The sequence below is a fragment of the Leuresthes tenuis genome, unplaced genomic scaffold, assembly GCF_036924035.1.
Source record: "Leuresthes tenuis unplaced genomic scaffold, fLeuTen1.0.hap1 SCAF_6, whole genome shotgun sequence".
In the NCBI taxonomy this organism is placed as follows: domain Eukaryota; kingdom Metazoa; phylum Chordata; class Actinopteri; order Atheriniformes; family Atherinopsidae; genus Leuresthes; species Leuresthes tenuis.
In genome coordinates this window covers 27,131,414-27,275,592 of record NW_027325360.1, presented here as the reverse complement: position 1 = coordinate 27,275,592, position 144,179 = coordinate 27,131,414, and the positions used below count along the sequence as shown (strand labels likewise).

At 40.8% G+C, this 144,179-nt stretch overlaps 6 protein-coding genes across 7 annotated transcripts; 3 read left to right on the top strand and 3 right to left on the bottom strand.

The window, feature by feature from the left end:
- The first annotated feature begins 58,955 nt into the window (after nt 1–58,955).
- znf703 (zinc finger protein 703) lies at nt 58,956–62,460 on the top strand. Its single transcript, XM_072388515.1, has 2 exons — nt 58,956–59,602; nt 60,182–62,460. The coding sequence occupies exons 1-2, from the start codon at nt 59,336–59,338 to the stop codon at nt 61,685–61,687; spliced, it is 1,773 nt and encodes a 590-aa protein (XP_072244616.1). The 5' UTR covers nt 58,956–59,335; the 3' UTR covers nt 61,688–62,460.
- A 19,534-nt stretch (nt 62,461–81,994) lies between these two features.
- Nucleotides 81,995–91,469, top strand: erlin2 (ER lipid raft associated 2). The gene is made up of 12 exons (XM_072388514.1): nt 81,995–82,080; nt 83,293–83,422; nt 83,966–84,047; nt 85,795–85,841; nt 86,016–86,077; nt 86,177–86,302; nt 86,813–86,886; nt 88,303–88,361; nt 89,123–89,214; nt 89,299–89,388; nt 90,627–90,706; nt 90,813–91,469. The coding sequence occupies exons 2-12, from the start codon at nt 83,316–83,318 to the stop codon at nt 90,990–90,992; spliced, it is 999 nt and encodes a 332-aa protein (XP_072244615.1). The 5' UTR covers nt 81,995–82,080; nt 83,293–83,315; the 3' UTR covers nt 90,993–91,469.
- Nucleotides 91,470–98,493: 7,024 nt separating this feature from the next.
- Nucleotides 98,494–100,702, top strand: ch25hl3 (cholesterol 25-hydroxylase like 3). The gene is made up of 2 exons (XM_072387044.1): nt 98,494–99,086; nt 99,389–100,702. Exons 1-2 carry the CDS (start codon nt 98,647–98,649, stop codon nt 99,780–99,782), a joined length of 834 nt encoding a protein of 277 aa, XP_072243145.1. The 5' UTR covers nt 98,494–98,646; the 3' UTR covers nt 99,783–100,702.
- Nucleotides 100,703–104,321: 3,619 nt separating this feature from the next.
- On the bottom strand, nt 104,322–107,896 carry bmp10 (bone morphogenetic protein 10). The gene is made up of 2 exons (XM_072388513.1): nt 107,042–107,896; nt 104,322–106,618 (listed from the first exon to the last, which is right to left on the bottom strand). The coding sequence occupies exons 1-2, from the start codon at nt 107,448–107,450 to the stop codon at nt 105,567–105,569; spliced, it is 1,461 nt and encodes a 486-aa protein (XP_072244614.1). The 5' UTR covers nt 107,451–107,896; the 3' UTR covers nt 104,322–105,566.
- A 4,323-nt stretch (nt 107,897–112,219) lies between these two features.
- Nucleotides 112,220–124,182, bottom strand: arhgap25 (Rho GTPase activating protein 25). Of its 2 annotated transcripts, none has more exons than XM_072388511.1 (11): nt 123,796–124,182; nt 120,096–120,292; nt 118,283–118,370; nt 117,937–118,050; nt 116,679–116,883; nt 115,598–115,730; nt 115,401–115,474; nt 115,110–115,231; nt 114,664–114,824; nt 113,066–113,631; nt 112,220–112,847 (listed from the first exon to the last, which is right to left on the bottom strand). In XM_072388511.1, exons 1-11 carry the CDS (start codon nt 123,857–123,859, stop codon nt 112,661–112,663), a joined length of 1,911 nt encoding a protein of 636 aa, XP_072244612.1. In that variant the 5' UTR covers nt 123,860–124,182; the 3' UTR covers nt 112,220–112,660. The 2 variants fall into 2 exon arrangements, with proteins under 2 accessions (XP_072244612.1, XP_072244613.1); XM_072388512.1 differs by lacking the exon at nt 123,796–124,182 and adding an exon at nt 123,069–123,412.
- Nucleotides 124,183–124,520: 338 nt separating this feature from the next.
- cds2 (CDP-diacylglycerol synthase (phosphatidate cytidylyltransferase) 2) lies at nt 124,521–141,628 on the bottom strand. The gene is made up of 13 exons (XM_072388510.1): nt 141,409–141,628; nt 136,142–136,284; nt 135,181–135,277; nt 134,735–134,832; nt 134,090–134,229; nt 132,435–132,493; nt 131,931–132,013; nt 131,661–131,748; nt 131,444–131,512; nt 131,181–131,333; nt 130,660–130,779; nt 128,641–128,744; nt 124,521–127,769 (listed from the first exon to the last, which is right to left on the bottom strand). Exons 1-13 carry the CDS (start codon nt 141,478–141,480, stop codon nt 127,634–127,636), a joined length of 1,362 nt encoding a protein of 453 aa, XP_072244611.1. The 5' UTR covers nt 141,481–141,628; the 3' UTR covers nt 124,521–127,633.
- Between the last annotated feature and the right edge of the window lie 2,551 nt (nt 141,629–144,179).

Here is a 144,179-nt window from a genome sequence, read left to right as displayed (position 1 = left end):
CCCCCTTAGATGTTTCTCTTCCTTCCAAGCAGTCCTAAACACATGTAACATATGAGAAATGCTTCACACCTGTGCGTTCACAAAAGTTTACAGTTACAAGATGCTAGAAACATGCAGCAGTAAAACAGGCAGGAGGAGGTTTACCACAATAAATGAAAAAAAAAACACTACAGTCTCATGGGTTTATATGGGCACTTATACTTTGCACATGTATAGATAAGCATTCCTTCCTGCTGTGTGTGCCCTTTTCTCCACAGGTTCCACCCAGAGCACCCCTATAAGCGCTAGTGCCAGTTAGAAACCCATATCTTTGTCCCCCTACATTAACTGCAGTAACAAATGTTCCACCCTGAACTCAATAGGGGTGCATCTATGTGTGTGTGTGTGTGTGAAAGAGATGGTAGAACACCTGCTTTGTCCTTTACAATAATAGACCAGGGTCCTGTTATTTAAAAGGTAGAATCTCCTTTATTAATTTAAAAATTTGCTGATGAGTTAATTCATCAACAGTGGGGTATGCAAAGGAAGTGTGCTTGAACTCCTCTTTCGTTACTACTCAGTTGAGAAAAGAAACATGCAGGTGGTTTGTATATAAAATGCATATTATTGAGAATGTTTGAGTGCCTTGTTTGGCTGTTCTTCAGTTACTCTACATTTCAGCTGTAGGGGGATTGAGAGGGATGCGAAACTCTATTTCCAAGTATCATTATTTATTATTGGTTGCTTGTCTAAATTGCTCTTATGAACGACACATCAACCTGAAAATAGGGAAAGAACATTTCCCAATTGATGATGTTTCCAACAAAAATAAAATACATTGTCACTAAGTTAAAAATGCACGTTTTAGCTCTGTTGCAGATGCAGGTTTCCCTACTTTTAGTGTTTTTTTTTTTTTAAATAATTGCTTATACATGCATGAAACTATAGCTTTGACATTGTCCAAGTGTTTCACTGTCCACTGCATAAATCTGTGCCTGTGATGGAGCTGGACAGCAGACAATATAGTTTGATCAGTATATGTGTGTCTATCTAGCAAACTGAGCTTAGTTTTGCTTAGAGAACAGTATTTTGTGTAATCTGGTAATTTTATTGGAGAGACAGATTCAACAGACGTGTGTTTGAAAAGCAACGTGTCTCTGTCCCTGTCTGCGTCTGAGCAGGCGAAGAATGAGAATGAGAGCAAACAGCAGTGTGCAGCCAAGAGTAGCACAGCCACTCCATCACCGTGATAGGCCTTGTCATCTTTCTCTCCTTCCTTTTTCCTACTCCTGCGTTCTCCTTCTTCCTCCCCTCCACTCTCCTCCTGATGGTAAGGGTGGGTTGTAAAGTTCACTCCTGCCTAATTTATCAACCACCCTCCCCTCTTAAGCCCTGTACAGTCATTAGCTGTGCACACTGGTGCTGCACGCCAGTCCATACCCTCCACTCATTTATTGTCTTTTTCAGCAAGGAAGCAGTGTTAATTAATTAAAGACTAAATTGCCCTGTGCCCCCAAGATATGTGGTGGGGCGACTTGGAGCTCGGTGGATTAAGGTGGGGTAAGGTGGTTGGATGTCTGAGTGCCAAAAAGAAGAGTTGGGTTTGGAGTTAAAAAGCCTTTCATCTGAATCCTCCCATAGTAGCATTGTCATTTGCAGTGATTTTATTTAGCATAAAATTGTTTTTTACAAAGTCTTTGAGTTATTTTGGTTCTATTGCTGACCAGTATGCCCTCAGTTAGTCCTAACAGGTGCTTCAGGATCAGTGCCCTTGTAAGGACACACTGTGGAGTACATTGGTTGTTTACTCTCTGAGTCAAGCAGCTGCATAGCACATTTATAATACACATAAGTACGCTACAGATGGATGTGGGTCCCCTCTCCACCACCACTCCCTGCCTTATGATTAATGAGCAGCACTTTGAGCCGCATGTGTTGCTGCCTCGCAGCTCTGACGTGTCTTTCCGGACTTGACATTTTGTATTCTCTGTGAAAAATGAGCTCCTTGGTGTCGTCTATTACAGTGTTCCACTGCTGGAGCTCTCCTGTGCATATTCCTGTTCGCTAAGCCTTATGCCATGGTTGTACTCCGTGTGGGTGTCCATGTCACTTTGTATCTAACTCACTTATCAAGACAGCTTTCCTATGAAAGGCCGAGGGAATGACTTGACGGTAATTGGGGACCATTACAAAGGGAGAGCAGTCAATAGAGGAAAACGTGACAGCCAAAGAAGGAAACATTTCTGAGCTCTTGTGGAGGACGAGCTACATGAGAAGCCCTGGCACAGCAGGAAAGTAGCCGTTTTTCTGCTGTGCAGGCAACATTGTTATGACAATGGTCTTGTAATCATTGTTCCCCTTCTGAAGTTATAGCTGTAATTTAGTCTGTCGAAGAATAGAGTCCATTGATCTGACAACGCAGGCCACAGCCAGTCGACTAAATCGACATACTTGTATTGGGTATACAAAAAAAGCTCTACTCAACAAAATGTGTGTTCATCTTCTCACAGACACACGCAGATTTGCTGTGCACAAAGACAAAGACACTCCTACTACTCAGCACTCTCTCAAGGGCACGTTTTCATAAAGCAGCATTGGAAAACAGCCATCTGATGGATTGGATCTGGAGACGGCAGCACAGGCAAATCCCCTAATGTGGCATAAATAAGCCTGCTGTGCTCCGATCGCTCTCCACAGACAATGTAAATTATATTGTCAGGCACAGTCACTTCCCAGGTTGCTGTGCAGCTAACAAGAGTCACCCGGCAAAGCTCCACAAGGACAGCAGGAGCCTCCAGTGGGAAAGGATGGTGGAATTTATTTATGCCCTTAATTTAAGTGGAAACCAACTGATATCTCTTAGACACAGATACTTGCATGTACCACATAAAAAGAGAAGCATTCACACATAGAACCACATGAATAGGTAGTGTGTATGTCTTTGATTTATTTCCCTTGCTCGTGGGAGCTCCCCGCCCTCCTCCTGTGGCTTTCAGCGAAGGTCGATGCAGCAGCTCGAAAGATGAACAGAGGTGATGCTGCTCTGCCATTTTAGAGCAAAGCTCCCTGCGTGTGTGCCGGAGGCCTGCAGATTCTCAGAGGGCTGAAAAACTCAACACTGAAGTCTGTGATTAATGCCAAGTGTGATACATTGACTTCCATCACTTCAGAACTTCCCCCAGCCTACCTTGGAATGATTCAAAGCCGAGCGAGAGATTTAATGTCAGTGTTACCCATGGTGGACTGCTCCTTGTCTCTGTCTTCTCTTCACACGGTCTTAACCAAAATTGTCCTTCCTGTTTCTTGCTCCCCGGGCAGCTGTTTTTTGTCTGGTTGGTTCCAAGAGTATGTCAAACCACAGCTGTTTGAGCCTCACCACATTTGAGTCCTCACAACAAGCCTTTGTTGCTAGGGAAGAATTCAATAAAGGCTGTCAAGTTTTCATTATTCAGCTTGAGTATTTCTGCCAGTTCTCGTAAAATGTACCAACACCTTGTAAAATGTAGCGAAGATGCTGTGATATGCAGATGACAAGCTGCTGTAGTTTCCTTAGAAATAGCATGCCCTATAGACAAAGCTATAAACAAATTGTAAAGGTTCTACAAACACACAGTTAAACAGATTAAACAGATTCATACACATGTGCTTCTCAGAAGCTGTGAGTCTAAACCTGCAATAGACTGTACAGCCTTTGCAACTATAAAGCCATAAGTGGACACATTTATAAGATGAAAAACAGATAAAATAAACAAATCTTTCACACACCCCTGTTCCCAGAAACACTGAAGCTCACACATCCTCCTTGCTCACAAGCTACCATGCATAGAAACAGCTTTGCCCTCTCTCTGTCAAACATTTCCTCCCATAGCCGGCTAAAAAAGTGTTTCCCAATGCTGACAGGGAGAATGGATGGCCTCCATTACGCCTGGCTACAAACACATTCCGCTAGGATGAAGGGGCCGTAAATTATCCTGCGAACTCACAGCCCAGGCCACAACCGAGCCAACAACCCCCCCACCCCACGCACTTCTAATGGGGTTGGCCCATCCACAGCTTGCACGACACTGAATTACACCACTCGTATTCAAACATACACTGTCACCTTTGTGTATATACAGTATGTGTGTCTATGTTACTGAAATGGAGCAGACTTGTTGAATGAACCACCTGGGGATAAGTCCTTGAACCCATCATCTGAATAAGTTAGATTTAACAAAGACATGCACTGTAATAAATAGCAGCATGGTTACTGTCTTGTGACTGGGCACAACCAACTTCTGTTACATTACAGAATAAAAAATGTGTGGCAGCCTGTGCACTGACAGGTCTAATGATGTGAAGCTGGAGGGTGTAACTGTAGAAACATCAGCAGCATGTCGGGTCAAATTCAGTTCATATGACACAAGTGTTGTTGGCAGCTGGTAAACCATCAAATAGGCCGAGACATTGCCCTGTGGCGTGGTGAAATGCTAAGTGTTTGTGTGTAAATCATTACATGCAAATGGTAAAATGTCAGACAACATTGTGTTCCCACAAGGTAGAGCTTGTTCTTTTTGTGTGACAGTCCCTTCTCAGTCTCACCCTGCAGCAATGATAGGAATCTAGGTCCTCCCTTTTGGCAGTTGACAACAAAACACCAAAAGGAGAAAACATCCAACTGTAACCACTTCTCTGTCTTTTTACTGGTTAAATTTCATCCGCACGTTGGTCTCTGCTGGGAAATTCCTGAGAGGCCTGTTTTAACTAAAGTTGGGGAGTTTTTTTTTCTAAGTTTAAAAAAGTGTGTTTGGACTCAAAGGTGTAATGTACAAGGTGTATAAATGTCTAAATAATTTCTTTTCTACTACAGCAGATGAAATATTCTGTCATATATGTCTATAATTTATTGTCTTTCACTCAGAAAATATGACTTGGACAAATTTAGATAAAGATTAGTTTACCCAAATATCTTTCAGTGGAACTAATAGCCTTTTCCTAGAAATGGATTTGTCAGTGTAACAGGAAAACTATGTAATGGCTTGTTGGGGGTCTAGCAGCGAAGCTACAGACACCCATTGTTATTGTAGCTTTTCTTATTATTATCATTCTACTTTCCACTGCAATTGAAGTCTATGGCAGCCCCATGAACGTTTTGAAATTTGACACATGTATTCAGAACAGTCCCGTTAGCAAAGTCAAGAATTTTCAAAACTTTTTACCATAGTGTTCATGGGGCTGCCATGGACTTCAATTGCTGTGGAAAGTAGAATAATGATAATAGATATAGCTGCAAGCAGCGATGGGGGGCCCGAGCAGCATAGCAGCAGAGCAGGCAAGCCTATGGCTGCTCAGGAAGGCGTCATAAGTCCATACCAAGTTTGGCATCGATATATCAATGCATCGCAGAGATATGGCTTCACATCCTGCCATAGGCTTGCCTGCTATGCTGCCCCCCCCCCCCCCCCCCCGCTACTAGACAGAGTCAAGTTGAAAGATTGAAAGTGGGTCTACACTGCACAATTCAAAGTAAATATGTATATATGAATTAGAGTAGTTTTATTATATTTTATTGAGTTATAGCACCTTACATTTATAAGGATATACACAAAAATCTCACAACAACAACAAATGAAAACTCTCTGAATGGCTTACATTTCTGACAAGCCATTGCAAAGATTCATATTACTACAGCATAGTGGATCCTTACTTGAACCATGCAACTTAACAGAATTACCCCTCCTCTCCTTGGCTGGCCTCATACCATGGGGCTACCAGCTGCAGGGTCCCGCCTGAAGTGGATTGGGCTCTGGTGACAGGTCACATTATACCTGGGTGCTGACAGGGGGAAAGGGGTCAGCCATGGTCTCAGGGCTAAGATGGGACAGCAGAGGTGACAGGAGTGTGAGGAGGAGGTATGAGGAGGAATGGAAATCCTTTCATCAGAGCTTTTCTTGAGTGACAGGCAGCACAGCTGTGACACTGATGGTTGCATACCAGTACAAGTGGGCTTGAGTCCACACAGACAGGGCTGGAAAGAGTACCACAGGAATGTGGTGGAGGGGAGACCTGACAGCCAAAATTCTGTTTACCCATCATTTAAATTGCTGAAAAGGTTTGACCACCTTATAAAGCTGACAAACACCATCACACATAATCATAACGTTAAAGTGTTATAGTAAGAAAACAGGGCCTTTCACAGGAAAACTCATGAATATTGTTTTTCTTTTTTGTCCACGTTTCATGCATAAATTGTAGCTTCAGTAAAAACTTTGTAACTGATTGAAGAGGAAATTATTAGATTATATATTACACACATGCTCAAAGTAAGTTAAAAAAGAACATTTAGTCATTCTACTATATGCTAAGTAAATACAGATGAACATCTTTCATGAAAAATATAGTATGTATTAGCTTATTCAAAAGCTTGTGCTAACTAACAGCACGGTTTTTGCTAGATTCTTAGCTTTTCAACTAGCCAGAAATGTATCTCGATTGTACCATTCTTTTTTCAATTCTAATTTGGCATATCACATCTAATAGCAACCCTTGCTTGGTGGTGTGTTGTACTTTTCCCCTTTTGTGTGTTAATTTTGACTGACTTCACACTTCAGTGCTCAAAAATTGCAGCTGGCTTTGGTAGCAAACACAGCTGTGTTCATCTTCAACTGTCTTTCCAGCGTAAACTGATACAAATATTTCCTCTCCATGTGCACTCTTATCAGCGCTTGACCCAGTTTCACGAACACCCCTTCTCTTTTATCTACATGCAAACAACCTGCAACTGTCAGTGTAAATTTAATGATATACATGTATATAATTAAAAGTACTAACGTGACTCCCACAGTGGAATGTCACTCACTTGAGGCCATGGTCAATTGGCCTTTCAGTAAATTCTACTAAGCAAACTTTTCACTGTCCAACATGACAAGAGAGGATTTTGTAAAAGTCATATTACAAACCCAACAAAACCTTTTGATCACAACTTCTACTATGTTCGTTGGAGAATGTCCAACAACAAGCTTCTGGTAAGCATCCTAACATCAGTGTCTCAGACTGTACCCATGAGGTTTCAGGTACTTCTTTCTTAAGTTTTTCAAGTCTAATTGTTGTCCTCATATGCTCACATTTGTGGCTCATGTTACCAAACCTATTGTACTCTGTGTACTGTGTCTTCTCTTTACCTCCCTAGCCTGTGGCATTGAGACTTCCCAAGCAAAGCCATCCCTTTCCTGTCAACACCTTTGCCCTATTTACCCATGCACCCATTTACCCCCTGTAAAATAAGTAGCAGGTTTATTGGGCTGTGGTTAAACAATTTACCCCTCCTGAATCTGAAGCCAGAACACAGACACAACCAGTTCCCCACTTGCTAGACTCTGCTGACACAGCTAATGTGTATTTGAAAGTGTGAGTTTGCTCTAGGTGTGCAAACCAAGATGGCCAGTTGGCCATCAACGTAAAGACAACAAGAATAAAATATTTAATTAATTATTGTTAATTCTGTCTTTTGATGAGAACAATTAACAAAAGCCATCCATCTATCCACCCATCCATTATCCTCCACTTATTGGAGGTCGGGTCGCTGAGACAACAGGACCAGGAGAGAAAACCAGACATCCCTCTCCTCAGCGATCAAGCCAGATGGGATATGTAATCTCCTCAGTGTGTTCTGGGTCTGCCCTGGGGCCACTTGCATGTGCCCTGGTTGGAGGCATTTTGGGGATCTGATTAGGATGACTTTTGCTAGCCTCCCCTTGGATATCTTTTGGGCATGTCCAACTTTTGAGAGGCCCTAGGGCAACTAACAACATACTCTATTACTCTATTATTGAATGATTGATGAATAGACAAAAAATTAATTAATAAATATATAAAAAAACAAGCAGCCATTATAAATGAAAAAGGAGGAGTGAGCAGGAATGACCTTCTGTGCCAGCACTTACAGCAGGGGAGCTAAAGAAGCTTCTGATTTTAAAAATTATGATTAAAATGATGCATTTCACAAATTTTACAAACACACTTATTACCATTATCTTAAGTACTACTATTATTTTCAAAATTGCTACTACATAGTGACAGTGTTAGCACAAAGGTAGCATTCATAGAAGCATATGTGTGTTTCTTTTATTATTGTGATAATTATTAATGATAATAATATAATTTAGATCATTATTATTTCTACTGTTATTTTCTTTTTCCACACACAAACATACACTTACACACATTCAAGAGTCACTTTTATCTCTTTGGTTCAAGTACTATTAGTTTTTTTTAATTAACGTTAACATTTCTCTGTTCTTTGTATTTGTTTTGTTTGCATTTGTCTTTTCTGTTGTTGGAGTTTTGTAAAATTCTTCCCTCTCTGTCTTGCCTCCCTATTGTCACGTGTGTTATTGTCGCTTCTCACAAAAGAAAAGATGCAATACAACAATACACAGCTTTAACTCACATTATCAGTCCATAGTCTTATCATGAAATATGTCAAATTGAAATGGAGTACAAAAATTCTCACTATGTTTATCTCATGACCAAAAGGTATCCGTTGGGTGGTCTTGTTCTGATGTATATCATGGATGCTATATTTGGATCTAAGCAGATGTGAGATGTGAGTCAACATCTTGGGCAAAACTTCCCCTCCCCAAAATGGGCCCATTGGTCATATGTTCACACAGGCAGATATGACCTATTATTAGGTTAAAATAAAATGCAACCTCCGGTAGTCGTCAGAGCAACTCAACGTGAAGTGTAAAAATAGCTTCAATGCGGGTGATGGTCATATTATAAAAAAATGTGTATTTTAGCCCTTACTAGAATTGTTTTCTAAGCATACCCAAGAAATTTTGATTTCTAACCCTAATCAAGTGATGTTATTGCCTAAAGACAACCGGGATGTGATAAACCTTCTTTGTGTGCACCACTGTAATTACAGTTAAGAAATAAAGTATTTCATATCTAACCATGGCTGTCTTCTAACTGTAACCAAGTGATATTTTTGTCTAAATCCAGCCAGTAAGTGACAAAAGTGTTTTTATACTCAACAGACCATAACTCTGAAGTGAAAAATCCTTTGATACATGTTGGTCTCAATCTCGCATCACATGGAGGTGTATGATTGATACATAAACAAAAAAACAGAAAATAACATCTGCTCTAATGTTGAAACACTTATATTAGTTGTATTTCCCTTCTTCTGCTTTTTGCTGCCTACATGGGTCATATTTAAAGGTATGAACAAACGCCCTATATGGTCGTTTTGATTGGAGGAAATGTTGGTTTGGGCTCATAATCTTGTCTCTTTAGCCATTCATAAGACATTTTTCATGGTGTGACAAGGAGCTTTGTTCTGTTGATGGAGGATGCTTTTGTTCCCATTGTGGATGTGAGTGCTTTACAGTAATATTTAAGTGGGTGGTACTTAAAAGGTAATATCCACATGTATGACAGGACCCAAGAATTCAAAGCAAAACACTGAATTGTTATGATGAATGTTATGATGTTGATCACTTGGCAGGTGATTTTGATGTTTTGTTGGACTGATGTACATAAATACGATTTTAGAGTAAAGATTTTTAGGAGAATAAATAAAAGAACAAAAGTTAATACTACTATACTTTAGCATGTTGTCTGAGCTGTTTCATGTGTCTTTGTGTTTGAGGTGTCCTGCAGCAAGGAGTCAAGCAGAGAGGTGTTGATGCGGATTCTCTGTGACTGCCTGGTCACAACTGGAGCCACTCTGCTGTCCTTTCACTATCAAGACCTGAACCTCACCCACTGGATAGACATAGTTCAAAATACATAACTGATTTTGACAGCAAAAATCATAACACAGATGTAAGTCTCTGCAGTCTTTTCATTTCTTGAATCAAAGCTCAGAGAGGTTGACCTCCAGCTGTACTCTGTTTCTTTCTCACTGGTCCTCTACAAATGTTACTCTTGAACACAGTGCCATCATTTGACAAGTTCACCATGAAGACAGGGTAGTCAACACCCCCTGCTCACATGATATTTGTGCAGTCTCATCTTGCTGGACTTGCTGTGGCTTCACTAATGACCACACACACATTCATAAATCAATGTGGGGCTGAAATCATCGAGCTATTTGGGTATGTCAGTGCGATGTGCAGCGCAGTTTGTTGTCTCGCCAGGCGAGATTACATCAAACAGACAGGCCTCTTCATGGAGGTCTGGGCTCTCTCTCTCTCTCTCTCTCTCTCTCTCACACACACACACACACACACATACACACTCAGCACTGCAGGTAATTAGAAGCTGGAGACCTTCCATCAAACACAAACTCACCCTCTTGACTCCACAAATATTGATAAAGAGCCCACAGTGATTGTGATTCAAGAGCAACCACGCAGAAAAAGTGTCTCCATCAAGGTGTTGTTTGCCTTATTTAGTTTCAAACAAACACATCTATGAATACACCACCCCTACTGCATGTTCACAGGCAGATAAAAGCCTAAAGGTACAGTATTTTTGTGCAGGAGGATATATTCATATTCACAATGCAAACAGACTGGGTTCAAAACAAAGGCAACTAAGTATTTGGGTGAAGCCAAGCAAGATGCGTGAGTGTCAGTCAGGGCAGATCTTCCTGTTCATCTGATCACCTAAGTATGTTTGTGTATGTGGTAAGCTGGAGTCTTTCCAGGCCATCACTCACGCTTTACCCAAGGAGAGGGCGTCGGACAGGTTTTATTAAAACTCTGTCAGAGAGTGTGTTTATACTTGTGTGTGTGTGATTTTGTGTGTATGTGCGTGCATTTGCCGTAGGCTTCGAAGAGATATCATCTCTCTCTTGACATGTTCTTTCATCTTTCCTTTTTCTTCTTGACAGACACAATTTTGGTTGCCAGTCATCTCTTTTTTCTTTTCTCAGGCCTTTCCACAAGGCTAACTTAATACATTGTAATGTGTGCAGCAGCGCTTGAGTTGTTCTCTGTGTAATGCCCTTTCAATCACATCATCAGCAAAACCAATATGAAAAGGTAATGCAAGTGAATCAGAAAATTGGATTGAATTTTAAGCCTCTTCTTATACATTATTTACATTGCTGTATAGACTGTGGACAGAGTAATAAGATAATTATTGAGTGCTATAAATCGCCCTCTTGTTCACAATGTCCCGGATCAAAAAATTCAGCGAAGACTTAGGACGCTGTTCCGTGTTAATAAACAGTTGAGTCTTTTGTTAGATGGAGTGAACATCTCCTATTAGCTCAATCTGTGAAAATAAAACACCATTTTGAAAACACCCTTACAGTCACATTTAAATACAACAAAACAAAAAAATGTTTTACAGTCATTTTTTATGACACTGTTTGCAACATGCTAGGCTAAACAGCTACATTTATCAAATTTGTCCAGGAAATTATTTTCCAGGATCCAGTTATTTATACTTCTAAAGCAATTGTAAACCCAGAAGCTAAAACTGCTGGTTTATGTCCAGCCTTCTACATCAATGAGTCAAAAACACCCATAGCTAGTTAATTAGCTAAGCATTTCTGTGCTTGCTAACAGTGAATCACAGGAATGTGTCTGTATTATCCCCAGCTAAATATTCAGTCTCCATGATGAATTACACCTCAATTAAGTTCCAGTGACATATTTCAATAAATTAATTTTTTGGAGCAAGGTTAAAAACTGGGATGATTTTATTTGAATCTGAACTAGGGCTAACTCAACCTTAACCTCATAGCTGCTATGATGCTATGCTTACCCCTTTCATGAGTTCCCACAATAGCCCATGTCATATTACGCAAACAAGAAGGTTTCCGTTTGGGCAACAGACTTTGTAAAAATCTGCCAATTTCCACTCTTCCACCTGGGCTTCTATGCACTCAACTGCCATTAGCCATATGTCATCAGTGCAGCTTCCCTTCTCATGCATTAATTTTCTTTTCTGAACAGTCAGATAGAGTAATCTCTCTCTGATTAATGCAGATACGACATGTTGAAAAATCTCCACCTAAGGAGCTATTTAGCTTCTAGCGAATTAATGATATACTGGCTGTGTTTGGTCCCGAGTAAGCTGTAATTGTAGAATATTCCCTGATGACAAACTGAGACTGCTTGCATTAGCTTTGGTTTGGAGTATTTCTAAGAGGCATCTGTTTTCAGAACCAAGAGCATGTTTTAATGTGTAATACGAGTATGATTTTAAGTCGAAAAACTAAATAAAAATATTAGGTTAAAAAATACATCATATTTGCTCTGCAAAATGGTTTGAGAAGATATCCAGCAATGTTTTTTGTTTTTCCTCTGCATGACTTTCACAAAGATGCGCAGTATAAGAATTACATGTGACTGCTGTAAGAGGTGTCAGATGTTCTTTTTCCATAAATGAATAACTGTTCATTGCTACATAAAAAAGATCTGCGCACACACACAGCAGGCGCAGTAATTAAAAAGCTGAGACAAGGCTTTCCCTGTGTGATAGACTTTCTGCCTTCAGTCCCACCCTCCTTCTCGAGCTGCTTGCACCCATCAGCAGGCCGTAAGTTTTTAATCATGCTAAAATGATTTATTTAAATGTCAAGCAATGTGTCACCTCACTTCCTTTCATTTTTCAACATGTTTGTGTTCTTTACTGGATGATAAATTTATCTTCAGACAACCCCAATATGACTAATTAACTTTGAAATATCAGAACCAGATGTCGAGTTGAAGGAAGTTCTTAACAGGCAGCCAAGAGAGCCAAGTCACCTCCTACCTCCCTCCTCCAGTCTTCTTTCTCTTTCTTCCCGTTTTCCTCTTACCTCAGACAACACTATCTGTCCTCCAGCCTAACTCTGCCCTCCACCATTTTCCCCCTTTTATTCACACATCCCTCTCACAAGTTGGAGCCATCCTGTTGAGAACCAACATGTTGCACAGGTCATAAATCTGGCAGTGCAAAGTTAACCTGCACATGCCCTGTGTTTACCTCCTCCTAATTTATTTCCACCCACCCCCCACCCCCTCCTTGCTTCACTCTGGACCAACTGGCTCACTTTTCTCACTCAAGCTCCAAAGATTCAGGTTTTAGTGAGGTATTGAGCCTATGCCCAGAAAGTGTAACCAGACTCTCAGTTGGTAAATTAATGCTCTCAGAGCCTCAAAAATGTCCCGGACTGCTTTTTAACTTTTTTTGCCACTTTTTTTTTTTTTTTACAACTAATCTCAAACAAATGTACTTATTCATGATTTATGACACTCTGTATTTCCGCCTAATATCAGAAATGTTTGGATCAGGAGACTTAAGTGACATATAAATTCTGCTCCTCTGGATTCTGGCTCACACATACATAATGCTTTGAGTTGAAGCAGTGGTGAAAAATCTTCTGTCCCTGCAGAAATGCCTAGAAACAGCAAAGGGCCCCTACAGGAACATTGCAGCGCTGACACTTTGACAGTTTGCCATGAGTGACGCGTGATCTGTACAAATTTCAGGACTAATAAATCTACCTGTCAGAGCTTGGGACTTGAAAGGGCCGCAGCCCTGCGGCACAGCTTTAACACAACTTGTGTTGATGAAATTCTGTAGGCTGGAGAATTATAGCTGTCAGAAAAACGCCCACATCAAACCTGAAGCCTTGGCACTCCTTCTTTTTTTCCCCTCCGCTCTCTCAACACTCATATATTGCTCATTCACATCCCTCCCTCCCTCGGTCCTCCCTTGCTCACTCTCCCCTCCAGACGTCTCTCTTTTCCTCCCTCCTGTTCTTTCTCACTGCTTGGAAAATGAAACAGGCGTCCTTTCATGCTTTGGTGACCATCATTACATCATTTTGACACCGAGCAGCACAAAACACACACTTCATTAGAGCTATCATTTCTTTTTATCCATTTGTGTGCCAATATAAAAGTTTGCTTTTGGACAAAAAGTTGCTTTTGGTGATTGATGTCAGTCTTTCGCTATCATGCTTGCTGGCTTTTGGTTATTGTGAAAGGTGTGAAGGCGTAGCTATCCCATTGGCCAGCCTCTGTTAAAATTATGGCCTTGTCACCAGAGTGTCAGAAACACCATCCACAGGTTAAATGTCCTGAAAGGTGGGAAAGAGACACATGATCACACAAGAAAGGGTGTTTGCTGGTGATTTAAATACCAAAAGGAACATAAATCAACTACTCACCTCCTCCCATTTCCTCATCCTTCAAGCCCCACAGCCTCCCCTTTGCTTCAGATTTATTCCTGTTTATCTTTGATCCTGAACTGGTTTGCTCCTCATCTCTTTTCAACCCGAGCCGGTGCATCCTGTGGGTGATAAATCATCTGCGAGTGTTTAGATATTTTGCTGCTGCCGCAGATTTTCCTGTAAACGTTTCAAGAGGGGTGGCTATTATTTGCATTCTTCAAAGCACCGTCGTCTGTGTTAAAAGTTCACTGGAGTCCTCAGGACGAATGGCAGCCTCAGCTTATTGATTTAAATGTCAAAAGGTGTGGCCTTTGAATAAGGTTGGGACCCTTCTGGTGCAGTTTGATCAGTCATTGACAGCTGATTCAAAGAGTCTGTGAAGGTGCTCTGCTTTATCATTGAAATGTTTCAGTCAACTCAGTGAGCTAAAGTGCAAAAGTCTTAAGCCACCCCTCATTCCTTTATATGTATCTTTCCAAAGAAATAACTGGAAATAGGTGCAGTGATTAATTGAAACATGTGTAAACATAAATGGAATACAGTACATAAGGCAAAAACAGAGTTTGTACAGTTCTTAAGAGTTCAAAAGTCAATATTTGGTGAGACTATATCTAATCTTCAACAGCCTGATCCCATTGTTTCAATAATGTTGAGGTCCGGGTTCTGGGGAGGATTCATTCACCTGTTGCCACTGATTTTCAGTCCACTTATTGTGTCATTTGGCATAGCTCAGCCTTTTCTCCCTGTTTCCCTTCCTTAAGAATGGCTTCTTAACAGCCACCCTTCCATGGAGACCATTTCTGATGAGGCTTGGGCCAACAGTAGATGGATCAGCTGAAGGTCCAGATGCATCTTTCAGGTCCTTTGTCAGGTCTTTGCTGGTTTTTTTCTTTTTTCTTAAGGACATCACTTTCAGAAAAAAATAATAACGAATTGAATCCTGGAGAACTATTGCTCAAGACATTTTTAAAAGGTTACAAAAAAATCTGGCTCCTTGGAACCCAAATATATAGAAATGAGGGATGAATCAAGACTTTTGCACTGAAGTACTGGAAAAAAGGTGTCTCATTGATTAGCCAAAAAATTCATGCATTTAGCTTGTGCAACTGCTATTCTGTGTCTTGTCATGCATAAGTCACTCCTTTCAGAGCAAATTTAAATAATTCAATTGCAAATCAGATTACATTCCACAATCTTATTTTACTTTGATCCTACCTAAGCTGTTTTTCATCAGTCATATTACATAAAGGAGTGACAACAGAAATATCTTTGTTCATTAGCCCCATGCTGAAACAGCGGCAATCATTTACACTACACACACAGCCACTGCAACATTCTGTCAGTCCATGTGCTTGTCAATCACTCCTTGTCACAGTGTGAAGCCGGCTCTGACTGACGGCCCGTGTGATCTCTCCCAAGGGCTGGCAGGAAGGCAACAAAAGGCCTTGTTACAGTAATTGGCAAGACAAAGACATCCCTCCACAGCAGCACTGTCATTCATTTGGTTCCAGAGCGATGAATCAACATGAAACACGCCACACCAGTTAACCAAAGAAAAAGTATGCTTGTCGGCTAACCGGTAACCAATCACATGGCCACCTCGAGGTCACTTCCCCTGGCGAGTAGCTGAGAGATGACCTGTTTAAACTAACACATCACAGCCCCCTCCCCTCACTTGGATTCACCTTCTCACCTTCACTCTCCCCCTGGCCTGACCCCTCACTGACCTGTTGGCCCTTTGCTCAGGGCAGCGTAGAACATAAACTCCCCTCTGCTCAATCTTCCCCCATCCTTCACACACCTGCTTCTCATTTCTCACATTTCACTTTCCATCCAGGCATGCCATCTGTCTGTCTGTGGGGAGGCAGAAGGTGGAGAATGTTTAACTGCTGACATTAAATCATCCTGCAGTAACATTTACTCTGACTCGTGAGTCAGCTTTAAAAAAACGAGATAAGATTCTCTTTGTCGAGGAAAGCTCTTTGTATCACTGAGGGTAGGGCCTGCACAAGAACTGCCGGAACTGCGATTACACCCTATGACCCTATTGAGTTCATTTAGGGCAACTTTGTTTTTGAAGCAAAGCAGAACTGTGTGATGAAGGTAGTCCACTCAAAAAGGTCAGAAAGGATATCTGTGTGTCTTGAAGAGGTCTTGTCACACTGTATGGGTTACTGAGCATGTCTCCTGATGCCCTGAGCCTGACCTCGCTCTGTGCCCTCTTTCAATCACCCCTGTCTCCTCAGACACCTTTCCTCCTCCTTCCTCCTCTTCTTCTGTTGCAACAAGAGAGTAAACTGAGTAGAAGGAGGGGTCTCTCTTACCGAAAGGGACCCCTGCACAGTATGTCCATACACACCCAACCACCAACCCACTCACACACGCACACACACACACACACACACACACACACACACACACACACACACACACACACACACACACACACACGAGGATCCCGTGTCTGTCTGCCTGGCTCTTCACAGGGCAGTCATTAGTCATCAGGCAGATCAAAGGACAACGGCAGGAAGTGAAAGGACCCTGACAAGCAGGAGTCCATCTGGTTGGCAGGCTATCGCTCATCTATAGTTGACAGGGAGGCAGACTCTCCATCTGACTGCTGCTTCCACTGCAGGTCAGAATATCTGAAGAAAGCTAAAGAAAAGACAACATTAACTACACTCAACCTGTCTGAGAAACCTCATCTACAAAGCATCATCAAATTGCAAAATCCTGCATCATGAGTAAAGATAGACATAGAATTTTGTGAGCAGTGCAAATTTTCATTAGTTTATTTGTGAGCTTGAGGCAGAAAGTAGCATGTATACTAGTTTAAAGCCCATTTTCAGAATAGATGTGAAGTTTTCGAAAATGCAACAAAAATCTGCAATTTACTTGGTCTGAAACTTTAACAGACAAATCAAACGAACAATTTTCATTGCCTCTCACAGACCAAGTTATTACAGTATTTAGAAAATATTAACACGTTCAAAAGTTGATAGCGTCAACACATACAAAGTTGGGCATGTTTACAATTGTGTTACATCAGACCTCCTTTTATCGACGGCTTAATCAGAAGAAGGCTGAGGATACTAAAAATGTTAGTTTATCAAAGGAATCTGTGTCCACTCTTATTATGTGATATGTGGGCATTATGTGGGTATTGTTGTTCTCTGATTCTCCTCTTCATGATGCTTCGTACATTTTCAATAGGAGACAGATGTGGACTGCAGGCAGGCCAGTCAAACACACACACTCTGTATGTTGTAGGTTGTGCAGAATGAGGTCTGGCATTGTCCTGCTGAAGTAATCACTTACCTCCCTGGAAAATGCATCACCTTGATGGTAGCATATTTCTGTCCTAATATACCTCTGCATCAATGGTACCGTCACACATGTGAAGTCATCCATACCATGGACACTGATGCACTCTTATCCCATCACAGATGCTGGCTTTGGTGCCTTTGTCTGCTAACAGCCTGGATGCTCTTTCTCATCTTTGGTACATAAAAACGAGACGTCAATTTTATTCCTATAAGCAGCTGGATCTTGGATTAATTTGAGCACAGAACACATGTTCACTAACTTTCTATCTATCTGAGATGAACTTGTGTCCACAGAACTCAACTAGTTACATTTCTGAAAGCAGTGGCAGATTGTGTTGAGTGAAAATAGTTTTCCAAGGTACTCTTGAGTACTCAAACATTATGACCATCCAACAGTCGTTCTTGGACTTCATGCTCTAAGATTTCACCAAACTACCTGAATCTTTTAACAATATCATGCACAATAGATGTTAAAAGCTAAGAATTTTCATAATTTTGCATTAAGGCATTATTTTTTCTATCTGATCAATGAGTCTTTGATGTTTTTTGTGTTTGTTGTTGACATCTGTGTTTAATCTTATTTCTATTTAGCAAATACAAGGAAGAGGTGAGTGAACACTCTGAAAATCATTCCTATTGTACCTGTGTCTGATTCAAATGAGATAACAGATTACAGTGGGCTGCATGGTTAGGGTTAGCACTGGGCGTCACAGCAGGAAGCTTTCCACTTTGAATCCTAGCTGGGGACCTCTCTGTGTGGAGTTTGCATGTTCTTCCTGAGCATGTGTAGGTTCTCTCAAGGTACTCCAAGTTCCTCCCCACGGCATAAAACATTAATGTTAGGTTTATCAGTGATTACAAATTGACTGTATGATGATTGAATGATTGTGAGCATGAATGGTTTGATTGTTTCGATGTTGGGCCTGCGGTGTACTGGAAACCTGTCCTTGGTGTAACTTGCCTCTCGCCCGATGGCAGCTGAGATAGGCTCTGAAATCACTCAAGTTATTTTCATATAGAACATAAAGCTTTGTCTGTCAGCCTTTATCTCAAAACAAATCTGGTGATGGTTAATTCAGGCATGTTTGTTTAGCTTGCCTCTTTACAAACATGAGAAATCTTTTCTCTTTCATGAATTTGAATAGACTCAAGAATTCCCTTGCTTTCCTTGAACGCGTCTTAACTGAAATTAATGCTCTTGTGCATTTCAGCTCTTTCCTCAAACATATTGGAACTTGTTTTGGTTGCATAATTAAAGCTAGAGGTGAGTGAAACATTAATGCATCGTGCTACAGTAACTGCAGCAAAACATGAGCAATGAGCTAGGGTCAGTCTTTAAACCTGATGGACCCTTTACCTCCAATATCATTTCTTACCTTTCCCACCCGCCACCACCCACCCAAGCCTGTCTGCACGGGTGACCCTTTCCTTTCACTGCATGACTGAATGCCTCTCCTGCCGCACAGGAGGCATCAATTACAGGCCCCAGCCGTCCCAGTGTCACTGCTCTGTAATTAATGGGCTCTCCCGGCGCTCCACCATGAGGCCTGGCCTCACCATGAACTCCACAGGAATTCAGAGACAAACACACACTCAAATTTGCACACACATGCACATTCTGGAGGTGGCATGTTGCTTGCAAGATGCTGGCAAACACCTGTTATGGTTATTTTCATGTGAACTCATTAAGCTTGTACAAAAATGTTGGTCAACCTCATATTTAAGCATTAACACACGCAAAAAAGTACTCATACAAATTACCGTGGTAGATTCAAAATGACCTGTGCACACTAATACTGAAGCGGAGAGCACACGCACACACTAACACTCACATGCTCCATCACACACATACAGAGGGCCAGCCCCCTGCTGTCTGCCCTTTCATTTGTCAATCAGCCAGACAAACAGAAGCACAAGGTTCCTTGGGTCACAGGGTCATGGGATCCTGTGCAACCCGGAATATCAACACGCACTCAAAATCCCGCCACTCAAATGAACCACAGGATCCTGTCAACTCCTTTGCTTCAACACCCCAAATCCTGTTGACTTAGAACCAGTTGGTCCATTTTTGTTGCTGATTTGGTGATTCTTTCTGTGGCAGACATGCTTGCAATACTTCCTTGAGCTTTTGCTCTCCCTTTCAGTTCCATTTTTACTCCCCCCCAACCCTCCATCTTTCTTTCTTCTTTCTTACTTTGTTCACCCTCACTCACTCCAAACGTCATGCCTGGAGCTGACACCAAGCGTGACCCTGCTTTTATTGTTGCAGTGGGGCAGAGGCACAAACACAGGGCAGGGACTGTCACCCCAGTGATTAAAGAGCGCTTGTTTTCAGTCAAACGCCTCACAGGGGAGCGATCCCAGAGGAAGCGATAGAGGACGGAGGAGGGGGAGAAATAAAGAGCTCCTTGCATTTTTGCATCTGGAGAATAAAAGCATTTTGGAGCGTAAAAGGCATAAAAAGGGACATTTAGCTGAAAACAGCTTTGTATTAATCTTAAAACACATTCTACCCAATTTTTCCTCAGATTACGTGATAGAAAGTTGTACTTAACAGCTACTGAACTTTTCAGTTGTAAAACAACAATAAAAAACTAAATTAGTACAGAGTTATAACATCATATGACAGAATGGAGTTGTTTCAGAAGCTTTCCCTTAAACCTGTCATTTTTAAGGATGTTAATAGGCATTAAAAATATTAGTATTGTCATCTAAGCTCCATAAAAATTTATTCGGACCACCACGTGAGTGCACGTGGGGCCAGCAAAATGCACCTAAAGGGAGATTTGTCCTTGATGGCTCAGAAAGAAGCAAATAAAAGAGCTGTTTGTTGAGTTATGGCTGCGGGTTGGGAAAAGAGAGTCATATATGTGATGTTTTGACCATTAGACGTTACTCCACAAAATATTATTTTTATTAATGCGAACAGGAGTCGGTTTCTCCTACAACACTCGCGAGGATTAAAATAAATAGGGCCATGAAAGCACCAGGCAAGCACAGAAATAAATAGCGCGGCTGCCTCCATGTTTCATATACCAGTCACCTCAGAGAGCCCAGCTCCTCTGTGTTAGGCGTCCAAACTAAACACATGGAAGTTTGTTCAGTCATAAATTAATGGCTTGACAGTTAAAAGTGTTCAAACTAATTTGTCAAATCTCGCTTGTTTTTTCCCCCATCTTTTAAATTCATTGCAGCAGTTTTTCCTCTTTTCGGACAAGGCTTCCAGAAATGTGGTTTCCCGTACCTCACGGTACTCTGAAAAGATAATGCTGGAAACTAAAATGCTTTAACTGTACATCACATGTGCTGAAGCCAAAATCCATCAGTTTCCCTGCACAGAAACAAGCTTGAATTAATTTCCACCCGAGTACAATTCATCTCCATGGGTTGCTGTCAAGGGATTGGACATTGTAAAACCTCCAGGCATCAGATCAACATTCATAGCTCATCGGCTGAACAGCTTGTATTTCTGTTAATTCAGCAGTCGTGTTCTGCTAAAGTGGGATAATTACTATTGACAAGTTTTTGCCAAACATGCCAGCACAGAGTAAACACAGATGATGCTTTTGGCTCAGAGCATCAAACAAACAAATGCTGTGCAAGTAAGAGAGAACCCTGCTGCAAGAAGGCTGTGCAGACTACCCATAATGCACTGTTTTCTCGCAATTGATTCCCTTTGACAATATCCTTAATGTAAACAAAAAAACCCTACTGTTTTTACTTTCTTTTCTCTTTTTTAACACAGATATTCTAATGGAGATTCCCCAATAAAGCACACCACAGAGTACATTTGCATTTACAAAGGGATAGCAGCAAAGAGAGACTTAGATAATTATACAGACTAGCCACAAAAACGTCTTAGACCTTAAAAAAAACTTTAAAGGATACATATTTCTATTGTCACAGCAAATAATAACCTTCCTGTTATAAGCAGGTTGCATAAAACAAACCTCCAACTACTATACATGAAGCCATGTTGATTTTGAAATGCCTTTATATGACATCAGTTCACATCAACTGGTATTTTCTTTATAGCTGTGGTTCTTTTGAAGCTTTTAAAATGATCAAGTTCAAGTTCACATGCGAACTGCCAGGCAGCACAGTTATGTCTGTAAGACAAATCAAGTCATCTCACTCATACTTCATAGCTTGTTTGGGATGTTTCTAGTAGTGCCTGTAAAAAAACAATTAACTAGATAAATAAATAACAGGAATGTCTTTGAAAGCAACGGTGGATATATACAGATACAGGTAAAAGCAGTATCAATAAAGACAAACTTTCAGTTTCACTATGAAACTTTCCCAGTTTACTTCTTAAACTGAGAATTTGTTTTGCATTACAAGTTTTTTTTTTCTCAATGTTATGGCTAAATATGAAAATGAGGTATTAGATAGCCAAAAATGTGCTGATTTGCATTAATATCCAAGGCAGAAATCTGAACACTGGTTAAAACCAGGTTCAAAGCTCTTGTTATTTGTTGTTAACATATTAGAACCAAAACTGAGAGGATACTGGATTTATCTGCATCTCCTCAAAAAATTAGAAAACATTATCAAAAGCCAGAAAAAAATTGGATAAAATGTTCAATAAATCAGTCTTTGAATTAGATATTACCAAATACCTCTGTGAAATGTAGATAAGGACACAACTACAGAGTTTGGTGGTATTTTCGACTCAGAGTTAGTGAAAAAATCATTTTGAGAAAACACCCTCAAAAGATTTGGATTGTAAAATTATACAAACTTGACAATTTGTCCTGTATTATCATCTTTTTTTGCTATTTTCGCGGGAATTGTAAAGTTTGGATGGGATCAAATTTTGCTGGAGAGCTTCACAGTAATCCAACCACAGTCCTGCAGTGTGTTAAAAAATCTTTAGTTGAGAGATAGAGATGCAGGTAGTCAAAGTATTGTGAAATGAGCCCCACAGACATTTTTGTTTGATTAGGTGTCGTTGAAGCAAAATCTCAAAACTGATCAGTGCCTTTGCCTGTCATGTCAATAAGTATCACATTGCTTTTTCAATTTTTTTAGAGTTACATCACTGCCACAAAGCCAAAAGTCTTTTTGTTTTTGATATAAACAGAGCTTAATAATTTATGAACCTACACTCTCTATAGCCACCGTGGTCCTCGTTAAAAGTTCATTCTCTCTGCTCCCAAACCTCTCATCCAGTGCCTGACACCTGGCAGCTCCTATCTTTCATTGTCACTTCTAGAGCCACATCCACATCCATTTTCCCTTCCCACACCCTTGTGAGTGAGGTCTGTGTGACTCTGAATGTGTTAGTGTGTGACTCTGAATGTGTTAGTGTGTGACTCTGAATGTGTTAGTGTGTGTGTGTCATACCCAGAAATGTAGACAGGCACACGAGCATGAAATCCACCAAACCTCCTCTAATTCCCCCTGTAATTTATGGCTCTCAGATACATGTCATGCTTAGGCTAAACAAACGGTCCTTTGTCACTGACAGCAGCCTTTGATCACAATGAGTCGGATTCACTGTCTTGCTGCCACACTGGATCTGCCCTACATTGCTGCTACTGCAAAGATTTCTACTCACACACATGTACGAATACCCTGCTGGAGCTGAAAGTTTTCCTCTCGCACTTCAACCTGCACATTTTTTTCCTTAAGTCAAAGCTCGACTCCCTTCAACAGTTTACTCTGAACTTGTGACCCTTGCTGACGATCAAACCCTCCCCTTTCCTTTCCTTCTTCAAGCCAAGTCTCTCTGCTGGATATCTTTACAGCAGACCCCACTGGGAGACTGACAGCCGTGTGGGAATTATCGAGCTGCAGGAGGAGAAGAGGGAGGCGAAGCTTTGGGGTCAAGCACCAGCAAACGGAGGCAAGAGGTCAACATCTGAACAGTTACACAAGTTGGCGTGACCCTCTGTACAAACTGCCAGGCCATCCGTTGATTTTCTCATCTGTCAATTGCCATGTTGAAAGTACATCTCTGCAGATTCCATCCAAATAAATTGCTACGGTTTGGGCTGGTATGCTCTGAAAATGTGTGGTGGGATCCTTTTTAAGCTGTCAGCCAGAGGGACATCCAAATGTGAGTGCGTGTGGAGTAGCGGTGTAGGGTGATTAAGCATGTCGCTGCTGGCCTGTGGGATTGACAGTAACGCCGACTGACTTGGGCACACAAGGGGGAGTAAGACTAGGGGCACTTGTGTAACAGAGACACACAGGCAGGTACTGTTCTCCTGCTGAGCTCGAAACAAACCACTGTTGACATCCCTGTCACCAGCACTCATTTCCAGCGCTCAACGAGATTAGACTCAACTGGCGGCAATAGAGACAGAGGCATCAAATTAAGCAAAAGCGGCTGACAGCGAGCATGTTCAGTGCGCTGGCTTTCTGCAGGCTGTTTTCTTCCGCTTTGCCTCGCATGAAATGTTCTCTTTCAGCCTGCATTCCAAGAGGAGGGATCAAAGATTAAACTTGGGTAGATTTGGGGGGCCGTTTGATGAGTGAGCACACCAAAAGAAAAAGTGTGAGTTCAAAAACGCTGAACTCTAACGTAGAGACGCATTCAAGGCATGCCTGGTAGACAGATTTCATCATTTGGCTTCAACCTTTGCAGACTTTGCTGGGATGACACGGGCATAATTCATTGTTTCTGCTTCCCTCACTCACATGGAGATATCATGTTTCCTCCCATTCGCTCACCCATATCTACATTGAGACATCTTATCCCTCATATGCACACAAACAAACACCCACAATCACCACCCCACCCCCCAGTAGCCTACCTATCCAAGTGCTCACACGTAAGAATTTTGACAGAGTGAAGTTGTCAGGGAAGTGGAGAGGAAATGACACAGGGCATATTTTCACAAATCTCCCCTGTTGGCATAGTCTGCTCTGGCACAGGGCCTGTCAGCAGCCTGTCTCCTCCGTTTAGCCATCAGACACAGTCAGAGTGCCAAACACACTGGGACGCGCTTGTCCTCAGACAGAAGGGAAGACAGAGGGAAATGTCAACAGAGAGACAGAGGCATGTGTGTGTGTGTGTTTAAGTTTGAGAAAAAGGAGACAGATGCTGAATTTGAGAAGGGAAACATAAAATGTGAGGGAGACAGAGAGAAAGAAAGGCACGGTCAAAGGAAAAATTGGACATCAAAGAAATTCACATCCACGGAAAGAGGTTAACTCCAACTGCTCTCCCCCCACCGTCTTCCCCCAAACAAAAATGTCAAATGCCAGGTCATTATCCCTTTTACCAGATCTGTAACATAAACCGTGGAGCTCGGGGCGCCGTGCGTCACTGCAACTTTGGGAAAGTGACTTTGACGAGGTGGCGGTCGGCCAAGGCAGGCAGCCCGTACCTCTACCTGCTTCACTGGAGGCACTGCATTGGTCCTGATGGCTGTCTCCCACAGCCCCCTGCTTTGCTGCTGCTGCTTCCCTAAACACACACGCAATCCCCAGCTGTGTAAGCCGTCCTGCAGCTGCAACAGACATGCCGCTGTTCTGCCGCGCTCCTCAGGGCCAACGCTGCCTCCTGTCACACAGCCAAACTAATTATCTTGGCCCGAGGAGGAAAAACACCAACAGGACATATTTTAAACAGTTGCTGACACCATGTATCCTGGATGACAGATCAGGCCATGGATGTTCAGACTATCGCTCCACTTACAGAGAAGCAGGGTTTTAAAACTGCTCCTTAAATTTGTTAATAAATGTGTCCCAAATATGAATTATTTTGTCTAATAGTTGTTCAGTGTTGCAGAATTAAAGCCTCTCGGGCTATCACACAAGCAGCAAACTTTAAATTATTAACCAAAAGGCAGCACTTTAAATGTCACTCTCTGATGTTTGTGTTTTGAACTCCCAGTGGATGAAAGGTTTACCTGGAGTCCAGTCAGTTTCATGAGAGGGGGATGGATATAATTTTCCACTTATTCTCTGCATGGAGAATTGAAGGGAACGTAGACTGGGAGTTCTTCCAAAACGTGGATTGGCATGAATCTGATCCTCTCATCAAGCTGACAGCTCTGATATATGCACAGTTGAACAGAAGGTTGATATTACATTTTTAAAAAGAAGATTTCAATTGATGGAATTAACTGATTAATAGATTGTTGTTGTAGATTTTCAGTCATCCGGGTCACGGTAATCCTAAGTCTTTGAAAAAAAGGAAACTGGAATTATTTTCTTGGTTCTTGACTATATTTCATCAGGAAAAGAATTTGCCTTTTATTCATGCAGGATGCAGGATATTAGTGGCTGTGGAGCATTTTCATTCAGTATTTCAGTAAAATAAAACTGCAAATTTACTGCATAATGGTAAAAGGCTCCTTTCACTTTCAGATAATATCGTAAAAGACTGATATCTACATTTGCCGTGTTTCATGTTGACATTTTTCAACAGAATCCACGTTTTCCAAAGATAGGAGCAAGCAGTAGTCGGTGACATTCATGCTGAAGGGTACACGGATAAAGGAGGATGGAGGTCAGCCCACTGCTGTCGGGGTGCATGGAAGCCTCGTGGGAAAGACCAGAGGCCAGAGCCACCTTTCACCACCACCCTGTCTGCAGCAGGGACAGTGCCAGGAGTACAAACAAGGACACGTATGTGTGCTGCTGTTTCTCCTGTGTGTAACTGTGTTTGTTTACATCATTCTGCTGGTTTCTGCCAAGGGACTTTTGATTATCCTGTCCTGAGGGAGTCATCTCCCAGGGGAGTGTGGATGATTAGCCTGTGGATATAGCCTGTCACCAGTTCTCCCGTGTCACTGTGCGCACACACACACACATAAATATATCTTGCATATATTGGAAAGGAGAGATACGGTTAACATGCTCTCCCTAGGCAGTGTGAGGTCACCCAGCTCTCTATTTCAAAGGAGACAGGGTCGCCGCTGAGCCAGCCCAGGCCCTGTGGAAGCAACCAGTCATGTGTGATTTTCCAGTCCGGTGCTCTGTGATGAGCAGGTCTGGCCGTGGCTCAACCCCCAGGGCCTAGCCCGCAGAGAGAGTGGCAGGCTTGGAGCTTGTCCACCTTCTGCTCCAGCCCTTGTTGTATCACTGGGAATGAGAGCTTATCATGGCCTGCCAACCAGCACTGCAGTCATCCCTCTCCTCGGCTCCCTCGGTCTCACTGGGGCCCAGCCCTGGTAAATTATGCTTACCCACACCATTATTAGACTCATTATAGACCCATTTGAGTGGCTTTCAGCCTGTCACAGGCGCTCAACTATGTCTTCAGCTTGACTTGATTTCGTTTGACAGGCTTTTCTTAAACTAAAAGCCTGGGAGGAAAAGTGAGTCTGCAGGAAAAGAGGGAAATGCATCTTGAAGGAGTCAAGCAAGGCTGATGTAAAACACTTATATGCTTTTATGAAAAGGTGGGGTTTTGGAAGGCTGAGCTTATTGAAAAAACTTTTTTTTCATTTCAGCTGGGGGCATAGAGATGTAGAGAAGTTTGATGGGCAAGAAAACTGGCAGGTTAAGTCCATCTTCCGGATTGTTGACACATTTTTAAACAAAGTTGAGAAATGACCCTCATCTCTGGAAATCTATAGCCTTTCACTTTTACTGTTTTTGGCAAACCAACGCAGCTCACTTTGCTATCCAGTTGCCTGTCAACTGCTAGATCTCTCATCCATTCATTTCACAAATTGTGTCCCCGCTAAACCCTTCACTACATCTTTCATTCTGTCATCGCTAACATGAGAGGGAATTCCTTTGGAGAAGGAGAGATTCATTTGGTAAGGCTAAGAGAAGTGTGTACCAGCTCCCTTCCATGCTAAATGTGAACAGAGCCAAGATCTTTCAATCTGTGATGGCTCATTTGGAAATGTGGCCCTAGGCTCTTGTTCCCTCTGCTTTTTTGCCAAATACAATAATTCTTTTCATTTCTCCTGCTCACTTTTGTAATTTTGTGATTTTTCACTGTCAGCTCTGTTCTCGTGAAATATTTTATTGAATTTCCTGCTGGACTCAGCTCTAAAGTCCATTTACGTTTAGCTTCAGTTTAGCTCTGCTGTTTCACTTTCCTGTCTCAGACAGTTTTTGCAACATGGTCAACCTCTGAATGCCTTTGCAACCTTTCCAAAGCTCCTTCAGAATGCATCAGTTCCAATCATTATCGCTCCATCTGGATTCGACATCATTTTCACCAATACATCATTTAATTTCACCTCTCCTCTTAGTCAAGAGTAGCTGTGGGTGACATCATTGTTGTGTCACTGCTCATTTCCATCACATGGATTGGATTGACAGGAGGACCCTGGCCAGCCTCGCTTCTGATAATGGCTGATCTAATCCATACCACTGTGTACTTTCTCCCACTCAGCTCCTCTGTTCTTGGCATCAGTGTCTTTAAAACTCAAAAAGCTTCTCTCTACCCCCCCGTACATGTGTTTGCAATTCCCCTCCAGGGGGTTATGATTCAACAGCGGCATCATCTCAATTCGTCTCAAAGCATGAAGCATTGCAAGAGAAACTAAAGCGGAAGACAAGACGGCCCTCTCCACATCCCTTTTGGAGGCAAACGCCTGAGTGTGTTTGGCGGAGTTGGACGTGAGGCTCGCTCTTTGGGATGTGGGAGTTTAAGAGGAGAGTGCCACGCTGGCCTAATCACATTACGGGTGCCATATTATGTGTCAAGCTGTCACTTTCAATTTAAGCCACCACACTGCAGCGGCGGCCTCTGGCTTTCTTCATATTTCTGTTTTGATTGGGACATGATAGTGACTAGGCTGGAACTGGGTAAACAGCAAGCAGGGGAAACGTTCCACCGCAGAGAAGAGCGGCAATCATATGTTTACAATTAGTATTGGTTGGGGTGTGGATGAAGAGTATGTGTGTGTCTATGGGGGCTGGGGCATTCGTTCCCACTGACCTCCTCACTCTGAATCACATGTCTAATCTTATTCTTGTCTCCCGTTTGAACTGATGTCATGTGTCTCATCGTCCAATCTGTCACACTGCATGACGTGGACACCATATCTAATTGCAGTGGAAGGGAGGGTGAGGGCAGGAGATTTTGTATGAAGTTTAGGTAGTTGCACAACTCTACGAGCAGGGTATATTAAGGAGATACAGGCTGACAAAATGGAAAAAGAGGGTTGCAGGGCTATGGGGTGAGCAGTTGTCTACCAATTGAGTGGAATGACTTAGAGCAAATGGTCGAAGTCGAGTCTTTTGTGTGCAGGCGGCTAGAAACATTGGAGCAATCGAGTTGAAATCTGCCCTGTTTTTCTACTTCACAGTCTGTTTTTACAGCTATTCAGATTCAACTTCCCCTGAGCAATCACTGTCCTCCCTTTCTCTTTTTCTGCCTCCCTCCATTTATCTGCTCCATCTCTTGCTGCATCTCTCCATCTGTCTCTGCCCAATACATCATTGGCCTGGTGATAAGGCCCAGCAGCCTGTCAAGCTTGAGGACTTTTACTTGCACTTTCAAACAACCTTCAATATCCTTCAGCAGAAGAAACAAGAATAATTCGAAATGTTAGGCAGCGGGAAGGATGAGTGCAGGGGGGGAATTGGTCCTCTGGTGCCCACACTGACATGCTGCAACATCCAGCTGTTTATATGTCATTTCTAGTGGTTTTTCACCTCAATATGCTCTGAAAATACCAACTGTTCGCTACAGTCAGAAAGTTTCTTTATGGCCAGTAGATGACCCTTGGGCTGAAATCTAATCTTTACGATTGGCACATTTTTTTCAAGTAGTTGGCAACAGTTGAAGGGAACTATTCCTCAAACAGTGTAATAGTTTAGGATGTAGTGCACTGTAGCAAGAACGAAGCAGTGAACAATGCTGTCTTTATTAACTCAAACAAGTTGTCATGGTTTTTTACTTAACCATGTTAATAGTTAATTTAATTGGCTCCCAGTTGAGTTAGATGTCAATGAGCTTGGATATTTAGCATATCTACCTCTAAATGTCAGATATTTGAGTTGAAGAATCCTTAATTATCAGAGGAAGCATTAAGATTATTCCTGAGTCTATAAAGTATGTGATTCTACTTGTAGAGAGCAATAGGTTAACGGCCTCTCTTTAAATGTTCATGAAAGATATGTCTCCTATTATGTCTGCATGTGAGTTAATGTAGAGCCAACAGAAAAACAAAACAAAACAAAAAAGTGGGTACAGGGCACTTCATGGTGTTAAACGTATAACACGTATAACGTCGTATAACACACAAATATGACTAAACAAACCCATCTAAACACATGAGAACCTCTACAGTTTGTTAAACCTTTGCTTAACTAATCATCTCTGTACCTGGGTTCGCATTGCTGGTTTCTATGCGTATTTTTAGAAGCTGCTACATAACAGATATCCAAAAAACTATCACTAATTTGGAAAAACAATACTCTTGCTTCAGGTGTTTTTTGCCTGTTTCAAAGAAGACTTGATATATGTTACGGAAAGGGAATGGAAACAAAGACCTGGCAAAGATTGACATGATGTGACTCACCTGATGGTTTTGGTCTTAACCAACAAACAGGAAACTCACTTGACTGGAAGGCCTCTTCTCAGATTAGATCAAAGTTTCTTTTTATATATTCTTTTTGGGGCTTTTCAGAAAAGGTTATGTAAAACTTTACAAACCTAAGCCATTTTCATTCAAACACTGCAGCCCAAAAAATTTATAAAACATGGTGCTACATGTGAGATTGTCCAAAATATTCACATCAGATGCTGCAGAGTTTATTCAGCCAGCTCCTTAGTAATAATTCAAGAAAATGACTGAATCTCATTTATATGCTGGGAAGTGTATTTGTTAACAGGCACCTGAAGAGAAAGTCAAGAGCTGATTCTCCACAAATTCTCAAGACATTCCCCAGAAAATTGTTCAGGGCTTTTCAACTGTTGTAACACAAATAGACTATTTGGATGGAAGAGGTGCCTGGTTGCAAAAAATATCTGCAAAGGTCTAGCTTTCAGATGAGCTTCCACCTGGAAAACATTTAGAAAAATGATAAACACACTGTCCAATCCTGTACGTTTTATGCATCTAGGCACTTTGAGCTATCTCTTTTTGTCACTTTGTTGTTCATGTAAGACTAATCTACTGAAGGGAAATACACCAACTGATCATCAGCATCATTCATGCTTATTTCCAGTATGATGCTGGCCAAACTACAAAGGACAAATAATACAGCACGAGAACCTGATTATCCAAATGCAGTTACAAAGGCATTCATATAAATGCAAGTAACTTGTCATGCTCCAAGTGTTTCATCTGACTTGATTTATTATATCTCATTTACATTCCAGCTTCTCATACAGCTAATGGTCCATAAATTCTGTGTAGATAATGTCCATGGATTAAAGGGAAATCACAGGCATTATAAATCAATCCTAAATCTGAATGATCTGTTTTTTCAATAATGTGCACCATTAGTTTAAAAACACCTCCAACACAGATGCATACCCATGCTTCTCCCTCAGTCTCTCTTCCTTTCTATAAATCTTTTTTTACTTGAAAAATGGCGTGCTGCTTGTTAAATTTTCACATAAGTCAGCAATTTCTGGCTTTAGAACATCTGTGTCCCATATAGAACATTTCTATGTAGACTGTACTTGACTGTGTCAACAGTGGATGGCTGTTTTATTAATCTCATAACAATGTTTGCTCTGCTGGTAAGCAGTAGTAGACGTATGTGTACAAAAATTAAAAGTCCACAGTGATGAATTAAAAAACTTATTTTGCATCTGAATGAATGTTTATCCCTCTGGCTTTACTTTACTCATTCTAATGGTTATTGTCAAAGAAAGCAAATGTTACTCAAGCTAAATTCAGAAGAGCCAGAAACAGGACAGCATTTGCAGAAAAATTACTTGGGATCTGACATTGTAAAAGTTATGCAATCACACTCCATGTGAGCTCCATGTCTTTGATTTAAGGAGCTGAAAGTTATGAGCATAGAGATTACAATAATGTAACACAATTCATGGCTGCCAGTAGGAGGGGAAACATGAACTATGCAGATGAACAACAATCAAACTCATGTAATCATAAAGCTCTAATGAACAAGCACTGGTTACCGTTAATCTGGTGGCAGCTAAACACACTGTTTACTTTTATAAAAACCTGTGGCAGTTAATCTATAAACAGACACATTTGCATAATCCTGATTTCAGGTGCACACATGTAGGTGTGGTGTGTCAACCCTACAGGTAGGGTAATTGAATAAATGAAATTTCCTTCTCCCTTTTTTTTCCTGCCAATAGTGGCAGCACCTCAGTCGAACAAAAGCGAATGCTTTGATAGATATTCCCTGCCATGTTTGCAGTTTCTCCACTTTGTAACCAATTAAAGCAGACATTTACTCAGTGCTCTGAGGATTGAAACTTACCTGTCCATTATACCTCCACCTCTCAGAGGACAAGCATCTCACTGTAATGATACGAAGGGTTGGTATTACACTGTAATTTGCTGCCTGTGTTTCTGATGATCACAACTCTGAGATCATCAGCTTGGTTTACTACTTGTGACTGGACAGAGGACATCAGTCTCACATAGTGGGAAGTAGAAAAAGTAGGAAAAAATAGATCAATCTCATCTCTTTTCATCTGCAAATTGTTGCTGTCTATTTTTGAGTTTGCTGTGTGATGTTATGGTTGATAGACGTGTGCTTCTGTAAAAAAAATGTGAGCTGATGTCACTATTGTTCCCTGGACCCCTGTGAAAATTAACATGTACGCCAAGCTGATGCGTTGCCATTGATGCTGAGCCGAGCTGGAGTATATTAAAACCTGTATCTACAGAGTTTGACATGGGACTCGATGCCAATTAAACAATTTTGTGTTGACTCAGTAGAGTCATATCTTAGCAGCTATTGGCAGGTTTTTTCACCAGAGTAAAACAAACTATTCAGTGAAGAACTGAAGGTTATAAAAATAAGAGGCTGTGGTGAAGAAAGGGAACAGGAAAAATGAAAGTTACTGAATTATAAACCCAGAAGAGTCCTATCTTACACGTCCTGATCAACCAGCCCCAACATGGAAAAGCCCAAGCAGCCTCATAGTCTCAGTGGAATAGTCTAAATGTTAACAAACATGTGGTAAATGGACAGTACTTTTCTTGTCTAGTTGACCACTCAGAGTACTTTTACACTGCAAGCCACATTCACCCCTCACCCACACTCACATGACATTTCCATACGAGGTTCAGGCCAAACAGTGCTCTTTTCATACATGATGGATGCATCAGAGGCAACATGGGGCTCAATGTCTTGCCCAAGGACATTTTGACGTGTGGTCTGGGGAAGCCAGGAATGGAACTGCCAACCTGCAGGCTGGCATCAAATGCTCTTCCTCCTGAGCTACAGCTGCCCAGTTCAGGCTTTTTTACAACTCAGCTACATTTTGGACAACGTTATGTATCACATGTCTTCTTGTGAAATTATGCTGAAAAGCAATATTTTCAAATGCTCCTTCCCACCATCTGTATACATTTTTCATAATCACAGTGGTCTTGTGAGGTTATTGTGGACTGTATCTCCAAACTTCCGACTTCCTCCATTATACCTGTCAAATGTCGCACAAACGGCGAACCTCACTCGCACTGTGACCGTCACTGTCATGGAGAGACATTAATGTAAAATTGAGCTATTTCTAAATTTAAAAATGCTGTCATACTAATCGATCTATGAACCATGCCTGGAAAGAGTTGAAGACAGTTTCACACTTGGATTTGTACTTGAAAAAAAACAACTCGCTTTTGCGGTTTACGAACAAACTCAGCAGTTCCCGGCACTAGTAAGTGTTCACTGTTTGAGAGAGCAAAATTCATGGACTCTGATAAATACATGCACATGGGCTGCTTATGAAGAGTTATTGGTACTGGCAGGCCATATCAATATGTCATATTAAAGTAGACCGCCTGTTGACAAGCTCTCTTTGACACTGTCAGTATTTCCTCTCCTTACAACACACACTAACACTTACATTATTGCATCTTCAGTTTGTAGGTTTTAAAGAAATGTCATGAAGTTGTATCCTGAAGCAAGAAACTACAAACACATGAAGTGTATAAATGCTCTAACTGAAATAATGCAGTGCCGATCTTGATATGTGTCAGCCACCAATGAGAGGAAAAAGCTGCACTGAGAGACAACAAGAAAACAGGAGTAAGAAAGAAAATTAGAGAGTGAAAGAGACATCAAAGGCCAAGTGTTTTCCATACAACAGGGCAAGCGGGGCCTTAGATCAGACAAGCTCCTCTGTAAACAGCCACCTCAGATCTTGCCAGCAGGAGGTTCCCCTTCAGCACACTGCTTTGTCTATCAAAGTGCTCCCATCGTATTGAGAGGCACCGGTGCAGCACTTTTTGCCACTTCCCTTCCTCCCATCTCGTATAAGAAAGCCAGGCTGCTACACCCACCTACACTGAATCACAAAATAAAGGTGATTATCAACTCCTACCCCTTCCACCTCCTCTTCCTTTTTCCTTCCTTCAGCTTCTCATTCTTTGTGTTCTTCTTCATGTGTTTCAAAGGTTTCTTACCTCAAACTTCCTCTTTTTTGCCTCATCTCCTCCTGCTTCTCCTCCTCCTCCGCCACCCTTCACACAGTTGTTTTGTTCTTGGGAGAACACTTTTTACTTAAGGCATACGTATACTAAATTTAATGTTTTCACTCATTTTCTGACAACCGGAGGAAGAAAAACCTGAAAAGAAAAAAAAGGGTACAGCAAAGGCCAAGAGAAATCCATGCTACACTTTTTAATGAGAATGCTTCTACTCTGGTCCTGAGTGAGAAGTAATTGTTGGGCCTGATTTTCGTCTTTTCTCCACTCTTTCCTATGGGCTTCAGGATCCAGCTTTACAAGCTCTTCCCTGCTCTCATCCTCCACTGATCAAAGCCTGCTCACACAGATATATTTCCCCTCACAGACAATGCCTCTTCTCAAGGTGCTGTCAGGTTCCCTTCTTTGCTTTAATTTCATCTCTTAAACTTTTTTTTTAATCCCCGTACCCCCTGCCTCCCTTCCCTCTTCTTCTTTTGTGAGGGCTGTCAGCCGTGACAGTTTGTTGCCGGGAGGGACTTGTGAGAAGAGAAGCTAGGTGCACTCTTACAAAGAGCCGCCGCCTGGCTGCACCTCACTCGCGTTGTCAGTCAAAACAGCCTGACTGGCGCTCGCACACGGGCACGCTCACACACAAACAAGGTGACACACCCGGCTTTCATGCACCGGCAGCAACGCAACGCCATTTACACCCAAACCCACACAGTGAAACATGACAGACACCTTGACCTTGTGCTTGTTGTGTCCCATGAGGTATCAGTGAAGAAGGAAAGGAGACTGGGGCAAGTGAAGTGGTGAGTTGGTATGTGTAGCTAGTTGCACTGTCTGGGTGTCTCAGATCATAAGCCAGAAGGTAACTCAGAGCGACAGAGTTGCGATGGAGAGCTGGCAGAGTCTGTGCTGACAGGGCTTCGATGACAGACACAGGCTGACAGACGCTGACATCTTCCTGTCGCCTCAGGGAGACAAGCAGCCCTCAATGAAACCTGAGGAGTTCAGCCTGCAGACATAACTACCAGCCAGCCCTTGCAAGCTTAATCCCTTAAAGTTTGCACAAAGACATCTGGGTGACAGAAGGGCAGGAGCAAAAAGGAGGACAACAGAAGTATCATTTAATTTTCTGAAAGAAATGATGAGGTGAGAGTTTGCCCTCAGGGAAAGGATTGAGTTTGTGAAACATTAATTACACTCTCTCTACCCCCCGCCCAACCTCCACCCATCAGCTTTCCTTGCCCATCTGTCTTCATTTAGGCAATGCTGTGGAGCTTGAAGCAGGTGAACAGCTTAATCCGCTCTTGTAAAGGCAGAAACCTGAGGAATTGTTCTGATGTTGAGTTCTTTCATCTACACTTCAGAGTTTGATATGAAGAGATGATCCTCAATCACTCAATACTTTGTTGTGACTATGTACATCTCAGCTATGACCGTGGCATTAATCTCCAGTTGGAGACAGCTTTTGAACACGATTCTATTGCTAAGTGTGTTATGTTGGATCAGAACCTGCGCAAGCTAAATTAAGCCAAATCCAAGCTCTTCCTCATCAAGCTATTAACATCTTCAGGTTGTTTTGGAGGCCCTTCAGTCAAAATTAACGGCCTGATTATGCTCGACACATTGATTATTGCGTGACAGAAATGTGACAATAGCACCACCCCATAATAATGCATACCAGTGCTTCAGGCATTAATACGTTAAAAGAAAAAGAAGTTAGATGTGTGCGAATTAAAATGTGTTAAAAAGTTTCTCTAAACATCAAAGAAAGTCTACTAATGCATGTATTTGACCTTTGCTCCCTATCAAAAAAGAGATTTTACTTTGTGTGCATTTCAATATGATGCCAATTGACATATTCTTCTGTCAGACAGCTAAATGAATATCAAAGAGTCATATGATTGCAGCCTCTAAAAATGATACGTAATAAGTTAAAAAGTCCTCACCTGAACTGACACAAACTGAACCTGTCTTGTCTTGACATAGAGATATGTCAATCAGGGAAATGATTAACACGATTGTTAACAGGCTTCCTGTGCAGCGAGCAGAATGGAACATCACCATGGCCTTTGTCAAGTGTGTCCAATTGATTGGAGGCAGTTTCAGTTTTGCCTAACTTGCTTGCACAAAGCGAAACTTTTACAACAAAAAAACAAACCACAGATGCTTAAAAAGAAATTCAGCATCAAGCGTATTTTCTATTACCGCTTATTCAAAAGGCGAGACACCTAAGTCGAAGTGGAGGTGCGGTGCTTCAGATGTTGTGTGTGATGTGTCGGAAAGGTTTGTGTAACCTGCATCTATTCTGCCTCGCTCAAAGTTATTGTTTGCCATCTCAGACGTGAATGTTGAGTATCTTTGTATTCTCCACTGTCACAACTCTCTTCTTTCCCCAACTGTCTTTCTCCCAGCTTCTCCTGCAGCAAACAGCACATCACCTTGACTGACAGCTCCAATCACTCCACCATGTTTGCTTGGCAAATTCAAAATGGGACTGACACTCAGCTCATTGGATGGAGGGGGTTTGTGTGGAGAAGAGGGAATGGGGCAAGAAATTAAACGGAAAGCAAAATCTTAGCAGCTTGACAATTCCCCCCTCCTTCTCCCATCTTACTTCCCACCACCCACACACACACTCCTTCATTTCATTTCCTCCATCCTTTTCCATCATATTTCCATTCCAGTCATTCCCTTTTTTCCCCCACAAAATCCGTTTTGATAGCAAATCACCACGGGCCCGCCAAATAACATTTAATCCTTCAAAGTTTTATCACTAAGCCCTCTTCTTCTTATTATGTCTCGCAGCATGTAGAGTACAGTCAGCTGCCATGTTTGCTGATACAATCTGCCAGGCAACGCAAGCCATGGCAGATCACACAGGAGAATGGAAGAACCTCTGTAGCCATAGATAAATCATAAAAACACTCCTTATTTTTCTTTAGAGGAGAAGGAACATTTACACATGTTCAGTTGGTTAGTCCAACAGCCTTTAAATACATATCATTCCTCACATCTCACACTTAAATTAAACAGTTTGACTCAGTTTGAAAGAATATATGAGACTGGACATGGGAAAACATGAGTAAAACGTGCACATTGTTTGTTGTGGTATTATAGTTAAGAGGAATTCTCACTATATAGCTGCACACATTGTTATAATGCATCTCCCTCTTGTTCAACAGCATTTAGTCTTTGGTAAGTGATGCCAGCAAGCCACCATTTACCTCTTATGAAAAACAAACAGAGCTACCACAACCCTGACCCTTACTTTGTTTCAAAATTGACACCATTACAAAGTTTTTTGGGGTTTTTTTTCCAGCTAGGAGTGACATAGAGGCGCCTGCAAGGACACCATCCAAGTCCATTGATTCACTGTATCCATTAAACCCACCGATTTAAATAAATAATGTTTTTTTTGGATCTTGCAGTTGTCACATTTGTCAGGAAGTTTTAACGCCCAGTCTCTAACAAGTTACTGGGGACCCACATTGATTTGGCTTCATGTTTTCTATGGTTGGGTCCATGTCCGGTCCTTCTTTATTCCTTCGATAAGGACAGGACTGAACATGTGCTAAATGTTGTACAGCCTTCCATTACTGAGATCCAGCTGTAGCTCAAGAGGTCGAGTGGTTGGCGAAATTGATCTAGTCTTGCATGATAAAGTCTCCCTGAGCATATACTGAACACCTCACAGTCATCTATGTATTTCTCACTTGTTAAATGAATGAAATATAATGATTTTACTTACTGCTGAGTGTCTCTGTCAAGCCACTGCACAACTGTTCACACCTCACATTATTCCAGTGATGAACGTTAGTTAGCATTAGTTGCTTCTCTTCAGGGGTTCAACTTGCATTGTCAGTCTGACCCATCAAAATCCCATCCTTTGGAGAATACACACCATTAAATCATAGTTTATTATAACAATGAATTTAGACAATTATGATTTTCATCGTTCACTTTCTGAAAAATGAGAAGAGCCTAACTGATGCTAGATCTTGGGCCAATGTGGATATGTCTCTAAATAGGAAATAACACAAACAGTAAGACTTCTGGCACAATATCCTATGCACAGATGAGACCAAAGTAGAGATGTTTGGTCATAATGCACAACAACACGTTTCGAGAAAATCAAACACAGCATATCAGCACAAACACCTCATGGAGGGCTGATAAGTTGGACTTTATTTCATCTCCACAGGACCTGAGCACCTTGCAGTTCAATTGACTATGCACAAAAAGACTATGCACTGTAATTTACTGCTCTCATTCTCACGGTGAACGGCAAGCCAGCAAAAGTAAGATTGATATATGGCTGCATAAAAAAAATGTACGTCCTACTGAAAGATGGTGCTAAAATGACTCACAAGAAAAACAAAAGGAAAGCTTCTGTGAAAACTACAAAGGAACCACAAACACTGACAGCCATGACACATTAAGAATTGCTCCTATAATTCACCTGTTACAATGCAATTATTTCTATTAAAACTGACAAAGATGTTTTGTAGCATATCTACATAATAACAGATCAAAAGCAACTGTAATTTATTGTTGTCAGTCTCACTGCAAACAGCATGACAAGTCGGCCTGGCTGACTCATCAAAGAAGGCAACGCCTCAGAGTGATGCTGGTAAAAACACAGTGGTGAGAAAGTAATGTGAGGAATTAAACGGATGATTTACTCCGGAAAGCTCTGCCTTCAATAATGGGTTGGCCTGAGGGGCTACTCTGATCCAGCAGAAAGAAAGAAAAAATATATATATACAAAAATATAGACAGTAGAGAGGCTCAATTCCTCTTCATTGTTTACAATGTTTACCCTGTGAAGTAAAAATCATTGTGTGATGAAGAAGTAAATCCTGTTAATCTTTTATCTAGGGCTTCATATAAAAGAAAGTCATCCTCAGAGATCATTTCTACACCTGAACAGGGTGTAGTTGCTCTGTCCTTTCCCTTAGGGTCAAAATGAGCAGTAAATCCCTTCTCAAAATAACCTCCTTTCAGCAACATTATGGGAGATCTGCTTCCATATTTGTCATACAAATACAAATGATGCCCTCAGAGACTGGGGGATATCAAGAAAGGAACAGAAAGATGCAATGAATTGAGTGAAAAATGCACAGACAAGGAGTTTGAAAGCAAAGCTGGGAGCCCTGAGGAGGAATTTTAAACAGTTTGATGAGAGTTTGATGTTGGTATTACTCAGAAAAATAGTAAAAGGCAAAAAAATCCCATCTCCCCATTTTTGCTAAACCCTACTTTATGGACAGATTTTAAAAGGAGTTTATGGAAAACTACATGCCTTGTAATGTGTTTGCTCAATATGTGTGTTCACTTGGATGCGTTCCAGTACGAGAGGAAGGGAGAAGCGTGATTTATGTTCAGGAACTTTGATCTTCTAAAAAGCTTTGGGACTAACACAATAATAATTCTCTTTGGTCTGAGCTTAAATTAATGGTTAGCTGGTGGAGAGTGTCCAGAGTAGGGTTTAATAGACCGGCACTGGACACAAAAGCAGAGGTGTGGGAGAGAAAAGACCTAGTTGTTTTGATGATAACATCTTATAAGATCATGTTTTTATCTGAAAACAAGGTCTAGATATGGCAGCTGTACCGCTGTGTCTTAATTCATTGTCGAATCTCCTGCATGTTTAAACAGAGACTCCTCTGTTTCGCTATTAACAGAGTTACGATGCACATGATGTTTTTTTAAATGAATAGCTTTCATTTGCAGCGGTGTCATTGATCACTGATAGCATCTGTCTTTTATCTGTCTCCATATGCAGCAGTCGGGTACCTTTTATTTTAAGAAAAGTCTATTTCAGCTTAGCTTTTCTGTCATGTATATCTGGCATGTCACAGTTAAGGACACAATCTCATCAGAAACTGGGTTAGTAAACAGTACAAGGCAGCATAAAGGACAATGACCGCTGTTCATGTGGTTATTTTTTTATCACAAATCCAAGTCTTCTCAAACTATGCCAATAGTGAGATTGTGTGGTGCTGTTCTTAAATGGAGGGCAGGGGAGATGTTTGGCTTATACATAGCTTGAAACTGGCAAGAGGGAAAAAACCTGAATGTCCACTTGAGAGTCACAAAGTCTTCACTGCCTATCCAAGCTGGAGCTTCAAGCTTTAACGGGAAATATCTCTGCTGGACTTTGTCAACAGTTTTCTTCTAATTTCTGCTCCCACTACAGCCTCTCCTCTCTGTCTGTAGAATAGAGAGCACCAGACAGCAACAGAGACAATTAAACCAGGTGGAGTGAAAAATAATATTGTCTGCAATTGACTTCACTCGTTACAGCAAAGTCTGCAAATAAACCCAACAAGAGTCTTATCACGCCAGCTGTTAAAAAACACTTAACATCTAAAAAGGTCAGTTCTTTGGCTAACTCCACCCCCAGCACATTTGTTATGATAATATAAATAATTATGGCAAAATAACTTTGAGAAAACTCTGAATTTATGCAGTGTCTCACTTATACTAGCACACATTGATCACGCACCATTGCCCCGTCTCAGTCGTGGGTATAAGGAACACTGAAGCAAACGAGATCTATGTCTGAATGACTGAATGCGGTCGCTTTTATAAAATGATTAACAATAATGTTGCATAACTACGATCTGAAAAGGGCTTAAAAGAACAAATAAGTTGTTGAGCATCGTGATTTTAAACAAGAATGTGTGCTATCATACTAATAGGTTGAGAGAAAAGCTTTAGTGCCAACCAAAAAGTAGCTCATGATCCTTGTATAGATATCTGGAGCAGTGTTGGTTTTGTACTGAAACCTGCCGGACAGTTAACTACAGTATTCTAGACAATACCGGACGATAAAGAATATTAAATCATACAGAATTTTTTAAAGGCTGTTTTTCTGTGCTTCAGGTCATATATTTGGGCGTCTAAAATACACAATCACGTCATTTTGTATGGAGCTTCCTTGTCCTTTTTCAGTACAAAAAACATCTTATTTCAGTGAGCAGTTAAGGTTTGTTAAGATTTCTGAGTCGCACTCTCATATCCAAGTAGAGATATCCAGCCTCCCTGTCTTCATCGTCACCCAACTTTGAGTTCAAATTATGATGCATTTACTGTACCTCGGAAGTGGGACGTCAACACTCTTTCGATCTCTCGTTTTCGTGTGCAACTAATCACTTAATTATAGCTCAGTTCAGACAAAACTGAAGTTGTTCCCTTTGGACCTGAGCGCTTCAGGGAGACATTGTCTAGTTATATAGTTACTCTAGCTGGTATTTCCTTGGCTTCTAGTTCTACAGTGAGGAACCTTGGAGTTATTTTTGACCAGAATTTATTATTTGATGCACATATAAAACTGGTTTCTAGGACTGCCTTCTTTCACCTTCGTAATATTGCCAAAATCAGGAACATCCTGTCTCAGGGTGATGCAGAGAAACTAGTTCATGCATTTATTACTTCAAGATTGGACTACTGTAATCTTTATCATTGGGCTGCCCCACATATTCTCTGAAAAGTCTCCAGCTGATCCAAAATGCTGCAGCCAGAGTTCTGATGAAAACTAACAGGAGAGATCATGTTTCTCCAGTTTTAGCTTCTCTTCATTGGCTCCCTGTTAAATTCAGAATAGAATTTAAGATTCTTCTTCTCACATATAAAGTTCTTAATGACCGAGCTCCATCATATCTTAAAGATCTCATTGTAAGATATTTTCCTAACAGAGCACTTCGCTCCCAAACTGCAGGTTTACTTGTTGTTCCCAGAGTTTCTAAAAGTAGAATGGGAGGCAGAGCCTTCAGTTATCAGGCCCCTCTCTTGTGGAATAAGCTGCCAGTAAATGTCCGGGAAGCAGACACCCTTTCCACTTTTAAGGTTAGGCTTAAAACTTTTCTTTTCGATAAAGCTTATAGTTAGGGATGGCTCAGGTAATCCTGAAACATCCCATAGTTAAGCTGCTATAGTCTTAGACTGCTGGGGGACCTCATCTGTCACACCTTTCCTCACTTTGCTCTCTTTTTCCCCCTGTTTAATTTCTCAATTGATTTTATGTACATGTGACATTATTGTGGTTATTAACGTATGTTTCCCTGTTCCAACAGGTATCCTCTGAATGGTGTTATGGTGTTTTCCCCCCTCTTTTCCCTCTTTTCTGTCTTCTCAAACCCCAGCTGGTCGAGGCGGATGGCCACCCTTCCTGAGTCTGGTTCTGCCAGAGGTTTCTTCCTGTTAAAAGGGAGTCGTTCCTTTCCACAGTCGCCACAAGAATGCTCAGGACGGGAGATTGGACTGAAGACAAATTTCGGTGCAATCTGTTGGTTTCCTTAGCTAAGATATTATTTTTTCAATTGGCTCTATATGAATGAATTGGATTATGATTACAATGAATTGAATTCCAATTGGCTTGAATTGGACTATATTATTTAAGTGCCTTGAGATGACAATTGTTGCTATATAAATAAAATTTAAATTGCAATTGAACTTAAGAAAGGAATTCTTTCCTCGTGTTATTTCCCGTTGGAAGTTAGAAATTCCAAATTCACATTTATCAATGAATCTGCCATCTGCTGTGCTGATTAAAACTCTAATTAATGTTAACTTCAGTGAAAAGTTGCCCATATAAGCAACAGTTCTCAACATTAACTTCTAAAAACTTGAACAAAACAAAGAATCTTCAGAAAAAGGCTTCAGGGTGGCTGTTACTGTGTGGTTTTACACACTTGTTTGTGCTTCAAATGTTACTGAGTACCAACAGTCTCAAAATAGGCTGACAGAGGAGTCGAGTGGATTGAGCGCCTTAGACTGAAAGAGATTTTAGAGTTCACTTGTTTACAAGAAAACAATTCAGACTGACGTCTGAGTGTTTTGCTGCTGTCTAAAAATACATTTTCAGTGCACTGACAACAAAGGACACCTTGTGTGTTTCTCAGAGACTTTCTGAACTTTGACAAAAACTCAGTATTTGAGGCTCAGGGAGTGAGAGCGCCGTGGAGCCACAGTCTCTCAGGCTTTGAAAGACACATTGTCTTTGCTCATGGGCACTTCAGGGTAGCGCTTGTTTGCTGGCTCAAGAGCTTTGAGCTTGACTCCTCTTGCTGAAAGGCAGATTCTTCATCCTTAATAAACAAATAAACAGACACAGTTCACAAAGTCAAAACCACGGAACAGCAACATCATGTGAAGTTTAGAGTTAAAAAGGGGCTTGAAATTATTTTGAGGTTCAGAGATTTACTTTTTGTTTGTGAGAGGGAAAAGAAGAGCTGTGTTTCTAATTAAGTTTTGTACAATAAGCAGTGATGAAACTACAGCAGCCTGCTCTCCAGATGTGTGTATGTACACACACTCACACTTTTACAGCTGCATTATTGAATGCATGACTCTCATAATGTTCCTTATAAGCAGTGATGGAAAATGTTTACTCAAGCACTGTACCTGGAAACAGTTTTGAAGTGCTTGTACCTCTTTAATCTTTTCCTTTTACTTCTTTACTTTTCTTTACTTTACTTTATACTTCTATTCCACAACATTTCAAAGGGGAATATTCTACTTTTAACCCAACTTATCTGTCAGCTCTAACTGTTACAATATTTTAGATATTTAGATTTTTTCATACAAAACATTTTAAAAACCCATGACAAAATGTCAGGTTTTGTTGTGAGATTAACTGTCCAGCAGTACTCATAAGTACAGTGAGCAAGTATGCAGGTCAGTGTGTCAGCTGACAGAAAAGTGGAAACAGTTTTGAGAACTTGTGACAGCATGTTCATGGAGTTTCCGAATTTAAAATTTATCAATAAATAGAGAGATAAAGGGTGTGTTTAGGAAGAAGAATGCTAGTACTTCTATATATACTTAAATATAAAATCCAACAAAATCACTGTCTCATGAACTGCGTTGTATGATTTTCTTTTTAACTAAGTTGTTTTAGGTGGTGAATAATTCACTCCTTTGGTGGTCCCAATCTGGGTAGCTTTTCAGCTTAGCTCACCCCTCAGGAAACCCTCGGCTTCTCAACACTAACCACCGTCTTCTGCAGGTAAGACACTGACCATTCCAAATTTCATCAGATAATCCTACAACAAGATGATTTGAAGAATTAAAAAAGTATATCACTGTAAAGGCAAACCATCATGCCCACTTTGAGTTTCAGTGCTTAAACTGAACTGGAAAAAGGATTGAAGCAGCAACAGAAAACATAAGCAAAGCTACACAGTGCTGCAAAGATTTTTTTGCACAGTTTCACAAAATCCAGTCATTTCTTTAAAGAGTCATGTAGCAACATCATCAGCTAGCTCAACATGAGGTCACATATTTGCTTCAGAAGATGTTCCTCTGACAAAATGTGCATTCCTGGTTATTTAGCTTTTAAAATGGGGGACTTTTTAACTTTTTAAAGTTGGGTGAAAAAAGTTCAATTCAGAACAAAATGTACTGCATTTTTACACCATTTGACCTCCTGGATAATGTAAGAAAGAGCCACCAACTAGTGCAGATTAGTGTGACTGAGGGTTCTGTGAAGACAAATTATGCACCGAGAACAGCAAATAACTGAATCGATCAGGAGCAAAACTGATGATGATGACTATCACTAAACAATGGTTAACCATTATTACAAAGCAATCCAGTCACAAGCAGAATAGTTGCCATATTAGAATTATAATACCTGCAAGTGTTATGTGGCTATCTTCATTTTTGTTTCTGACCCTATCATCCCAAGGATCATTGACCATCAGCACACAAGCACTTATTAGACCAGAAATATACTTGCTTCATGTATGCTGTTTGTTTGGAGTGTTGCTTGTGGACTTCTTAAAAAATACTCTGCAATTATCCGAATTTTGTCACAATTTTGCCCGCAAAGTGACATTCTTGTGAAAATTGCTGGCAAAAGAGAGCAATATCACTTTGGAATCATCCATACAGGGAGATAAATGTTGGAGAAACGTAGTGGGGATGGTGTCAATTACGTGTTTTTTCTGGCCTGAGTCATTGGATGTGCCATCTAGCGGAAAACTGAAGTAACAGCCGTAGTACACAAACAAGTATATGAACAATTACGCCAACAACTGAGCAATTTACTTAAGTGAGCAAGACATTAGATAGTAAATATATTTCTGGCTTTTGTGTGCAGCTGGCTTCTGTATTTATTGAGAGATATGATCCACTCAAAGGTTGGTCTAAATTCTGTCACTTTTATTTTTTTAATTACTTGTTTTGTCAGCTGTTGAATATCATAACGTGACTTTAGGATTAAAAAGCACTATAAATTTGTTTTCCGTTATTGTGCTCCACTTGTTGGATATCGCTTGGGTACCTATGGGCACATCAGCTTTACGCCCACCATAAACTTGATTCTAACATTCAAACCCTCCAATAATGTTTGAGTTTACCTCCTGTTTCAATCGATTTACAGATTTTTTGTGAAACGACATTACATTATTTTCATGAAACTAAGACTGTACATCAGCTGCAAGGACAGGGTGATTTCCCCCCTCACTGAGGGGCAGGCGGTCTTTCAGGAAAATAATTCCTCCCTGCAGTCCTGGAGAAATGAACAACTTAGGCCAGGCCATGGATTTGGTTTTAAAAGCAGCTCGCACAACCACTGTAAATTTACAGCTGGGAACTCCTCACTGAAAAGAACTTTAAAATTTTGCCAAAGCCCAGTCAGGAGCTTGTTACTCTAACCACATTTAAACTCTTTTCGCTCACACAGAAGTGACTCCCTTTTCATCTCATTGTTGACTAGTGTTCACCCTTGAAAAGCATCTGTGAATTACTGAAGCCATTCACATAAGTGCCTTATGTGAAAAGGCTTTGCTAATTGGCAGCTGGTGATATCTTAACACAAGTTTCTGAACACAGACACCATTACCTGCTTAACAGCAACATGTTAGCATGTTGGGAGGCTGATATTTACCATAGTTTGGTTACGGTTAGAATTTAGCCTTGTCATTTAATTGGACCTCCGTCCTTGTCCCAGTATACTTGCACATGAGGGGAATTAATTGAGTTACTGAACAATGTGTATCCAGCACAACAAAAGAGGGACCTTTGGGATATCATCATAAATGCACAGACATAGTCTTTAGGTTACTTGAAAGGTGATTTTGTCAAATGATGCTGTGGTTAAAAAAATATCGGGAATTATTAGAGCAGATCAACATGTTGGAAAGATGACAAGTTGACATGTTGTCTTAATTGGCTGATTTTTGGTCACAATTTCTAAGCAGGTTAAGTTGGAATTCAGAATCACACACATACGCTTTGCTGTTTTGACAAAAAAATTTAACTTTTGCTCATGTCCAGAGGACCTTGTCCCATTTAAGTGAGGTTGAGTGCACATAACTCTATTATCTGTGTGTTTTACTCTTTATGGTTTTGAGATAACACAATACGTCCTCATTCATCTACCTCCACCTCAGGAGCCTGGGTAGAAAAAGAGCAGAGGAGAACATGAGAAAAACATGGTAACCTGGTAATCTCATGCTAATGTTAACAGCTTCACTAATGACAGATATGAAAACAGTGGCCTAATGTTAACGTCACGTTAGGTCTTCAATTCACAAAAACAATCATACTTAATTTAATGTTACATCACTTCACACACACACACACACAAGCGCGCACTCACAGCCAAGTCGACTGCTAGTTCACACAAAATAAATAAGTTAATACGCAACCATTTATCGCGGCAGCTGGTCTCCTTTTCTTTCCTTTTTGCCGACTCTATAGATTGTTGTTGTTGACGCTGCTGCATCTATACGTCATAGGACGTCGTCTCTGGCGATGCGTTAATTGGCTACCGTAATAACTGGCGTTACTTTGAGTCTGCGCGCTTTTCCCCCCATTCAGTGTCAAAATTGGGGACATTTTCGGGGACAGCTTTGACCGGTGTAGGTACCAGACTTGCTCGGGGCCCTGCGCCTGTTTGGGTTTACGTTTACCCCACTATTTACATTTTATGAATGCCAATATGAGGTTATTTAATAGAAACTCCAACTTTATTACAAACTACATTGCGTCCCATTTCATAAGAATCAGATGTGCTCGGGGTGAAGTCCCTTTCGAAAGATAATGCTGGATTTCTTTGTAAAAGCCGTCCATGTTTCCTACGAAGAGCCACGAAAACGACTTCAATAGGTTTTTTTTTTTACCTCTTCAGTAAATTGTCCGGACCAATCACATTCCCAATCACATTCCCTTACGTCATCGTGCCGACGTCCAGCCAATAGGCGCAGGGCCCCGAAAAGATCTGGTAACCCGAGCACATCTGGTACCTATACCGGGAACAGGTCACCCAAGACGGGGACTGTCCCCCGTCTGGTCACCTTACTCTTACATCAGTTGTGTTGATCCTCTTTCAAGATTATTCATTTTCATGTGGTTTTCAAATCAATTCAATTAAGTTTTATTTATATAGCGCCAAATTACAGCAATTGTCATCTCAAGGCACTTAAATAATATAGTCCAATTCAAGCCAGTTGGAATTCAGTTAATTGTAATCATAATCCAATCAAATTATTTAATTTCAAAATAATCATATTAATTCATATAGAGACAATTGAAAACATATCCTAGCTAAGGAAACCAAAAGGTTGCACCGAAATTTGTCTTCAGTCCAATCTCCCGTCCTGAGCGTGCCTGAGGCGACTGTGGAAAGGAACGACTCCCTTTTAACAGGAAGAAACCTCTGGCAGAACCAGACTCAGGAAGGGTGGCCATCCGCCTCGACCAGCTGCAGTTTGAGAAGACAGAAAAGAGGGAAAAGAGGGGGGAAAAACACCACAACACCATTCAAAGGATACCTGTTAGAACAGGGAAACACAAGTTGATAACCACAATAATGTCACATGTACATAATATCATTTGAGAAATTAAACACGGGGAAAAAGAGAGCAAAGTGAGGAAAGGTGTGACAGATGAGGTCCCCCAGCAGTCTAAGACTATAGCAGCTTAACTATGGGATGTTTCAGGATTACCTGAGCCATCCCTAACTATAAGCTTTATCAAAAAGGAAAGTTTTAAGCCTAATCTTAAAAGTGGAAAGGGTGTCTGCTTCCCGGACATTTACTGGCAGCTTATTCCACAAGAGAGGGGCCTGATAACTGAAGGCTCTGCTTCCCATTCTACTTTTAGAAACTCTGGGAACAACAAGTAAACCTGCAGTTTGGGAGCGAAGTGCTCTGTTAGGAAAATATCTTACAATGAGATCTTTAAGATATGATGGAGCTCGGTCATTAAGAGCTTTATATGTGAGGAGAAGAATCTTAAATTCTATTCTGAATTTAACAGGGAGCCAATGAAGAGAAGCTAAAACTGGAGAAACATGATCTCTCTTGTTAGTTTTCATCAGAACTCTGGCTGCAGCATTTTGGATCAGCTGGAGGCTTTTCAGAGAATATGCGGAACAGCCCAATAATAAAAAATTACAGAAGTCCAATCTTGAAGTAACAAATGCATGGACGAGTTTCTCTGCATCACTCTGAGACAGGATGTTCCTGATTTTGGCAATATTACGAAGGTGAAAGAAGGCAGTCCTAAAAACCAGTTTTATATGTGCATCAAATGATAAATTCTGGTCAAAAATAACTCCAAGGTTCCTCACTGTAGAACTAGAAGCCAAGGAAATACCATCTAGAGTAGCTATATGACTAGACCATTTCTCCCTGAAGCGCTCAGGTCCAAAGAGAACAACTTCCGTTTTGTCTGAATTTAGAAGCAGACAGTTCTGAGTCATCCAGGTCACTATGTCTTTAAGACAGGCTTGTAGTCTGACCAACCTATTGGTTTCATCTGGTTTCATAGATAAGTACAGCTGAGTATCATCAGCATAACAATGGAAATGTATGCCATGCTGTCTAATAATGTTACCTAATGGAAGCATGTATAAAGTAAAAAGAATTGGTCCAAGCACAGAACCCTGAGGAACTCCATGACTTACTCCAATGTGTGAGGAAGATTCTTCATTTACAAAAACAAACTGGAATCTATCAGATAAATATGACTTAAACCAGCCTAATGCAGTTCCTTTAATCCCAATAACAAGTTCAAGTCTCTGTAACAGAATGCGATGATCGATCATGTCAAATGCAGCACTGAGATCCAACAGGACAAGCACAGACACAAGTCCGCTATCAGAGGCCAAGAGGAGATCATTGGTAACTTTCACCAGAGCTGTTTCTGTGCTATGATGCACTCTGAATCCTGACTGAAACTCTTCAAACAGATTATTTCTATGTAAATGATGAAAAAGTTGAGCTGCAACAATTTTTTCAAGAGCTTTAGACAAAAAAGGGAGATTGGTTATAGTTCGATAATTAGCCAACACTTCTGAATCAAGAGTAAGTTTTTTAAATTAATTTAAGTTTAATTACAGCAACCTTAAAAGTCTGAGGTACATATCCTTTCAACAAAGACAGATTGATCAAATCCAATATGGAAGTGTCAATTAAGGGGAAAACCTCCTTGAACAGTCTGGTTGGGATTGGGTCTAAAATACAAGTTGATGGTTTAGAAGAGACAATTGCTGTTGTTGGCTCAGAGAGATCAACTGGGCAAAAGCCGTCTAAATACAAATCAGGTTCTAAAGATACTTCTAAAGTTGCTCTACTTGATGAGTGATAATAATCAGTGATGATAGTGGGAAGGATTCAATCAATCTTCTCCTTGATAGAAACAATTTTCTTGATAAAGAATCTCACGAAATCATCACTGCTGAGGCTTTCTTATACGTTATTAAACTATCTTTCCAGACTAACTGAGACTCTTCTAAATTAGAGGAACGCCACTGTCTCTCCAGCTTTCTTGCAGTCTGCTTTAACGCACGCAGCTGTGAATTATATCAAGGAGCCAACCTCTTCTGACTGATTACCTTCCTTTTCAGAGGGGCAACATTGTCCAGTGTTGTACGCATTGAAGCTATAATGCTCTCAACAAGAGAGTCAAGTTCTACTGGAGTAAAATTTAGGTAGCCGTCCTCTGTCATATCTGCACATGGCAGTGAAGAAAAGGATGATGAAATCAACTCTTTAAATCTGGTTACAGCATTCTCTGATAGACACCTTCTATATGTAAAATTCTTCTCAGAAGCCATATAGTCAAGTAATGTATATTCAAAAGTTATTAAAAATGGTCAGACAAGACAGGGTTATGAGGGAACACTGCTAACTGTTCACTCTCAATGCCATAAGTCAGCACAAGGTCAAGGGTATGATTAAGGCAGTGAGTAGGTCTGTGAACACTTTGAGAAAATCCAATAGTCTAATATAGAATTTAAGTTAATATTTAGGCTGTCATTTTCAACATCTACATGAATATTAAAGTTTCCTGCAAAACCAGTTAATGCTGGCAGTGCATAGGCAACTTTTCCAATAAGACTGCTGCAGTTTGACACTTGACAAAGCCAGCAGCAGAGTACAAAGAATTCCACATGACACTGGCAGAATAAACAAAAGTTAGATACAACATGCACATTAGAGAGGCTCTTGATCTGAATTACAGTGTGTACGTGTGATTTTGACTGGTCTTCTTCATGTTTGATGGCTGTTTTTTTTTACGCATAATTTAGCTTAAAAGAGAGATCATTACCAACTGTGTGTGGCTGAACTCCAGATAAGTTAATATTAATCATTTGGGAAAAAACTGCCAGTCAAGTATTTTTTGATGACTTTACTGTGCTGTAGTGTAAGGTTTCAGACTCCTGAACCCCTCCCCAAAACATACACTTGTGGCATTTGTTTATGCTGGCAGATGAGACCAAATAAAGAACTTGCTAGTGGTTGGGAGAGCAACCTAAATGTGAAAGACAAAAACCACCATAACGGTATCAGGGGGTTGTAAAATTAATGTATTGTCAATTTATTTCTTTACTCAATTCAAGTACTTTTGATTTCTAACAGTGTAATGTAAAGTAAACCAGGAATGGACAACTTTTCGTTGTAACATGTTGAGTTTACATGATGTTACCAAAGCAGTTTTCACACTTGTAATGTTCTAGAAATGTTCTGGAGCTGTGACTTGTGGGAACAACATATGCCCCTGATTTCTAGAGGAGATTTTCCACTCTGCACCCTAGTAAAATCTCTGAAACATCAGTGGATGAGACAGTGTGAACGTGTAAGCAGATATTTCAGGGCTTTTGCTAACTCTGTATGAGTGAACATGTGTTTGTGCGAGTGAGAGTTTGTCCTTTCAGTGTGAATACGTATATAATATACGTATAGTATATTCAGTAGTGATATGAACACAATATGAAGCCTTATCTGTTATTCTGAAGGAGTTGTAAAGAAATACACTGCGTAATTACTGCATTGTGTTCTGTCTCCTGTGTGCTCTAGACAGCCATTACCCTGCATCCCCTTCCTTGTATTTTCAAAATGGAAGAGCCATCTTCAGTAAAAAAGCCTACTCTCAGTTCAAGAGAGTATGTGATGAACAGAAACTGCAGGGAAAGTTCAGACCAAACTGTTTCTACTTCCTCCAGCAAATCTGAGTTTTTGTGTACTCCTGATGAGGACTCTGTGGCCTGATAAACAAAAGAACTGAGACTGACATCTGCTCTTATGTGGAAACACTCATATCAGTTGTATTTCTGGATAAGGTAGTGGTAAGATCGCTGCCTTTCATGTGGGTGACTGGGGTTTAAATCCTGACCTCCCCTCTGCATTAAAGAGGGGAGGTCCAGTAGAGGTCCTTAGACAAGACCCCCTTATGCTAGCTTTCTGAGATGTGAGCGTAAGTTGCTTTGGATAAAAGCTTCTGCTAAATGCATAAACATACTAAACAGCATAAATATTTCCGCTCTGATGCCTGTAAGGATGATACTTTACGGGACACCATTATGAGCAATACTGAAACATAACCATTTCAGTTGGAGGATTTTTTTTTATGTCTGGCTGCTGTAAACAGAGCTGCGTAGACATGGTTTCAAAAGGGAGCTTTTGTACTCTATCTATATATTATTTAGTATTAAGACCAAAGCATACTGTTGACATTTTGATAGAACCTCAGGAAACTGTGTCAGTTTGTGAAAAACAGACGTAATATGTATTCATGAACACATTATGAGCATCCACCACAGAAAGTAACTTTTTAAAACTTTTCTGTTGAACCTCATGTACACTTTTAGGCTGTTTGGAAAAAATAAACTTTACTGTACTGTCAGGCCCCCTCTTAGCAATGACATGGTCAGTCTTTTGAATCTCTGATAAATGACCAATATGCAATCCAACAGCAGAATGAATTATAAATCAATTATATTCGTATGAGTTCAGAGTGTTGTTGTGTCCTCAACCTTACTCGTCACTGTTTTTCCCCATTATAACCAACCACAATGAATAGAAAAACATGTAATTCTTTGAAACATTCGTGGCTAAGATTTTTTTCTAAAGAATCATGGTAAAAAATAGTTTCCACAGAGAAGACCTATATGTGAACCACAAAATCCACCTCAATTCAACACTAACAGCAATATTTTTAGCCTCTTGCATTTAGGCCGGTGGCAGCTGGAGGTACTCAACACTCACTGACTCTGACGTCGAGCTTTGAAATAGCAATCAATGCCTTTATACTGCAGGGAGGGCTCGTAAAAGTGTCGTTGGGAGGAATATATGATGTCGTATTTTACCCTCCCCTCCCTATTTTTAAACACTGAGTTACGACTGCAGAAATGTGTACCCATTAAAGGTGATATGATGTATTTTCTGCCTAGTTCAGAAACCCATTCATCACCATGGACCAAAAAGAAAACTGCACTTACTCTTTCACCCCTTCTCCTTCCTCTCCCATTTTCCCTCCCCTCCTCACATCAAACCCCCACCCTCCCAAACCCTGTTGTTGTACACTGTCCTGAGTAATTTACGATTCACCGGTAGTGCAGCACTCTGGCAGGAACTGCGAGAGCAGCTTTCTCTCTGTCCTGGCAACTGAATAACCTTTCACAAAAGACCAAATGCAGCCAAGTCATCTGCTGCTGCATAGAGAGGACGGAGCTGGACAGAGACTTGATCAACCTCCGAAAGGAAGAGTAACAGCGAAGAAACGGGTTCCAGAGGGCTGATGCAGAAAAATATACACTAAAATGCTCTTAGAATACTGAAACTGGGCCACAGAGAAAGATTATAGTAACTTTAATTTAACTTTTGCATGTTAAAGAAACTCCATGTTCAAATATTCAGGTTGAAAATTCAAACGGCCAGAGTTTCCAGATTCTCATCTGGACTCGATTTCTTTGATGACACGATTGATCTAACCTTGTTTAACATGATGGGGTTCAGATTAAGTCGAGGTTAAAAACATTTTTCTTTGCTTCTCTTGATTTTGAAAATAAACAAACTGTTTTTTAAAACTTAAAACTTTTTTGTCTGTCACTAAATGAAAAAATAATATGTGGAATCCCCTTGATTCACCTTATTCTTTTTTCAGAGTTTTCTTATTCTTGTGTTTTATATTCAAATAAGGGAATTCGAACAACATAAATTCAGAGAAAAAAAAGATATTAGAGCCTGTCTGCATTCTACCAGATCCTCTATGTGCTGTGTATATACTGAAATTGAAGCAGGAGAACACCCACAGAGAAAACTTTACATTCTTTGTTGCTGCTGTATCCATGCACAGTTTGCACGATGCTCAGATGAGTAAGTGCAGTATTTGCTGTATGATCGTTGCTTATAACATGCTTTGCATTCCACGTAACTGTCTCCTCCTCTGCAACTGGCACACTGTCAAGTAGAGGTGAAAGAAATCTACAGAAACTGTAATAATTACTACCTAGAACAAAGTTGGAGTTGCTGCTTTGTTTCCTACGGTCACCAAAAAGTAGAGCGTGTGTGTGCTGCTGTTGCAGTGTGTTCCCAGTGTCTGCCGACAGAGGATTAATCTTCACAGCTGAGGCAGTAGCTAAGGTCAGCAAGGGAAATATTTCATAAGAGTCAGCTTGGCCCATAGCCCTCGACACACAGTTCGAAATGAGAATGCACGGCTGCATAACAAACGGCTGTGTGTGATTTTGCGCTGCTCTTCAGAGGGGGGGGGTTCCTGATATATAACAGTGCTTCACTTTCATGTATTCATCTGAGCCTGTGAATTACTGCCAGGGACAAGCGTGGTGCTTTGTCACCACAAGGACCCAGTTGAGAAAAATATTTTGGCTTCACCAGGTCTGTGTCTTGAATGCTTTTTCCGTTACTGTCTTCTCTCAAACTTACACTTCATTCTTTAACAAAAATTCTAAGGAATTATACTTCTGCTGGACCAGAAGTTGAGGTAAGGTCAAACTCAAAAAAGCAGGTGTTGTTTTTCATCAAGCCCAAAAAAATGATCTTCTAAATTGACTTTGTCATATTCCCTGTGTTCAATACCCTGTTGCAGGTTTTTCGGCTCCTGCTGTGACCCGGTGTTGGCACGCACATGCAGGGGAATTATTGGCACGGGCGGGCCGCTTCATTAACAGTTTGTTTGATGTGGCAAGCCTGAGGGGAGGTGATTTACTCAAACATTGATCGACTTGAACTGAGAGATGCCACCCTTTGTCAAATCAAAGACATGGCTGATTACATGACTGAGCCTCATTGTGGTCTGTGATGATTGACATTTACTGCCGAGCACCGCCAGTCCCGCCTCTCATCATCGGTATGTTTGGCAGTAACGTAAATGGAGTCCACCAGTTCACAAAAGCCAACAAGATGTTCTCCTACACAAGCCAGCGGGGACATTTTTTCTCTTATTCTCTTCTTTTTTCTTTTCATGAAGAGAAAGTCAGTTATGGTTTTGATTTTATGTCAAAACAGGAGGTGAGTCAAAGAAAGCACGAGGGAGTGTATGTTCTCAGCAGCCACCCCCTCAACAAAGGTTGGATGATGAAGACACATAAGATGAGACTCTGACTATGAGTAGAGGAAGCGACGCTGACTTTAACAAGCGTGAGGAATGTTCTGGAGAGATTTTCTTTGCCCGGCCTGTTGTTGTTCCTTTTACCAGACCTGTCATGGGTCCAGCAAGTGAATACCTATATTATGCTGCTGTCAAAATAACCCCCTCCATCATCTGACCAGTCAGGAAAAAAAAGAAAAAAAAAAACATCTTTTGATGTCATCTGAAATTTCACACAACAACCCTGGATGATCTGATTTGATGCAGACACTGTCTAGCAGTGCAGGCCCGTTCTCCCCTCCATCTTCTCTTCCCCCTCCTCTCACCATGCTCTTGATAACTCTTCTGTACAAAGGACAATAGCAGCTTTGTTTCCAGAGCGTGTAGTGAGGACTTGAGGTTGCACGGGTGTGGGCGTTGTGCAGCCTACGTGCCTGTCTGTGAATGCATTTCAGGTGTAGCAAGTACGACAAGGCGGAACCCTGTGAGGTGTTGGATTCAGAAATAAAAGTGCCAATCTGTGAACATGGGGGGGAAGCCTATTATCCCATTGTGATTATAATGCAGACAGATAGACGACAGGTAGGCAGAGTGGATAAGAACGTTAGCTTGTGAGACGTGATGAGCTGACAAGAGAGACAATCTCCCTCCTAAACTGGAGAGATAAGGCTGTCAGCCACAGCTCTGACTCTGAAACACAGATTTACCATGCAGGCTGTCAGATACATGGTACTTTGTAAGAACTTTAAAAAAACACACACTTTTAAGATGCTATCATGTACAACATGGCCTGTCTGTTTATGTTTGTGTGCACAGGCTACATCTTCACATTTGAGTCCATGCACACTCAGCTGTAAAAGGATTAGTGTGTGTATGTCAAAGACAGAGGGAGAGGCAGACACAGAAAGACAAATGAGGAAGTGTGAATACATTAAGTGCACTGTGAAGATATTGTTTGTAGACCTTTCAGCTCAAGGAAATCCTTGTTTCGACATTCTGTCCTGCCTGGAATGTTGCCTGCGAGGCTCTTTTTAAGTGTTTGGGTCTAAATGCCATGTCTGCTACACCCCATGAAACTGTCTTAATCCACTTTTTTTCCTCCCTTGGTTTTATTACTTTGCTGGAGAAAACACAAGGGGTAAAGCAGAGCCCCAGCCCCAGGCCTCTATTCCCATTCCACACACCCCATAAGTCAGTCACAGATAATTAAATAGGAGTTATTTACACTCGTTTTCCCTCCTCTGTCTTTCTGCTGCTTTTATCATTTCGCTCTCCTTCTCTTTGTACAGTCTTACATGCAGCCAGACTTTGTCAAAGTCACCAGTGAAAGCCTGTTGAAATACAATAACTCCAAGAGAAAAAGAAAAAAAAAGAAACAAGACTCTTATGAGCTCACATCAATGTCAGCCCCTCATTATACAATCACACAGCGCATCTACACAATGCAAATCCCCCAGTGCGCCACAAAACGCCTCGGCACTTCCAAACACGGAGCGAAGACAAACGAGCACATGAGGATTTGTTCGAGCCAGGTTTGAAGAATTCAGCTGCCTAATGTCAGCATTATATATTTACTCTGGAGTCAAACAAACGGCAGCTTTTCAACACAGGGATGAATTAGACCCGGCCACATAACTATGGCGTCCATCACAGGCCTCAGCGGCTCTATAAATCATAGGATCACGGGGGCATGTGGGGTCCTGCTCCTCCTCAGCCCCTATCAGCCCCATCCTGGGGGTTTTATTTGGCTACTGTTCCAATCATACCTACTGCTTTGGAGGGGCATGGAAATGCCCCTAGGGCCGGTGGGACCTGGGCATGCTGAGAAACCTCTTAAAATGAAAAGATGTCCCTTTAAAATATCCACAACAGGAAACAGCCATCAGTCATCAACACGCCAAAACAGCTGTTACCAGCCTACATCAAGGGAACACATGAAAGGAGCTGCTCCCTGTTGTTTGAGCCCTCCCTTGTTTCATTCTCTCACTGCCTTTGTCTGGCTTTTCCCAATGCCCTCCTCTTTGGTCTCTTTTTAAACGCCCCCCATCCTCATACAACCCCACCTACACTGCAGCAACTTTCCACTTACCCTTTTAACAAGTGGGTGACTGCTTGGTAAGAAAGAAGAAGAATAATTTTATCATAAAAGAATTTGAAACTGCTGTAAGCTCCCAGCCTCATCTTTAAATCTCACAGCAAGGAAGCAGTTGTGATGCGTCACCTGTTTATATGTGTCAGCCCAAGGTGGTGACAGACAGTTTTAAACAAACAGGAGACTAGATATAGATATAGAAGACTGTACCACACTTAGACTGGTGGTCTGCACGTTTAAGTCCACACAGTCTTGGAACCCTGCAAGTCATTGAAGCGTGAGTGGCAGTGCGTGGGTGATGAGTGACGACTAAGCCTAATGATGACAGGTCAGACAGTGATGCTGCTGAGTGAGGCTGGAGTGACTTCATCCTCCTCGTGCTGCTTTTCCACTCAGCTGCAGATAAATGGCAGATGCCATTATAATCAAGGACAGGGCAGATGCTGCGCAGTCTGATAAGGCCAGCCTGTGCTGTGAAATGCCACACAATTTAACATATTAACCCCGAGAAGAAAGGCTTGCTCTGATTTTCTTTAGCAAGTAATCAGGGATCCATGAAACTGCTTCAAACACACAGTAATAGTGTTGTAATATCCAGGACTACAGATTGGGTCCTTTAAGGTCAAGTTATTTGATCAGTTGAAGAAGCATTTAACCACAGTGGAAATCCCCATAAAGCACAGCTTTTCGTCTTTTGGAAAATTAAATTAAGTCACTAGGCTTGGTAATGTGGTTGTAAAGGAGTGACTTCATTGTATTTAGTCTTTTTTACCTTTTATACTTGTATACAGTACTGTGCATAGGTTTAGAGCCATCCATTATTTCTTAATATTTTGCTTCCAAGCAGCCAGACTTTTTTGTAATCTTAAAGTGGTTATAGTTAAGTTTTTCTTTAGAAATTGGGCCCTGGACAAGTCCTCAGTTCATCACAAGGCCAAAACAGATACCAAGACAAACAACTATGCACCCTCACACTCACTCCTAGGGTTAATTTAGAATCCCCAATTAACCTAACATGTATATATGTTGACAGTGGTATGTGTGCAAGTTTCACATAGAAAGGCCCCAGCTGGGATTCAAACCAGGAGCCCTCTTTCTGTGAGGCCTTATGAATCATTAAATCAGTAAAAAGGCATGTAACTCAAGGGATAAGTGTTGTGTCAACTCATAACAGACAGTTTAGAAAATTGAATGTTTAGACATTTTGTTAGAGCCTGTCGCAAAGACATATAGCTGGTTCCCATTTCTTTCCGTGCATCTTTGCAAAAAGGCCAAAGATAACACAATTTGACAGACATAGAATTGTATATTTGCTCCAACAAAGTGATTCCCAAAGAGCTATTAGCTGACAACTTGGCATATCTCAGAATAGTGTCCTTGATTTGAGGAAACTGGACAAGTGCAGGACAAACGAAGAAGTGACTGGCTGTATTTGGAGAATTGAAGGTCGGCTCAAGACTTTTGGGCAATGCTGCACTAGCTGGAGAAACATTTAAAAAGTAGTTTGGAAGCATCTGTAATACTTGTAAAACAATCATATTGTGGAGAGTGTGACTTCAAATGCAAAAACTGAAACCATGTAACACTTGGATCATGTGAATTGGCCTCCAACTAGAAAAATTGAATTACACCCAAAAGTGATGGCAGTTTTGTTTCCATAATGCAATAAGGCTATTACCATACCAGAAATACCAGACAGTAGCTTGTTATTTGGAATTAAATGCACCTATTTACTAGACTGGAGTGGGTGCATTCCACAGCTAATTGTACAAACGCATAATGCTTTACTGCTTATGCTTACGAAATTATCAAAGTTACAAAGTAAGTTTTGTATCAAAGTAAATTTCTCATTTGCCCCTTTTCCCAAACTGCTGTCAGATCTGTTATGGGAGATTTTTTTGCTAGATTTTGTTCAGTTTGCCTATGGCTCATGGAGGACAGTGACATAGATTTCCAGCCACATTTCAGTTTAAACATGAGGGTGAGGCCAGGAAACAAACCGCGCCCCTTCATCTGCCACTCCTCCATCTGTGAATGCGGACACCTCTGATTGGATGGCGGCTGCTCGCTTTGAAATCCCTCCCCTCACATCTTTAGTGTGAGGAAGAAGTGAAGACTGTGAAGCTGCTGCATTAGGAGAGCAATACGCACTCTGGAGTACCGTTGCACGCACAATCCTCTGCGGGATTGTCTTATTTTGATGAGCACCCACTACTTATGGTTCGTTTGTCTTTCTCTTTCGTTTTTCAGCACTGGATTAACGAATATTTAGGAGTGGTATACGTTCATTTTTTGAGGATGACGTTTCGGCGATTTGTTCCTTTATAGTGACAGCTTGGGTCCAGCACAGAGGACGCGCATTGCGCACTGCCATTTTGGATTACCGCTCTGTCTCCTGTTGAATTTATAACCACGAAATGTGTAGTTAAAGGACACTGAATCCCGCGTCCAGTCGTTACATGCCTCCGGTCCAAGTCGCGCCCAGATCCAGATGAGAGATCTCCCCGGTGGACCTAAACCGCTTTTACGCAGTCAGTCCCCGGAGCGCAGCGTCGCCGACTCCAGTGGTGATCCACAGCGGAAAGGAGCAGAGAGACCGTTCGTTTTCACAGTCACGTCTTGTCCTTCTCCCTCGGACCCCTCGCGCCAGGCTAAAAGGCTTCCTATCCGGATCGTAAAGATGTTGACTGCGCACAGCGGCCACTTGCTGCACCCGGAGTATCTCCAGCCCCTCACGTCTGCGCCTGTTAGCATTGAAGTAAGTAAATAATACAAAAAAAGACAGTCAGATTTAAACAAGTTGTATTGATGGTGTTGGATGTGTTTATTATTTCTGGTCTCAATCAGATCATTTGAAGTTCGTGCGACTTTATGAAAGTTATTGTGACAAAAATGCCGTTTGTGACATTTTACGCACAGCAATTTGTTGGTAAACTTAGTGCGTGCATCCTGCGAAAAAATATGGTGCTCGAAAAATCATATCAATTGTTTTTGATACAAATAGAAAAATTGTACTACATCTTGATCAAGTTTAATTTGGCTTCTTAATCCCGCTCTAATTTTCTTCATTTTTTCCGCCTTTCTTAAACATGGCTTCAACTTTTCCTTTTCTGACGTCTTTCACTCATATAAGTACACAACTGATAGTGCGCAACTGGGTTTTCTGATTTACAGATGTATTGCCATAGAGCATACTTTGGCTAAACTATTTTTATATATTTTTTTTAATGTGGTGATTTAGTGTTTACATGTATACGTATGTCATAATGCTATTAAAAACTTAATTAACTTTGAAAACAATTGTAGTTCACCGTTTTTCTCAACTTTTTGCCCTCAGCTGGATGCCAAGAAGAGTCCTTTGGCTCTGCTCGCTCAGACCTGCTCTCAAATTGGCAAACCAGATCCCCCCTCCTCTTCCAAGTTGGCATCCCTCTCCTCTGGTAGCCTAGGAGATAAGGAGTCCTCCAGCCGGTCATCCAAGCCTGGAGAGCAGCACCAGTCACTGGATGACAAATCCAGCTTCAAGCCTTACTCCAAGTCATCAGGCGACTGTCGTAAGGATGTTCTAGTGACAAAGGGGGCGTCAGATAAAGCAGCTTTCAGAGTGCCAAATGGAAGTTCCAGTGGGGGCAGTGTCTCATGTCCAACCTTTCCTCCCCACTCCCGGTCACCCAGCTCCAACTCTCCTCCGTTGCACACCCAGAGCCAGCCCCACAGACAAAGCCATTCCCCTTCCACACAGCCCCCTCCACACTCCCAGGCCCCACACATGGACAACAAAACAGGGAGTCCAGAGCAGGCCAACTTGGACAGTAACAGCAACAGCGCAGGAAAAAAAGACTCAGATGCAGCTAAGTCAGGGATGGATGGGGCTCAGTTAGCCAATTCCAGCCAAGTACGAGCCAGCGCTAACTCCAGCAGTGCCAGCTCTGCCAGCAGCCCACGGCCAGAGAGCAAGACTGACCTACACGCCTCTTCACAATCTGGCCTGAGCTCTGGACACATTGCACCAGTCTCACCTTTCAAACCGGGACATTCTGTCTTCCCTTTGCCCCCAGCTACTATGGGCTACCATGGCTCCATTGTTGGGGCCTACGCTGGATATCCCTCACAGTTTGTTCCCAGCTTGGATCCTACCAAGTCAAGTTTGGGCTTAGGACTTCCAGGAAAGCACCCCAGCTCCAGTCCTCTCACTGGAGCCTCTCCTCCGTCTCTGATGCAGGGTTTATGTAGAGACCCTTACTGTCTGAGTTACCCCAGTACATCCCACCTTGGAGGCAGTAACTGCTCCACGTGTGTTCATGACCCCTCAAGTCTCAAGTCTGGTTTCCCCCTGGTTTACCCCTCACACCTCCACCACCTACATTCCAGCTCCTTATCTTCCAGCACACCTCCTTCTCTTTCCCACCCCCTTTACACATATGGTTTCATGATCCCCAACGAACCGCTGCCACACGCCTGTAACTGGGTGTCTGTCAGTGGTCCCTGTGACAAGCGTTTTGCCACGTCAGAGGAGCTACTAGCCCACTTGCGCACACACACAGCCCTGCCAGGGATGGTGGACAGCAAGCTGTTGTCAGTCTACCCTTCATCGGTTTCATCCACAGCCTCATGTCATCTCCACTTGCCCCCACCAAGCAGCCCAGGTGCCCTGCCCAGCTCATTCTCCCTCAGAGGTTCTCCTGGCTTGGGCCTTGCCCGCTACCATCCCTATAGCAAGTCTCACTTGACAGGAGCTCAAGGACTTCCCATGCCATCTCTCCCCTCCTCCTCAGCCTATTACTCCCCCTATGCCCTTTACAGTCAGAGACTGGGCTCAGCCTCAGCCCTGGGATACCAATGATATCCGAAATGCCCATGGCCAGCAGGCATCAGCTCAGACTCTTAAGAGCAGCCCTGAAGATGGATTCTTGTGATTGAGGTCATCACCAGTACAGGGTGTCATGCCTGCTGGCCCGCCTGCCAGGAATGCCACCTGTTGGCTTCAGGATTGTGACTGGTGCTCCAATGGCAAAAGCATGTGATGGATTGTCAGCTGCAGAGAACCAACAGACTTCAGTGATTAAAGAAGCAGAGCTTAAAAAATATCGAATTGTGGGTTTACCACAACAGTTTGTTTTTGTCTCCCAGAAATGAAAGTCTGTATTTATTTTTCCCTCAAGCGCTTGGTATTCAACTCTGGGGGGGATTTTCGCTGTCCAAGTAAATGATTAAAATATAGTAACATTTTGCCTATCATCCACTCTAAAAATAAAAAGGTTGCATCATGATGTAGATGAATTCTGAGGCTGTATTCTGGGGAACCTCTTTTTAATCCCCTTCCTCTCAGCTGTTTTTTTCTTCTCTATCCCCAGTTGTGTACTCAGACTCTAGGGAATTGCATGTCCTTGAGAATTACATTGAACATTGCTATTATTTTTATTTGTAAATATGCAAAGATGTAATATTTTTTCAAGCTTACACGGGGTCAGCAAGTTGGGGTCACTGATGCAAATGTTGCAGAGATAAATAAAAAAAGAATAAAAACAAATGTATAAAAACAATGATGGCTGTGCTATCTGACCAACAGGAAAAGGTCTTATTTTGTTAAATAAATGATACATGGTTGCATTTTGACTTGTTTTTTCCTCATCGAATACTATATATATTTTCATGAAGTAGCTTTTTATTGCACGCCTCAGAGGATGCAATAAATCTTTCTAGACTGCAGCACTGCACTTATCTAAAACTATCTATCATTACTCTTACAGCTGCGCTATGTGCGGCTATACATAATAATTCATGGCTTATATCAGTTGACAGAGCTGTCCCAAAGAGGGTAACCTGGGTCACATAAGCCCTGTCAGCTAGTCTCTGAGGACTTTCATCCCTCCTTCTCCTCTTTCCATCAACAGCACTATTTTTGTTGATGCGAGTGCAGCTTTTAATTGCTGATTCTTGTTTGTGAAGGCTGAAAAGGGCCTCCTCAGCAAAGTGGATGACTGTGTGGAGAGGCTGCTGGGTCACTGGGACTTCCATAATGACCTAAGGGAGGTTGACCCTGAATCTCCTCATGGTCTGACGGATTGGCCTGCAACACAAAGGCCACAGCTGACAATGGGAGGCGATTAATAGAGAAATATTCATCAAAGCACTGACATGTCTCCTAAGGAGAGCAGGCTCTCTTACAGGGACCACAAACATGGAAGTCTCTGTATAGTCTATGTATAGTCTCATATAAGGAGCCATTTTCTTAATGCTTCATGTTGCACCACAATTTACTAAAGCTCTCTTGACTTAAAGCTGTTAGATACTAATTCAAATTCAAGGAGCAGGTCTACCTTTAAGCCACACGAGTGTCATCATAGTATTTGGGCTCACATAATGCGTCCAAGTGGAAGTCTGTAGAAGCCTCTGAGGAGGCTATTGACCCCGACTCCCAGACTCCTCTACTCTTGCGGTTCATTAGCACTCTAGACAGGGGAGAGGCAAGCACAGGTGTCATTTGACAGGACCATTAACAAAATGGATGACCCTCCCAAACCACATCCAGCCCCTGCCACACCAGCAAGGTCACGGCGCCCTGATCACTGAGTTGGGTTGCTTTTTGGGACACTACACATATTTTTCTTCTTGAGAAACAAGAGCCAAATAACCTCTGGTATAGAATAGACTTACAATCTGACTGCTACTTCTCTGTTGGAGTTTAAAAGCTAGTCTAGATAAAGTAGGTCAAGGGTATTAAGGTGGTAGTGCTGTATTGCTCAGATGCAGCATACTGTATTTAATCTTTAAGTTAGAGTGGAGCAGCTGGAAATATACTGGATTATGTTGCCCCCTAAAGTTGTGTTGGTGAAGTACAGGTGAAAACCGGGACAGTGGCCTCTCTTTCATCTGCAAAGTTATCTTGCCTTAGATATGTATGAAAGTGGGCTTTGGGGTGCTGTTAAACTGTAGAGAGGGAACTAGTAACATTGGCTCGAAGGTGAAGATGATTCAAACTGGAGGTCAGGCAGAGGGGAGAACTTTCAATCTTGCCAGGGAGGTGGAATTAATTCCACTGTTGCCAGTTTACACTCATTCATCAAATGCCTCACTATTCTCCTCATCCTGGTGCTCATCAATCTCCTCCATCTATCTTCTTCCTCCCCACACTCTCGCAGCTGAGTCAACACCCACACACTCCATTTACGTCGCCTGTGTTTGTGTGTGTGCATGTCTATTCAGCCTCGATCCTTTGTCCAAACATGATGACACATGAGGCTGAATTCTGTGGGTCTGTGGTGACACATATGTTATTTTCACACAAAACTGTGACGTTATGTTGGAGCAATTTCTTAACATTAAAAAACAGTAACAGTATACTCCTCTTCATTCCAATATTACATACAACTGGTCACACGTACTCTGTGTTCAGCAGGTCTTTGTAATTACACTTAAACTTATCTGACCATCTACAAGAAAAACTGAAAAAGTTTAAGGTATATCTTGCAGTGCAACCATGTAGGTTTAGTCATTCTAAAAAGTTAAAATAAGATAGAAACCCTCCAATTGTAAGAAATTTGTTAACATTTAAAAGTTGCTAGCATTTCTGAGCCAATATCTGAGTCTGATTTGAAACCAGTGGTGCTGCATTGTATTACAATATCAAATTTTAAAGTAATTAAAAAATGTTATTCTTTTAAAGATAAAACAATGTTTTACAATTATTGTAATAAGAAGTTATCATAAGTTTGTACTACTTCACCTTTCCAGAAAACTTGGAATTTCTGCAATACAACAATTCATTCATTCATTCCTTCTAAACTTTATTTACGCAAGTCCAAAGAAAATATAAGCTAATTTCAAATTAGATCCCAAATCAAGTTAGGAGGGAGGCAAAGAATGTAAAAGTGTTTAAGAAGACAGGTGAGGGTGTCAGGATTGGGTATAAAAAGAGCATCCACTACAGCTAAGTCTGTCAGAGAGTCATCAAAAAGTTCCAAATAATATATTTCAAAGAAAGATTGCAAAGAACCTTTGTCTTTCAGCAGCTACAGGGTATAATGTTATATAAAATGCATTGTTATTGTGTAAAGACCAAGGACAGAAACCACAGTTCTTGATAATCATAGCCACATGGGCTGAGGAGCACCTTAGAAAACCACTTTCACTCAACACAATCTGCCACTGCTTTCACAAAATGTAACCTGAAACTGCAATTATGCAATAGGAAGCCATATATCAACTTTGTGCTCTGGACACGAACTCATTTCAGATGGACAAAAATACAGAGTGGACACGTGTTCTGTGGTCTGTCCACGTTTCAGTTGCTTTTGAAAAAAACAGACATCTCCAAGAGGAGAAAAACTATTAGGGCTGTTATCAGAGAAAGGTACACAGTCAAAGTCTTTGATCATATGGGGGTTCATCCATGACATGGATAACATGATATGTGCGAAGTAACTATTGATGCAGATGTGTTTATTGGAATTTTAGAGAGACATGCTACCATCAAGGTGACGTCTTTTCCCACAGAGGTCTGTGGAGATCTGTTCCAACATGTCATTCTGCATGACTTCCAGCGGTTTGTGCTTGACAGGCCTGCTTACAGTCCAGTTATGTCTTTTATTTAAAATGTATGAAGCATCATGAAGAGGAGAATCAGACAACAACAACCCCAGACTGTGGAGCGGCTGAAATCTCAAGAATGGACACATTCCTTAAAAAACTGCAACAATTGTAATTTAAAGGAAGCTGATGTAACACAATAGTAAACGTGCATCTATGTCAACTTTTTTTAGTCTGTTGCTGGCATCAAATCAAAAGTACAATGAAGTTGGACAGGAAATACACAGAAAATTATTTCTTTGTACTTCTGTGTGTAACATCAAGGTTTGAAGTGGTTAACAAATTACAGATTTAGGTTTTCATTCCATTTTAGAAAAGTTCCCAACTATTCTGGAAATAGTATTTTTCTTTCTTTATCTGTCAATGTTATTAAGTCATTAAGAAACACTCGATTCTGTCTCAAAGGAAAGATTATTTTAAGATTGGAAACAGAAGTAACCAAATTCCACCAACCAGCATTTATGAAAAAAAACACTAATTTCAGCACTTACTTGGTTTTTAATTTATACAAACCCAAAACGTACGAACTAAAGCAAAGGGTTTATATTTAACATGGCAGTTCTTTGTAGTGTTGGTTGCCACAGTAATGGTGCTGGAATGACAGTGAAAGTAATCAGAGTACAGTGGTAGAAGGTGATGGTGATGGAGGGGACTAATATTCCCCTCTGTGCATCAGTGCAGAGACGGTGCAGAGTGCCACTGTGAGGTCCTGAGCAGTGGCTGACAGGCTTAGTGATTAATGACGACAGGGTGTGGAGCTGCTCTTCAATTAGACGCCAGCTCTACCCAGGCTCACTATCGCTGATGACAGATTGGACAGAGAGGGAGAGGAAGGGTACTCAGTCTATCTCACTCTCACTCTCTGTGTCTTCCGAACAAAACATTAACCTCAACTCCATGACTACCACCTCTGTGTTTAACATCAGGACACAATACAGAGCCTTTGGCATCCAACAGGGACCGCAGTGTTAAAGCAACCCAGATGGCGTGAAGACATCCCTCATCTGGGCCTGTCACACAATCTCTGTTTTATTTCTCCACAAAAACCCTGTGACTGAGTATTTTACATACCTGTTTCAACTCCTCTCTCATTCATGTCTGCAGCCAGACATGCCGAAACACTCTGTGGAAAAAAAGGTAAAAAATTACAGCCACACACTAAGAATGCCAGGTTGGCTGCTGGTTTAAGCAAGTTCCTCCCACACTTACCAAGTACAGTAGTGTTTGCTCAAACAAAGAAAATAAAATCTTTGATAGAATAATTGTTTTAGACAAAACAATGCAGATGGGATGTAATTAATATTTAACAAGATGACAAAAAGAGTACATATACATCTCTAAACAGTTAAAGAGGACATTTTACCTTTTCTGTGTTTCATAGCATATATATATACCTATATGGATGTCTGAAGTTACTCAAAAACTCCAAAAATAGACAACCCTGAGACATTCTTTAGAACCACATAGGTTTAAAAATCTCATTGAATGAGCCATTCAGATTAGCAGTGGATTTTTATGACACTCTCAATCCAGAATATTCAGCCTCCTCATCTTCATCACCACCCAACAGTGAGTTCACATCTTGCTGCATTTTCTGCACCTCAAAACTGGTAAGTTGCAATTGTTATGCTCTTATGTTGTTCACCTATGAGAGGAATCAGCTGATAATGTTCTACCAGGTCTTTGTCTAATGTTTTCTATCACTTAAAGGAAATCTGATATATAATTGGTAGTTATTATTCTTTTCCTAAAAAATATGAAATTTTGATTGTCTGTATTTCAATGAACGCACCATGTAAGCAACAGTTTGTAATGCTAAAAAAACTAAAACACAGGAATAAAGCCATTTTGTGATGGAGTTACTGGCGTGAATATTAATCTAAAGGCTTGGGTGGAGTGAGTGGGTTCCTCCATGCTCTGAACCAGATGGATGTGAATGAAGGTTTAAATTTGTGGTGGAAAAAGTAGCTGTTGCATAGTCTTTGTGTGGTCATTTGACAAAAAAATGCCACAGACATTTCCCTGTTTATTAGCAATGTTTCCATCAATGTTTTTTTTATGCAAATGATGAGGTGTGAAATAAGAAAAAGGTCAAGAGAAATTGCCCAAAACAAATAGAAATAATTTTTCGCCCAAATAAAAATAGAGTTAATTACGCCTTCATATAGAAAACATTTAGCTCACATGACTGATATCAGCCGACACCATTCCTTCTGAAGAAACATGACAAATTCTCATTGACATCAAGGAATAATTATGTACCCAAATGAGAAGAAATAATTCTTATGATTTCTAGCATTTTTGACAGTGAAGTAACTAGAGAATTTGGCAAATTCTTTTGCTCTTTTACTCCCCACTACATTTGTGTGATGTAACACCACTGTCATAAAAGATTAATCACCCTGTGAGCGCCTGCAGCCGCCAAACATATGAGTTTTTATGTTATGTTGAAGAGGCAACAAAGACGCCACAACACCCAAACAAACAGGTCAAGCAACCAAAAAGCAAAAGTCAGAAACTAAAATATCTCAACCCAGGGGTGCTCCAGGCTAGTTCACAACAAAAGTCAACATACTAAAAAAATTGTCAAAAACTCATCATTTAAAGGTTCACAAACTTCTCTATTGCTGCTTTAAAGCACTTGTACAGCTGTTCAGATTTGCTTGATTGTCACATGAGAACACAACTGAATAAATAAATTATTGAAATGTAACTTGTTTTCAATTTTTCCCACCAGGATCTGACAACAGCAACACAACAGTTCAGTATGGAGATGCGAGGTAGTTTGGGGCCTCTGTTTCTAGAAATACGGAAGTCTGGTTATGAAAATTTCCTTTGCTTTCCTTCATCGTAATCCACCATGGGAGTTGTAAAAGTTTTCATGTGTTTGTGGCCTCAACTCTTCATGACAGGCAGATATTTTGTGACTGGGTTATAAGAAGGTCTTGAAAGAAATGTAAGAACGACTACATTTCACACTGATATACATGCAACTTCTTCCAAAACAATGTTCTATGTTGAACAAATCAAACCTTCCTCGTCCCATTTTTTTGTCATATTTTGGATGATTTGACAAAAAGTTTGTCAAGTTTGCGAATTTATGAAAGATAAGTAATGGTTTTGGTTGCTTTTTCACCCACTGTGACCTCGGCAAATCTTACTTGCTCTCACAGTGAAAGTTCAACAGAGCTGCTGTGGTCCCTCCATAGTTGCAATGGTGTGAGAAAGCTCTGTTGACATGCCCCCCATAACCACCAGTGGACATCTGAACATTTCAATCATGGAATGGTTTTCCTCTAATAGCGCCTGGGCTGACTGTCCAGCTGGAATCCATTAGCGGCCACTCTGGGAGAACGTGACAAAGATGTCATTTCGGAAACGTACGTGCCTTGGCGAAGAATAGACAGCAGCACTGATGAGCCTGACTCACGCGCTGAGTGACAGCTTAGTTATTTCCTACACTTTGGTGTCTCCTGTGGTTATGATGTTCATACTTTAAGCATCATAGGTTTTATGTCTGCCTTGTTTCAGCATCAGCACTAGAAGCCAAATTACATTCTTTATAAAGTCTTTATATCAGATGTTTAGTTTTCTTTGAAAGATCAGGATGGAGATTCGAAAGACAGATTTCTCCTTTCTAGAAAGAACTGTATACACATAGGAAATAATGGAAAACATATTGATAAAAGTCTGCTGGAATGATTTACTCACAGATTGTCCTTAACTGTAAATACAACTGTTATGGTATGTGCGGTGCATACATTACATATCTGTATAAGCTGCGTAATATATGATAATAAAAATGTGAATAATTATATATTGGGTAATGTTTGATATATATTGGGTAATGTTAGTGTTCAGGTTTGCAGCTTTGTTTTATACCTATCCAGCCCAGTCTTGTGACAAAACAGTAAAAAACGTCATTCATTCATGCTTATGAGAACCATATTTGTTTTTGTGCCACCCAACGTGACATTCAACGTAATGAATTTCAAACACACAAATCAAACTTTCTGTGTTTCGTCAAGGGCAGGATTTGGCATCCAGTGGTCTGAATTCTGATGAGATGCATTCTTACACGTCTGTTTTAATGAAAGCCATAATGTTTTTTTACCCTAACCAAGTAGTAGCAGAAGTAAAGGTATTTGAAAACACTAGATGTAAGTGAAGGACTTGATGTGAAGGGCTCGGCCACCTGACAGTCACATATGTAGTACCATCTTCAACTCCTCCTATCTCTAAATACAGACCCTCACCAGTTAAATGAGAACCAATGGTCAGTATGAGAAATATTTGACAAAATGCTCTGACACTATATTACTCTATGGAGTTATTTTTGAGTTTGTTTGAATAAGTTTAACCCTGTGGAGTCGACGGACGCATTAGCATGTCCAAATCATGACAGATTTAAGGTAGCAGCAAAGACACAGCCTCGCTGAGTCTCCAATTCATATTGTGTTGAAAGTGTGGAATTCAAACTATATACTAGTTTTTAAACTTTGTTGATAGGCCAAGTAAAACCAGATCTGTGACAAATAACGTATGCCGTGCTTTTTCCTGAATATTGTCATTCCATTTGGTACAGGAAGAAATGGAGAACAAAGTATTCCGTGTGGTTTTCACCATAAATAATCTAACTTTTTCCTACTCAGATTTGACATTTTTTTGCATGATTTTGGGTCCTGTATGTCAAAATGAAAAAATAACTGTCACGTGTGAGGTTGTGCTGAAAATAATTACACCAACCAAGGCAAGGTAAACAGCTTTTAAGGTGAAATATAAAGGTAAAATCAAAAGTAGTCAAAAACGGCCATTTATACCCTCGATTTAGGAGGGTTACATAATTATGTTATGTTTTGCCATGTGACTGAAATTACCTATCATATGGGAGATTCACAGTACTGAGAGACAAAAAGATGTCAATGTCAAAAGTGTTTTTCCATTACACAAAGCATTATGTCACGAGATGGTACAGTTCATTATAGTTTGCTCATTTTTGGTTTTCCATTGTCGGTACCAACAAATAACTCTTCCCAGTTGTTACTTTTTTGGTGCTACCTCAATTGAAATTCTAAGCAAGCAAAGCTGGTAATTTAGAGGAATTTAGTGGAAATACGACAGATTGCTTATAAGTCAGAGAAAAATCATCACCTGTGGGCATAAATATCTCTGCAGCACAGCACACGGCGACACACTTGTAAACCTGTGTTTGTGTGCATTTAGTCTAAGCTTGCTGTCACTCGTGTCTTTTACAGTAAGTGTTACAGCAGCTCTGTTAAATGTCACCTTGTCTTGGACATTTTGTACTTATTATGCCTCGAGAAACAAGTATGACACCATACTTACATCCATCACTGTTTGTAAGAGGAACCCATTTATTAAGTACAAGTTTGATTACAAAGCTCAACCTTTTTTTCTCCACTGACCAGAGATGAGCTAAGATATTCCAACCCTCCTGGACTAAAAGCCTGTTGGAAATTTAGTGCAACAACCACTCTCACTTGTACTGTGAGTTGCCACTGATAAACGTATCTGCTACATCGATGTAATGTAATATACACAAACACAAAGGGAGGTTATATGTCTAGTCTCTGTGTCGCTGCTTTTCACACATGCTAAGTGAGAGATAACAGAAGCTAATCTCAAGCTTGTTGATGGGATACTGTCCAATGCAAAACGAAGCTTGGAAGAGCCATGCCGAGATCAACCATATAGTACCATGTACTGAGAAAATATCTAAACAGGCTGTTTAAATCTTTCTTTCTCTTTCTTTTGCTGAATTTCCTTGTCTCTCCATTGCATCAAATTGCCAGCTCTGGAGTCTTGGGACACAGCTGGTCTATTGTAACGTGGTGGAGGCCCAGTTTCTTTACAGTAACAAGCTCTTACAGAAGGATAGAAACCATGTTCAATCTACATTAAGTGAAACTTAAGGTACAACATGTTTTGTAATTTGAAAACCTATGATACCCGTGTTTAATCTTGGTGGTGAGCTCCTTTTCGTTTAGTTAGCAGGACTATGACAGAGACTATACGTCCTCACATACTCAAGTTTATATTAGCAGAGGCCATGTGGTTTGTTGAGTGAGGGTGGAAGAAAAATTCTTCTGGCACAGTGATTATTTTAACTTTTTTTCTGAGTACATTTTTAGAGGGTGTTAGACCCCTCCCCAACCTCTACAGTCCCTCCTCCTGTAGTTGTGAGATACCCATGCCTATATGAGTGTGTGTGTGTGTGTGTGTGTGTGTGTGTGTGTGGTGGTGGTGGGGGGCAGGGAGAGGGTGGGAAGGGAAACAGAGCTGATTATCCAAATACAGTCATTAAAGGGGAAATGTGTTTTTCAAGCTGTCAAGATGATTAATGGGTAAGAGCAAATCCTCACAAATGCTCTTGTTTAGTCTAACTGGCAGACATGATCCTGCCCATTGATTTATGGCAGGCCTGCTGTGTAAGACCATAGTGAGGTTATAGGGTGGAAGTCAGGCTGGGGCTGTCTATACCTGCACGAATGCAAACTGTGTGTGCATGTGTGGTGGTTTCGAGGGGAAAAGGAGGGTGTTTGTTCCCATGACATAAGGAGGTAGTGAGTAAAGTCACCTCATCAGCTTTCACCCTCTGCTCTGAAAAATCAACAACACAAACCAGAGACGGCTAGCTTTGCCTTTTTATATTCATTCCATGGCTCCATGATTGAACATCAACGAAAGGATTGATGTCACATTCAGAATTAATCAAACAGCAGCTGTCCAGAGGTACTTTAGTTTTCATCAGTTATTTCCCAATATCCCTTCACATAGATGAGATTTGAACAGAATGGGCAATATATCAATCATCGCTCAACTGTAACTGTGTGACAATCCATGTATTTTTTGTGTTTTTCTGGTTAGTCTGTTTAGTCTCCTATTAGTTTAGCCTTGTCATTTCATCACCTTTCCTCAGTTCCCGTCGGGCAGGAGGGAACCTTTTCCAGGGCATTGATTAAACCCTCTGAAACTCTATCTATTCTTTAAAAATACTTTAGAAGTTTTCTTTAACAACAACAGTCAATTTGTAAATTGAAGTAGCTTAGATTTAACAAAACTTCTGTCCCGTGGGCATCTAAAGGATGAACATGTACATCCGTGACACCTCCAACACTCACATGCTGCTGGAATGCATCCGTTCACCTTTTACTCGTCTCAAACACTGTAAGCCTATTGTGGCACTGGAATAACTCAGCAATAAGGATATTAAACGAAAAAACATTAGCGTTTCATGTAGCTTGACTCTTTTTCTTTTCAGTGCTCGAATTGAATTGGAGGAGGTCTACATATAAAGATGGATAACATCACCCAGTCTCAAAATTGAAGACAGTGGGGGAGCATTTTAGAGCGCAATATATCTCCAACAATTCCAGTTTAAAGAGGACCACATCTCTCATGAGATACCAAGTCAGTAAATGTTTCTCACAAGTCCCTTTAGCATCATTAGCTACATAGATTAACTTCTTAAGATCAGTATGCTAGTGATCTGAAATTAATTCCTTAAATAAGTAGATATCAGGCCTAAAAAATGGGTCTGACTGTCTTTACTGAGTCAGTGGTGGGGACAAGCTGTCTTACCAGAAAACTCCAGTCTCATGTTAATGCTTGTGATATATGACTTTTATTTGGTCGCCATATATACATTTTACACAGTTTTTGTTTCAGTCACTAAAAATCTAATTATTGTGTTAATCCAGCTAAAACTAGACTTTTGTTGTCAGTCTGAATGAAAGAGTACAATTACACAATATACCCAATAAATGTAGTTTGAGGGTGACCCCCGCCTCTTGCCTGATGGAGAATGGGATGGGCTCCAGCACCCCTGTGAGTTGGATTGAGTGGGTGTGGAATATGAATGGATGAATGGATGTATATGTTCCATGTGACTCAGACTTGAATGAGTGTTTATCATAAATTGAACATATGAGAGTTCCTATCCAAGGCTTTGGCTTCTTCTTCAATTGTTGAAGAAAGAGAAGATTAAGGTGGTAACAAATGCCTCAACAGATGGTGTACATCTCATTTAAATTAAATTAAATTAAATATACAGCACGTTGAAATGGTATCCAACTCCAATTTTCTGCAAGCTAAATCGTCCCTTGTTTTGATTTGTGATTTATTGGGTTAGGTAGAGAAAGTTTATTACAAATAATCTAATTGGGTGCATATTGTCACCTATTGTAACAGAGTTGGACTACTTTGGTGAATAAATTAATTTGCTATCCCATCGAAAATCAAACGATTCTTTCATAAATTTTTTTGTGTGTAAACAAATGTTTATTTTCTTAAAATTTTCCATTAGCTCTCTCCCTTTAAGATTCGACTTAAAACTTTCCTTTTTGATAAAGCTTATAGTTAGGGATGGCTCAGGTGATCCTGAAACATCGCACAGTTATGCTGCTGTAGGCCCAAACTTCTCCCATGATGCATCTTTCCTCCCTCTGCTCTCTTTACTCTCCATGGACATTATTGTCGTCATTAACTTATTTTTCTTTCCACTGTCGCCTCACGCTCATAACAGTGAATTGGAACTGATTGGATTATGACTGTATTACAATTATAAGATTGCAACTGGCTTGAACTGGGCTGTATCTTTGAAGATGGCATTTGTTGTGATTTGGTGTTTGTAAATAAAACAAGAAGGAAAAGAAAATAAATGATTTGCACTAATTTATTTGTATTTTATTTTATTATTTTTCAACAGGAAAACCACACAAATCCACATTTGGAATACAATACAATTCAACCAAACATGTTATCTCGTCTTTTCCCCTCCAGTTGCCCTTAATCCATACCTGTGGAAAAGTCTCCTGGTCAACTAGAGAGGTGATAAATACACCTTGTGCCCTACAGGCCTAGAATTCCCCAGCTAATATATGTGATTGTTTTTACTTATGAAATTAGTCTTCTCGTCAGTCATTGTAATGTATAAATATATACGTTTATCGACTTTTTGAGACCATGCTACAGTATGTTGTTACTTTTTCTTGCCCACATTCTTGTCTTCCAATACAGCAAATAGTATAGTGCAGAGTAAATTTGAACAATTAATTAACAGTAAAAAGAAATGTATTTTCAAAAACTGCATTTAGTCATATTTAGTTTGAAAACTACATTTCATATTAATGAATCTGAACAAATTGGGCCTTCAAGGGATTTAAAACAAACTCAATAAAGTTATTGCAAAGTCTTCCTGGCAGAGCTCTGATGGAAAGTCCCAGCACACTCATCCCCTGAATGTGAATACGTCACTGCCTAGCAGTCCAGTCCAGGCTGGTCCAGATGGATGGCTAGCAGCTGTTGGCCCTACAACCTCTTCCCTCAGCGCAACCATTAAGCCTATCTGTCTGCAATTTCCTCATTCTTCCTCAGTTCCCTCTGAAGTCCACTCTGATCGCTTTCCCACACCCCCACAGTTCAGCACCACACCACACTGTACATACGCTGTAGCATCATGTGCCCTTAGCAGACACGAAGCCTTTCAGAGGACCAATTACCCTGTCCACCCACACATGCATGCATACAACAACCACATGCACATTCTGTAATCTTTTTAACCATTAAGAAATAGCAGGCAGGCACCCATAAGAAAGGCATTAAAGGGAAATTTCTGGGACAAAAGTAAGTTTGTGCAAAGGCAGTCTCTTGAACTTCTCTCCAGTATCATTTGTTAGCAATATAGATGATACTGAAAACAGAAAATAATTATCCTACCATGTGTCTTCCTGTTGGTCTGAAAGTTTTTCATCATCTTGCAGTTCATCGTTTTGGTTTGTTGGTCTACGTCTTGTTTAACCACTCCCCCTTCTCTCACTGATCCTACAGGCAGCTGTTTTCAGCAAAAAAGAAAAAAGCTTTAACAACAGAACAATCTCAGCCTAAGTTAGCAACTAGCATGCATGCTTACAATTTAGAAGCTACTGAGCCAAACATTTATCTCCCTCTCTTATCTTTTACTGCTGTATTCTCAGCTGCCAGTTACTTTACAAGTAAGATGGTTTATAATGTTGATGTTGATAATTAGCGCTCACAGATTTACTGAGCTGAAATGCATGCAAAGCCAAAAATGGCTCCTAACATTCATGGAGAGTTATATGTAACTGCCAGTATTTCAATGCTAAGGTGAAGTTATTAGCTTTGTGTCAGTGAGATCCAGCCGATTCCTGTTTTTGTACAAATATGCACCCTTGGAATGAAGGATGAGGAGTGTCGGGATGTTAAGAGGGGGAGTCCAATACAATCAGAGGCAACTGATTATGTTGTAGCTCAGCTGTGAGCACACTCTCTGTGTATGTACACATACTTTATACATTCACTTATTGTGCATATAAATGTTCAGTTGGGTTTATTCCGGTTGCAAGCTCAGCACTAGTGTCTCGCAAGCCTCATAACTCTGTGTGAGTGTGTGTCTGTGTGTGTGTGTGAGCGTGTTCATGTGCCAGAGACCAGTGATTAATGACCCACAGTCCTGCTTTCCTCAACTTCCTTCCTCTCCAGGCGTGTCACACGCATCATCACAAGTCACTACAAGTGATGCTGACAGATGGTTATAGCTACTCCTGCTCGGCCTCATGGACAGAAACAAACCATTGCTTCCTTCACATGGTAATTCAGACATGCATTTACATTTAGAGCTGTGCATGGAAATTTTACATGTCAGTAGCTCCTCAATGCAACACCAACAAACTGTGTCCTCCTCTGACCTGTGGTTTCCGATGCAGCAGATTTCTTTGGAGTACCTAACTGTTGCATTTCAGCTATGCCAGTTTCTTAAATCAAAATCAGGATATTACTCTTATTTAGTTTTGGAATAACAAGCTATGTTATGATATTGTTTGCATGTCATAAAGATTTTTCTAACAATTATGGGAATTTATGGAACTTGGCGTATGATGTCCATCTCATTTCCTCTATTCCTGTTTGTTCAGTTCCTTAGAGAGCAGGCAACATAGTTCAGTGTTACAGGAAATATCTCTCTCAGTAGTGCTTTCTATTTACTGCCTTATGCTTGCAGGTCTTGCCAATCTCAGATTTATCCACTGAAGTGGGTATAATCAGATATTTCTATAGGAAATTTGAGGAAATTTGAGGATTCTGTATTAATCAATGCCACATCTACAAATCTAAAGCACAGTTAGGCTGGTTTCACACCAGGAGCGTTTTGCATGACATGTGCTTTATGTGCTACATATTTACCTTCACACCAACAATGTTTCTACTGCGGCGAAACACATAACTGCAAGATTGTTTTCAAGGCAGGTAAAGGCAATAAATACACAGATTTTTGTGTAATACATGTAATACGACCCATTCAATGAAGTACTACTAGCTCATGTAATTTCTTTGCCTTCAGAGGAACAAACACCTTACTTTTACCTAGATAGCTATATTATATGTATATATGTAAAGAGCATTTAGAAATTAGTTTAAACTGTGATGACTGAAACATAGTGGGTATGCTCCATATTACCATGTATACCCTTACTAAACCAGAGGCAGGGCTGGGAAACTCATGTCTTTGTTTTCCTTGGAAAAAAACCAACTTGTAACACGTTACAGATTGTGATACACATTTAAGAGGATTTGGAAGTGCATGTACTCTATTACATCTGTGGCTGATATTTGAAAACTGTAATTGTGAGACTTTAGTTTTACTTTCCTTTTAGATTTCTTATTATCTGTTACTCTTTGGCAAGGTTTAGATCTTTTTACAAAAGGACTTGAGTTTTGGCACATAATGTGCTCTTTGTCAATGACAGCCATGTTACATGGACCAGTTTGACCAATGTCGCAACCTTTTCCTCCATTTTCTAGTTTACCACAGCAACAGTAAGCTTATTGAAAAATGAGATTAAGTGGTACCTTATATCCTAAATACTGACACCAAGGGTTCCTTACCACTGTGATGTCATCGGAGTGAAAGTGGGCTGGTTGTAGTTCACCCATTTAGTTCATTCTTTACCACCCCCACCTTAAATGGACTGCTAGTTTATTAGGTTTTACAATGCTGTCACACACGTAAACTTAAAAAATGCATTACATTCAAATGTCTTGCAACCAAAATGGCTTTAGTCAGGACTGCAATGCTTTTGTGAAGAAATATTGTATGTATCTGGGTTTGAATTATATGTAATGCATGAAATGTCAAAGAAACCAAAAGTAAAGATGAGAGCTACAATATGCATGCATGCACAGACCCAGCGAACACATCTCATCCATCATAAAAAACTGCACACTTTTCCAAACCCCTCCTGTCAGACACACTTATGTATAGGATGTGAACCAAAGAACTGCAAAAGGCAAATATACGAGGACATGTGCTCTGGATTGTCTGCTGACATGCTGTAATGTGTTGCAAGTGTGTGTGATAGAGAGAGATAAAGTCAGAGCAGAGAGGGTTGGGAATGGAAGAAGGAAAAAGAATTAGCTGTGGAACAGAAGGAGAGAGGAGAAAGAAAAGGGAACAACAGAGAGACAGAAAGCAAGTGAATGTTGCATGTGCGCTGGTTCCCAGCCCTGTCTGGGCCCTGTCAGCCGGTGATTTATGGCACCGAGACTGGGAGCAGTCTTCGCTGCCAGCTCAGTATTGTTACAACTGACAGCTAATGAGGCTGGACGGGCTTTCAAGCACAGCACTTAACAGAGGCCTCCATCTTCACGAGTCACGAGCTCTCCTCTTTCTTTTCTCCCCTCTCTTTTTCGCTCTCATTTATTTCTTCTTCCAGGGTGGCAGCAGTGTGGCAAGCAACCACAAGATTTCTGGGGGAGTAGAGAGAAAATAAGGGAGTCCGACAGAGATATATGAGCGGCACTCTGTTACTGTCGCAGTTCCACTCTCTTCCTTCTGCATGCTATTAAGCCAGAGGCTCAGCTCATATACATGAGAGAGACAGGGGGAAAGGCACAGAGGGAGAGATTCAGCTTCTACTCTGCTTTACTCTTTGCCTCTAAGGCTAAAACACTCCACTCCCTCTGCAATTACCCTGTCATGTTTTGAAAGCCTAGAGTCACATGTCTCTCCTCACAGTCTACCTGTGATTATGTGAGTGTGATCTGTGTGAGGTTAGCTGAACTTTGTTGCCTTGGCTGTGGTGTGTTTTACCTTCAACACCCCTGGCCCAAGCTGCATGGACCACATTCTATAATCACTACCAGAGTAGTGGGCTGCCACCCCCCACCCCCCCTCCCGCCTCTGTCTCTCGGCCCCTGGTTTCATGTCAGTCGTGATTAATGGCACTAGGGCCCCGGCGCGGCTTACGCTGCCAGTTCCAGCGATGTTCCCTTGATACTTAATGAACTCTGACAAACTCCTTTTCCCTTGCTCTGTTGTTCCCTTTACAATCCAGCCTCCCACCCTCCCTACAACCATGTTTAAAATGCATGACACAGAGCTGCCACTGCAGCACCTTGGGGTTAGCTCTGCTCCTTTGCAAATTTCTCAAGAGTCCAATGCCTAAAAATAAAGCACCATAGCCATTTAAGTGTCAAGGCCTTAAGTTGCTAGCCTTGCAACATCAGACAAATGAAAAGTCAAAAATCTGCCAGATCTAATGAAACTCAAGCTCCCAGATTTATCTGGTTTCCAGCCCAAATAGATTTGTGTCACTTGTGGTGGCTTGTTGGTAATTAAAGGTTAAATACAGTGAATTTCTTCACTTTCAAACTGTCTTGAATGAATGGAAGATTTTATTGATTTTTAATTTTTTTGCATCTGTCTATTACCAATCTTACCAAATGAAAGTTGATGCCACCTCTGCTGCAAGACACCAGGGGAAGGTTCTGAAATCTTAAGGTCACAACTCACGACAGACTGACTGAGCTTTGTCAATAGTGCTTTCTCAATAATAAAAGGTTTCAAAAGAGCTTCAAGGGCGGTCTCTGTCCCCACCTGCTGTTCACTTTAGGAAAGTTTTACTTAAATGATGCTGGCTTTGCAGCACAACCTGTCTGGTTTTGAAATCAAGTTATATGCCACCCAATGTAGGGACTTCATTAAGTTTAACCCTGAAATATAACCGATTAGCACGTGACTGGATGTGAATTCAGAGGAAATTTTTAATTGGCAAGCCTGGGAATTAAAGCGCTGGAGCCCTTTTTGTTCACATTTTCTAAGTTGATCAGCTTTACTCGTACTTGCTGCTTACTTTGTAAAGAACTTCACCATAAACTGCTGTTAACAGAAACACCAGTGATTTACTGATAGTTGCACAGCATTTACTGTTATTTGTTTTGCAGTATATCATATTTTGGCTGACAGCATATCACAACAGAATAACAGTATATCGAATGTAGTTTAACAGTGTCAAAGGGTAAAAAATTATTATCTTATATGCATTCATCCATCAATCTCTATGACTTCTAAAAAGGTAGGAAACCAAAACAAGTTCAAAACGAATGGTCCACAGAAACGTGATAACTTCCATCCATCCATTTTCTATTCCAACTCAGGGAGGGGCTGCAGCCAATCCCAGCTGTCACTGAGCGAGAGGCGGGGTACATCCTGGATGGGTAACATAATAACTTTGTGTAGTAAAACTGGAAGCAATGAAGATTTATAATTTAGTATCATCACTTATGACAATTAGCTGTATCAGATAATATTATACTCTGTCACTTGAAGGCTTGAAGGCCCCAAGAATGAAGTTAAATATACAACTTAGTTTAGCTTTTACATCTCATATTTCCTTGTGAACAGACCAAGAATTGATATTCATATTCCAACAGCCATTTCTTTAATGGTGTCAGTAAGTGAAAGGGGGTGGGGTCGACGATTTGTGGCGAAATAGTTATCTACTGTTGTTAATTGCCAATAACTGTTGATGTTCATATAAGGAATGTACATTTAATTGTAATTTGATATAATTTCACGATCCACTGTAAATTTACTTCTGTTCCTTACAGTGTAAACATCTGTCATTTTAGTTTCAGTTTTAAACCTTCCCATGTAAAAACTGCTATGTGGCTCCAATCATTACCATGGACACAGCAGCCTAAACTCAGCCCAGTTTGTTCTGAGTCAGGCTCCACATTCTCAGCTTACATCTCCTTTGAAGCATTCGAAAATAAATGTTAAGATAATGTTTTCATTTGACATATTTCAGTGTGTGGTGTGGTGGTTAGCACAGTCGCCTCACGGCGAGAGGGTTCCAGGTTCTTTCTGTGTGGAGTCTGCATGTTCTCCCCGTGTATGCATGGGTTCTCTCCGGGTTCTCCGGCTTCCTCCCACCGTCCAAAAACATGCTTGTTAGGTTAATTGGTGTCTCTAAAATTGTCCTTATGAGTGAGTGTATGTGTCATGTCACGTTTTGTTTTTGTCTTGTCTTGTTTTCAGGTTTTAGGTTTATTTCTTGTCCTGTTTTTTTTTCCTTGCCACATTAGGTTCACTCAAGTCACCTGTCTTTGTTTCACAACTGCACACCATCACCAATCACCTCCCCACAGTATTTTAGTTTACAGGTTCCCTCAGTTCTTTGTCAGATCCTTGCCACCTTAGCACCGTTCATGTTGTCAGGTTGGTCTGTACTCGTTCTCATAGTTATTTGTTTCACAGTTGTTATTTATTCACAGTCATAGTTTCCTGTGTTTGGTTTTCCGGCTCAGCCGTGCCTTTTGTTTGTTCCTTTTTGTTTGTGTGATAATAAATCAAGTTTTCTTTGCAATATCTGCATCCGGGTCCTCCCCCCCACACTACGCTGGTTGTTTGTCTCGTTTGTCTCTGTGTGGCCCTGTGATGGACTGGCGACCGGTCCAGGGTGTACCCTGCCTCTCGCCTGATGACTGCTGGGATAGGCTCCAGCCTACCCGACCGACGGATTAAGTGGGTATAGAAAAGGGATGGATGGTTTTAATAGGCTTCGTTTATACATCCTGAATTAATCATATGTAAAAAATCATTAGTAAAACAACACAACATTGCAAAAATTCTTACAGCTTTAAGTTTAAAATCGTACTCTCATATTGGTGAAAATATACCTAAAGTGTCCACTAAAAGTTCTCATTCAATTCAAAATAATTATTTCAATATACAGATAAGTGTGAATTAATTGCCGAACAATAGGCTCCATATGATTGTTAGTAAATGAGGGGGAAAAAAGTATTTATTCATCATGAAAAAATACCTTTTTACCATGTCTATAAGGTGTTTTTATTTTTGTCTTATCACATAAATACATGATATAGGGCTATAAATAAATGCAATAATAATGATTTCAAATTCCAAGTGTCTTCAGTAACGTTAACATATGTTAATGTTATTACAAGTGAAACTGATAATTTTTTGTCATTAGATTCTATCTATATTAGTCTGCACTCTTGAGCAAATGTCTACCCATGACAGATTATACTATGGTCTGCCAGATCAGATTACACGGAAACAGACAGATATAAGAAGAAGGCGTGAAAAATTCAGATCGAACTGCTTTTAATGCCTTTTGATGTCAACCCAGGGGCCTCAAATTGGCCAAATATGTACGCGGCTGACAGACGCTGTTCGATAATAAGTCCACTGGGGGGCGCTAATACAACACTACTGATGCCGAGCAGTCCAGCGTGATAGAGCAGAAGAAGAAGCTGCTTGTTTCTTTTCTTTATTGAAGTCCGAGTACTCTCAGATAAATTTCAAAGGTAAGACGAGATGCACAAGTCGATCATGGTTGTCTATTCACTCACACTCTACGGACAAGTTTAATGAGACAATAACTTGTTAGAATGGGATGGCACGTGCCGAAGTTGTTTGGCTAACTTGCAACGTTAGCAAAATGTGCAACAAAATGTGGCTTTGTAATACGCTTTAACACCACGGTGAGGTTTGACACATTTGTGATAATAATATATCCGCTGGTCAAGAACTTTAAACAGGTCCCTGTCTTTGATACGTTTAATACAAATTGATTTGCATCATGCTAATGCCGTTAGCCCCAAAGCCCATTTACCCGAAATTTCGTTTGAATAAATGGACATTTTATTTCAACTTTCTTCTAAGTCATGCACACAGGTAAAACTATCATACTTTTTACCTTGCATTGCTAGTTTTACGGGTACAGCATCCATTCGGGTGACACTTGTTGCTTTAACATGTGTTCATTATCATGTAGTGTTAGCTCTCAAGCTTCAACAATAATGCTAGTTATTTCTGTTATCTAAATCTATTTTTTTCTTGCCCCTTTACGGCCACAACAAACCTCTTAAACTTGTATTTGATTGTAACGTTGATTATTTCTGTATAAACCTGTTCCCCAAGGAAAATGATTCCAACTCATACTAAAGAAAAACAAATGCTGGAGACTTATCACACTGTAACCAAACTACTGTGAGGAAATGTGTATTAATAATGTATGATTTATTGATTCAAAGATTATATTGGAATGAATGCTTGATAAAGGCAGTCATTTGGAGACAAACCCGGTGTTCAGCCAGGTGTTCACCAGATTGTCTCTTTGCAAATCCTTACTAGCCAAAGCTGAGGCAGATCCTCATCCGACACCCTTGGCTCAAGCTTGCGAAACAACCAACAGTTGCCTCTTAATTTTTTTCATATTTATCTATTTAAAGGAATGTCAGAGTTGTAGATGTTATCCTCACTTTTCTTTTTTAATGAATCGTCAGATGAATTATATTTCTGAACTTTAGCCTCAGTCGTATTTAAGTGTGACAAGGTCAAAGTCCAAGCTGATGCCCGACTAAGCCTGATCTGAGAGGAGATAAACCAGTGAGCAAGAAGCCAACTCATTTGTGTTACTGCCGCACTATTCAGGGTGCCGAGGGTTGTCTATTTTTACAGTCACATGTAGCTGGAAGAGTGTCTTAATACTCACGTCTGCTTATTTTCACATGCAGTCTTTCACTGTCGGCTTGCCAGGATGGCACAGTGGGGTGCCGTATTCTCTATAATTGCTGCACTTGGAGGAGCAGCTCTCTTGGCGTCTGTGCACAAGATCGAAGAAGGACACACTGGGGTTTACTACAGGTGAGCCTGCAAGAAGCAGTGTTTTAAATTAATGCCTGAGATTGTGTGTGTTGTGAAGGTGTGTCTGCAAAGAGTTGAGCTCCTGCTTGAGTAGTGTCTGGCGTAAGCATCTTAACAGTTATATATATAACAGTTATACAGTGCGCTGTGCATTAAGACTGCTCCACGTGCTGTGCTGCGTGTTCAAGATATTTTGATATGACATGCACAGACAGGCTGTGTTTCTATAGCAGACTGGATTGAATGATCTTTTTTTCTTGGTTCAGTAGAACTCTTTAAACCCATCTCTTATGACTTGTCGAGACAGAAATTGTTTATCGTGAATGCCATCAGTTCAGAAGTCTTGTATCATATTTTCGATAAATCTGGTTGATCAGCAATCTGGAATCTGTGTGAAATCTAGACTCCCCATAAGCAGCGAAACAACTTTCCCTTCTGAATGAGGGGTGCCACCACACTCTCGAATGATTTAGATTTTTTTTTCCAGATTCCTACCTTTACATTTCTAACAGTAACCTGTGTTTCTGTATTTGTGTGTCGCAGGGGAGGGGCTCTCTTGACTGCCACCAGTGGCCCCGGTTTCCATCTCATGCTTCCATTCATCACCACCTACAAGTCTGTTCAGGTGGGACTGCACTACATCCTAAATTGACTTAATCTCTTTTTGTCCTTTGACACCAATTTGATGTAGAAAAAATGTATATTAATATGTCTGCAATCATCTTGATATGGATGTGAATTTATTAAGATCATGCAGAAATATCAAAATTCTTAAAATACCTCGTTCATGTTATAAATTCTCTCTACAAGCGTGGATGTCTGTAGTGTTCTGTTCCTGATTGACTTTATTTCTGTATTTTATCTCATACTTACCCGTTTCAAATGATCAAATAAAATTGAAAAGGTACAAGAATTAACTACATGTGTAAATGCAAAAGGTCTACAACCCCACCCCCCAAAACCATTAAATTTTTCTTCACAATTGAACATAGAAATATTTTAAATGTTAAAACTGAAACATTTGATTGTTTCATGAAGTATATTGACTCATCTTGGGGGATGGGACAACAAAAGGCTGGAAAAGTAAGTGGTACTAAAAGAAAACGGCAACAGGTCAGTAACATGTACGGAGGTAAAAAAAAAAAATTGAACAATTTCTGAATAATGTTCCTCAGTATAAGATTTAAATGAATATTCTATCATCTACACTCCATAATGTGAGGGATTCAGATAATTTGAGCATCTCTGTGTGCAAGAGACACAGCATAAATCAGTTCTGGATGCCCCTGATCAGACCCTCAGGCAGCTCTGCATTAAGAACAAATGTGACTCTTTCCTGGAAATCACTGCACGAGCTCAGATCACTTCCAGAAATCGCTATCTGTGAACACAGATCATCGTGCCATCCACAAATGCAGGTTAAAGCTCTGTCATACAAAGAAGAAGCCACATGTGAACATGATCCAGAAACACACTGCCGTCTTCTCTGGACCACAGCTCATTTAATATGGACTGAGGGGAAACTGAAATAATGGATGCTGTATTCTCCCAAAGAGGAAAGGTGAGGGACCATACAGCATGTTACCGGCACTCACATGAGTCTTGAGCCACCTCATTTCCAAGAAGACTTCCAATATGGCCATTAAATGGGAATGTGAGTTAAAATGAAAAAAACATTTCCAGTTTTACTGCTAGTTCAGATGTTTGAGCTGGATGTTTTCCAGCACGCAGGCTGAAGAAAGAGACCATTGAGAAGCCTGATATAAATCTACACTGAAGAAGACGGAGGATGAAGTCTGCCATTGCTCTGCTGCTCCAAAAAGGAGAAATGAAAATATCTGCTGTTGGCTCACCTGCTACATGTTAAAGTTTTGCAGTTATTATTCACCTCAAAATTCATCTGCATTTCTCAAATTTGTACTTTTCAAAGTCTTTGCTATTTAAAAAAAACCCATCTCTTTTCATTAGGTCATCATAGCACATGCAAAAAAAAAAGCGCCTCCCTTCGAGTAGTCGGGTCTGATTCCACCAGGGTTTTATGTGGCCCGATTTTCCTCGTGTTGGGTCATGTAACTTACAAGAATATTTTGTGGACACAAAAGGGGTCTTTGAGAACAAAGCTAAGAATTTTGTTCTGCTTCTTTGAAGGTTGTACAGAAGGACTCTTCCAGTTGCTGTTTATCCTGTGTGCACGTCTAAAACCAGCTTTCCTTGGTGTGATTTATTAAGTTGCCTGATTTCATGCAGTGTTGATGGATTTACTGTCAGCCCCACCATGCTGCCCCGAAAAACAAAGAAAGGAAATGCAGAATGTGAGAAAATAACAGTTAAAATAACACATTAACCTTGTCAAATGTGTTTTTGTCTGGCAGACGACGTTGCAGACAGATGAGGTGAAGAATGTACCATGTGGGACAAGGTAGGTTTGTGGTTTTGGTTTTCCTAAGTTGAATCATGTGTAGTCTCCAGATGTTTGCCATTCATTACGTGGTCCACGTAGGCAGCCAGCACATCATCACCCAGACTGAAAAGCTCCTTTCATTTCACACAGGTGTTTGGGTAAACCTGGCTTCATTTCTGCTTTTTCTTTCAGTGGAGGAGTGATGATTTACTTTGACCGCATAGAAGTAGTCAACTACCTCGTTCCATCAGCAGGTATGCACAAAGTTAATCCTAAATTCCAGATATTACGGAGTCATTAGTAGGTTTCTTTTTGCTGTTCTGTTACCTGAGCACCTGTTTGCCCCTCTGCAGTGTATGACATTGTGAGGAACTTCACAGCAGACTATGACAAAGCTTTGATATTCAACAAAGTGCACCATGAACTCAACCAGTTTTGCAGTGTTCACTCCCTGCAGGAGGTCTACATCGGTCTGTTTGGTGAGTACAGAGGCCTGTAAACTAAATGCGATCTTGTAACTGTAGACTGTTTAACGTTACTGTGAATTTTGCTCTAATGCAGCAGAGGCTATATGACTGTAGGGGAGTTGGCATTAATAGTGCAGAGCATGATGGTCAGTCTCTGTCTTTGCTAAGTTTCCCTCTAATTTGTTTTCTGAAAGTTAAGAGGTCAGCCTCAAAAATCTTGTATTGGTCGAGCTGTCTTTCTATATAATGTAGTGTAAAAATGGCCAATTATAAACCCTTCTGCAACCAAAGAAGAATTATTTGAAACGTCATTTAGAAAGCAATGCAAGTGGCACTCAGCTCAGTATCCTGTCATTCTCTATTCGAACAGCGTTGGACAGGTTTCATAATGCCATAATTGGGTATATTTTGAGATTCAGCAGATTCGCTGTGAAAAATTGGAGAAAATGAAACCACCGTCTTAAAGTTATTGTTCCATGTTTGAAAAGGGCTCACCACTCTCTTCTTATACCCCCCCCATAGATCAAATCGATGAAAACCTCAAGCTGACACTACAAGAGGACCTAACATCCATGGCGCCTGGGCTTATCATACAGGTACAGTGAGACAGCAAGCTCAGTCCGGGCAGCACCAGATTTATGGAAGCGAATCTTGACCATAATTCAAATTATAAGGTCTGACATAGCAGTGGACGTAAACCCCTGTTCCATGAATGGACAGCGGGCGTAACCGCCGCCCGGTTTCTTAATGTCTGGGGGATTGAGGGTGCATCAACCCGGTTGGAACATAGAAGGAAGCCGCTGATCATTTAGTTTGGGAGCTGCTGATCTACGTTATAAAAGTTATTTTTAGTGACAATCACATCAACAATGATCAGGTTATAACTTTGGCACAAAGCATCAAATGGCAACAATTAAGTTCAGTTGTGAACACGGTCCCTTTACAAATGATAGTAATAAGGAGTCTGCAACATCAATCCGTTGCTTTGCATCGTCCACCGATTGTCTGGTGGCCTTTACGCCGAACAGCTCCGCTATTTCCTTTATCTTTAAACCATTTAATGAATAGCTTTCAATGATGGTTGGTGGTCTTCGTCTCGTTTGAGGCTCCACAGCATCCAGCCGTTTACTATGAGGTTTACTATGAAAACCTCATTAATGTATAAATCTGTGACGGCAGAGTATGCAGCCAAGCTCTGACTTGTTCTACTCGGCCATAGACATCAGACCCAGATATATTATTAGATTCTACCTGCTCAGATAATTCTAACAATGTTTGCACAATTTGAGTGAGCGCCATGATTTGTGATGCGTCCTCTAAAGACCCGGCAATTCAATCAATTTCCCGGCACATTTGCAATGTGATGCAATGCAGGTGTGCACAGCGCCCCCTACCGAACCAGATGGGTAGCTCGGTCAGCAGGGAGCTGAAGAAGAGCTGACGTCACTCTGCTGCGCCGCTCAGAATGCTTTTTCGTTTTCGAATCATGGGCAGTACTTTGCTGGCAGACCATGAAAACGAAAAAGCAATAATGTGCCGTCTTGAAGAAAAAAATGCAAATGGAATGATTGATTACTAATTTTATTTATGAGTCCAATAATGCAGCTACATTCTTAAAATTTTAATTTGAATTATGGTCAAGATTCACTTCCATACAGATTTAGCAAGGTTTCAGTATGTTGTTAAATCTGGTTTACCCCCCCCACCCCCATGACTCCTCTCTGTACCCTCAGTGATGCACACATTTTACTCCTGAGTATTAAATGCTTGACTGGGCTTTAACAGTAGGTCCTTTTATGTCCAGTAACTCTCCAGAAACCGCTGCAATAACAACTGCAGTCTCTTGTGAAAAATAAAGACGTTCACATTAGAGGATTTTAGCAGGAATGTTTTTGTTATTGGTGCTCATCCAACTACCTTTTCTTCTTCAGCAACTCACATGGTGGTGAAAATCCCTTTTTATCTCTTCCCAAATCTAAATGTGCCTTTCTCTTTCCTTTTCTGCTCTACAGGCAGTGCGTGTTACGAAACCCAACATCCCAGAGAGCATCCGCAGGAATTACGAGCTCATGTGAGTTCCACCCCCAAACCCTGAAAAAACAAGCCCGTTCAGTGTATTTATTTTCCCACCCAAATGAATAGAGCTGATTATGCATCCAACTCCAGCCGCCATGTCCTGTTGCCTGGGAAGACCAGCATGTTCACACACTGATATAAAACAGTGTGTGAACATGCTTCACTAGTCAAAACCATGTGCTTAGCTATTCAAACTTGCAATAAATGATATGCACTTCAAAGGAGGCATACACACTGACAGATTTCAGATCATAGCAAAAAACTAAACATTGACTGAGTTTGTTGTGTGTAAATGCTCACCACTGCAAAAAGAGACGAGAGGCTCTCCTGCACAAAAAGATCCTCGTGTCACACTTTTGTCAGCTGGCATTAATTGCTGTGTTCAGATGAGATCTGTGAGACTCAGAGACGGTGAGTGAGGAGCACAAATGGCAAGGGGAACTGATGGGACTGGGAGCATGGTGAAGTAACTGAGAGGTATTGGGTCCAACTTGTTCTTTTCTCTAAGCAGGCAATTTAAGGTGATTCAGACTGAGTCAACCACAATCTTTCTGGTATTTCAGCTCTTTGTCTCGCTGGTTTGTTTGTTTTTCCTTTTGGTTTTTAGTAATATGACTTTTTCCTCCGAAGCTGACACCATAATTCCAGATGTGGTGTGCAGAATGAGCATTTTGGTCCATGTTTCCAAGAAACAGGCTTACTTGCATTGAGCAGTAAATCACATGGGAACCTTTTAATGTAAAAGTTTGTTTTCAGGGAGAGTGAGAAGACGAAGCTGCTGATCTCCCAGCAGACACAGAAGGTCGTGGAGAAAGAGGCAGAGACAGAGAGGATTAAAGCTGTGATTGGTGAGGAAAAAGGAAAGAATAAAACTAAAACAGCAATTTCAGATACAGCAGGCTCAAAGTGGACTAAGTTTCTTTATTTTGTAGAGGCTGAGAAAGTGGCACAAGTTGCAGAAATCAAGTTTGGACAGAAAATCATGGAGAAGGAAACGGAAAAGAAGATCTCTGGGATTGAAGGTTGGTATCAGCGGATAACGGGAAGGCTGTCCTGAGGCAAACTAGAAAATCTCAACCCTTTTCTGATCTTTCAGTATGGTTTGAATGTTAATGTGACACAAATAAGACAGAATTATGTTCATATAACCGTTTTAACCTCATTTAATTGTTATTCTTTCAGTTCTTTTCTAAATCTTTAATTCCTAAAGACAGCCATCTGAAGAGTTCTCACTACATCTTCCCCAATCTGTTTGCTGTCTTTTTTAACTATCACTAATGGGAAAGAGTTAAAAGGCACTGCTTGCTGTAATAAAGCTCTGCTTTCATGTATGAGAAAGACTAAGAACAGCTGTCAGCAATATAAAGCAGCAGGGTTACTGTCAATGAGTCCTCTCATAGTTGTAAACATGGGAGCTATCAAAGTGCTCCAATGCGTCTTTCCCACACATTTCCAAGTAACACTCAACTGCAGATGCTCATTGTTTGTAAAGCTAAACCGTGTTCTCAACCAGAACAATCCAAGTACAAGCACAACTAAACTGAACCACAGTTGCATCACACATGGACAATTAGGACTTGGAATGAACAGCCTGGTGAGTCTTTGCATCCCCCAGCATGAAACCGTCATCAGTCAAAGCCTCTACCCCACTGAGTACATGTACATTTCCAATCACATGTTCAGTCTTGTCTCCACCACTGGCATTGGGCTCAGGTCCAGGCTGAAAAACAGAGATGGCAGACCACGAGTGAAAGATTGTCTTCTAATACTATAAAATGCAAAGACATCTTTTTCTTTTACTTTTGTCAGGCAGAAGCTCTTTGACTCGGATTCATATCTAAAATGAAGCACAATCGAACTTTTTGTCCCTTGTGGACTTCTTTAAGAGCAGATTTCATTTGCCACTTTTACAGAAAGAGGACTCGGATCATGTAGAAGCACGAACAACAGCTGAAAAGATATTCTGGTTCCACAGTCCTGCATGCTGACTCACTGCTGCATTAAACAACAACCATCAGCTTCACTTTGAGTCACCACTTACGGTTCCTGAGAAGAACGACCAGGAACACGTAAACTAAAATGAGGACGTAGAGTAGAGTATCAGAGCTCATTCTAATTTAAAAGAAACTGCAGATGTTTTTCAGCATTGCTTTGCAGCATGAGTCTTGAAGCTAGTGTTGAGGTCAGAGGCTTATTTGTGGCCGTCAGCACCTACATCACATTTGACTCTTGACAGTGTTTGTTTGTTTGTTGTTGATAGACGACGCTTACCTGGCCCGGCAGAAAGCCAAGGCCGATGCAGAGTTCTACACGGCGCATAGAACTGCAGAGGCTAATAAGGTAAAGAGACAACAGAAATTCTCATCCCAGCTAAGCCTGAGCAAACAGGCCGGGGAAAGGCCACACTGTTCCTGCACATATCTCAACCCTGTCGCTCCTCTCACAGGTCAAGTTAACTCCTGAGTACTTGCAGCTAATGAAGTACAAGGCCATTGCAGCCAACAGCAAAATCTACTTTGGAAATGACATACCTCGGATGTTTGTGGACTCCGGCTCTGCAGGAAGCTCTGTGAAGGCCTCAGCAGCCCTGGACATTATTGGTGAGCAGGTCCTGGACCTGGATTAATAAGGAGTGCAGTGGGACCCACAGCACCAGCCAAGAGTGGAGGACTTTCTGCTGGTGGGCTGGAGTCTGGCGCTTTGGTTTGACAGGTTCTCCCAGTAGCTCACAGAAGCTAAGCTGTCCAAGGCCTGTATTTCTCACATTTTGAAATCCCTGCTAGATGTCGCCTTGCAAGTTTGACCAGGATGTAAAATTCTTCAGCCTCACAGCAGAGAAGTTAAGTTTCATAATGAGGCTTCCACTTTTTTTTTTTTTTTACTCTGTCCTGGTGGATAGACTTCACCTATACGTTGAATTGTAAATTAGAAAAATTTATCCAAAATCATAAATGAAAAGACTTGTCCCTGCATTTAAAGAAATTAGGAAGCAGTTTAAAGAAAAATGACAATTTTCAACCTGGTTTAAATGTTTTTCTTGTAAAATATTGATAGACACAGAAATATTTGCAATAAAAAAGCCGTGTTGTCCTTGTTTAATAAATTGAGGCCCATCTTTTTTAGTTAATGTTGCTGTTTCAGCCAAACTTTAAAAGTTGAGTTAAGTCGAACTGCAGTTATTCCCAGACTTTGCCATTGAACTGAACTACTCGTCCTTGTTCTTTTTCATATGAATCGATTCGTTTAACTGAAGTTTGTCAGATGCTCAGACGCTGTATGACATCACTGTACTTCCGAGTATAGCCTAATTCACAGCGCAGATATTGTCTTCGAGTTAGTTAAATGGTGGTTTTGTCAGGTGATGTTATGAAATCTGAATTTTATTAGAGCAGAGCGACGGTCTGAGAACATGATTTCTCACACCGTTGAACTTTGATTTTCAGGCTTAAACGGCTGAATTTTCAGTCTGACACATTCAGCAGTCTGACAACATACACAGAAAAATATGTGAATGGGAGCAGCTTTATTTGGAAACACTGTACTATTTTTGCAAAAAGATGCATGTACAGAGCCCCTGGTTCCATTTGAGTCTAGTTGAACGAATACATGCACGAACGATTTTATTGTCTTGGTGTGTCAGTCCGGTTTTGAGTGCTTTGAATTTGGTCAAACTAGCATGTTTACATGAATTTTAAACATTCGGTTTGACTGAGACAATAATTAGCTTCTTTTAGTATCTTGTAAACATTCTGATTGTGGCTGACTTACCACTTGAAATGCATCCTACTCCTCCTGGCAGAATGTTAATGGTAGACAAAAGCAGGCCTCTATCACATCCTCATCAATTATAGCCAGATGAAGTGGTTGCTTTTGTAAAGCTGTTTCTGTAACAGATTAAACAAATGTTACCCCGGGGAGGTGGTGGTAAACACTGTCTTCAGTTTACTTTTTACCAACACAAGTAAAATTGTTAACACTTTTAGTGGCATGCTAAAAGGCTGGGGCCACAGTTTTATACACCCAACAACTAATACACCATAATTAAGCATACATTTTACAAAAATCTCTTGTAATAACTGGAAAAGATTTATGATCTTTGTATTCAAAGCAGCACATTAAGAGGGAAGTATTTTTCCTTAAAGAAATCCATTTGGATCCATTTGCCATGAGATTTGGTTTAGCAGGTTCAGTCTCTGCTGTCATAGCTCCATGTGCGCCTCTTTAGGGCAGCAGCCATCCACTAAAATAAGAACTTGGCTAAACAGCTGTAGGGTAAAGAAAGGAATTAAAATCTTAAGTTCTCCTGCTTGACAGAAGGATCAACTGAGACTCTGAGGACGGTTGGACCAGCCTTGATTTCCTGAAATATGGACGCTGACCACAACAGAAACTCAAGCTTGATGAATGTACTGTGGTAGCTGTTCACTGTCACATCACTGCATTTTCTATGTTTTGCTTTTTCAAACTGCTGAAAATTCTCTGTATTTGTGCTGCTGTGTGAATCTTTTTTCTGTGCATGTGAGACGCTTTTTTTTTTTTTCATGCTGTATATTTGGTTGTTAGACTTGTTTATCTGTTCATAGCTTTTGTCAGCGTCTGAGACGATCAAATCGGATTATGACACAAAAGACTGCTTTTGTACTGTATTTTTCACAACCAAACAACAGACATGAGACTTCTGCTGTTTACGGGACAGCTTTCAGTCTTTTTAAACGTAACCATTTCATGAATGTCCTGCAGGAACCTTGCCAGCAAAGCAAAGAAAACCTTGAATACTGAAGCAGTTTTTAACCAGCTTTTCTTTTTCTTTTAAATCTTGACTAATGAGGACCAAAAACTTTTTTCTGTGCTCTCATGTTTCTGCAGAGTTCACTAGAAAAAAGAGCATTTCCTCTTTTTTTTTTTGTTGTTGTTATTTTTTGTTTTGTATTATTGTAGCAGGAGCAGGTTTCACTGGGTCTGGTTGTAAGATAACAACCAAAAGATGTGTTTTCCAAAGAACCATCCAAGTCAACAGGCAAAATGATTTTGCACTAATTTAAATTGTGAATGTACAATCAAGATATTGTCTTTTTGACAAAGTACTGTTTTATTCTTTGAGAAATCAATGGAATTATAACAAGCATAGTGACTTATAGTATATTTCTTATCTACAAGACTGTAAAAGTGTGTTTAAAGCACAATAAAAATCCATACCACATAATGTTTATGGCTGCATGTATTATTTTAAAGCTGAAGAAAGTACTTTGAGTAACATTTCTGTAATTTAAGTAATTCATTTGTAATTGAAGTTTCTTGTCAGCATAATTATTTGAACCCTTATGCCCCCCTTTTTTTTTTAGGTAAAATTGGCTGGGGAAATGTTGAATCAGGTGGAATGCAGTGAAAATTTCAGATATCACCATTTTTCTTTAAAATGCATGTTCACATTACAGAATTTATGCTTTTATGAAACTGGTTTTATTATGTGCTATTTCCTGGAAATCAACGAGGTGTTTTTGGCCACGCAGGTGTCTAGAGGCACTCCATAAAAAAACACTAATGCAATCAAATTAGTTTGGTTGTTAATCTTTGACATTACATGACTCCAATCACTCTAAATGTATGTATGATGATTTATTATTAGCAGATTCTTAGTGTGTGTACATTTTTGCCACAAAGATGTCCAGGGGGTAGTAAATTTGAGGAGGACACAAGGGTTAAAATCCTACCCTCTACCCTCATTTCTTTAGATTTAGCTTCTAAGCAGCCAGTCTTTCTTGTAATCTTTGTGGTCCTGAGCAATAGTTCTCCAGACTTTCTAGAAAAAAATATAGAAAAAAGGCACCTAGCTAACGCACCTGTGTTGTGACATCCTATCAAAGGACCCAATTTAAAACATGACTAGGCTCTCTGTTACTTAGCAGTGTGTCACAAATATACATGCATATGTAGCGGGTCCCAGCTTGGTCCCCACTGACAGATGATAGGAGTTTTCATAGCACAAAAGAGATTCCCTGAACTACTACCCAAGAGGGGTGACTTAAGAAATATAGCAAACTGGCGTCCTGTTTCTCTCCTGTGTGTGGATTTTAAAATAGCTTCCAAGGCCTTGGCCACAAGAATGCGTGGGGTAATTGGACAAGTTGTATACATCGATCCGACTTACTGTATTCCACAGAGGTCAATTTTTGATAATATTGCTCTGGTTCGCGATCTTCTGGATCTCTCTCACTTAAATGGCATTAAAGCTGGCTTGATTTCATTAGACCAACAAAAAGCTTTTTGGCAAACGTTAGATGCTTTTGGCTTTAGCCCTGGTTTTAGTGCCATGATAAAAACAATGTACAGAGACATTGAGAGTGTGCTTAAGGTCAATGGTGGTTTGAGCGCTCCTTTTAAGGTCTGTAGGGGTGTTAGGCAGGGTTATGCTATGTCAGGGATGCTTTATTCCTTGGCTATAGAACCATTGCTTCACAAACTGCGATCTGAATTGAATGGTCTGACATTTCCTGACTGTAACAGCCGCTTTTATGTGTCTGCATATGCTGATGATGTAACAGTTGTCACCTGTGATGATGATGTTCGTAAACTCCCCCCCCCCCCCCCCCCCCCCCCCCCCCAGCTTGCCAGGTGGGCTGATCTGGAAAAGGAATGGTTTTAAGTACCTTGGGGGTTTTTTGGGTCATGACGCTTTTCCTAAGAAGAACTGGGAGGGCACTGTGGATCGGGTCAAGGGTCGTCTGGAAAGGTGGAAATGGATTCTTCCCCGTTTGTCCTGTAGGGGGCGAACCTTGGTGATCAACAACTTGGTCGCTTCTTCGCTGTGGCACAGGTTAGCCTGTGATGAACCGCCTGCTGGACTCTTGGCCCAAATCCAAAGACTCATGGTTGACTTTTTCTGGGACAAGCTCCATTGGGTCCCTCAGAGTGTGGTCTTCCTGCCCAAGGATGAGGGTGGGCAGGGCCTAGTCAACTTGACAAGCAGAAAGGCCACCTTCCGCCTACAGTTTATCCAGAAACTTTTGCTGGGGCCAGCAAGTATGGTTTGGCGCCCCCTGTTGCTGGCTATTCTGTGGGAGGTGGACACGCTGAGAATGGACTGTGCCTTGCTCCTAGTGGATCATAAGAGACTTGCTATACGTGGACTGTCACCCTTCTACCAGAGTTGCTTAAAGGTCTGGGGCCTCATCAAGCACCGCTGGCTGAATCCAGTGGTTTCTCTACATTGGTTGCTTGAAGAACCGGTCATCTTGGGGGCTCATTTTGATTTGTGTGGGGATGACACCCCAGGACTGATGAATGTATTGTGTGCGTGTAACTGCTTTCAATTGCAACATGTCGTTGAAAAAGCTGGGAACGGTTTACAGGATGCAGAGGCTTTTGCCTCTTCTTTGGGATTGAGGTCTGTGAGGTATGCTTATAGGCTTTTAGAAAAAATGGCTGCACTTTTGAATGGTGGGGAGAGGGCCCTCTTAGAGGGGTACTGTTCAGGTAACCTTCAGCCCAATGATGATTATCCTTTTCCTGACATTGTTTTTAGTCCTGGTTTCCGTGAGTCCAGCTACACTAGTCCACTGCTGGACCTAGGGATCCATGGCAACCTTAACCTGCGTTCAGCTGATGGGAAAGTAATGTACAAAGTGGTAAAGATTCTGAATGAGAAACAACTAAAAGATAGACCTGATACAGTGTGGAGAGATAAGATGCAGATTGATGGAAAGAGTAAGCCAGTTTGGAGCATTCTATACAAACCACCATTGACAAAAAGGACAGGAGATCTTCAGTGGAGGATTTATACTTGGGTTCCCTTACAGTCAAAAACGTAACACAAAGTGTCGTTTTGATTAACTTTATTGTTGGGCAGGCAAAACTTGCTATTTATTTAAATCGAATGAATAAAGTTAACCAGACACCAGGTTATGATGTTGTGCCGATCCTTAGGAATCTACGTATGTCGAGGGTTTCACTGGAATTTTGTTTCTACAAGACAGTGGGTTCTTTGGATGTCTTTATCGATCTTTGGTGCTGTGAAGATGCTATTTGTTCAGTGTTTGGGAATGATTTAATTTTTAGTCCATCCATCTATTAATCTAATCTATCTATCATAGATAATGGTTTATGTTAATAGTTTATGAAGTAAAATTTTATGTTAGAATTATCTTTAAAGCTCCAAATATGTCCCAGGTCAGTTTGACCTGAGGGACACCAGAGGGTCCCAAAAGTGAAGACATTTTTACTACCTGAAACTCAATGGCCTTAGCTTATTTTCTGTGACAAAAACACGTGCAAACAAAAAAAAGTTTTTGAACGCACGTGCTACTATACCCCACACATTTACGCCCTTCAAGGGTTCAGTTTCTTGCTATATCAAAGTAGAACGGCAAGAAAAGGTTCTGAAATTGTTTCATTCTCCTCATGCTGAGCTCAAAAGAAGTTCCCTGTGGGTTCAACTTTGCCATGAAATACAAAAATCTAAGGAACTAGTGAAGAATCACTTTGAATTGACTCGGGAAAAAGATACATCATAGCATTTTTTATGTGCTTTAATAACATCAGAGACCAGTGATGATTTTCTTGGAAGTGTTGAATGCTGTATCAACAAATTAATGCAACAAACAAATCATCATGAGGTTCACTTACATTTTCATCAGCTGCAGAGAAGCAAAAAAATATTATTTACTGACTAAGTATTAATATTTATGGGAAAAGATTTACTTATAAAAAGGAAAATCATCCATGTGAGCATCAAATATATGTTCTTATGTGTAAGTAGTATATTAAGTAACAGTTCAGGAAGCTGGTCATGGTGTTGATTTTAACAGTTTACAGGCTGTTCTGTTATTTCATCTTTATCAGAGAAACACCGTTTTATCTAACTGCACCTTTAATTTCTAGGTTCTTTTGTAACTTTGATTAACAGAGAACAAAGAATTGTTTTTCGTGTCTTGCACTGACCAGCGTCATTGTGGTTGGAAAATATCAACATACTTGAAATTTGCAGGCACCAATGCACTCAAAAAGGGTCAGAGAGGGTTGAAGAAAGGCCAAAAAAGAATGTTTAGATTATACAAGTAACTGTTCTGTAAGATTCTACAATCAGAAGGCTTAGCATTATCAAGTGAGGAAGGGTTGTGGATCAGCATTGCCAGAGCAGAATATTTTGTGCCCTCGGACATCACTACATAAGAGACCATCACCATGGTGTGAGAATCAGACAACAACAACCATGGAATGTTGAACAGTTGGCATCTTGTATTCAGCAAGAACAGACACAAATTCCTCTTTAAAACTCCAACAATTAGTCTCAGATAAGACAACCAGGAAAAAGCCTCGTTAAAAAACGGATGCAACACACAGGTAAATAAGCTTCTATCTCTTTTCTTTAGTTTTTGGCTGGCATAATTTTTTTATTTGCTTCTATTTTCTAAATACAATGAAGTTGGTCAGTGAACATGCTGGAAATCATGTCTTTGTACTTGCCTCTGTTAACTAAACCTTTGTCTCAACTTCTTGGGAAATGGGGCTTATACATTTCCACTGTCTCACCACAGCTTATTGTGGGATTTAACCACGTATTTTTCTTGAACTGCTCATTGATGTCAGACTGAGGCATGTGGGGGGTGTCAAGGTCAAGGAGGTACAGATTGGTACTATTGCCCTCACAAGGTATTTCTGTACTAAGATATTGTAGTGATTCAGTTGGTTTCATTGACAGTGTATCGCGTCACAAGCTCTGCATTTAGATAGACAAAAACACAGACTGAAGCCAGCAGTTAGAGAAAGCTAAAGTGAAACGAAGTGGCCTAAAACGATCTTGCCAGTTCTGCTCATTCCCTGAAACCTGCTTATTCCCAGAATTCATTCAAAGCCTTTATTCTGCCTAACGTGTAATCAGCAGTGATGCCAGCTTCTGTAGAACAGCACGGTTTAAAATCAGCTTCTCTAAAAGTAGTTAGTGGCTGACCTTCTTCGCATCCTCTGAAATCCCCTGCATTTCCAGCTACCGGCTTGGTGGTCAGGTGACGTGTTTGCGCAAAATTGGAACTATGGGGACTAACATCACCAATTAACATAGATAATTTGAATCAAATATTATAGCCAGTGTATCCGGGGCCCCTCCTACTCCAGTGTGGATAAGTTTTCTGTTCTCCAGCAGCATGAATCCAATGCTGCAGTGAGCGGTGCAGCAGCGGAGGAAGAACACTTTGAGAACTGTCGGGGAAAGCATCGTTTAGCATGAGGAGAGCAACACGAGTAAGAATTATGCAAGTAACCTTGGGGAAGAGGTGAACGCCGCGATGAGTGTTCCCACCACAGAACACGGAGGTGAGCAGGCGCCTGTTCTCCAGGGACTGTGGGAAAGTGTGAGAGCGGGACAGGAGGAGATCCTGCAGTCCCCTTACCTGCCGGCGTCCTGCGCCTTCTTGATGCACATCCTTCTCTGCGCGCCTTTCCTCGCGTTGGACACGCTGGGGACCGTGTGTCAGCGTGTCCGGTCGTGGAGGATCGCAGCAGGCTCAGGACCGCCGCCGTCTCCCCGGCGATGGTTTGAATGTTTTTGCAGGATCTTGTACAAATACTTGACAGCCGTCATCCCCGCCACTGCAGTGTTCCAGTTCCTGCGGAGCCCCGACTTCCCGGATTTGGCTCCGTCCTGCTGGCAGCTCTTTGTGGAAGTTGTGGCCTGTTTTCTGCTGTTTGACACGCTCTTCTTTGTATGGCACTACGCGTTGCACAGGTGAGCAACACACGTTTGTTGTGTTTTGAGACTCAGACCACCTCTGGTTCTCCCAGAGATTACTTGAAAACTTGTACTTTTCCAGTTTCGGAGCTTGTTGAATTCTGCCACGAACAGAAATAAATAAAGTGCCTGCAAATATATTTGAGTATTTTTAATTGGATGGCTACATTTAACCAATATTGTTGATACAAGACTTATCTATACAGGCATAAATCTATTTTGGCAATACTGTCGTGCTTTTCCACTAAAGTGACAACATTAGTAGAGACAGCTGTGTGTCTATGTGTGTTCCCCGTTAGGGTTCCATGGTTATACCGCAAGATCCACCAGATGCACCACCAACACCACCTTCCCTTCGCTCTGGCGGCTCAGGACGCCAGCTCAGCTGAGCTGCTGTCGCTGCTGCTGCTGGCTCTGAGCTGCGCCTGGGTGCTGGGCTGCCACCCTCTCAGTGAGGTCATCTTCCACCTCCTCAACAGCTGGCTGGCGGTGGAGGACCACTGCGGATACAACTTACCCTGGGCTCTGCACAGGCTGCTTCCCGGTCTGGGGGGAGCCCCCCACCATCAAACCCACCACAGCATGCAAATCACCAATTACGCCCCCTACTTCACCCACTGGGATCAGCTCTGTGGTACTTACCGTGCATCAGCGCGGCTTCGACGTCCAGAATCACGAGACTGTCGAAAGTGACAAAGAGGAGATACACTGGGAGATACAAGAAGGATAATTTCTGCAGGTTTGGTTGTTTCATGCACACTTGATGAGGCATATGGGAAGTCACTGTGTACAGGAAACCAGCAGGTGTGTTACAGTCACATGTCCTGCAGTATGACGACATTTCCAAAGCTGGTTCCTCAAAACCTAATTTGCAGTGAAATGAGGTTTCTCTTCTTCCACTCACTGAGCTGAGGACAAATATCATGCCATGTTTATAAAGTCAAAGCCAACTTTAGAATGGAAGTCTCTGATTTATAAATAGCCAAATAACCAGCACTGACACAAAGAAGGCTGACAGAGTGTTCTATGCTTTCAAAGAGTTTTGATTGGCATAAGGAAGCTGATAATGTAGCAGTTTACGTTTTATCGTGTATGAAGTTTCCCTTTTTTGTGCTTGTTTCTTTGCTTTTTTTGCAGGTAGAAAACTGATACCACAGACTTTTGAGCTCTGTATGAAGCCACACAGGGAATGCAGCTAACTTGGGCCAAGAATGTCAAATTATTTCTTTAATGTGACTAATGTACTTTATATGTCCTACTAAGTAAGGACACATAAACAGCCAGTTCATGTAGAATCTAAACATTTGAGGAAAACCAAGTACATTTTAGGAGATTAGTTGTTTTAGGCTCAAGCCTGGGTTCTTGCTTTGGGGTTGCAGTCTGTGATTTGGTTCCACTGAGCCTCTCGACTTTGTTACATCGTAAATAGGTTCCATGGGGGAGTTTACTGCACAATCAAAAGCACATGTTTTTAAAAGGAGACACTTTTGCATTTGTATTCGCAGTTGTAGCATATTTTAACACAGAGCTGTCATCACCAGTCATCAGTAAAATATGCAGTGTTTGGGTTTAATTTCTGAAGAATAAAAATCATGACAGATATTTTGTAACTATATATGACTGGGAACTCATTGAAGAATGATTGCAAAGAGTTTGGAGTTTCTCAAACTTCCTGCACTTCATTGCCTTGTTAAGTCAAGCCATTTTCTATAGTCCAGTGTCACAAATTGGCCTCATGGGGCTGCAGAATTTTTTAAAAAAAATGTCTGATTCACAATGGGGTCTGTCAGGATGACAAATTAATATCTTGCAAACAGTTCTGTACAGTACAGAAGCCTTGAGGCATTTCTCAAGTTTTATTTTTTACTTCCAAGTAGCCTGACTGTCTTGTAAATATTTTTGTGTCTACTCATAACAGACAACTTAGCAAAGAACCTATTTTAAATTGTATCTATAGGCACTTTGTCTGTTGCAAAGATACACAATTTGTTCCCATTTAGTAGGCTGAATCCATGAAACATAACAAAGATAGCATAGTTTGTAATAAATTAATACTTTTGCACCAACAAGATGATTCCCAAAGACTATTAGCTAAAAAATCTCAGCATGGTGTGCAGTGTGTCCTTAAAACATCTGGACAGGAAACTGGACAAGTGGAGGACAAGGCTCGAACTCAGTGGATGAACCAGTGTTGTATAAACACAAAACAGACAATTTAGCAAAGAAACTATTTTAAATTCTATCTTTAGGCTCTTTGTTACTAGCAGACTGGTACAAAGACACATAATTTGTTCCCATTTCTTTAGTTTAATCTATGAAAAACACCAAATAATATTGAAGATATTAAACAGTATGTGTGATTCCCAAAGAGCTATTATCTGAAAACTTGGCATATCTCAGCATGGTTTGCAGCATGTCCTTAAAACATCTGAGGAAACTGGACAAGTGGAGGACAAAAGAAGAAGTGTCAGGCCTAAAAAACTATCTACAGCAGATGAACAGGAGCTGAAAGTGATGTCCTTAAGAAAGAGGAAAAAATCCAGCAAAGACCTGACACAGGACCTGAGAGATGCATCTGGACCTTCAGCTGATCCATCTACTGTTGGCCCAAGCCTCATCAGAAATGGTCTCCATGGAAGGGTGGCTGTCAAGAAGCCATTCTTAAGGAAGGGAAACAGGGAGAAAAGGCTGAGCTATGCCAAGAGCTTTTCAAAGAAGATTCATACTGAAAAATAACATTTTTGCTCATACCAAGTATTACTTTAAAAATATTGGCTTTTTTTTTTGCTTTTTACACTGTATTTACATTAATGTTTGCTCATGCTCTAAAAAATGTGACTGCATCTACTTCCTTTCTTTTCCTGGCAATATGTGATGAAATTATGGGTTACTCAAGTACTTTTCCACAGAACTATATACACATAACCATGGAAAATGACAACATACACAGACACACCACAAGCACAACTCACACGTCAAGGCAAGAAAAAAAAAACTCAGAATAGACTTGACAATGAGGACAGAGGAGATGCTGAGTCTGCTAGAAAATACGAAGGATCTCATACTTAAAATATTTGGAATGAGGCACAATAGCAGGGCTTGAAAGTGTTGGTGTCTAGAACGCCAGCTGCTTTAGTACAAAGAGTACAAAGGAAATCATCAGTACAGGGAGCTGAGAACAGAGAGAGCAAGGAGAAAGAAAGTAGCTCATGCTTTAGGGACACAAGTTACTAAATGATTCAGCAGTGAGTCAAATGTAATTGTCTCAGAGAGATAAGTATCATTGCATAACTTCAGCAACAGCTAGGTTACACTTTTCTCACAGATACTCTAAAGAATAGCATTGACATTGGGGATTGACATCAATTACTGTTAATAGAGAATGAATGCTGTTTGCTTGCTTTTGTTAAGACTTTTTTTCCTGAGAAATCACTCAGTTCCCTCGGCCAACTCTACTTCACAGACCATCTGTTTTTCATTGCAGACTCTTTCAGTGGATATTCAGATATTTCACAACAGCAGATGTAACTTATTAAAAGGTAATTTGACATTTGGAGGTGCTCCTACTCTTAATTTTCCAAGGAAAGGACCCGCTTATTCCTGGAAAATTAAGAGTTTCCAGGACAGAGCAGCGATAGTGCTGGGTGGTAGCGTTGCCAAGAGATGGAATGATAAACATGTGACCCAAAACGGAAACAATCAGGCCCTATTACAGACCCCACGTCAGAGTTAGGGCGAGTCATGCAGCTTTGGGTGACACACACCAAAACACACGTTCACAGCGAGAGACACATCGATGTCCAGCAGCTGGCGTCATGATATCAGAAGAGAATTACAGGATTCTGAAGCACTTTCAAGCGTGTGCGCATTGGGAACCATTCAGATTGTTAACTTGCTGTTAGATGCATTCTTAATTTAATCACGTAGGCCAAGTCCTTTCTAAACTGCAGTGTAGCATCACACACTTGCACTTCAATTCTTTTGGAAGTTGAAGACATTTAAAAAGAAGAGACCGAAAAGCACAGAACACCCTTGTCATCAGAGCACATGCTAACAACTTCCCATTTCAACATATTTCCTGAAAGTCTGCCATTCAGTGACAAAGGCCAGATTCACATTTTCGCTAAAGTTATGTAAATATTTAATTAGTGAGCTTTGTATAGCCAAGGCCACTGTTGTTACAGTAACCGAGGTTCTTGCTCTTTTCTGTAACTGTTTTTAGACAACCTCTGCCCTGTCTTACACTCAGCACCCAACTTATTTGGGTTCTGAAATATCTCATGTGGTTTGTTACCAATTCTGTTATTTGAGAGGCTTTGCAGCCACATGAGTATATTTCTACTGCTGATTTATGAACATACTTGTGAGACTATAATGCCAAAGAGGCATCACATTTTGTAACAATAAAGTCATAGTATTGTGCATCAGTTATATTTAGCAGACACATAGACATGTATTTAAGAAATTATGCTACATCAGTGATCATAACACCATGAAAACATTAGTTATGAGCTGCAAGAGCATCTGAGAGGACACATTACTTGGTATCTATCAAGTATGAAGTTTTGGCAAGATCAGATCTTCACTTTGCTGCCTGTCAGTATCCAATTTTGCATAAGATGTTGCACTTTTCCAAGTGTCACTATGACACAATAACTATCACTTTCAGATGTCTGAGTTTAAGAATGATTCTAATCAGTGTTTACATCATCAGTGTGCTTTTGGGCATGAAGAGAAAAACACACCCTCTTGCAAGCATTCATCACTGTTCTCAAGAAGACGTACAGAAATAATGCCTTCCAGAGAAATTCTTGCTTTTCGCTTATGATTTATCGTTACAAGCAGGTTTTTCATGACAGCTGTTTGCAGCCTGCTTGCTGTCAGCACAGGGAACAGATCATCCATTTTGTTCATTAGAGGGCTACCCACTCATTTTCCCATGGTTTTCTGTTTGTGTGTTATGCACAAACTATGACCTTTTAGCTGATAGTGGTGGAATGAATTATCTGAATTTCAGCTATTCATTGTCTCACTGCTCCTACAACATTTTCCTAATATTATGAAAAGGAAAGCTGACAGTCCAAGATGTTAGGACTGATTACTAATGTAGAACATGCACTACTAACAGTCAGGCAGTGAGGCCCTCAGCTCAAAATATTTATGTTTATTTTAACATAAGATAATCCAAAATTAAATCTGTGTGCACACTTTCTAAAACAAAGCTGATCACACTTATTTGTTAAGTAGGTTTTTATTGTTTTCCTCTTCCCAACAAAATTCAATTTGTGCTGCAAATGCATTGTCATGGTTATAAAACCTGCTCTACACTAAATTACAAATTTACATATATAGTCATCTACTCTTTTGTAAAAATTAATAAATTAGATCAATAAATAGTCTTTTATTTGACACAAGCAGCAGAGGTATCAAAAGGCTGATAACAAAAGAAAGTATTTCCTTCGGGTATCCATAATGCAAAAATGTGGCTCCTTTTTCACTCCTAATTCAGGCTTAAAGACAATAATGTTCCAAAAAGGCCAATTTTCTTCCACGGAAGTGATGGATGAGTCAGTTGGAGATATGCTGGACGCATGTGGTGCTAGGTCAGTCAGTTGAAACAGTTGCCTAGGAATGTGGACAACCCCCCGTGCCCCCTTCCCACTCCCCCACACCCCACCACATCTGAAGTTGCCCAAAATGGCTTCAAGTCCTCCAAGCGCTGGCATACATGTTTCCCAACCCCCAACACCTTGCTATCGCAGAAGCTCGGGGGAGTGGAAAAGAGGCATGTGAAGTGGGAAACAGGGTTGAGATAGATAACCCTGCCACTTGGACCCCTGCACTGTGCTCACGTATCAGGAGGCTGCAGGAGGTGGGACCGGAGAGTTCATGGCTTGTCAGGTTGCCTCAGGGAGGTCATTTCACAGCAGCCAGGCACATGAAGTGCTGATTAGTACTTGCATCTCGTGGGGAAGCCAGAGATAATTGGAGAGGAAGACCGATGTCAGGGGAAAGGAGAGGGAGGAGGCCAATGACCCACTAGTTCCCACCAGGCTGCACAGATTGAAGGATAGGTTCGGTTCTTTGGCAACTGAGCCTATCTTTTGTGTCTTTTTTGTTTTGTGGGTATGAAGGCATACCTTTACATCATTAATGATAACATGCTGTAGATCCGCTGCACAGTCTCTCCACAGTCTGACTGATGGCAACTGCTGTTCATGCCCTTCTGTATAAGATGAAATACTTGTTTGTCTCTTATGGTGCAAAATATGTGTTTGTCCACTTGGAGTGCACATAGTTTCATCAATAGTGAATTAATGCTTCCAGTCTCATTGAGTAACCCTCACAGAGATTCCAACAATTGTGTTTTTCTTTTGTTGAAAGCTTCCTCAGTTCATGTCCTTGCAGCTTATCGTTAGTTTTGTGTCCTTCCTCTTGTGGTAAGACTTTGCGAGAGTTTAACTCTGAAAGTGTGGACTATCTGCAGCCGCACTCGGCCACCACCATGCCTTCATACTTGTACTTGTAGGTGACCACCCCTGTGTCATCCAGGTACAGCAGGGAGATGGGGTCCAGCTTGGTGGGCACACAACACGCCCGTGCCGCCTTCTGAGGACTGTTGATGTTGACCAACGTCTGGACTATCGCATGCTTTGTGGGTGTGACGTGTTTGGTCAGTGGATAGGAACAAACGCCGGCACACTCAAAGGCATCGTAACCAGTGGGCGCCAGAATCCAACTGTCCCAACCAATATCCTTGAACTCGACATAAAGAGATTGTTTCTTGCAGTGATTTCCTTTGGCATTGCGACGTATGCGGGATGCTGTGTCATAGATCAGGTTAGAGCGCATCTGAATGAGGTCCTCCTCATCTGGGTCTCCCTCGTCCCCCCACAGCCCATTCATGCCCATGCCCAAGTCGTTCTGCAAAACCATGTCAGAGGTTTCGTGGTCAATCATCTCATTCAGCTCACGCCGGTCATCACGATGATCGGTGCTCTGATCATCAGAAAAAACAATCAGCAGGGGTTTATGCTTATCCTCAGGGCTGTTGTCGATCTCCATGTCCCCTTCAGGTGGACTGCTGTCTTTGCTATTGTCTTTCATACGTTGAACATTTTCATCATTAACAATGCTGGAAATATGCACCTCCAGTCGGTGAGTGGTGCCACTTTCAGATCTGCGCCAACGCTGAACAGCAGCAGTGAGATCAAATGCCTCCCAGCCATTATCTGTCCCGTAAACCTGACGTGAAGCCAGCGCCACCAGCTCTGTTCGGTCTTCCATCCCTCTGAACAAATCCCCTCTTGCTGTCTGTACATCAGTCATGTTGTCAACCCAGTCATGCGATTCCAGTTCATAGATAGTGACCTTGCGGTCGACACCGGCATAGAGGTGGCGGTCGGTCTGGACTAGGGTGTAGAGGCGAAGCTCAGCTGCCGTGATGTGTTCATGATTGGGCACTGACACATTGAAGAGGAGTGGGTGGCGCCTCACTCCTCCAACCCCCACAACACTGGGATTTGTATCTGGACAGAGAGATAAATGGTAAAGGTTAAACTTCCATTATGTCTTTTTTTTAGGCTAATTGTTGTTGAAATGTGCAAAGTATATGGATCCTATCCTAAAAGAGAAAATTTTACACTTAATCTTGTTTTTTTTTGTATGCCAGAATAAGAGCAGCCTTTTAATAGGAACAATGCCTTAGAGAATAGCTGTAAGGGACAGTGTTGACGTAATAGCAAGGATTTAGGAAACTCAACTTTTATTTATACAAGCTAGAAGCAACGTTATTATCATGACCTTAAATATGAGAGTGTGATAAAGGACGTTCAGTTCTATTTTGATTATTAAAATGCTTATGAAATGATAAATGAACATGTCAACAATTAAAAAGATATAGTAAGTCTTTTGGTTCAGCAGGGGCAACATGATATGTATCAGAGCTGTACCTTCATTTTTGAAGCTGCGGATGATGTTGGCTGTGGGCATGGCAGTGCGGTCATTGGCAAAGCGGTTATAAAGCTCCATCATGTATTCGGGCGGCTCCTCTCTTGTGCTTCCAGGGGGTAAGGGTGGAGGACCCAAGCCCGAGAGGTTGAAAGTCCGCAGAAACTGTTCCTTCAGATTCTCCAGCATGCTTTGCATGTCCACGTTATTGTCCTGCTCCAGTAACGACGGATCCACCACCCCTCCATGGCCATCCCCCAGCCCCACAGCGGGACGGTGTCTCTGACGAGAGCCGGAGATGGGGCTGCACTCTCCACAGAGAGGCCCCTGGAGCAGCAGGATGGAAAAAAGCAAGAACAAAATCTTGGAGGTGCAAATGGTTCCCAGCATAGAGACCCAAATGCTCGCCATGAGAGAAATAATCTGCAGTACTCTAGTTTATGCCCTCTGTTATAGTCTTTGGATGAGCTCATAGAACGAGGAGAAAACGTGATTCTAATCTCTGACTGTACAAGTCCAGAGGATATATATATATGTAGGTTTTGGTAAGTTCATCTGCAGCCTAAGAAACTTGTTGGTCCCTGACCCTTGCACTGACCAATGTGTGCCCCTCTGCAAGCGTGTACTCCAGTTGCTCTCTTCGTGATCTCACAGCATTTATTCTGATGCACACCTTTTGAAGTCCTTTGCAATGGGGCTGCGGTTCCGGTGGCAGGGTGGCCGAGGCTCGTCTTTGTCTGTCCGACTCATCTCTGTTGTGTCCTCTCCTCTGTCAGTCTCTCTCTGTACTCTCCTCTCTTCCCAGCTCTGTCTTTCTGTCCCTTATCTATGATATGGTGGGCTCTGCATTGCTCAGTGCTTATGGTCTCTTTGTGGTGTGTGTGTGTGTGTGTGTGTGTGTGTGCGTGCCTTCTCTTTAACTTTGAGTGATGCACGAACTTGTGCGTTATCTCACAACTTCCTTAATGAGGGTTTTGTAAACACTGTCCTGTAGCTTCTTCCTTGTGGAAGGGCTATTTTGTTTGGGTGGGTGTTCCAGGGTTGATACCCTTCATTTGTTTATTTGCTTTGAAAATGGTGCAGTTCTGCAAGCAGCTATCTAGGCTCGATTGAGCATTTCTTTTTGACAAAATACACTGATATCACTGAATGTGGCACACTTTATCTATCAGACAACATTGGTCCAAATTAAATTGAAAGGCAATGATGTGTAAGGTCTTAATGTTTAAGTGAGAAATCTATCATGTTCACTTTGAGCCAGTGGAAAATTTAAAGTTTCTCATTAAAACCAAAGACTAGAAAAACACAGTCAAGTGCATTCATTGAGAAAAGAAAGGATCTTAACCCTTGCTTTGCTTATTGAAACATACACCCTCCTCTACTTGGAAATAGATTATCCTGGTACGAAAGGCTTCTTTGGAGAAAAAGGAAAAAAAGGTAATGATTTACAGCACAATACAGGATGTGGGACCTTCACAAGGTTTCATCAAGGGCCAGACAAAGTTCTCTGAAGACATTCCTCTCGATTAGGGAAACAGCAACAAGTCAAAGGTGAAGTCTAAAGAAACCTGATGACACAAGAAGTTTTCCACCATCCAACAATGTATGACGAGTAAGCAGTCATGTGAAAAAAGACGTTTTACACATCCGGATATAATAAGAATAATCTTGTCCTCACCAGTTCTTAAAATGAGGTAAATGCAAAAGTAGAAACGAAAAAAATCACGACAGTTTCACACAGTGAAAACATCAGCATAAGCCTAAACAATGAAGCGGTGTGTCGAAAACAAAGTTTCGATTCAACAGCTTGTAGAAGCACCTTTAGCAGCAATAACATGAAGAAATAATTTTCTGTAGGACGTCTCTTACATCTATGTTGAGGAATTATTTTCTTCTTTACAACATTAGTTCAGTTCATTGAGGTTTGCAACATTTGTTTCAGCACAGCTCTCTTAAGTTCCCACCACAGTCACCAACTAACATTTAACATGCTAACTGAGGCCTGTAGCGTCTGAGATGTAGCTCTTGGGTTTTAGCAGTTTCTCTGAGCATTGCACGGTCCGACCTTGGAATGAACTTGCTGGGATGTCCACTCCTGGGAAGATTGGCAGCTGTCGTGGATGTTTTATGTAGCAGCAATCGATTCTCTAAGATCTTTGCTGATGTCTTTCCTCCTTGTGTAAACATACATCTGAATGATTTATAGAGGTGCTCACACTTGCTGATAATCAGTTAATCAGTTTTATTTAATTCACAGCGCCTGGCTGCTTACCCTACTAATTCCTATGGAAGCTACACGAGTGTGCTTAGTTTTTCACACACTGCTTCTGGATTTTAACTCAGTTTTCGCTGAATAAACAATGACACAGCGTAATAGGTCATGTGTTGTTGGTCATCAAATTTCAAGACCTGGTGAGGGCTTGATGTTTTTTTCTTAATACTCTTATACTTGAAAAGCTGAAAACTGAAACAGGAAGTGCGTTTTTTTTTTCACTTGACTGTGTGGCTATATGATGATGCCACAGTGTCACAGCTACACAGCTACCTGCTCAGACACTCGGGTGATATTAGGAGTGCCTCACTGGCTCCTGAACAGATTTGAACAGCTGCTCAGTAAGTCACCTGAACACTTATCCCACCACACAAATGTCCTTCATTCCTGAGCTTCTTCGTGTGACCCGCAGATACACTCTTGATTTCAGTGCGTCACAGAGATGGGAAGGAATGAGCTTTTCCTGCCTCTGCCACTCATCTGCCAGGCTGACAGTTGACAGACATACTGTTATCTGGTGCTTTGTTGAACTTTTGCTGCAACAGACTATCACATCTTCCTGAAGGACTTAAGAAGGCTTGATAGTGGCAATGTCCTTTTGTACACATAGGCAGGCCCCTCCATATGGATTGAATTATGGGCCTGATGGTGTAACAAATGTGGCTTTGTGGAGGCCACAGTTGCTATTTTTGGACTGAACTTTCTAACAGACAGTATTCTATGCTGATATCCAATTTCCCAGTTTTATTATTTCCATCTGTTTGCCCTAAAGGATGAAAAGGAATTCAAAACTAACGTATTTCCAGATAACACCAGCATCACTGAAAATGTTTTCACAATCAGTTTCAGGGGTAGGAAACCGTAATGAGTCCTGTTATGTTTTAAAGCAACATTCATTCTGTTTTTGATCACTTCTTGGATAATGGCACAAAAAAACCCACAAAGACAATATTGTAGAACCCAGTTGCCTTGTAATTACACATCAATTAACTTTCATGTGGAGTCTCTTGGCCTCACTTTGAGTCACAATAAAAATTGGATTTTGTTTTCATCAAGAATGCCTGAGGGAACTATTAGGCTGTTCAGCTGCCAAAAGCTCCATCTTGTTTTCAGCAAATCATTTTCTATCTTGCTGATGCTAGTTAGGCATGTCGTGGGTCTGTTAGGTGAAAACAGCTGCATGCTGTAACTCCACCAAAGTTATAAGCAAGACTGAAGCAAAACCACAAGACCAGAACCACAAATCTAAATTAATGATCTGAAAAGGGCTGTAATCTTGCAACCCCATTAAAAGAAAAAAGTTTGTAGCATTCTAACATATGTAAAAACAGAATGCAATTAATTGCAAATCTCATAAACCAATATATTATTCCCAATAGAACTTAGAAAAGTCAGCTAATGTTGAAAGTGAGACACCTTTAAGAGTGTCTCAGAAAAGTTACAAGTGAGACGATGTTATAAAAAATATCAGCTAATCTTGACTCTGGTGACATCAAAGCCATCTCCAAGGCTGGTGCAGTCGCAGGCAGCTTCGGCTCGCCTTCGTCCCCCACTAAGTGCAGACTTTTGGCCACACGTTGGCCTAAAAGGTTGGGAGAGGTCCATGTTTCCCACTGTGTAGCATTCCTTCTTCTTGTAACAACATCTATAAATGTCTGGGAACTAAGGAGACCAGATAATGGACCTTTGGGAGACAAATTTCGTTACATTCTTGTCTGATGGTGCATTCTAGTTGCTCAAAAGTCCTGTTTTTTCTTTGAAGTATTTTGTTTCATGATGCTGCAAATGCATGTATATACTCTTGTACTATGAAGCGATGTTGTTGTAATAGATGTAGTATGTGGTTTACCATTGTCTTGCTGAAATATGTAAGGCCTTACCTAAAAAAAAGCCTCCCTGAACCATGTTCGTATGTGCCTTCTGTCTTGTGCCCAAAGATCACTGGCAGCCAATAGGGATTTTTGGCCATGTCCCTTTTGCACAGAGATGTCTCCAGACTCCCTGAATGTTTTATTGATATTGTGTTCTGTAGATGATGGAATATTTAAAGTATTTACAATCTTAGGAATATTATTCAGAAATTTCTTCATAATGCATTGATGTAGTTTCCCATCTTTTTGTCTAAAAGACTCTACCTCTCAAGGGTGCTCTTTTTATACCCAATCATGTCACTGACCTGTTGCTGTTTCCTTTTAGTGCCACTTTCTTTTCCAGCCTTTTGTTGCCCTGTCCCAATTTGTACAGTGCTAATATTTTTTCATGAAATTGTAAAATGTCTCAATTTCAGCATTTAATATGTTTTCAATGTGCTATTGATAATAGTTTAATTTGTTTATGAGATTTGAGAATAAATGCATTCTTTTTTATTTACGTTTTACACAGCTTCCCATCTTTTGTGGAATTTTAGTTTTGCTGAACTCCATATAGCCACATCAGGTCCTAAATGTCTAAAACATTCATATTATGACGTCTCATGGAGTTTGGGTCATGTAGAATCTGTGATATTTTACGTTACGCTGGCACTATAACATCTGCCAGATTCTGTAAGAATGTACACACCATACCTCCTCCCAGCTAAGACTGTAAATTTACAGACATTTTACTTAGTTTTCTCCCCGTTAATAAGGTAAAACATACAGAAACAAAGGCAGTATTTGAGATTACTAAAATAATTGGTTAATTTCACTTGAATTTGAATCACTGATTTCCATTATGTGTATTTCTTCAGGCATAGATCTCTTTCCTGATGTTGCTTACAGAATGTTGCCTTATTTTTTTCTATTTTTGCCCCATAATCTCAGGTTTTAGTCTGATTAAGTAAAAAAGTTTTATACAATTTATACAAAAATATAGCAAACAAAATATGTGCGGATATACAGCACTCATTGTGAAAAAAAATCCGATAGTTTTTTTTTGGATTTTATTGACATATAACTGACATGAAACATCTCCTCCTTTTGACACACAGTATTTGCATGTCTGCCATCAGAATCATATAGTCCAACTGAACGGTTTGAGCAGTGCTCATATTTTCCAACCATTACATTTCTATGTAAATAACTTATTGATTCCAGGTGTGGCTCTGTCTTTTCTGTAACAGCTACATTAAATAGAGGCAGTTCATTGCCTGCACTTTGTGACTCCCACTGATGGGGAGAACAAACTCATGTTTAAAGTCTATAATTGAGAGTTTTCTCATAGACACCAGTATATGACCTAATAACTTATCTTCATGACCAAACTCAGATCAAATGGAAAGAATCCAGCATCGGTAGGAGGATGCAGGATGAGCAGCTCCTGTGAAATCATCTCTGTTGAAGTTATCAGAGTCATAAATACATTACATATATCAGTGAGTCAGGGAATGAATTTTAGGTGGGAGCTTGTTTGTCTCTAGTGAGGAGCTGCTGAACGTCTCTTTGCGTTCTGCGTTCTTCAGGCAGATCTCCAGAGTGGCCACACGGCGGCGCTCTTCCTCCAGAGCAGCCTGGAGATTTGCCACTGTGGCTTTTAGCTCCTTGTTCTGCAGCTGCAAACTACAAGACAAACTGAGGTTCAGGTATTCAGTGAATAAGGATTTTTAAACATCTAGAAACAAGTCATGTCCTTGTGGCACCAATTTGTCAAGATGTACTGCAACTGATCGGTTTCTCTGGTCTCTTTATTCTCATTTAGTCTGTAAATATACTAACAAATGGATTTTTTTTAAGCGTCCCATAAAAACATATCTAAAGAATAGAAAAGCTGAACTTACCTGTCTACAAGGTTCTTGGGATCTTCCTTCTGCTCTGTCCTGCTGTTGACCTGCTGGACTGAGCTGCTCGTCTTCAAGCTGTTCACACTCCTTTGATGAGACAGTATAGCTTTGGAGGCACTCCCAGCCCCAACAAGTTGGGGGGTACCTTCAGGTTTCTGTGAGCCAACAGGGGAAGAGCATGTGTTATCACTTCCCTTTTGGTCTGCGATTCTATCCTCCGATTCCTTGTCTTTCATTGGAGAGCCCCCAAAAAATGATCCAGAGCTCCGCAGGTCAAGGATTTTAAAGATATCCTCTGAGAAAGTCCCGCTCTTTTCTTCCACGCTCTCCTGGATGCGACTCCTCCTGTTGAGCGCATCGGCCTTGGCAGCCATCCCGGTGAGAGGGCAGTTGAACGTAGGCAGGGTCTGCGTGCGTTTGCGGGGACTCCCGAACCACTCCTCTGGGGAGGGAGAGACAGGCTCCTGCAGGACTATCTTGGGGCTGCAGTTGCCTCTAGCTAGAAGAGGACTGTCAATGTTCTCCTCTTCTTCTGGAGACTCAGACAGGGATGCATCACCCATCTGAGACAAACACAGAATCAAACATTTATTTTCATTGTACAGCACAAACTACACAAGATGAGCAAAGTGAATATTTACAGTCAGACCAAAAAATATCATCAAACTAAAAAAAATACATTTTTTACCATATTTCCACCCAACAGGGATGCTGCCGAGTTTTCAAAATCACCAAAACAGATGACCAGGAACTCGAATAGATGCAGATACTAATATTACAGTTGGCTGAATATCAGGTTGTACATACAGTAATGTGCAAAGGTCTTGATCCACCTTTCATTTCAGGAAAACAGGAAATTGGTGTGGTGATTTATTGAAACTTTGAAACAGTTTGTACAATTCGGTTCAATATTCTGTCTGTTGAACTGTATGTATTGGCATTACATAAATACAATTATAATGAATTGGATTATGATTGGACTGAAATGGACTGTTTATTTGCCTCTCATCAGTTCTCCAGGACACCTCTGAACTCTGCTCCATCAACCCCAGTATGTAAACTCTGATTGGTCCTGCCTATATCCCTTGCCATCACTTGGGACTCTGGCGCTCTATAATGTTGTCTCACATCAAAAGCTTATTATTTCACATGGCTGTGCTTTACATCAGACACATTTTGCATCAAATAATCTATAATGAAAGTCTTTTAAAAGCCAAGTTCCTTATTTGTATGACTATATCGTCTGTTTATTTTTGCTTGGCTAAATTGTAAATCAGACCTCTGCCTTAATGTATTTTCAAGTTGAAATAAAGGTCTGATGAAAGAATGCACATGTTATATTAAGTAAAAAGACCCCTTAGCTGTTAAACTAAATGTTCCCTGGCTCCAATATGAGCACAATTAAATATATCTTCTTATCTAACTCCCAGCAAGAAAATATATAACAACATTTCCCCTATTTTCTCAACAAATTGGCACAGTTGTTTGTCAAGAATCTAAATCAATCATGAAACAATGCTCGGAATATTTTTGCATGTGTTTTTTTGTCGACCGTGTCATTGTCTGTAATTAATGTGTGGCCAGCTCGGCCGTACCTCTGCTTCTGCTGACTCCCAGCCCACAAACCTCCTGGGAGCGCTCTTCTGGCTTTTAGCCTTTTTTGTAACAGATGTAGGAATCACGTCCTTGGAGAGAGGAAACAGAGTCTCGTGCTGTCTGATCATCACAGTCATCAGCTTTTGGATCTGAGGAGTCGCTGTGAAGAACAACAAACACAAATGTGAAAAGATTGGCATTAAAATGCCACATCTTTGGGCTTTTATGAAAATTCTTGTTTCACAAGCTTTTAAAAGTCACTCAAGTTTCCTTACTGGTGGATATCAAGTGCTTGTTTTTATGCAGCATAGACTACAGAAGGATGGAGGCATGCCATTGTCTAAAAAGATTAGCATTGTATGATACAAAGTATTGAGTTTGATACAGCTCTTCAGTAATATCTCAGTATAGAGCGCCACATGAGAGAAGTGGAATCTGTTCTCACCCTTCATCATAGTGAAGGGATCCTCTATCTGAGGTTTGAGCAGGTTGACTCCCATCACAGTTGCCAAGTTTTCTATGTTCATCTTATTCACCTTGGACTGAAGCTGCACCTCAAACAAAAACCTAACAACACAAGAACAGATTAGCAGACATAACACATACAGCTGATATTCTTTAACTAGAACGTGTTAATAAAAAAATATTTTCCAAATAATTGGGCACCATTAGACATTACAGCAACTTATATGTTTTGTGGTAATCGCTCATGTCTTTAAATTTTCAGTTCACTCACCGGCACACATAACTGAGAAGGTTGTAGTTGATTCTGGGCAGAAGAGCAATTTGCTTCTCCAGCATTTCGCAGCCCTGTGAGGACACACAAGCAGGAGATTAGTTAATGTACATGCTTTAAATATCTGTGGACCTCTCTGTGTTTAAAGACTCAGATATGTTGACATCCTCCATAACCTTTTCCCTGAATACACATACCTCTTTGCTGCTGGAGTCCAGCTGGTTGGTGCAGTCCAGGAAGTCTTGGTACTGGCTCCAGGGCACCACCGGTTCAGGCAGTTCCCGCAGGTACAGTTTGAGCAGCGACGCCACCGTGTGGACATCTGTGTCACTGTGAAAACACGATTTATCATCCAGAGAGAATCCACCGAAGGCTCAACTGGCATTTAAACCTGATACACTCTGTGTCATATTGTACTGTCCTGTGAATGAAATGTATAAAAACTGGAACCTCCTCTATACCATATGCTTGCATCTTGAGTGATTCTGTACTCTCACCAGCTTTAAATCTGTTACAAATTCTATTGATTCTTCTCAGACATGCATTGTGTTATGTTGTTGCTAGTATTGTTAGGACATCTTGAACTCTTGCCACAACTCTCTGAGTGCTTTCAGTTACACTCAGATCTGTTGTGTGATGGAGTGGAAACAAGATTTTATTTGTATCTGAGACGATCAACAACTTTTGGGCCTTGTGGTCTAGTTTTGTATATTTGGTCAACTCAAACATGACAATAATGACATTTTCGAAAGGAAAACAGAAACTTGCATGTTCTTTGTTTGATTTTTGGCCTGAAATTTGTTATGAAGCATCTTTCTTTACTTTACTTTACTCAAACCTTGACTTGCATGAGTATACAGACGAACAAGTTGGGTTAAATGAGTGTTCTTATTAGCTGTGCTCTGTCAGAGGAGCTTGTTATGTTGAGTAAGAAAGGCATCCTGCGAGTGCCTGCCAGAACAGGATGTGGTATCACCCTCAACTTTGAACATACAGAAATCTATCAGCCACTCTCTACATCTCTCCTCGTTTTCACATATAAGAGGCTGATGCTGCTCATTGATCATTTCCTTTTATGGCAGTAGCCTTCTAAAGCTCAAGATATTTTCTATCCAGGTTTTAACATGAAAAAAATAACCACATAACCAGTTTTCATGTAGTATTTTATTTGAATTTACACAACTAGAACTGAACTACTCCCTGTACAATTTAGTTTGACAGTGTAATCATCTTCCTGTTAACCATCTTCTCTCTTAGAGAGAATCATGAGTGCATTACCTGGGGAAGGAGGGTCTCTCTCCTGCATCAAAGGCATCTCTGAACTGTTTGACAGCGTTGTCCTGACCAGGGAGGCGGAAGATGCCCTCCTCATTCAGCCCATGTTCTTTGATGAACTCCACACATTTCTGCACCAGGATTGGCACCATGTGAGGTCCAAAACGCTGCTCACTTGTTACAGTGTCCATGAGACTCTTTCCAAATACTACACGCAGAGGGAAGACATCATTTTGAGTATATTTAGAAAACAGCTTACTCATATTCAGGCGATCAAACAAATTGCTGTCTCTTTTCACAAAGCCTCTACAGTAACAATTATTGACAAGATGTGCAAAATTATCAGTTATGGCTTTATGTCTAAGACGTTGCAGAGACAATAAATCAGTATGCTATCCAGCTAGTTCCAGCACCATTTATTACATTATAATGAGAGGAGAAATTAAGACTGTCCATAGTTAAGATCTTTCATTTATCCAGTGTTACAATATCAGGATCTGGTCAGTAATGTTAAAGACTTGCTAAAAGGGTTAGTATTTATCTATGCAGAGCCCTGCCCTGCTTGTATTCCTGTTTTGCCTTCTTTTTTTGCTGTGTTGGTGCTGCAGTCTTTGAGCAGTGTGTGGGCGTGCGTGGGCACCAGTCTAGAGAGTGGTAGATCCAGAGACTCACATGAAATGTGCTCCGCTGACTCATGATGACTTTCCTTCATTTCATGCTTATATACAAAGAAATAGTCACACACAGAAGCACACTGATTGTTTATCTGTTCTAACAAGCTAGTAGAGAGTTAGAAACTGGAGTTACATATATAACTAGCTGGATTTCCACTGACTGGATTGAAGTGAACTAATAAACCAGACATCGCAGCCTCACCAGTGGGGTGAGGGTAGCCTTCGTTGCTCATTGTTGCTTTGTGTGATGAGTATGCACTTGAAACAACAATGGTACTTATGTACAGCTTTTGTGAGGTTTTCCTGGAATTTCATCACTTTGCTCTGTTAAGTCACTGAGCAATGACTCTACTTTGTCATTGATTCGCACAAATGGATCCCTTTTGTCTTTTGGTTTTGCACAAACTTTGTTTGTTTTACTTTTGGCCAGAGTTACGCAAGCTGTTTCATCCTCCTCATGCAAAGCTCATCGAACCTGTGGATTTAGCCTTGTATTTAAAGGCTGTCTTAGTCTGTGTACAGAGGACAGGATTGTTGCTGAGTCACGCATTACCTTGGCTGCTAGAACAACACAAGTTTTAACCAACCTCCACTTGTTGGTACTCCGATGACTTTGCGCAGGGTGCGGACCCAATCCTCCAAGTCACTTTGGGAGTTTGCCATTAGCACATATGGACATCGCTCCCTGTCTCCAGTTGTGCCTAGGAAATTTTTTTTAAAGAAAAGAAAGATTTTTGGTAGTTTTTATCCTTTTATCATGCAGTCTTGAACAAAACTCAATGGTACACAACAAATTTTAATCTCAAAAATTAAATATGACATAAGGCAGATAAACCAAGTCTCACAGTACTAGTGTCTTACTGTTACATAACACCATCTTTATTGGTGCTAAAATTAATACATCTCCCTTTTAAGGAGGAATTTCATGCTTACGTGGTATGATCTCAAAAAGGTACTTTCCAGGGTCATCTGAGTTTGGAGGGAGTTCATTAATTTTGCTGAATCGCAGCTGTATGACTCCCTGTAGACCAAAAACAAGAGAACAAACAGAAATAAATATAATGTCCAAACCAGAAGTGTCTCAAACGAAGAACTAGCTCAGAATTAAACTAATATTTAGAATCATTCTTTGACAATACCCTATCCTGCCATTAATATTAACCATTCATAGTTGAAATTACAGAGAAAGACCATTCTTTCTATAACATGACTGTGGTTAAGGCCTGCAAGTTTCTCTTTAGGTAGTTATACCACCTAAAAATGACCACTGTTGATCTGTTATCTGCTATTTGTTTTCACTCTTGATGTTACAGCACATAAGGTTCAGTATATATACTCTTCCTCTATGTCACATCCTTACCACCCATAGCCTACTTCTCTATACTATGTGCTTCGTGAGCTATATATCGATGGAAAACACATGTTAAAAGGGATGCAAACAGAAGCCAAATTTGGCAGCATAAAGTGACTTTATAACTGTTTATACCAAATGACGATGTTTTGTCTTTTCCCCGCCATGTATGAACCTTGCACATGTGCAGCCATAAACATGAATTTCTTGTCATGTTAAAGAGGCCACAGAGTTCATAAAAACATCAATGTCTTTTGCTGTAAAACAAACGGTTCGGTACAGGGCTGGAAACCAAATTGGAGCTGTGGTATCTCAGCCATCAGGGGGTTCAAGGGCTTTTCCAGGCCCAGGAATGTGCTTAACAAGTCAATGCACTTCAAAGAACGAGTCAGAAGCACATAATTCTAAGTTTCACAAACCTTTCCTTTTTTTTATGAAAGAGAATGCTCCTATTGGCTGATTTGCATGAATATATTTGAACATCTTTTTCACCTGGTTCGATGGTGAAAAAGATGCTGCACCAGCAATGAGAATGCAAAGCAGCCCGCAGAAAAGGGGGATAGAATTACCAGAAAGAAGAGCAAGACATTAAAACACATTTTAATATCAGTGGAAAATACTCATAGAAGTGGAATTTTTTACAGTAACTTCAAAATCTGACAACTTTCCCAGTGGAATGTCAATTTAATGTCAATTTTTCGTTTCGTATTTGAATTTTGTTAGCACTTCGCCCTCTGATAATTATAGCGAAAGATGCACAGCTGCAGTAAATTCAGTTTCATTACTATTACCAGAATTTGGTGAAAGAGGGAAGGAGGAGGACTGCTGCCTGGCTTGGCCTGAATATGGTTAAGAAATTGGCCATGCTCTGTGGATTGTATGGAGTTTTGCGTCTTCCCCTGAATTCCTGCTATTAATTAATTTGTCTTCACATTATCTTTTGGGAAGCTTCCCCACTTTGTTTCTGTCCCACATGAACGGATCTACAGCATAATAACAGAGACTCTTGGTTGGATGGTTGATTATGCCTCTCTTGTGATCGAGCTAATCAACCACACAATCGACTACAACAGGAAGCGTGCAAAGTCTGTCACATGGCTCGTGTGTGAGGTGTTGATTAGAGATGATAAATTGCACATTTCATATTAACATCTTAATAATGTCCGAATATACAAGACATGATATAAAGATTGAGGATAATGTTATAGGGTTGGTTTTGCTTTCAGTTTTTAACTAGTGTTCTTTAAAGAGAGCATGAATATGTAAGAAAGACAAATTACTTCGATGACTATCATTTACATGTAGGTAATTTTGTAAATACTTTAAAAAAAAACTCCACATCATTTTAAAATAGAATGATGAAAGGTAAGACGGCCTTCTTTCACACTGTCTCACCTGGACTGTGGTCTCCTTGTCATCTTTGTGGTAGGTTAAAGTGCTTCCTCTCAGCACAAAATAGCGCTGCTGCCAGTTCTTTACTAAAGACCTTTGCTGTTTCTTCAGCCATCCGGCCTTCAGCGGCCTCTCCATGGACCTCGAGGAGCGCGGCGAGCCCAGGCCTCCCTCTCCAGGAATCACACTTTTGGATCGAGCTGGCAAACACCACAAGAAAGTAGTTGGCAAAGGTGTTTTCAACTTTTCCCCACACTGTCCCCCACAGCACGCAGTGTCACAGTCTGAGCTGTGAAATACTACCAAAACATCAGCTGCACAGAACTGCAGTGGAGCACTTCCTCTTTTTGATATGAGTATGCATTGGCCTATCAGGGCTGAGAGACCTTCTAACTGTTGGCTATTTTTGTTTTCCATCTATTCAGGCTAAGAGGAAACTGCCGGTCTAAGCCGACTGATTTCCTGTGGCGGGTGCATGAATGTGACTGTGATTGTAGCATATGAAACTGACAGTAACCCAGGGATTGCCTGGTATTGCCTGATATTTCTCACTCAAGTGGCTGTGAGGTCCCATGATGCGACGGTCTAAAGTACTGAGAAAAGAAAAGAGGCAGAGGTGTACGTGGCACAGAGAAGACAGAGGAGGACGGAGACGCTCTGAGTGACACGCAGGGTGGTAGGACCACAGAGATAACTGGATTCAGATCAAGCCCACTGTCTCAGTTGTTCTTAAATTCCCCTTGTCTTCCTAAGCAAAGATGACAGAGGAGAAGAGAAGAAGAAGGGCTGCACTGCAGTAAACAGGAAGTTGTCACATCATTGCCGGAGGCCCGCATAACTTTGAAGGTCTCCACCTACAAACCCGAGAGGTCTTTGGTCTTAATTTAATAGCACCACACTCCCCTGATTAGGGGAAAGTTAAAGTGCTGTTGAGCCACGACCCCACACACAGACGCTGACTGAACACCACACCCTCAGCTGGCAGACACTCAGCTTCTTCAAAGTGAGCCCACTTTGTAATGAGCAACAAGTCCCACAGCATTTTCAGATGTAGTCAAAAAGAATTACATCAAGAGCAGTATCTTAATATCAAGACAGATACTGGGGGGGAGGGGTGACATTCACTCTCCCATAGAGAGAAATGTCATATCATAAAATGATGTTTCACTAAAAGAAATATAAATTGGGCCTGAATTTCCATGAACTTGCACGAAACGGATTAAATAAGATTTGCAATTTAGTCACAGAGGTGACATCAAGTTCACTGTTGAATATCAGGTCTTTAAGTTATGTTTTTGATGACAAACTGTGACTTTCACATGGAGTGTATCAGTGTTTCACAACTTCTGCAGAGTTTTATTTATTCGTGTCAAAACAACTCTTCACTTAAAAAGCTGTGACGGCCTAATTTTCACCTTGAAAAGACTAAAGGTGTTCTTCCAGATTCAAGGCCAGTCCTTTTCTTCTCAAGAAACTCTTGTGTGAGGTTTTGCTTGAAACATTTTCAGGCTGAAATAGTCATTTTCTGTGAAACTGATAAAAACTGTAAGCATAACTGTGTTATGTAAAATCTGGATTTTATTAGAGCAGCTATGTCACCAATAACTTTTAAGTGTATTATCAATTCTCTTGTATTCTATTCTGTTCCTGGAACCCACAAAGCAGAATCCTTGGGTAATTATTTTCTACATGTAGAAACAATGTAGAAAGGCAGATAGACACAGCCCTGAACACCAAAACTGAGCTAATTCCGATGTTCTTATATCATTTTATGACCAGCCTCATGTTGTGATACTACATTAACTGGAATATACAAATAACTGGTGTTCTTTGTGTGTGAGTAGTGTGTAAGTGCATCCCTATAACTGCACTAAGTTTATACTCAGGGCTTTTCAATTTCAATAAAGTCTCTGTCTTTGATTGTGTGTTTAATAATGTAACTGTCTGTTAAGAAGCAATGCAATCATCCGGACATGTTGCTGTTTTTGAAACATTTGACCTTGCAGTCCACCATGAACTCCTCTGGATACCAAAGAGTCAAATGTGAGGCCATCTGTCCGACAGCTAAAGCTTGACTGAAACTGGGTTATCAACAGGACAACAGGACCAATCCCAAACACAGCAGCAAATCTACAACAGAATGCGTGAAAAAGAAAAGAATCAAGGTGTTGCAGTGGTCCAGTCAAAGTCCAGACCTCAACCTGACTGAAATGCTGTGGTGGGACCTTAAGAGAGCTGTGCATAAACCAGTGCTGCAAACTTCAATGAACTGAAGCAACATTGGAAAGAAGAGTGGACCAAAATTCCTCCACAGCCATGTGAGAGACTGATAACGTCATACAAACAACAATCATTTCAACTTATTTCTGTAAAAGGTGGTTCTACAAAGCTGGTGAATCATGTAATGTGCTTAGTTTTTTACAAACTTCTTCTAATTACACAGCGTGAAACGCCTTGTGTTGTTTTTCTTCTGAGGTTGTGTTTACCTAATTCTTAGATCTACTGTGGATCAGATGAATGTCATGATATATAAACTCTGACATTTGTTAGATGTTGTACTCTCTTTTTTACATGACTGTAGTTTGCCCTTTGAAATTGACATTTGCTTGACTTGTACAGTCTGTGCACACATGCACTGCACACCACACACATATATATGTACATATGTTTATATATGCACATTGTATGTATGTATGTATATATGCACATACATGGAGGCACAGCGACATAAAGGCAGCTATAGAGTTAAAAGTGGTTTGCAGAAACTGAGCTCTTGCATCAGTTTCCTGCTGAAAGCCTGCATCACACCACTTTTGACGCAACAAATCAGTCACCTGTCATGATCCACAAAATATCTCTAGTGAAAGAATTATGGAGGGTCACCAACTTTTGGAGTTATCTACATTCATACAAGTTCATGAGAATGATTATAACATGGTTTATACTCAGGTAACACAAAGCAGATGAAATACATACACTGCTAGTAGCTATTTAATTCCACACTGCTGAACATCCATTACCACCGATTGCAAAAGCTGATTACAGCTGAAACACAGATGACGCACGTTGTAAACGGTTGCAGGACTGCACAGAGAAGAGTTAACCCCAGTTTGTGCACTTGTGTGATGTGGATGTTGCAACCACTGCGCCTCGCAAGCCTGGGAGGAAAGTATGTTACTGCTCTACCCTGAGCAAATACTGCTTAACACCGCATTAGTAGTTGTACAGTAACCCTGAAATACATGACCGCTCGTAGTTTTGTGTGCAGACACACACATACGCACACGTTTGTCGACCACTGAAAGTTTTATTGGTCATACATTAGTTAGAAGCTTATGTTGGCATATATCGAAAGAATGCGTCTTATGTCAGACAACAGTGATTTGTGTGTAGAAAATGGTCTAAAAACAGCTCTGGTTAACTACAGCAGGTACCACTCAACCACCAGTGTGCTCAAAAACCCACACTAAGAAAACTGCATACAGAGGCAGTCAATCATTTTCTCTCTAATACGAGTCTATCTTTGATTTTACTGGATATCACATTAATTCATAGGCAACAAAAAAGCAAGTGAAGACACAACATGCAGGGCTGTCTGCTCTGTAGAATTAGTTTTTTTCTCTTCTGGTGTCATAGAAAAGTATCTGAACCTGTAGTGAAGAAGCTCTGAGTGTCAGTGAACACAGCACCATCACCACCTTACCTATTCGAGCTGTCTCAGCCTTGAAGGTGCTGAAGTCCCAGTTGCGAGATAGTTTCAGAGACATTATCCTTCAGCACAGGTCAGTGCTTCAGTACACACATGCACCTCAACAGAGCAGCCACACAAACACACACACACAAGTGCACGTACACACAAATTACACAAACTAAAGTTATCGCAGATCACACTTCCTACTTCCTGTGTGTTAATTTTTCTTCTTCTTTTTCGCAGCTCTTCATAACGCGTCGCTTCATGTTGCCTTTACTTCCATGTTTGTACTTGTTCTGATAAGAGTGCGGCTTAAATGACTTCCACGGTGATTCACTGAAAAGCTGCAAGGTTCCAGAGCATCATGTAGTGAGGAGTCTTCAAATGACTCATGTTCACTTGAACACTGTCACAGGGACAAAAAAACAACAAAAAAAACCCACCAGCATCTTCTTAAAGGAAATGTTTTTTACCTCATGGCTTAACTCTTTCAGTCAGCATGTTGCTTCGCAGCTCGAGCTGCAGTGGAATGAACAAGAAGCCAGTATTTATGAAGATTTACTTAACTCTCAGGTGAAATCTTAGCCTGCGATGGTCCAGGAGAACATACTCTGTAATGCTTGTTAAAGTGATGAATGACTATCATAAAACTGGTACAAGAATATCAACTGAACATTTTTCAAAATGGGGAAGACCAAAAGGGAAGAAACCAGCCACACAGAATGCCACATGATATATTCTTTTATATCTTTAATCTTCTCTAAACCAAGGCAAAGCACATTTCAGCATCAAAGAATACAGCTTTTCTCGAGACCATGTACAATTCAACAAACGACTGCAGTTAAAGAATATATTCTAAAATCAGATAGCTTTGTAAGAGAATCTATAACCACAAAGTAAAATGTCCACAAAGGGAAGCTGACAGTGCTTATGGGACAGATACAACTCCCATACATCCCTTTTCAGAGGGCATGAAGCGCAACAGCCAGGTGGCACCATGAAGGTTAAAAAACAGCACAAAGGTAAATCTTGAGTGCCTCAATAAACAGAAGCAGGTTTCTTTTTCAAATTTATCTCTCCTATTCTGCCTCCTTGTGAGGATATATCCTGTCTTGGGGGGGGGGTCTGGAATGTATCAGGCAGCAGTTACAAAGGGTCAAACCTTTTTGTTTATATGCAGCATCCATGTTCATGTTACAACCAACAGGCCACACACGGCAGCTCCAGCTCTCCCTAGTGGCTGTCTTTAACACCGGGCAGAATAATGGCAGTACAGAGCTGCATCCCAAAGGCGGCGAGGCCCGTCAAACGGGAGATACCTGCGGCTGCCAGGACGTCTTCCCTCAAATTGGTTTTCAGGAAACTACTTGGAAACAAAAGTAATAAGAATTCACGCTGATTCACCTTGCACTGCGACGCAAAAGTTGACACGACAGTTACCAGGGAAGAGCCTAGAAAACACCCAACTGCACTACAGTCGCAGCAAGAAAATACTCCTCTGCTACTTCAACACTCTTTCCTAGACGGCAATAACAATAATTTAAATATTCCTCATACAAAAAATACTAAAGAACACTCAACAGCCTTCTAAATGTCTTCTTAATAAATGTACAATATAGTTACTTTGAGAATACTGAAAGAGCTGACAGTGAATAAATAATTTAAGAAAGATACAATTATGATCAATTGGACCTGAAACAATCATGAATGGCATGACATCAGAAAATACGGGGAGGCCGTAATACTTGGTTTATACACCAGTTCATTCCATGATAAAGCATACTAAGTGTGTAAAATTTGAGGTCTGTTTCTAAAGAAAGAAAACTAAAGTAAAAAGTGACTCTAAGTGAAGTCATTGTTTACTGCCCATAGATAGTAGCGCTAATACATTTAGTGTGCTTAGCCATGACTGACCTTCACATCCCTGCTACACTGACTGCTTTATCACTGTTCATACTGTTGATTTGTCCTGTACAGATAAAACAGCACTTCACTGTCCCTCCACAGACTTCATCTGGCTTTACTTCCAAAGATAAATCTATAATTTTCTCAGCTTTCACAGGAACATAATTATGACACACACACAATGCTGGTTGGATGATTAATGGGTGTAGTTTTACCCTTCAAAGCTAATCTTCGTCTACAATATTGAACAATTCACATGCAGGTTTTGATTTGAGGCCAACTGATCTTTACCCGTTAGTCTGAGTTAAGTGTTAAAAAAACATATTTCAAAAACTCAAACCGATAGTGGCAGATGGTGTTGGCAGAACTCTATTCACCATAAAGTCGTTCAGAGTTGCTGCAGCAGAAGCTGCAGACACGCTTCCCACATTCCACCTCCATCCTAAACTCATTTACATTTGTAGTCTCTCAGCCAAACCTGGAATCGCTACTTCTTTTTAGATTTGACAAAACTCCAAAGTAGATTTTAAGCGAGGAGGTCCTCCTTGTGGCAGGTACTGACATTTGAAAAAAATAAATAAAAAGGAATTCATTTCTAAAAAATCCTGTCAAACAGAAAAAAACCCAACAGTGAAGAGGCTTCAGCTTATGTTTTACTACCAAAGCAAAGACACACTTGGCACAAATTTTGAAAAAATCTACTGTAAAATCTCATAGAATAAACAGTGTGCAGATTGCACTGGAAAAGTTCAACCCCCCCCCCCCCCCCCCCCCCCCTTCTAATCTAATGTTCGACTCAGCCTGACCAGTGATTGTGATATATGCTGTCTCTGCTCCGAGGCTGCAAACATGGCACACTTACAGAAGTGTTTAACAGCAGTGCAGATATCCCTGTGTTGTTCTGGTACTTTTACAAATGGTTCCAACCCAACAAGTCTGCCACCTTTTTAAGAGCACACAAAACCGCTTTCTGTTAGAGATAAAAAGTACAAAACAAGTCAATTAAACCCAAATGATACATACTACAAAATAATCATTTCTGTCATATCCGAGACCCTGCCAGGAAAGATTGTGGTTATCAGGCTGAAGGTGGTGCTGGCTTTCAGAGACGTCTCCCGATTCATAATAAAAGCCCATTTTGAAGAGAGCATGATGGAAGCATTGCTCCCCATAACACAAAAGTACCAACAGCTGGTAACTTACAGACGGGAATATTCATTTGTCCGATTCAAATAGTTTGTCAAAAGTCATATTTCTGCACAATGATATCACATTAAGGAGTTATTTAAGTATTAGAGGCTTTGAAATAATCAAAAGAAGAAACAATGCACATGGTAGATGGCAATGGTGATTACAGATTGAATAAAATAGAGAAGACATCAAGATGTAACAGAACATACCAAATATAAAAACCATCTATGTATAAATAGAAACAATCACAACAAAGACATTAAAACGGAAATCGCTGAGGAGGGTGGAGCTGAAGTAACAATACAGTGAGTCACAGGGTTGAGAGCAGTGCACAAAAACAATTAAAATGTACAATAAAATAATAACAACACACATTACCAGGTAATATATCGAGTGGGTGTTCTGTAAACAGATAGAAATGCACATCTGACCAACATTTAGTTCAACAGAGTTAAAAGATGAACACTGGCTAGACTGGAAAAGTGTGAAAATACAGTGATCCACACACTCAAGCTGAAAACACTGGTGTCAGGAACAGAATTCACAGACTGTATGAACGCACACACGAACCACTCTCAAACCCAAATGAAATGGAATGACTGAAGGCTGTCGTTTTTTTGTGGTTTTCCTTTAGCGGATGCGTTCTCGCCCACATAGAACACAAATTCCCCGAAGCGCTGGGGCCACTCAGGTGCCCCTGTGCGCTGCCCTCTTCCCCCACCCTCAGGGCGAGCTGCTGTGGGAGTGGGCGGATCTAGACGGCAGCCTCCTCCAGAGCTGGCAGCAGACCCTTCTCGGTCAGGTGAGCCTTCAGGGAGTTGAAGATGTGGAGCTGCTGATCAGCACGAAGGGCCAGGAGCTGTTGGATCACCTTGCTAGGGTTGGGGCCCCTGAGAGAAAATAAAGAGACAGCCCAACACAAATCTTTTAATATGAGCTGAACTGGCTTCTTTTTTTTTTCTTTTTACTTACGCCATAACAGGCATGTCCTCATGCTATTGTAACTGCTTTCAGTTATAAGAGTATATAAGAATAAGGGGTGAACCACATTTCCAGAGAAGCTGGGAAGTTTTCCTAAGTGTAACAAAAACTTCAATATGTCACTTATAAACTATTCTGAAGCATTCTTTATCAGGCACGGATAAAAGGAGGAATGCAATTCAGTGCATTCGCTCATCGACTTCACTGTATTTAGAAAATAGAAACAACAAACGATTGGAGAGAAACACTGTGTCAAACCGACTTCCCTTTGATGACACTACTTATTGGTTCGGGAGCTGAGGATACTAGTTGCTGAATCCAAGATTTCAGCTGCTCAACAGTCTGGGGCTGTTGTTGTCTGATTCTCTACTTCATACATTTCTTCTCTTCCATTTATTTTCAATAGGAGACAGATGCAGACTGCAGGCAGAGTAAGCCAATGAAGCACACACACAGCAACGTTTTTTCAAGTGAATGATGATTCTCTGATGGGGTTTGGAACAAAGCGCTGAGCCCCATTAAAGTGCTGCTGGATGTGGAATCTTCCCCAACACTGTTACTGCTCTATTTCATAAACTTCTGCCTCTGTTTTGCACGTCTCCCAAACTTTTCTAGATTTGTTTATATTCATAAATATAATGAGGTTGATCCCTTCTTTTGTACCTGTGACAAATACATTTCAGATTTCTGTTTCTGTTGCATCTTTCCAACTTTTCTGGACACAGGGTTTAAAAAAACAAAATCAAATCCAGAGGTGCCAAGTGTCAAAACTGTATTTACCTAATAAAGCTGGCAATGTAGACATTGACGAACGTGGCCATGAGGTACTGGCAGTCAAATCTATCCATAATGCCACCGTGACCTGGAATAGTGTTGGCAAAATCCTGAAAAGAGAAAAGACACCACACTGTGGTTTACACTGATGATCTAAAGACATAGCACAGAAATGAAAAGCAATTTGATAAGTGATGAAGATGGTAACCAAACAATACACACTATATTCTCCAGTACAATCACAGTATATGAGTTTGACTCATTCCTAACAAGCCAACACCTCAGAAACTATGCAAATACAGTCATGATGAAAAGAAAGCACAACGTATTTCAAGGTTTGACATATCAGGACATAATAAATGGATAATCTGGTTCATATCACACCTTGAAATTAACAACAACACATGAAATATTACATGTCATTTATTTAAGAAAAACAAAGTCCACCCTTACTGTTTTCATAGGTAATAACAGAGTCAATAAACTATTTGGAGTCCATCATTCTACAGAGAGAAAGATTATTCACAAGTGGAAAACACTGAAGACAGCTGTCAATCTTCCCAGGAGTGGACGTCCCAGCAAGTTCACCCCAAGGTCAAAAAGCCAAGAGCTACATCTCAGACTCTACAGGCCTCAGTTAGCATGTTAAAGGTGAAAGTTCATGACAATTAGAAAAAGACAAGTATGGCTTGTTTGGAAGGGTTGCAGGAGAAAGCCTCTTCTCTCTAAAAAGAACATGGCAGCACAACTTAGGTTTGTAAAGTTACATCTGAACAAACCACAAGACTTCTGGAACAATGTCCCTCATGCAAGAGCCACTCGTACGGACAAATTTGCTCTTAAGTGGTGCGCACAAATGATTTAAGAGAACTTGCCGCATTCATCAATTTTTCACATTTTGAGTTTTCTTTCAGGTACAAACAGAATTTACGAGTGATCAGACCTGTAGGAGTCACGTAAAATAGTCCGCTGTTATTCGAATCAAGTTTGCTTGACTAATGTACATTTCATTACTTTGAAGCAATCAGAAATAAATATATACATTGTACCCCATAATTATGCTGACATTATTCTGTTTGACTTAAATTTTGTGCTAATTGAAGGTTAATTTGACTCTGGATATAACAAAGTCAATGTGGAGTGTAACCAGCGGCTGACTTGCTACTTTTGGATGCCTTAGAGCGTCAGGCTCCTGGAAGAGAGCGTGTGTTCCGAGAGCGTGTAGATATCCTTGCGGAGACAGACGGATGGCTGACATCGCGATTTAGATTGCCAAGGACTGTGCTGCTGCAGATATGAAGTTGGCACGCGTCTTGCGCAAGGCACGCATGGAGATGGCTGTCTTGTTGATATATTCAATATGAATATGAATATTCACCATGCAAACATCAGATTATTTTCCTAAAATTCACCATTTTCTCCAGGTGATCGAGGCTATGCTCTAGCCCCCTGTCTATTGACACCCTTAGTCAGCCCTGTAACGAGACAGGAACCCTCGTACAACAACTGTCATATGCGCAGCCGTGCCGTTGTGGAGCGCACTATTGGTGTGCTGAAGGCCAGGTGGGTGTGTGTCAGTACAGCGGGGGGGGGGGGGTGTTGGGAGTGCTCTATAACCCAGAGAAGGCATCCCAAATTATTCTGGCATGCTGCATTTTGCACAATATTGCCATGTTTGAGGGTCTCCCACTACATGAGCCAGCCAAGGCAGACAACAGAAGACCCCTTCATTGGCTACGCATGCAAGACTATTCGATATCTTTTCCAACGTCCCAGACATATTCAACACATTTTAAAATCTGCTCTTGGTTTTTCAGAACTGCATCGGACTTCACTTGTGTGCTGGAGGATCAGATGGTCCCAGCTAATTGCTCTTCCTCTCTATAAAATGTTGCACATGACTGTTTGACTGTTTCTTTCCCATATGTAACATTAACAAAAGTTGAACAAAGGGAAATAAATGAGCATGTCCGACGTTAGTCTACGTGTAAGCTTTGTCATGATCGCCGATGGTTACGTCCCTACCTTGATTTTGAAAGCTCTTTTGAAGCCGCTGGCAAAGAAGCCGCCAAAGGGTCCCACAATGGAGGCGAAGGAGGACAGAGCAATGCTGTGGATCTGGAAGGGATATAGACGAACTGTGGTCTGTGGAGACAAGAAGGAAACTTTACGTCAACCTGTTTCTAATTTCCATTAAATTTTCAGTCCTGTCAGGATTTGGAAGTTTAACCATGCATGTTAGGAGGACAAAACACCAACTATAGCTGACATAAATAAAAATGATCATTTACAAAGTGGTCATGCGAGTCTTTATACTGTGGTGCCAAGGTCATAAGTTTAATTTTGTGACAGTTCAATAATATTCCACAGATATTTTGTACTGTGAATATCTTGGTAAGACTGTGGTGAATATTGGTGATACTGTTTTTGTAGAGCTACAAAATCTAGTTTTTACAAAAAGGCATCGTTTAAAACTCACTTGGTTTGTATGCTAAAGAGAAATTTAAAAGAAAAAGGAAACAAAATGCCAAAAACAAAAGTCTTACCCATCCTGTGACCGACTCCAGGACACTGGGTAGGGCGTAGTCCTGGAGCTGAAAAAGCTCTGATGGCTCACAGTCCACCTGGAAGCTGTTGGAGTCATTGTTGAACTCCACAGGACACACGAAGTAGCGGTAACCGGCCATGACGTAGGAGAGCTGAGAAGGAGCGAGGCTCTGTTACTGTTCAGTTACAACACATGCCTTTTATTCACTTTATCAGCCAAAAACTTTTGCTCCTCTCAACTAGAGTAAAATGCACTTCTCACCATGATACCAAACACAATCGTGGCGAAGAGTCCACCAATGAATCCCTCCCATGTCTTCTTAGGCGACAGCTGCAATAGCCATGATCAAAGATTATCACATCATCATTGACAGGTCGATGTTCTTCATGTCCATAACTGATCAACGACTAGCTGACAAACAAGGGACCAGACTGGAAAATAACCACCAAAACAACAGCTGATGAGCGTAACGACCAACCTTAATAAGAGGAGTTCGTCCAAAGAAGAAACCAAACATGTAGGCCATAATGTCGTTACAGATCACACAGGAAATGGGCACAATGAACCTGTTCAGACAAAGAAAAGTATATGATGATTCGTCTTTATATGCTAAATCTCTGCTACTGCATCAAAATGAGAAAACTCAAGACAATCTCACTGCAAAATGATTACATTTCATCAGAGAGAAGACACAAGGTTTCGGTTTTTGTACATTCAAGAGGACAGAGGACAAGAGGACTAAACTCACCAGATCATTCCTTCAAACAGGTTGTGGATGATAAGGTGAGACTGAGTCACCACGATCAGCAGAGTCACGTGGGTCCAACCGAACTGTGGAGATCAACAATGCATGTTTACACTGACACAGGTTTACATTCAAACCTAAGAAAACCTCTAAAACACTCACTTGTCAAGCAATATTTCTTGATAGAGTTATATACTGTGACAGCATTTGTTTAGAGTGTATTGTCCTGGATTGTAATGGCTTGTAATGGCTCAATTAAATCCAGAGTATGATTGGAAAATCCCCAAAATCCCCAAGAGAAGAAACATTTGTGTACAACTCCAGGCAAAAAGGCGTGGAATCACCACATTTAAATGAATAAATCTCCACATATTTGGACTGACTGCCCTCATTATCAAAGCAATCACTGTCCCACTATCCCATTAACTTGGGGCCTGTTTTGTAGCCTGTCCTATAAATATCCCTGCCTTAAGGCGGGTTGCCAGCAGAAGGCAGGCTCCTACTTACCATGTAGAACTGAAGACGGTAGTGTTTCTTCACCAAACTCAGCACAAACATGCAGAAACCTGGAAAATCAGAAAAAAAGCACAACATGTGATGCAGGGCTGTAATATCTGCCTGAAGGACAAAGTGGATTAACTCGAGAATTAGATCATTTTTAGTCAAAATGATTAAATTTAGCATGACCTATTTAAAAAAAAAAAAAAAAAAGCTGAGTTTAGAGTGTAGAGAGTAGCTCTGGGTTGCTGGTGCCATTTTCCACATTACAGATGTGAGGAGAGGATGTTGCAATGCAAAGACAGACAGAAAGAGGTTGAACTACACATACTGAAGGGCTTAGCTTCAAATAGACACTTTTACTCTCCGGAATAGACGCTACATGAACAACACTGCAGAATATCACATGACATCATCAGCCTCAAGGCATTTCGCTTGTAGGCATCTGAGAAAGCAAGGATGTTCCACGTCACCTTGAAGCAAATAGGCATGAGGCATAAACACTGGGTGCTTCCTTCCTGCACCACATCCTGTCTGATCTCAGTACTACAACACCACTGTAGCTTCTCACCAGCAGACATCCTGCCGTTATGGAAGTCAGACATCACAGCTTGCACGGTGACTTAAGATAACTTATTTAGTTTTTCCTGTAATAATTCAGCAGTGTGCAAATATTTCTGCACCCATCTGCTATGTGTCTGAGTGTCTGAACAGTGCTGTGTGACTGAGTTAAGAATGACCTTATGTCCAAGAAGTATTAAGGTCAAATAAGCAGGATTACATATGAGGACAATAAATAAACTAAAGTTTAGTTATGTTCCAGTGCTGACCCTTAATTCAACTTCATCATCATGAATCATTTGGCCTTTTTGCCTCTAACTTTCAAGCTGGGACTGATGCACCTTTCGTGTCATGTGTCAGATTGCAGAGGCAGGCGAAGTTGATCTACCACTCTGAGTCAGAAAGGAAGGTTGCTACAGATGAGAAATGGACTAGTATAAACCTTACTTAAAGGACAGAGACTACTTTGTGTCTATAGGTAATCCCACATATGATCAGACAATGATGGCATGTGGAGTTCCTCAGGGCTCAGTTCTGGGACTTTTATCCAACATTTACACTGTACTGCACCTCTCTCTCTGTTTTACTTTTGTAAATTTTGTTTTTAATACTTTAATATTCCACGTCAAGCACTTTGAGTCATCTTGTTGTTGAACTGTGCTATGTAAATACATTTGCCTTGGCAATGAGTTTAAGAGCTATCCAGACTGCACCATTCAAACCAACGCTCTCCTCACTCAGCTCACTCTGAGAGTAAAGGAACATTTTGATGCAAAGCTGATCCTCCTTCCTCTGTCTGGAATGTGTGAATTACCAATAAGTAACACCTGCAGGTTGACAAGAATGTATTTTTGAGTTGATAAGGTACCATCATTATGTGAAAACGGCTAATGTTAATGAATGAATAACAAAACCATTCGGGTGGGGTGCATGAGGTTTTTTGGGCCTCTGAAAGGCACACGCCAGATAAAGTCTCAGATACACTGAAATAACCTGAAAGAATAAACTTTATTCTGGCCCACAGACATGATGATGCGACACATTTGTAAAAACAAAAAGATAAGGAGGCATTATATGTTCAGCTCGACTCGGTGTGTGTGTACCTGTGAGGTAGAGGGCGAAAGAGATGAAACGGTGGTATTTGCTGAGGATGCGCAGCGGCTCCTCTCTTTGCACCAGTGTGAAGAAGTAGTCTGTCACAGTCTCACCGTAGAAGAAGTAGTTTACACACAGCAGGAAGTACCTGTTGGGCAGAAGGTTGGAGCAAATGTACACAGCTAACCAGACTGAGTTCAATATGCCTGCAGCAAACCGGGAAGGCTTATGTTGGTCTGTCATGTTGAATTTTGCTTATTGATACACTTTTCTCTGAAAAATAGTAGACAGCTAGCAGATTTGCCATTCCATATGACCAACAGTACATACAATAAGGTATTTTTCATGAGTTTTTCCAGGCTCGTGGCATAATGAACATCAGGATTCTGCTATGTAAAACACTACACTCACACTACTACAGCTAAAAATCATACAGCACTGATGATCAGCAGTGTTCCTGCTGTTATTTGCTGATTGAGTAGTAATCTACAAACTACACAAGGTAAACTAAAAAGAGAAAACAAACCTTAGGACGTCTGCAACAGAATGAACATGAGACATCACAAAAAAAGTGAAATACGGAAGAATGGATATTTGCTGCTTTCATGATTCCTGTGTAAGCCGAGTGATTCCTAACGTTTGTGTGCCCTTACCAGCTCAACGTCCTGAACCAGGGCAGGTGGTAGGAGTGGTACACACTGTAACCGATTGTGATGATTTCTTGGAAGCACTTGATCTGAACGCAGAGGACCTGCGCAGAGAAACACTATATCAAAAGGGGGTCAAACTAGTGGAGCATCAGCTCAGTGTGTGTCCCACTGACACAAAATTAATAACAGGCCTATTTTCAGGGAATTTCTAGACGACAGGGGCTGAAATCCTGCATGTTATACTCCATGAGGTTAGGCTTTGTAAATGTGCAAAAGGTCAACTGAAAGTCAACACGTCAATAATATAAAATCACGGAGAAAACAAAGTGTGACTGTCGCTTATTAAATAGGTAAAAGTAGAGAGAGACAAATGGCTCAAACAAATTTTGTCGTTTTCATAACAAACTTGAGAGATTGAGCGCCACATCATCAGCTCTGTTTGTACTCACAATCATCATAAGCACCATGGGGCCGAGGTAGATGATAAAGAAGAAGAAGGAGATCATGGCTAGTGTTAGGATCCCTCGCACCCACCAGTTCTTCCACCTGAGGAGAGCACACAAATGCTTCTGTCAGCTCCAACATGAGTAACACACAAACATCAATAAAAGAGGCCAAATGTTTGGATTTAATTAGATCAGTATAAGAAAGAATATAGTCCAAATAAAAAAAAATAATACCCCTGAACCATGTCCACTCTTCACAGAAAACTATGTATGTGGAAGGATTCCTTTATATGACTCATGTCTTCTTTGAAAGTGCAGCACTGCTGAGATGTAATCCAGGATAAACACAAGGCTTTTGCTTAGGTATTACAAAGATAAACTCACTGAAGAGCAACTAGAGCACAGAGCAGCTTTGGGGCTTGTTTTTGGTAGTAGGAGGCTATCCTTGGGGCTGTCGCTGAGGTATGCAGTCTCACCGTGGGTGGAGGGAGGGTTGTTGTGAAGGTTAAGGTGAAAAACTTGTACAGCAATCTCTACAAGGGGCTGCAATGGTAAAGCTCTCCTCGGCATTCGAGTTGAATCATTTTTCTGACTTTAAATTCAAATACAGGAGGAGGAAGAAGAGGGAGGAGTTAGGTATCCAGAGGCACGGCGTGCAGGGCGTTACCGCCACACCACGTTGAGGAGAAGGCTGAGGTGGGGAGTCATGAGACAGAGACTCCACTACCGGCCTCCGTGAATCTACACTGAATCTACAAATTGCTACAACATGTAGACTTGCACTTCCACAGTTCTGATGCAGACAGGTTGCAGAGCCATATTCGAGCCCTTAGACAGCATGTTTTGAATATCTATGAATATCATCCTGCAAGTTAGGACTTGAGGAGCTGAAGAAGCCAAACAGCTCCTATCACAGCATACAAGACTTGATCCAAGAGTTGGTTCTCTGCAACGCTGAGCTTACCTTGAAGAGAGTCCAGACAGAGCCTTGTTTAGAACCTCAGGGGTGTCATCGGGAGGGACTGGTACCTCTGGGACTCCCGAGTCCACCTTGGACTCGGTGTCTGACACCCCATCTTTTTCCACCTTCAGCTCACTGTCTGAACCCTGCCACAGAGGAGAAATAAGACGCTATCATCTGGCAGAGATTCAGTTTGTGAAGCGATGGGACAATAAAAGTCTCTCAATTCAGGCTTTTTCTAATATTTTCGTTTTTTTCAAGCTATGTGAGAAGATTAAATATATCAGTATCTAAATACTTCAGTGCCAGGAGGAGAAAGCAAATAAAGTGAAGTTATGTAGACAGTCGGAATATGAATAAACCGTCAAATTACAATATAGTTCGAGTTAGATGGCTTCTGGTATTTTTGTTCTTTCCATTTCACACAAACAATCCATCTTGAATGTTTTACAGCACTAAAGAAGGAAAGTCAGCTGACTGGCTGAGCAAACCGTCATCTGAACTATCTGAGCTTGATTCCATCATTTTATCTTGACCATTTAAATGTGAGGCCAGCGTCTCATTACATTAGCAGCATCATTTTAATACAAGTTTATAAAATGAATTATGTCGGTTCATTCTCAGCTGGCTGGATAAATGCTAACTGTAGAGTAGGGCTGAAAAGGGTACAATCGGTGCCTTTACACATCATGTAATACTAGAAGATCCTGATTAAAACCGGAAGTTTATAACAGACAATAACACTTCAAAGAGGGCCCTTTTGGGGATTAATTACGTATTATTCAATCCCATAACCCATCTTGGTAGCTTACTGAAGAGATAATTCACTTTAGTATCTCTGGTTACATCTTTTCTAGATGACCAACATAGCTTAAACTCCTCTTCTTGGCTTCCAGAGGGTCAATAATTGGCCATATATGAGTTAATCCACTGAGGAATAACTCCCCATATGACAATTGTTTGTCCATGTCTTTTTTTTTTTCTGTTCGATTAAAACAAAGAATAAAAAGCCAAACCATGTGGCAGTGCTGTGCAAAAGTCTTGAGCCAACTGCAATTTCTCTGTATATACCCAAGATACTTGGAAATAAGGAACTACATACAAAATATAAAGCAAAAACAGAGTTGGTATAACTCCTAACCAGTTTGAAAGTCAATATTTGTTCTGAGCTCCTTTATTCTCCAACACAGCCTGAACCCTCTGAGACGAGCTTTCTGTCATTTCTTTAAGTAGTCTTCAGGAATAGTTCTGCAGGCTTCTTGAAGGACAGCTCAAGACTTGCACATCATCAAAGTTGAGCACACGGCAACAGCTATGTTGTAGTTGGAAAACTTCTGTTAGGAGTAAACAACCCATTAAGCACAGTCTGTATTCGTCAACACAGACATGAAGGAGAGGGCTAATCAGACTAAAATAACTAGAAACGCCTGTGGACCATGGAGCTGTACTGTCTAATGTGCCATTTAAATCAAAAGCCATGTATTTTGTGCTCTGCAATTGAATTTACCAGCACAAATATTGATTGGAGTGAATGCTGCAAAGCAAACAGCGTCTGGTTCATCACCCTGCATTACGCAAACATGAGCAGAGCAGCCAGTGCAGGGTTGTGTGTAGGAGGCAAAGCACTGTGCCAAATTATCTCCCTCCATATTGGTGATTTCTCAGAGGCATCTGCTGACTGGTGACACAGATCTCTACCTCTCCATGGTAACAATAATGAAAAGTTGATGTTGGACAGTGGCGGAGTCATTATTTTTGCAGCTCCTGTGGAGAAAACAGAGAGGCATCACCCTGTTGCTTCCCACCTCCCCCGCTGGATGCTAGAATGCTGGAGATCAAATCAGGCTTTGACTTGTCACCCCACCTTCACTCAGCAGATGGTACACATGCGGTGGTATGACACCCACTCTGTCGCACAGATGGGCTTCAATAGTATCAATAATATGCCTCAGATGCTTTTTGTCCTTGTAGCATGCCCTTTAATGTGGTAAATTCTTCTTATTATTGAAAATATTTTAAGCTCCTGTCCACACATGAACAGGTTAAAAAGGTGCATTTTACAAAATGACCCATGTCTAAGTTGTCAGGCAAGCTCTCAAAGCTCGTCATCCAAAAATTTCAGTATAAATAGTTATGTAGCTGTTATGTGAGAAGACCATCACTGAAAACAGAGGGGGTAACTCTGCTCAGCTGGCTTTTTAAGAGCGATTCCAGTGCTGAGGATGACATTTTAACCGCTGCAACAGTCAGCCGGTGGACTGTGTCCCGATCCAAAAGAGGAACCGATGAGCTACTTCTTCTCTAAAGATCAACTCAGATAAAGGACGCCAAAACTGCGTGTCTCCAGGTTGGGAAAACTACTCAGATCCCATCATGTTTAATTAGCTGCCTCTAAATTTGGTGCAGACAGTGCTCTTACAATTATGGGGGGGGATTGTTTCCACCATACACAGAAATCAACAGTTTCAGCATTTCGAATGGTTAAAAAAAGTACAGAGTAAATAGAGATTTGAGATTTTTTCAAGAATCTGGAAACATCTTTAATACTAAGTGTAATGACACTCATTGTATAACTATAAGAAAGTTTACCTATTGTTGACTTAAGTTTTCCAACCTTGACAGAAAGCGGTTGAATGTTCAGCCTGATGAAATACTTTTCTGGAATTCTGTGGCTCTATCAATCGTGGTGGAATGATGGTTTCCCATGCGGTGCAGCATCAGAGCTCGAAGGTCACCTACAACAGCGGTTTCCATCCTTGACCTTTTTGCACTGACATTACTGTCACTGAAGATGCTGAAACAATTAATCTTTGGATTTTTTTCTGACAGAGTTTGGCACAAAATGGTTGTTGCTCCTTTTATCTAATCAAATAATGCGCTCAGTAGACAGTTGTCGAAATCTTTAGCTGCCAGCAGAAGCGAGCACAAGGAAACACACACACTGAACCCTTTTCTGTCTGCTGGTTTCTATGGAGACAATATCCGTCATTCAGGGTACGAGTTAAAAATAGGAACTCTTTTCACTTAAACACTCCTCCCCTTCCATGTTGTCTTTTAGACCAGTGGCAACTTTGTCTTTTTAATCAGCAAAAGCAAACTATTGAAAGGCTACAGGCCATTTTTAATGGGATCTTAACACTTTTAAAACATTTTTACTTCATAACTAAAGCAGAAACTGATCTTAATTTTTGAGGTTTTCAGCTCTTGTGTGCTGCAAGTTTTCAGTAACAATATGCATAGAGCAACTCTGTGGTCAATTAGTCTTCCGACAACACCTGAAAGAAAACTGTACATCTCAAAACAGGAACATACACAGCTAAATTCAAAGGGCTTTCAGATCTGGCTTTGCTCTCGAGACGACATGCATGTTGGAAAGGGAAATACCAAAATTCAACAAATTACACCTGAAATACAAATGAGGGAAACATCTTTTAATGTTGTAAGTTTGTTCTCTTTAAACAATGGTGGCCATATAGTCCATGGGCCAGATGTCGGTACCACTCAAGGTAGCAAAGGTTACTTATAATTTTTGAAAATATCCATGTCTGTCGATGATATCTTAGTATGATAACCCTTCCTGAGTCACAGCTATATTAGAGTTATCAGCTGTTGAAGTTAACTTCCCCCTTGGAAAAAAATGCATTTTAGACGCTGGTATATATCTTGGTTTAGACTCAAGTTCAGGATATTTGTCAGAGCTTAAAAATATTGTGTTTGGTATCATTTTAAAGGGGACACTCTAAGCTTTCATTCAAGCCCTTTTGTGAATATTTACACTGGACCTCTTCAAACTTTTAATCACACACACATTTTTCCACAATTCCCGCCTAAATCATATAGTTTCTTTTAGTCTTGTGACATCAAGGAACAATGGAGACACAAAACACCAGCACTAGAATACTCACAGAAAATGATTACACTGTACATTCATCAAACTGGTCATCTCTCTAATCATCTGACCCCATCAGTTCAAATTCTGGTTCTGTATCATCTGATCATTTTTGGTTGCTACAGATCTGTAACCTGTCTGTGCAGGTCAGCCCATTTGACATACATGTGCAATTTGGCAGCTAATATATGAGACAGATGAACCAAAAAGACACTCCAACACGTTTACGGAACTGCCTAAATGTTACCCAACTAGCATGATGCTAAACTCTAAGAAGTTATTAACAACCCCACAGGTACATTTCCCAGGTGTGAGCTAAAGTAGGCAGCTCAAAAAGGCAGAAATGGTATTTCTATTTAGAATAAAAGACACATTAACAAGTCATTACACTGAATGAGATTCTCTGGAATACTACACTGGCCTTTGTGGTTTGTTGTAGCTAATGCCTCGACTACTTTCCCGTCTGCTTTTAGCTGCTCCCCTGATCTCTGTAATCAAATCGCCCTACATGGAGCCACACATCCATCACATCACCACGCCCCTTCGTTAGCTCCAACTATTCACCGGAAAACATCTCTGACATCCATATTGACAACACAAACACTGCTTTTACTTCGCTTCAGTGTGAGGGAAACATGAGATAATACAATTTAGCTACACAACCGTATCGATTAGGCTCGAGTTATTGTAAAAGTCAAACCAGTCAAGCTAATGCTGCTACACTGACAGGGACGATGTCGGCAAGCTCAGGCAGGCTAATAGTTGGATAGTAAACGAGCTAAATTACACATTTATTTTACCATGTGCTGTTAAAACACATACATACATATAAAAACTGTCTGTGACAGTTATCATAGGAAGCAAAAACGAGCGCTTTGCTGGACTTTTAACACCGACATAACGATGTAAAACGTCTCACCAAACATAAGCTTATTATTGAGCAATTTCTTGTTGCGTCGCTTGACATCAAATAAAATAACAACTTCAATCTTAGATAAAGGGCTTTTAATAAACGAAAAACGTTATTTTGTACATCGGCTTACATAATATTTAAAAAGATGCGCCGGTTTGTTTACAGTTTTTATTTGGTTACCTATGTTTTGCATCAAGCGCTCATCCAGGAAGATAGTAATGAGCGTCAACAAATCCAGTCTAAAATCTTAGAAGTTTGGTGGACGATTGGTATGGCGTGTTTAGGAGGTCTTAAATGCAGCTGACGTTCCTTTAAGTAATCCATAGTACTCCACACGACCATTTTAATGATTTAGACATGACTTATATCTCAACACAGGATTATAAAACGGGACCGTGACATAGGTAGGTAGCTAGTTAGCATTAGCATAACCAATAAATGTCAGTAACGTGTCATGGCTAACGTTACCTTGTCCTCTGACGGTTGTTGTTGTAACGTCGTATCGGTGTCTTTGGCTCCACGGTGCCTGAGCTCTGTCATCTTTGCGTATCGTAGCCGAACAACAGCAGCGAAGGACCAGAGGCTCTGACAATTGATCGTTTACTGGATTAAGTTCTGCTGAGCTTCTAGCTAGATGTTGCCAGTAACACTTTGACTGGAAGAAACCAAACCGTAACATTTAGCAGCAATAAACGATTATGGGATTTCCGGTTTTCAAATTAAAGCCAAAATTCTGTCATGCAGCAAATTTTGCGTTGTTTTTTTTTTAGAAAATATCCAAGTAAAAGCTTTAATTTTGAACCCATATTTAACTCTGCTGATTATGTCCAATTTTTACTTTGAAGTCCTCTTCTGTGATTACCAAAAAGCCGCGAATATAGAGATAAATACACAATAATAACATTAACAACTATGTAACAACTAAGATAAACGCTCCTTTACTTCAAAGATTTTATATTTTAGGATGTAATAAAATAATCTAGTCCATATGAAGTCTTAAAATCACATAAAATATCAAATAAAAACACATGACATTTTATGCAGAAGTAGTTAGTGGACAACTACGTACATGTTCACTGCTACAATGCGAATTAAGAGGGTGAGTAGCAGCTAGATACTGTTAATCAAATGCGAGTGTGATCACCTATATGAGCATTCAGGTATGTGTTGACACAGTGCAAAATCAATAATGAAGCTATTGTTGATGCCTAATAATACCACTTCCTAACTATTAATTTGGAGTCCATCATTTTACAGTGAAAAATATTATTTCTACAAGTAGAAAACATTCAAGGCAGTTGCCCATTGACCCAAGAGACGTCTGAGCTACATCTCAGACTCTACAGGCCTCTACATGTTCATGACAGTACAATTAGAAAAAGACTGATAAAGTATGGCTTGTTTGGAAAGGTTTCAGGAGAAAGCCCAGCTTAGGTTTACACAGTTATATCTGAACAAACCACAAGACTTCTGGAACAATGTCCTTAGGGCAGACCAAACCAAAGTGAAGATGTTTGGTCATAATGCACAGCAGCACGTTTGGAGAAAACCAAACACAGGACATGGCTGTTATGAACCAATAGAGTCCATGGAAACCTCTCTTTGATTCAGTCCAGCGTTATGAGTTTGCACAAAGGAACAGTAGAGAGGAAAAGCAGAACCCTGTGTTTTTTTATTTGCCGTTGTGTTTTCTCTTTTGCACTTCAGGTCCACCATAGATACCTGCTAAGAAACACAAACATGAGTTAATCACATCAATAATGTCATATCTACATGGAGAGTGAAGAGAGCAGAGTGAGGTGCATCATGGGAGGTCCTCCAGCAGTCTACACCTACAGCAGCATAACTGTGTGATGTTTCAGGGTCAAAAATGAAAGTTTAAAGCCTAATCTTAAAGGTAGAGAGGGTGTCTGCTTCCTGAACCCAAGCTGGCAGCTGGGTTCTAGCTCTGCCTCTCATTCTATTTTTAGAAACTGTATGAATCACAAGTAAACCTGCAGTCTGAGAGCAAAGTGCTCTGTTGGGAAAATATCCAACTATGAGTTCTTTAAGGTTCATAAGCTTGTTCATTAAGAGCTTTATATGTGAGGAGAAGAATTATAAATCCTATTCTGGATTTAACAGGGAGCCAATGAAGAGAAGCTAAAACTGGAGAAATAAGATCTCTCCTGTTAGTTTTCATTTTGGAGAGACATTTTCAGACTTTTTGGGACAGCTGAGATGAGGCTGCACCCAACTACCAAAATACTGAACTGATGACTTGCTTATAACCTTGTTTTTTTATTTAAAAAAACACCCAAAACATTCCTGAAGCTCCCAGAGTTATTTTGTCTTTAACAGAAACCAGAAAGGAGACATTATTATTGTACATTATTATCATTATTATCATACTGGACCATTAATTAGATAGAGGTGTGGCTTAATTCAGGCAAATATTTGCCCATCAAAGCTCCAACCTTAGAGTGAGTGACTTTAAAATCTCCTGTAATTTTCACCTTTAACACCAAGTGGCAGCAAATGCTCACTGTGCTGCACGTCTTGTGTACATGTGCTTGTGTGTGCTTCTGTGCAGTGTGTGTGTGTCAGCTCTGTGGCCTGTCAGCCACCAGCATTTATAAATATTTAATGGCCTATCAGTGTTGCAGCAGAAATGAAAGGAGGGTGAGCACTGCAGCCCAAATACAACAGTTCAATAGGACCTGACTTCATACTGTAGGGTGCTCACTCTCTCTGGTAATGACTGGCAGAAGCAAGGCTGCAAGGCAGTCAGACAGCAATTTATAGTAGACTATACACTTTTTTGATTGATAAACACTGACAATAAAAAATAAAGGCCAGAAAAATCCCAGCATCAAAAAACTACCCACAGCAGATGAGAGAGTGCTGCTGAAGTTCAGAGAGAGTTCGGGCTGTGTTAAAGAATAAAGATGCTCAGACCAAATACAGACTTTAAAGCTCATTAGGAGTTAAAGCAAAGTTTGTGCCTTATATGCTGCATTTCTATATGTCTGTGTTTGGATTTGAGTAAATCACTGCATCTATTTTTTGGTTTTCCTGACACTAAGTAAAGAAATGAAAAGTGGCTCAAGACTTTTTTTGTCTTCTTTTGTTTACAGGTCTATGCAGATACAGTTGCTGTGAGTTGTATAGAGTTTATATAATTTTGTCACGTGTTTTAGTGCCAAGTTGATATTCAGCCATCACTCTGAGATGAAAATGACAACATTTAGCACCATAGA

Coding starts and splice junctions, on each gene's coding strand:
- znf703 (XM_072388515.1), top strand. CDS start 59,336: ATGAGAGATCTCCCCGGTGGACCTAAACCGCTTTTACGCAGTCAGTCC. Junction 59,603..60,181: donor CTGCGCCTGTTAGCATTGAA/GTAAGTAAATAA, acceptor TTTTGCCCTCAG/CTGGATGCCAAGAAGAGTCC.
- erlin2 (XM_072388514.1), top strand. CDS start 83,316: ATGGCACAGTGGGGTGCCGTATTCTCTATAATTGCTGCACTTGGAGGA. Junction 84,048..85,794: donor CCACCTACAAGTCTGTTCAG/GTGGGACTGCAC, acceptor TTTGTCTGGCAG/ACGACGTTGCAGACAGATGA. Junction 88,362..89,122: donor CGCAGGAATTACGAGCTCAT/GTGAGTTCCACC, acceptor GTTTGTTTTCAG/GGAGAGTGAGAAGACGAAGC.
- ch25hl3 (XM_072387044.1), top strand. CDS start 98,647: ATGAGTGTTCCCACCACAGAACACGGAGGTGAGCAGGCGCCTGTTCTC. Junction 99,087..99,388: donor TGGCACTACGCGTTGCACAG/GTGAGCAACACA, acceptor GTTCCCCGTTAG/GGTTCCATGGTTATACCGCA.
- bmp10 (XM_072388513.1), bottom strand. CDS start 107,450: ATGGCGAGCATTTGGGTCTCTATGCTGGGAACCATTTGCACCTCCAAG. Junction 106,619..107,041: donor CCGCAGCTTCAAAAATGAAG/GTACAGCTCTGA, acceptor CTCTCTGTCCAG/ATACAAATCCCAGTGTTGTG.
- arhgap25 (XM_072388511.1), bottom strand. CDS start 123,859: ATGTCTCTGAAACTATCTCGCAACTGGGACTTCAGCACCTTCAAGGCT. Junction 115,731..116,678: donor GAGAGACCCTCCTTCCCCAG/GTAATGCACTCA, acceptor GTGTTTTCACAG/TGACACAGATGTCCACACGG. Junction 115,232..115,400: donor CTTCTCAGTTATGTGTGCCG/GTGAGTGAACTG, acceptor TTGTGTTGTTAG/GTTTTTGTTTGAGGTGCAGC.
- cds2 (XM_072388510.1), bottom strand. CDS start 141,480: ATGACAGAGCTCAGGCACCGTGGAGCCAAAGACACCGATACGACGTTA. Junction 134,230..134,734: donor TGGTTCAGGACGTTGAGCTG/GTAAGGGCACAC, acceptor TCTGCCCAACAG/GTACTTCCTGCTGTGTGTAA. Junction 132,014..132,434: donor ACCGTCTTCAGTTCTACATG/GTAAGTAGGAGC, acceptor TGATCTCCACAG/TTCGGTTGGACCCACGTGAC.